General features: G+C 41.9%; 2 protein-coding genes across 2 annotated transcripts; one reads left to right on the top strand and one right to left on the bottom strand.

Moving 5' to 3' along the window:
- The first annotated feature begins 12,421 nt into the window (after positions 1–12,421).
- LOC140628378 (transmembrane 9 superfamily member 2-like) lies at positions 12,422–95,412 on the top strand. Its single transcript, XM_072817741.1, has 17 exons — positions 12,422–12,776; positions 15,467–15,534; positions 17,075–17,168; positions 21,103–21,230; positions 21,668–21,797; positions 35,051–35,178; positions 40,947–41,058; positions 53,230–53,309; positions 56,635–56,740; positions 57,834–57,966; positions 58,988–59,107; positions 59,503–59,560; positions 68,376–68,535; positions 72,411–72,559; positions 74,355–74,466; positions 77,041–77,212; positions 95,221–95,412. Exons 1-17 carry the CDS (start codon positions 12,585–12,587, stop codon positions 95,286–95,288), a joined length of 2,010 nt encoding a protein of 669 aa, XP_072673842.1. The 5' UTR covers positions 12,422–12,584; the 3' UTR covers positions 95,289–95,412.
- A 3,896-nt stretch (positions 95,413–99,308) lies between these two features.
- GPR101 (G protein-coupled receptor 101) lies at positions 99,309–106,991 on the bottom strand. The gene has a single exon (XM_072816074.1). It carries the CDS (start codon positions 106,953–106,955, stop codon positions 105,441–105,443), a length of 1,515 nt encoding a protein of 504 aa, XP_072672175.1. The 5' UTR covers positions 106,956–106,991; the 3' UTR covers positions 99,309–105,440.
- Between the last annotated feature and the right edge of the window lie 16,728 nt (positions 106,992–123,719).

Genomic DNA, 123,719 nt, shown 5'->3' with positions numbered 1-123,719 from the left:
AGATAAAAAAAAGAGAGGAAGGCAAACCATAAGAGACTCAACTATAGAGAACAGACTGGGAATTGCTAGAGGAGAGGTGGGAGGGGAGATGGGGTAACTGGGTGAATGGATATTAAGGAGGGCACTTGATGTAATGAGCAACTATATGCAACTATATGAATTACTAAATTTTACCTCTGAAACTAATCATACACTATGTTAACTAAATTGAATTTAATAATAAAAAATCATTAAATAATAAAAAAGAAATCTCCATTTGTAACTCTCAGGGTCTCCTCAGAATATAACAGTTACAAAAAAAAACAACCCTCCTGATCTCTCTCTGTCACCCCAAAACCTGGTCCTCTTCCAATGCCATGCCTCAGTGAATGGCTCCACCATACAGTCACTTGTGCAAGTCAGCAGCCTATGAATCAGCATGACACTTCCCTCTCCCTCTAATCCCTGATATAATCCATCAATCATCAAATCCTATCGGTTTTAACTTCTAAATATTTCATTATGTCCTTGGTTAACACTAAGTTAATGCTCTAGTCAAGAGGTTCCTCTTTTTAAAATTTTTATTTATTTATGATAGTCACACACAGAGAGAGAGGCAGAGACATAAGCAGGCTTCATGCACCGGGAGCCCAATGCAGGACTCGATCCAGAGTCCCCAAGATCACGCCCTGGGCCAAAGGCAGGCGCTAAACCCCTGCGCCACCCAGGGATCCCTAGTCAAGAGATTCCTAACGTTTGTTTTGAGAACTCTGGGGGGATCCGGACACATATCTGGTGCTTAAAAGAAGGTGAAAATTTTGCATAATACCAAGATATTATGTGCCTCTTTCTCTCTTTCTTTCTTTCTTTCTTTCTTTCTTTCTTTCTTTCTTTCTTTCTTTCTTTCTTTCTTTCTTTCTTTCATTTGTATTTATTCTATGCATAATTTACTCCCGGGCCATAAGTTTTTGTTTCTTAGTTTCTTCTGGGATATCTTTTACTTCTGTGCAATCTCCTCTTCTGGTTTAGGAACAATCTGCTCTTTTTCAGTAAGAATCATCTCAATGTGGCAGGGAGAGCCCATGTATGGATTAATCCAGCCATGAGCCCTGTAAATTCTACGTCACATCTTGGGGGCTTTGTTCACCTGGATGTGCTCAATGACCAGAGAATCTACATCTAAACCCTTAAGTTCAGCATTACTCTCTGCATTTTTAAGCATATGTAGTAAAAATTCAGCACTCTTCTTGGGCCACCAACCCTGTGTCCAGCCCCACGGTTTGGCCTGCGCACATCTACCAACTCCACCATTGTAGCCACGGAATGGCACACACTGCTTCTGCAAGGTGACATCTTTAAGATACTTGGGTGGCTTTTTGGATATGCATACCCTTGATGGCCTGGGCAGGTTCACACATGTTCTTAATATGAAAACGAATATTTGAACCTCTCGATTTGCATGATTTTGTAGTTTTCTGGGTCCAGCAAGTAGCAAACAATTTTCGGAGGTCACCTCAGGCCACTTGGGGGAAGAGTCTTATATACCTTTTTCATTCTTATTCTCTTTTGAATATGCAGTAATCCAGAGGCTATGTGACAGGTGATATCACAACAAATTGAATGCAGAAGTAAGTAGGAGAATCTGGTTATCTTCCATTAAACCAAACATTAAAGAGATTTTCAAAAATGAAATACAATACCACTTTTCTCACTACTTTCTTTTGTTTTAGAGAATATATGGTTTTTTAAGAACCACTAGGCAATAGTACAGTCAACCCTAATATTTGCGTAAAACCATAAAACCCAAAAGAGCCAAAGCATTCTTGAGAAAAAAAAAAACAAAGCTAGAGACCTCATGCTCCCTGATTTCAAAGGATACTATAGAGCTACAGTAATCAAAACAGTATGGTATTGGCATAAAAACAGACACTTAGATCAATGGAACAAAATAGAGAGCCCAGAAATAAGCCCAAATATATGTGGTCAATTAATTTATGACAAGGGAGCCAAGAATATAAAATGAGGAAAAGACGGTGTTTTCATTAAATGGTGTTGGGAAAACTGAACAGTCACATGCAAAAGAATAAAAGTAGATCACTATTTTACATCATACACAAAAATTAACTCAAAGTGGATCAAAGATTTGAATGTAAGATTTGAAACCATGAAACTCTTAGAAGAAAACATAGGCAGTAAGCTCCTTGGCATTGGTCTTGGCAATGATTTTTTGCACCTGACATGAGAAACAAAGGCAACAAAAGCAAAAATAAATAGAACTCGAACTAAAACGCTTTTGCAGAGCAAAAAACAAAACAAGACAGAAACCATCAACAAAATGAAAAGGAAACCTACTGAATGAGAGAAAATATTTGCAATTCATATATATATGATAAGGGACTAATATTTAAAATATATAAAGAACTCATGTAACTTAATAGCAAAAAAAAAATCACAAAACCCCTCAAATAATCTGATTAAAAATTGGCAGAGGACTTGAACAGACATTTTCCAAAGAAGATATACAAATAGACAACAGACACATGAAACGATGTTCAATACAACTCATCACCAGGGAAATGCAAATCAAAACCAAATGAGATACCATCCTATACCTGTTAGGATGGGTACTATAAAAAAAAAAAAACAAGAAGTAATAAGTGTGGGCAATGATATGGAGAAAAGGGAACCCTCGTACACTGTTGGTGGAAATGTAAGTTGGTGCAGCCACTGTGGAAAACAGTATAGAGGTCCCTCAAAAAAATTAAAAGTAGAACGACCATATGATCTAGCAATTCTGTTTCTAGGTGTTTGTCCAAAGGAAATGAAAACACTAATTTGAAAAGATATAGCCCCCCTCCAGTATTCATTGAAGCATTATTCACAATAACCAAGATACAAAAGCAACCTAAATATCCATCAATGATAAAGAAAATGTGGTATAATGTATACAACGGAATATTATTCAGCCTTAATAAAGAAGGAAATCTTGCCATTTGTAACAACATGGATGATCTTGAGGGCATTATGCTAAGTGAAATAAGTCTGACAGGAAAGACAAATACCATATGATCTCACTTGTATGTGGAATGCAAAACAAAAATCAACAACAACAAAAAACAAACACAACAAAAGGCAATAACAAAAAAAAGCTCATGAGTACAGAGTACATATTAGTGGTTGCCAGAGTTGGCGATGTAGGGGTGGGTAAAATGGGTGTAGGGGGTTAAAAGTACAAATGTGTAGCTATAAAATTAAAAAGTCATGGGGATGTAACTTAAGCATGGTGACTATAGGTAATACTGTATTATATACTTGAAAGTTGCTAAGAGAGTACATAAGAAAAAAATTTGTTGTGGGGCGGCTGGCTGGCTCCGTTGGTGGACCATGTAACTCTTAATCTTGGGGTTGTGAGTTCGAGCCCCATGGTGGGTGTGGAGATTACTTAAAATCTTTAAAAAGATAAAAAAAAAATTAGTAACTATGTGTGGTGATGGATGTTGACCAGATTTATTTTTGTCATCATTTTGCAATGATTTCTGTAATACAGGGATATATGTGTCCTTTGATAACAAGTTGACAGTGCAAAAACATGATTCTTGGTCAAAAACTAAAACTAGGGATGCCTGGGTGACTCAGTGGTTAAGCGCCTCCCGTCAGCTCAGGGTGTGATCCTGGAGTCCTAGAACGTCGGGCTCCCTGCATGGAGCCTGTTTCTCTCTCTGCCTGTGTCTTTGCCTCTCTCTCTCTCTCTGTCTTTTATGAATAAATAAATAAAATCTTTTTAAAAAACCCTAAAACTATTCCCTTTCCCAGAGTATATAAATTACAAGAGCAATTACTCAGATGGGGAGCCTACCCTTCAAAGTGTTATACCTGTGAAGTCAAGCTCCTTTAATGGCTGCCTTGCTATATGAAAGTGGTAGGTGTGGATGGAAAGAGAAGATCCAGAGTTAACAATTGAATCAGTGCAGGGGTTGGGGGAGCAGGCAGGACTGTAATACAGTGTGAAAGTGACAAATCAGAAGTGTACATAGAATACAATGGGAACATATTCAAGGGACACTCGATCCAACTCTGTGTGTGGGGATGTGAGGGAGTGGGATATGTGCAGTGTAGGGGGTTGTCAGGGAACATAAACTGGGAAAATTAACTTCCAAATTATGAGCTGAAATACAGGATTTCAGCCAGACTGGGGCACTTGGGTGGCTCAGTGGTTGAGTGTCTATCTTCGGCTCAGGTCATGATCCCAGGGCAGAGGAGCCCAATGCGGACTTGATCCCAGCACCCAGGATCATTACCCGAGCCAAAGGCAGAAGCTGAACCGCTGAGCCACCCAGGCGCCCCAATAAATAAAATCTTAAAAAAAAAAGATTTCAGCCAGGCAAAAGATAAGAGAGGGGGTGAGCATCAGCAGAGCATACTAGAGTAAGGAACACCAAGGATCAATTTGTTCAGAGGCTAGGGAGAATGGTGTCTTCATGTAACTAAAAGTGATTCTCTGGAGCAGGATCAGAATGATTGTGGGAGTAGAGCCCCATCCACGCCCCTAGCTTGATGCTGGAGAGGTGTGTGTTGGGAACTGGGGGTTAGGCGGAGCAGGCCTTGTTAAGCAAAATTTGGACTTGACCCTTAGGACAATGGAGAGCCAGTAGGAGAGTTTCTCAATTTTTTACTTTGAGATAATTTTAGATTTACAGAAATACTGCAAAAATAGTACACAGAGGTCTCATATACCCTTGGCTGAGCTTCACTTAATGTGAACATCGTACATAACTATAGTACAATAATCAAAGGAAGAAATTAACACCAGTATAATGGTATTAAGTAAACTAAGACTCTATTAGGCTTTCACCAAATTTCTTTTTCTATACCCGGGTCCAATCTAGGGCCCCTGCATTATGTTGATTTGTGCAGCAAAGGATTTTTTAATTTTAATTTTTTAGAAGTAATTTCTAGAGGTGCCTGGGTGGCTCAGTTGGTTGAGCGTCTGCCTCTGGCTTAGGTCATGATCTCGGATCAAGCCCTGCATTGGGCTTCGTGCTCAGCGGGGTGTCTCTCTCTCCCACTGCCCCTCTTGTCCTTGTGCTCGAGTTCTCTCTCTCACTTGCTCACTCTCTCTTTCAAGTAAATAAATAAAATCTTTTAAAAAATAATCTCTACACCCAATGTTGGGCTCAAACTCATGATCCTGGGATCAAGAGTAGGATGCTCTACCAACTGAGCCGGCCAGGCACCCCAGTACAGCAAGGAATTTAAGGGGAGGACCTGATAAATGATTAGATTTACACTATCAGTTTGAAAGAAATCTGTTTAGATTTTGGGGAACTGGGAAGGAAAAAGTAAGTCAAGGCAGGAGGCCCAAGGGATAAGCTAGACTGACTCTGACAGCACACTAAGAAAGGTGTAATGTGGTCTCTGGAGCTGGCACCATGGCCTACCATGGCACATTAGTTCTTTTTTTGATGTTCCAATATGCTTATTTAGAAACATGGCTTAAGTAGAGCATGATTTCACTGGATCACAGTACTCCTTTGTTCCACTACTTAATTTTGGTATGTACACATTGGAGTGAACTGGAAAGAGGATGGGAACTGTCACTTGGATGTCTTTAACTCCAAATGGTTAGAACTGTGGGGAAAATATTAACTATTAAAGACAAACTATTAAAGACCTAATAGTTGTATTCATCTGTTTTGCACATTTTCTTTTTTTTTTTCTTAAAGATTTTATTTTTTTATTTGAGAGAAAGAGAGAGAGAGAGAGAGAATGGGCTGAGTAGGAAGCCCGTCATGGGTCTTGATCCCAGAACCCTGAGAACATGACCTGAGTCAAAGGCAGATGCTTAACTGACTGAGCCAGTCAGCCGCCCTATTTTACACATTTTCTTTGCTTTTTTAAAAAACATTTTATTTATTCATGAGAGACACAGAGAGAGGCAGAGACAGAGGGAGAAGCAGGTTCCATGCAGGGAGCCTGATGTGGGACTTGATCCTAGGACCACGGGATCACACCCTGAGCTGAAGGCAGATGCTCAACCGCTGAACCACCCAGGCGTCCCTACATTTTCTTTATTGCAACCTGAAGCATCCACTTTGGGGAAGTGCCATTCCTCTCCCTTTCACACTTGTTTGAGTGACACTGCATATCACAAGTTTCATGGTGAAATCTCTCTGTGCACCATTGTCAAGGATAGCTCCTAACTTCAGGTTCACCTGCTTCACTCAATCTTTTACTTGCTTCTTTCATAGTTGATGTAACTGGAAATTTGACAGCTATATCATAAAATGATTTTATTTCCTTTGTATTGCCACTGTGCACTCCCTTTTAATACCATTGTATTTCAGAACTAAATTAGATTTCAGGGGACCTGTTTCCTACCCTTGACTTGGTCTTCTATTAGCTGTGTGACCTTGGACTAGCAAACCAACTACTCTTGGCCTCTGTTCCCTCACATAAAATAACTACCCTGCCTACCTCACATGGGCACTGGGAGGATCACGTACAAAGGTGGATAGGCAGGCAGCCTGGGTAGCTCAGCGGTTTAGTGCTGCCTTTGGCCCAGGGCCTGTTCCTGGAGACTTGGGATCGAGTCCCATGTCAGACTCCCTGCATGGAGCCTGCTTCTCCCTCTGCTTGTATCTCTGCCTCTCTCTCTCTGTCTCTCTCTCTCTCTGTCTCTCATGAATAAATAAATAAAATCTTTAAAAAAGGTGGATAGGCAAGAACTGTGTAAAATTTACTACTACATAAATAAAGGGGGGATTATCTTGGTTATCAACACTCTCATCTTTGGATTGCATCCTCTTTTGACTTCTAAATGAGGTAAAATATAGAAAAATCCCTGTGGGGGAGCCTGGGTGGCTCAGTCAGTTAAGCACCTGCCTTTGGCTGGTTATGATCCCAGGATCCTGGGAGCCAGCCCTGCATGGGGCTCCCTGCTCAGCAGAGGGGTCTGCTTCTCCTTCTCCCTCTGCCTGCTGCTCCCCCTGATTGTGTTCTCTCTCTCTCTCTCTGTCAAATAAAGAAAGAAAGAAAAGAAAACGAAAAAAAGAAAAATCCCTGCTACAGTGTAAGTTACATGGCTTTCATTCTTCCATCTTTTCATTTATTTGAATCAATGTATTCTGCTTTTGGGGCAGCAAAATTTGACACTCCAAAATGCATGTCTTTAGCATGTGGATTATTTTAGGTTGATTCTTGTTGTTCTTTTCAAAAATTTTTAAAAATAATTTATTTATTTATTTGAGAGAGAGAGAGAGAGCACAGAAAGGAGAGGGAGAAGCAGGGTCCCTGCTGAACAGGGAGTCTGATGAAGGGCTCAATCTCAGAACCTTGGGATCATGACCTGAGCAGAAGGCAGATGCTTAATGGACTGAGCCACCCAGGCTCTCCCTTCTTTTTCTTCTCTCTCTCTCTCTCTTTATAATTGAGCTTTTTAAAAAAGATTTTTAATTTATTCATGAGACAGACAGACAGACACACACACACACACACAAAGAGGCAGAGGCAGAGACATAGGCAGAGGGAGCAGCAGGCTCCATGTAGGGAACCCTATGTAGAACTTGATCCCAGGACTCCGGGATCACGCCCTGAGCTGAAGGCAGACGCTCAACCGCCTAGCCACCCAGGCGTCCTACCCTCTTCTTTTCTTTTCTTTTTTTTTTTTTAAATTTTTATTTATTTATGATAGTCACAGAGAGAGAGAGAGGCAGAGACATAGGCAGAGGGAGAAGCAGGCTCCATGCACCGGGAGCCCGACGTGGGATTCGATCCCGAGTCTCCAGGATCGCGCCCTGGACCAAAGGCAGGCGCCAAACCACTGCGCCACCCAGGGATCCCCTACCCTCTTCTTTTCAAAAAAAATTTTAAAAGTTTTATGTGTTCATGGGGTTTGAACTCAGGACCCTGAGATCAAGAGGCACATACTCTTCCATCTGAGCCAGCCAGGTGTCCTAGGAAGTTTTTCTTCTTTTTCTTTTTACCTTCCCCTTAACCACCTAAAAGAATCTTGGGGCACCTGGGTGGCTCAGTCAGTTAAGTGTCTGACTAGGTTTCAGCTCAGGCCATGATCTCAGGGTCATGATATAGAGCCCTGTGTGTTGGGCTCTTTACTGGGCATGGAACCTGCTTAAGATTATCTTTCCCTCTCCCTCTTCACCCCTACAAAAGAATCTAGATAGAGGACCTGTTCTAGAAAGGGAGCTATAGCCACAGATAATTATAGTATAACATAATCTAGGTGTGGAAGACAGAGAGGAACTTGGCAAGGTCTGTTAAAATTCTTTTCTGTGTCATTGTTTCTGTATAGCCTGGCAAATGTTTGCTTACAAAACATTTACTCTTTTTCAATTTCTTGTGAATTGGGTGGCTTCCTTTTGAAGCTCCAGGCCCCTACTCCCTTCTCCTTCATTCAGAATGACAAATATACGTCATTTTTTCTTGTTTTGTTTTTGAAATCTCTCATGTTTTTGTGGATTCCCCATATGTATGTAATTAAATAAGATTTTTCTCCTGTTAATCTGTTTTATGTCAGTGTAATTCTAAGACCAGTGAAAAGAAACTTGAAGGGTAGGGGCACCTGGGTGGCTTAGTCAGTTGTGCGTCTGCCTTTGACTCTGCTCCAGTTGTGGTCTCAGGGTCCTGGGATTGATCCCTGAGTTGGGCTCTCTGCTTGGCATAGAGTCTGCTTCTCCCTCTCTCCCTCTCTGTCAAATAAGTAAATAAAAAATCTTAAAGAAAAAAAAGAATCTTGAAGGGTAGAGAAAACATTTTCTTATCCCGTATGCTCCTATCAAGTGTCTGGGTCCATGTTAGGAATATGAAGACAAAAAAAAAAAAAAAAAAAAGGATCCTGTGCTTAAGAAGCCAACTTTCAGTAGAGGGAGAGAGACAAGTAGGCAAATAAAATGAATAATGTATTCTTCACTTTCCACTAAAATATTCCTAATGAAGGGGAAACCCATGTCTCCCTGGAGTTCAGGGCATAGACTACATTAAGAAATTAATTTCTTTGATCTTTTTCTATTTTAAAAGTTTTTGTTTTAATTCCAGTTAACAGAGTGTAATATGAATTTCAGGTGTACAACATAGTGATTCAACACTGTCACACAACACTTGGTACTCATCACAACAGGTGCCCTCCTTCATCCCCATCACCTGTTTCACTCAAACCCCCTTCTTATAACCATCAGTTTGTTCTCTATAGTTAAGCCTCTGTTTCTTGGTTTGCCTCTCTCTCTCTTGAATTGTATCTTTTAAAAGCCTTGTAAATTTTGCACTCCATACCACAATATAGCATCATGTGCTTTGTTGCTGCCTTTTTCCGCCCCCCTCATTATCAAACCAAGTGAGGTTTATTCTGGAAATGCATGACTGATTCAATATTTAAATATCAATGTAATGCATCATATTAATAGTCTTAGTAAGAAATACTGCCAAAACATTGGATAAAGTTCAATATCCAGTCATGATAAAAATGCTCAGTGAACTAGGAAAAGAAAGGAAATTCCTTAACATGATAAAGGGACAAATATAAAAAGCCTATAGCTCTTACCATACTGCATTCAGTTAAAGACTGAATGCTTTCTCCTTGAGATGGAGAACAGATATGGATGTCTCCTTGTACTTCTATTCAATATCCTATTGGAAATCCTATTTAGTGCAAGGCAAGAAAAAGAAATAAAAGGCATAGGGACTCGAAAGGAAGAAATAAAACTATCTCTAGTTACAGGTGGCAGTCAGGCCTCTGGAAGAGGTCTTCGAATTGGCACATGGGGGCGGGGAGCCTTGGAGTTGGGCAAAGCCAGGCCTGCCTAGTGAATGGTTTGCACAAGGCTGCCCTGGGGCTTCTGTATCTTAGGGGTGGTGAGGGTGGGGAGCAGAAGACAACTCCTAGAGTGCAGGCAGCACAGAGAATCTAGCAGAATGAGCCACTTTCATTTCAGGCCCAGCAGGTGGTTGGAGCTGTCGAGGATCACACTGTGGGGACACCAGGAGGGCTGCATCTTATTGCTGAGAATGGGGACGTAGCCCTCGGTGATGCTTCATTTCTTGAGTTTAACAGACAGGGCCCTGCAGGGAGCTTTAATGGAAGACCTCAGAGCCACAGTCGGAGCTGTAGATGAGGATGATGATGAGGGAAAAAAGGATCACGAATAGGCTGACTGCTGCTCTTTCCTGCTTCACTGTCTCTGGCGTCTGCGGAGGGGAGGGGGCCGGCGTCCCGTAGGTGAGCTGGGTGGCACACCCGCCCCGGCGGGGAGCGGGGAAGCGGGGGTGGGGTGGGGGGGGTGGGGGGGGGGTGGCACCATCTCCCGCGGTCCCCTCACGAGGCGAGCCGCCTTCTCTCGCTCAGTAGGGAGCCCAGTCCCGCCGCGTACCCGCTCGCGGGGGGCTTTAGCGCAGCCGCTAGATGCCCCGGCCCAGGCCGAGGAGGCTGGCGTAACATCCCGTTTATTTTAACACGTACCCTTTTTCCATCCAAAGGCTACCAGAAAGGGGTAGAAATGCAGTGGTGAAGCGCAAGATTTTTATACACGCTCTGGTTCCTTCAAATCGTGACCACCCTACCGCTTCTCGGCTGCCCTTTCCCGTTCCTCTTCACAAACGTGGTGCCCCTTCTGATCACCTTATCCGGTTTTCTAAATCTTTACAAGGGCTGCTCCAGTCCGTGTAGTCAAGTTCGTTCTCCCTTCTCGCACAACGCTGCGAACTCTGATCACTGGTACATTTTCTCCTACAACGTTTCCTGCCTCTCTAGTCCCAAGAGTTCACTCGCTAAATTCTGCAGGCCTCTGCTAACCACCAGCCCTCTCTGCCTTTGTTCTGCCTGCATTTGCCGCCCGCCAATCACCAGAGGACGTAGACCTCTGCGAGTGAGAGACCCTGGACACACTGGCGAAGCGCAGTGATCTCAGGAAACAAGTGACCTCTTGTTCTCCAAAGCTCTTGACAGACAAGGAGGAAAAATGATCGGCTCTTCTACTATATTTGTTGGATGATACCTACAATACTGTCTAGATCCAAATACAAGCACTTTGCATTACAGGACAGCACAAGGAGCAGAAATTGAGGTCCATGACGATTCTTACAGAGGTCGAAAAACAAGATCCCTGCCGCTAAGAGAAAGAAAATTTTCTTTCAAAGACTAAGAGCCACCCTTCCCTCACCCTCTCTCTTCTTTGGTCTTTTACCCTTCCATCCTCCTTCCTCAGACCTGCGCTGTCCAATAGAAATACAGTGCCAGTGAACTGTAAACTTGTGGAATCACTGTTGGACACCTGGAATCGATGTAATATTGTGTGTCTACCATACTTCAACAAAGATATTTAGGATCAGTCCATCTGGCATTCTCCAGAATGTGATTATTGTGGGGGGCTTTTTCTTTTTGTGTGTGTGTGGTTTTCTTTCTTACGGTGATTTTTAAGATTTTTCAGATTCTCATTGAATCATAATATAATAAACATATTCTGCTGAAATCATGAATGTAAAATAAAGGTTGTGTCTCCCAGATAGGAATGATGCCAGAACTTATTTTACATTGAGCGATACATGTATCATCACAGACAGCATAAAAATATTGAATAGCTGAACTGGTTCATTTGTATGGCTGCATTGCTTTGTTTTCCTGTATTATTTTTGCAGCATCTATTTATATTAAAGTTGCCTTAACAGATAAAAAAAGAAATATGATGCAAGCCACATGTCATTTTAAATGTTCTGCCAGCCACATTTTATTTTTGTTTATTTATTTTTAAGTAGGCTACAGGCAGTACATGGGGTTTGAACTCACGACCCTGACATCAAGAGGCTCATGCTCTTGAGCCAGTCAGGAGCCCCATGCAGCCACACTTTAAAAAGAAACAGTTGAACTAAATTTTAATAGTGTTTTATTTAACGCAACTGACTCCAAATATTATCATTTCGACATGCAATCAGTATAAAAACGCAGAGGTTTGCGTTCTTTTATCCATGCTGTCTGTGATACTGGGTGTGCATTTGACACTTAACGGAACATCAGTTTCGGACTGGCTGCATTTCAAGCGCCTAATACCCACCATAGTGGACAGCCTGGCCCCGGAATTCCCCCCTCTCCCCCCTTCTTGTCCCACTACCTGGCAGGGAGAAGTGAGGATGGTGGGGGGCGGCTAACACTGCTACTTTGGGACTGTGGCAAACTCGGGGAGGGCACGACAGCCTATGATGCTGTGATGTTGCGATTATGAGACCTCTCAGCCAGTCTATCCTGTCCCCCTCGCCCCCGCCCCCGCTTCGAGAGTCACCTCCAATCGCGGGAAAGTGCCCGGCTGCGGGTGGGGCACTGGGGGGGGGCAGTCTGGGAGGTAAGGTGGAGGGTGGGCTGGGGGAGACTCAGCGGGGAACCGTACGCGTGCGTACTGCGTGAGCTCAGAAACAGCCTGGCGTCCTAGCAACGGGTTCCAGGCCACCGTCTCGCCGCAATAACTGGCTTTCCCCAGAGTTCTAGTCCCACTAGTGGTCTCGGCTCGTCCCGGTACGCAGCTCTTCCTTATCGTTTCCTTTTCTCTCCTCTACTGGTTCGATCTCGCCTGTAGTGTGTGTCCCCGAGCCCTGAGCCGGCTCCTCAAATGAGTACTCGTGGTTCCCAAATGGGAACCAACCCTTGCCGCCTCAGGCTCGCCCTCCCAGGGCTGAGGTGGCTCCTGGGGTTGGGCCTGTTTCTGGGGCTTCAGGCCGTCCGCAGCGAGGCCTTCTACCTCCCCGGGTTGGCTCCAGTTAACTTCTGCGAGGCGGCGGCCGGAAAGAATGCAGCCTGCAAGGTGAGGACCAGTGGAAGGCAGTGATATGTGAGGGGAGGGGTTCAGATAAGGGTATGGGGCACACCGGGGGAGACCATATTCGCGAGCTCTTTGCCTCTGACCCAGAACGCCAAAGCCCTCTCTATGACTGGGTGTCTCAATGTCGCTATCTTTGAGCCTCGCACTTGGAGGATCCGGACCTCTCTTTTTCCCAGATTCTCTTTCCCTCCCTTTTGGCTCCTCCCCTTAGTCTCCGTTCGTCCAACTCCCGCTCAGCTCTTCCTCCGTCCTAATAACTCCTCCTTTCCCCCCAGCATAAAAGTTCTCTTGGCTCTCTCCCTTTCATCTCAGCTTTTCCTCTTCTCCCTCTTGGCTCCGCCCCCTCCCTCCCTTCCCCTAGGCCCCTCCCCTCCCCTCCCTCCCTTCCCTTGCAGCCCCTCCCCTCCCTCTCGGCCCCGCCCCTCCCTCTAGGCTCCGCCCCATCTCTCTCCACCCCTCCGTCCCTCACTTCCATCACAGCCCCTCCCCTCCCTCTTGGCCACGCCCCCGTATCTCGGCCCCGCCCCTCATTCCTCCCTTCCCCTACACCCCGCCCCTCCTTCTAAGATTCCCCTCTGGGCCCTGCCCCTCCTGCCTGACTCCACCCTTCTTCCTCTTCCCTCTGGGCACGCCCTCTCTTGCTTCCTTCTAGAAGTGCTCCTTCTCCACCGCCCTTAGGTTCTTTTGTTCCGCCTTCCTCTGAGCTCCTCCCTCACCTCTCTCCCTATGGGCTGCTTCTCCATCTCTTTTAGCTCCTCTTCCTCTGTCGCAGCTCCGTACCTTCCCACGCCTTGGCTCTTTCCTCTCCCTGTCTTCTTCCCTTTCCTATTGTCCCCCATGTACTCTCTCCCTTTCAGGACTCACAAACTCACTGTGGTCTTTTTTTTTTTCTTTCCGTTTTTATTTAAATTCCAACTAGTTCACATACAGTGTTTTATTAGTTTCAGTTGTACAATTTAGTTATCCACAGTTCCATGCAAAGACTTGGAGCTCATCACAGGTGCACTCCTTAATCCCCATCGGCTATTTCACTCATTCTCTCACCTACCTCACTGTAGTCTTAGTTACATCCCCACCATGTTTCTGTCACTCCTCACTCCTTCGGTCTCACGCTTTTTACCTCCTTAATTCTTATTAATGCACTTTGTCTCCCCTGGGCCCTTTACCTGCAAACACCAAGATATTATTTACCGCTCAGACTTGTGAGAATAAAACGAGACAATGTTTTGAAAAGCACAATTACACCTAGTGCTTAGTAAGATTTAAATAAATGGTAACTATCATCAGTATTAGATTTTTTTAGACAGAGATTTCTTTTTTTCTTTAAAGTTTATTTAACTCATCTCTACACTTAATTGCAGCTCCATCTCAAGATTCCAAGATCAGGAGTCACACGTTCCTCCCACTGAAGCTGCCAGGTGTCCCTAGGCGAAGATTTTCTCTTTTTTTAAGATTTTATTTATTTATTCATGAGAGACACACAGAGAGGGGCAAAGACAAAGGCAGAGGGAGAAGCACGCTCCATGAAGGAAGCTCAATGTGGGACTCAATCCTGGGAATCTGGGATCACACCCTGAGCCAAAGGCAGACACTCAACCTCTGAGCCAGCCAGGTGTCCCTTTATCTCATGTATTACCAAGTTCATAGTCAGATTTTCCTAGCTATCCCTGAAATAACTAAACTAGAATCCAATCTAGGACCAGGAATTGCATCTCTTTATTATAGTCTGGGGTTCTTATAAAAGAGATCAGTCTGTTTTTCCTGTGCAATGGGCCTTCTCCAGGGCTTGTCTCTTTGCTGCCTTGTGATAGCATTTAGATTGATTTAATAGTTAAAATTTTAAAAAAATAGTTAAACTTGAAGTCTTTGAAAAGTAATTTGAAATATATGTCAGTCTAGGGCAACCTGGGTGGCTCAGTGGTTTAGCTCTGCCTTCAGCCCAGGGTGTGATCCTGGAGAGCCGGATAGAGTCCCACAACAGGCTCCCTGCATGGAGCCTGCTTCTCCTTCTGCCTGTGTCTCTGCCTCTCTCTCTCTCTTTCTGTGTCTCTCATGAATAAATAAAAAATCTTAAAAAAAAGAAATATATATCAGTCTACAAAAATGTTCATCCTCCTGATTTTAATGATCTCACTTAGAATCATATACAAGGTTAGAGACAGATAAGAGATTTTTCTCTGTGAATGTCTCAACTACCTGGGTTTTTTAGTCACATAGTAACCCTCCCTGAAGAGCACCGATATTACCAGGTTTTCATGTGTCCTGCTAGGGACTTCATGAATAAATGAACAACTATGTGTTTATATTATTCTTTTCCTCTTTTTCTTTTTTACACAAATGGGAGCATACTGTTCTCATCTTCATGTGCCTTTATCATTTAACAATATAGCTTAGAGATCAATTTATATTATTGTGTAAAGAACATCCTTGTTCTTTTTTAAAAAAAATATCTTATTTGTTTATTCATGAAAGAGAGAGAGAGAGAGAGAGAGAGAGAGAGGCAGAGACACAGGCAGAGGGAGAAGCAGGCTCCATGCAGGGAACCCGATGTGGGACTTGATCCCAAGACTCTGGGAACATGCCCTGAGCCGAAGGTAGACTCTCAACCGCTGAGCCACCCAGACATCCCTTTATTTTGTATTATTAATGAGTGCTTTCTTTTCTTTTTGTAGTCATCCATACCACTATTTGTAAATAGATTGGATTCAGCAGAATCTGTTCTACCTTATGAATATAATACGTAAGTTATAAGTATTATAATTATATCTGATATAATTGATATAATTTTGGTTATATCATAATTCCAATATTATTGTGTTAAAATGTGTTTTACTTTTTTAAAGACAGTGAATGAAAGCCCCAGATATACTAAGAAACATGGTGGTAATTTTATAATAAGAGTAACAGGAACAAAATGATTAGGATAAAAAGCTTTCAGAGTGAGACAAATGCTTAAAAATTTAGGAAGTTGCTATACTTGATTATTCTAAGAGAAGCAAATTAGAAATTTACTACATTTTGGGCTTTAAGAAATCATTGTGGAGTTGTAGTTTTTTTCTAAAACATGGGATATGAAGGTTTATACTAATGTTTTTAATGGATGCAAGTGCTTAGTTTAGTGGTGAGCCAGTATCACATCATCAAGATCAATATCAAGCATTTGAGAATAACAACAAACAATGTACTTTTTCAAAAAATAATTGTAGCTCCCCTTGGTATTACTTTATTTCCTAAATAAACAGAAGTAAAATCAGATCTAATTTCCATTAAAATACTAGGTTTAAATGTAGGGTGTTAGCATGAGCATTTAAAATATTACACGAGCCTACCATTGCTTTTTATCTTCTACCATTTTATTTTTTATTTTTTAAGATTTATTTATTTATTTATTTATTTATTTATTTATTCACGAGACACAGCGAAAGAGAGGCAGAGACACAGGCAGAGGGAGAAGCAGGCTCCATGCTGGGAGCCTGATGTGGGACTTGATCCCGGGTCTTCAGGATCACGCCCTGGGCCGAAGGCAGGCACTAAACCGCTGAGCCACCCAGGGATCCTCACTTCTACCATTTTATATTCAATTTTATATATTGACATTTACTTAGAGGTAGTTGTAATTCTTTTCATGTAGTAACCGTTTGATTTGTGTGTGAATCTGTGGGCATGTATTTGAGGAGGGATTATGTTGTTAAGTTCCCCTTTGATCTGAACTAATAATAGCAGTTTCTAATCTCAGGTTAGAAGTAGTACAGATTTGAAACTGTTCTTTGCTTATTTTTATGTTATTTGAAGTTTAACCCTGAAAATACTGTTCGTTTTTTTTAAAGATTTGATTACCTACATTACAAGCATCAAGTACCATGAGCTATTTATTTATTTATTTATTTATCCATTCATGAGACACACACACACAGAGAGAGAGAGAGAGAGAGAGAGGAGAGAGAGGCAGAGATACAGGCAGAGGGAGAAGCAGGCTCCATGCAGGGAGCCCGACATGGGAGTCGATCCCGGGACTCCAGGATTGCACCCTCAGCAGAAGGCAGGCACTAAACTGCTAAGCCACCCAGGGATCCCTACCATGAGCATTTTAAATAATGAATTCATAGCTATAAGAGGTTAAACAATTTAAAAAGGAATCTATAATGAGGTCTTTAAATCATAATTAGACACTTTCTGGGTCATGTTTTTAGAAGTATCTACCATTAATGGTGAAGAGGCTTGACAAATTACAAAGATAGATTTGCTGATTTTTTTTAACCTTACCTAAACTTCTCCTTTAGCTTTGACTTCTGTCAAGCATCCGGAAAGAGAAACCCTTCTGAAAATCTTGGACAAGTACTATTTGGAGAACGAATAACATCATCTCCCTATAAGGTTATTCAGCGGATCTTATTAAATATTATTTTAAATTGAATCTTTTTTTCAAAATTTTTTTTATTTTTTATTTATTCATGAGAGACACACACACACAGAGAGAGAGAGAGAGAGAGAGAGGCAGAGACACAGGCAGAGGGAGAAGCAGGCCCCATGCAGGGAGCCCGATGTGGAACTCCAATCTTTTCAAAACTGGCTACTTAAAGTTGTTGCAGAGTCTTTGTTTTCAAAAGAGGTAGAAGAAAAGGAAAGATAGGTTGTGGTGTTGCCAGAAGAATGCATGAAAATGTGCTCTTGAAATTCTCTGCAGTAGGTAGTGGTTCCAGATAAAGATTTTGCCTTTCAAATTTTATTTTTGCTTTATAAAGAAAAAAAAGTTTACTTTATTGTTCCTGCATATTTTGGGTATGGTGGTATAAGCACATGTCATTGGACTGTCATTGGCTATTGATTTTACCTTCAATATCTTAATAGATATGAGGATAGAGTAAGAATGTTTTCATAAGCAGTATGATTATGAAGGCATTAACTTTTTCCTTCTTTTTTCCAAATTCATTGAAATCTACTTGAAGTACAAAAAACTGCACATATTGAAAGTATATGCTTAAAAAAAAAGAAAATATATGCTTTAGGGGAGGCTGGCTGGCTCAGTCCGAGGAGCATGTGCCTCTTGGTCTTGGGGTCATGAGATTGAGCCCATCATGGGGTGTAGAGATTACTTAAACTAAACAAAAAGAGGAAAGTATATAGTTCAGTCAATTTTAATTTATGTATACACTTGGGAGACCATCAGGCTTTAGGTTCTTTTTTTTTTTAAAGATTAAAAAATTTTTTTTTAAATTTATGATAGTCACACAGAGAGAGAGAGAGAGAGAGGCAGAGACACAGGCAGAGGGAGAAGCAGGCTCCATGCACCGGGAGCCTGACGTGGGATTCGATCCCGGGTCTCTAGGATCGTGCCTTGCCAAAGGCAGGCGCCAAAACGCTGCACCACCCAGGGATCCCCAAAAAAGATTTGGTTATTTATGATAGACATAGGGAGAGAGAGAGGGAGGCAGAGACACAGGAGGAGGGAGAAGCATGCCGGGAGCCCGACGCAGGACTCGATCCCGGGACTCCAGGATCGCGCCCTGGGCCAAAGGCAGGCCCTAAACCGCTGAGCCACCCAGGGATCCCCAGGGTTTAGGTTCTTTTAAAATTATTTATTTTGAAATAATTCTAGATTCATAGGAAGCTACCAAAAAACCATGAACAGGGAGCTGTCATTCATTGTACCCTGTGCCCAAGTTTGCCCAATGATAGCCATCTTGCATGACTGCAGTACGATGGCAAAACCGAGGAATAGGCATTGGTACAGTGCACAGAGCTTATTCAGATTTCACTAGTTTTACCTGTACTCACTGGTGTGTGTATGTCTGTGTGTGTGTATGTCTGTGTGCATGTGTGTGTGAGAGAGAGAATGAGGGAGAGAGAGAGTGGGGGAGGGGTAGAGGTAGAAAATATTCAAGCAGACTTCCTGCTGAGTGCAGAGCCTGACAACAGGGCTCGATCTCCCAACCCTGATATCATGACTTGAGCAGAAACCAAGAGGCTGAGACTTAACCAACTGAGCCACCCAGGTGCCCCTGTCTCCTCTTTCCCCCATTTTATATTTGGATTGTTTGTCCCTTTACTATTGAGTTTTCAGAATTCCTTATATATCTGAGGTGTGATTCCTTTGTTGCAACAGTAGCATGCAAATTGTTTTTTTCCAGTCTGTAGCTTGTGTTTTCATCATCCTTTTTTTTTTAAATATTTTATTCATTTATTCATGACACACACACACACACACACACACACACACACAGAGGCAGAGACACAGGCAGAGGGAGAAGCAGGCTCCACGCAGGGAGCCCGATGTGGGACTCGATCTGGGGACTCCAGGATCACGCCCTGGGCCGAAGGCTGCGCCAAACCGCTGAGCCACCCGGGCTGTCCTTCATCATCCTTTTAAAAAAGATTTTATTTATTTATTCATGAGAGACATAGAGAGAGGCAGAGACCTAGGGGAGCCTGATGCCAGACTCAATCCCAGGACCCCAGGACCATGCTCCGAGCCAAAGGCAGAAACTCAATCACTGAGCCACCCAGATGTCCTGCATCATCTTTTTTTTTTTTTTTTTTTAAGATTTTATGTTTGGGGCACCTGGGCTCCCCACTCAGCATTGAGTCTTCTTTTCCTTCTCCCTCTGTCCCTACCCCTGCTCATGCTCTCTCTTGTCTCTCTCTCTCAAATAAATAAAATATTAATTTTTTTTTGTTTTTAACTAATCTCTATACCCAATGTGGGGCTCAAACTCATGATTCTTTTTTTTTTAAATTTTTTATTTATTTATGATAGTCACAGAGAGAGAGAGAGAGGCAGAGACACAGGCAGAGGGAGAAGCAGGCTCCATGCACCGGGAGCCCGACGTGGGATTTGATCCCGGGTCTCCAGGATCGTGCCCTGGGCCAAAGGCAGGCGCCAAACCGCTGCGCCACCCAGGGATCCCCTCAAACTCATGATTCTGATATTAAGAGTAGTATGCTCTACCAACTGAACCAGCCAAGCAGCCCCATATTTTCATCTTAAGTCTTTCACAGAGCAAACATTAATTTTTATAAGGTCCAATAATTAAGTTTTCTTTTTATGGATTGCGTTTTTGGTGTCAACTCTAAGGAGATGTCATAGCCTTTAGGTTTTAAAATTTTTCTTTCATGTTTTCTTCTAAAACTTTATAGTTTTAAGTCTGTATATATTTAAGTCTGTGATCTATTTTGCGGTATTTTGTGCAAGGTATGAGGTTTGGATGGAAATTACAGGTTTTGTTTTTGGTTTTGATTTTCGGGGTCTTTTGTCTTAAATGTGCAGTTGCTTTAGCACTACCTGTTGAAAAGACTCTCTATCCTTCTTCCGCTGAATTGCTTTTGCACCTTCGTCAAAAAATCACACGGACATAGTTGTGTAGACCTATTCTGGGTTCTCCACTGATCTATTCCTTTGCTCTGTGTGTCAGGCATTAGCTGTTTGATAATTAAAGTAGCACAAAATACTCCCATGCAGTACCATTGTCCTAATAGATAAGTGAACTTTTTCAAGAAATGCTGTTCCTTGGAATGAAGAAACATGATGGTATTTAAAAAAAAAGAAAGAAAACAGTGTTCTTCTCAGTTGCCAAGAAGAAACTTTTTGGTTGATATTTGTATGATTTCAGGCTATGAGGTGATAACTGTAACTATTTTTCATAGTTTCTTTTTGCTCATTATTTCCTGATTGATAACAGTGCTCCTTTACCCTGATAATCCCCCATAGCTAGACTTGTATATGAGAGGTTTCATAGTAAAAGTATCAAATATTTTATTATCACTTCTTTGGTAACAGCTCTATTGAGAGACATTCATATGGCAAATAATTCATCCACTTAAAGTGTCCAATTTTTTAAAGTAAGCTCTACAGCCAAGATGGGGCTTAAACTCACAGCCCTGGGATCCAGAATTACATCCTCTATTGACAGAGACAGCCAGGCGCCCCTTAAAGTGTCCAATTTAATGTTTTTTAGTATAATCAGTGTTGTGTGATCATCACTACAAGGGATTTTATTTCTACTTTTAAGTAAAGGGTTCTATATATATCAAGGTGCTTTTAGGAAGCTACAGTGGATATTATATCTCACCTTATATGTTCTTGAAGAAGGCAAATTCTTCTGCTTAGTGGTAAAAGCATATTATGTGTGTGCATGTGTGTAGTATAATCATTTCAGATATAAATGGAAATTCAAAGGAGATAGTATTGAGGATGATGGTACACTGAAGTCTCTGAGGGAAAGTTTTATCTATAAGATAAAGTGCTTATTTTGTGATACTTGTTTCATAAAATTTACTCAAATCTTTTACTCTTTTAATACTTTCTTAACAGTTCTCTTTTAACAAAACGGAAACATGTAGAAAAGTTTGTGTAAAATCCTATGATACAGAAAATGACAACCACATGAGAAAGCTGGCTTTTTTGAAGAAAGGAATGCAGCTAAATTATCAACATCACTGGTAGGTTTGAGATAACACTGAGATAACATGACTTAATTTTTGAAGTCTTTTCCGAAGTAGTTTTGTTTTTTATAAAGAAGTAGTTTTAATAGATACTTGAAATGGTATACTATTCTTTGTGACTTTTTTTTAAAAGATTTTATTTATTTATTCATGATAGTCACACAGAGAGAGACAGAGAGGCAGATACACAGGCAGAGACACAGGCAGAGGGAGAAGCAGGCTCCATGCAGGGAGCCCGATGTGGGATTCGATCCCGGGTCTCCAGGATCGTGCCCCGGGCCAAAGGCAGGCGCCAAACCGCTGCGCCACCCAGGGATCCCTATTCTTTGTGACTTTGACTTAAAATTTGAACTTTAATATATGCCAGAAGATATTGGTACTGCTTGGTGTGAAATGGTTGTTAAATCTTTTATTTTTAAAATATTTATACTTAGGATTATTGATAACATGCCAGTAATATGGTGTCAGGATATTGAGGATGGAAGAAAGTACTGCTCACCGGGATTCCCGATAGGATGTTTTATTACCAAAACGGGTGTATCGAAAGATGCTTGCATTATCCATGTAAGTGTTGAGAACTTGCTATAGAAATATAAGAATGTTGCTTCACTTATAATTTGCTTTCTATTATTGTCACTTAGCCAACATTAATGGGATACCTACCATTTTCTAAGTTTTGTGCTAGGTGTTGGGAATACAAACTCAAGTACACATGGTCTTTGCCCTCTAGAAGTTCACAGTCCTAAGGAGACAGACCTGTAGACAAATCAGTACAATAAAATATTCTATGATAGGAGACTACAGACAAGGAGGATATAATGGAGAGAATGAAAAAGTATTTGTGAAATAAATGGATGGGTGAACATTTATAGTAGGGGAAATCAGTGTGATCAAGAATTTGGAAATCTGAACCAGGATGCTATGATTGGGGGACTGTGAGGAGCAGAGCATGTCTGTGGTATAAGGTTTAGGGTTTGGGAGATACAGCTAGAAATGAAGCTGAAACAGAGAGTAGTAGGCAGCAGCCAGGTCATGGAGGGAGGTCCTCTGTGCTGTGGTAAGGGAAATCGTATTGAATGCCTGTTATGTGCCAGGAGCAATGTTATATTACTTTATACAGTGACTAATTTAATCCTTAGAACAGCGCTATTGCTAGGATCTACTGCTGCCATTTTACGGATGATGAAACTCAGTCTCCGAGAGGTTGTGACATGACTAGAGGCATACAGCTAGTTAAGGGGCAGCAGTAGGACTCCAACTCAGATCTTTTTAGCTTGGCAGTCCCAATCTCATTGTTTTGCCTTGTGGTTATCAAACAGTCTCCCCCTGGGCGCTAGACTAACAGGAGTGTCTTGGGGTTGTCATGGAGGATGACTAAAAGGCTGAGTGGCCATGAAAGAGCTCAACCAGGAAAGCATTGCTTTTAATCTGTTTTATGTGTGGAGACTCGATGCAGGTCAGCGATGGGGACAAAGTAGACGGGAGAAGGAATAGTATAGGATGACTGCCCAGTTTCTGGCTTGGTTATCTAACTGATGGTACCCTTAGCTATTTCTTTCCAGAGAAAAGGGCAATACTTCTTAAATTTCAGTCATTTATGCACTGTCATCTTGGCGATTTTTGCCAAATCTGAGGCACCTTATATTATTATTTATTAAAAATTTTTGTGTCTATTTTTAGTAATCTCTACACCCACATTGGGGCTTCAACTCTTGACCCCAAGATCAAGAGTCATATGCTCTTCTGACTGAGCCAGCCAGGTGCCCCTGAATTGTTTTTTTAAAGATTTTTATTTTTAAGTAATCTCTATACCCAAAGTGGGACTCAAACTTGCAACCTTGAGATCAAGAGTCACGTGCTCTACCAACTGAGCCAGCCCAAGGCCCATTATTTATCTATTTTTGATAATCCATAACAAATTTACTTAGAAAGGAAACTATAATATCCCAGAAAATATAGGTTTAGTGTACTGATTATATTTTTTTGTTCACTTTCAAATATGTAGATATAAAAGTAGAGTAGAATATAGTTTTTCACCTGCTACCTAAAATCATCTCATCTATCCCCAGTGATATGTATTCTTCACAATAGGAAACATTGAGATAGGGCATATGGGAGGAGAAGCAGCAAACAACTGCTTAATTGGCAATTGATAATTCTTTTAAAGTAAGGGAGAAGGGGTACCCGGCTGGCTCAGGTCATGAGTTCAAGTCCCATGTTGGATGTAGAAATTGCTTAAATAACTAAATAAACTTAAAAAATAAAGTAAAAGGGATCCCTGGGTGGCGCAGCGGTTTGGCGCCTGCCTTTGGCCCAGGGCGTGATCCCGGAGACCCGGGATCGAATCCCACGTTGGGCTCCCGGTGCATGGAGCCTGCTTCTCCCTCTGCCTGTGTCTCTGCCTCCCTCTCTCTCTCTCTCTGTAACTATCATAAATAAATTAAAAAATTAAAAAAAAAATAAAGTAAAAGAGAATTGGCAGAAGAGAGGAGTTAATGAATAAGAGAAATTTTGATTAATATAGTCTGTGTTTGATAGCATATATGAAAGTGGGTTCTTTGGGATGATGTAAAAACCACATCTTTGAAGACCAAGTCTGTGAAGAATAAATGGACCAATAGAATTAAAGAGCTATAGTTGGGGATCCCTGGGTGGCGCAGCGGTTTGGCGCCTGCCTTTGGCCCAGGGCGCGATCCTGGAGACCCGGGATTGAATCCCACGTCGGGCTCCCGGTGCATGGAGCCTGCTTCTCCCTCTGCCTGTGTCTCTGCCTCTCTCTCTCTCTGTATGACTATCATAAATAAATAAAAATTAAAAAAAATAAAGAGCTATAGTTGGCCAGGGTAGCAGTGACTTTTATCAAAATTTAGGGATCCCTGGGTGGCGCAGCGGTTTGGCGCCTGCCTTTGGCCCAGGGCGCGGTCCTGGAGTCCTGGGATCGAGTCCCACATCGGGCTCCCTGTATGGAGCCTGCTTCTCCCTCTGCCTGTGTCTCTGCCTCTCTCTCTCTCTCTGTGTCTCTATGAATGAATGAATAAAATCTTTAAAAAAAATTTATACATTCACATTGTGCAACCACCTCCAACATGGTTACAAAATACATGTTTATAAAAACCTCATACTAGGGGATCCCTGGGTGGCTCAGTGGTTTAGCGCCTGCCTTCGGCCCAGGGCGTGATCCTGGAGTCCCGGGATCAAGTCCCACAACAGGCTCCCTGCATGGAGCCTGCTTCTCCCTCTGCCTGTGTCTCTGCCTCTTTCTCTCTCTCTAGGTCTCTCATGAATAAATAAATAAAATATTAAAAAAAACCTCATACAACCCAGAGGTATAAAGAGTACAAAGTGAGAATCTCTCCATAATCCACCTCAATTTTAATAGATTCTTTTTATGGATATGTAACTTCTTAATCTAAGTGGGATTATTTTATATACATACGTAAATAATATATGTATATATTTATTTCTGTAATCTACTTCTTTGTTTTAGAAGTTTATAATGAATTTTTTTCCGTGGTCAGTATCTATCTACCTATCTATTCATATATAGATGGAATACAAGAACAAGAAAGTGCTTATGCTTTTTAGCAGTTTCACAATATTTCATTGTGTGGATGGAACATAATAATTTTTTAAAGGTTCTCTTTTTATTTATTTTTAAAAGTTAATTCACTGGGAGACCTGGGTAGTTTAGTCAGTTAAGTGGCCAGCTCTTGATTTTGATTCAGGTCATGATCTCAGGGTGGTGAGATCAAGCCCATTATCAGGCTCTGTGCTCAGTGGGGAGTTGGAGCCTGCTTGAGATTCTCTCCTTCTCCTGCCCCCTCCTCTATTTATTTATAAATAAATAAATCTTTTAAAATAGTTTATTTTTAAGTAATTTCTACACCCAACGTGGGGCTTGAATTCATGACCCTGAGATCAAGAGTTGAGCGTTCTTCCAACTGAGCCAGTCAGGTGTCCCAGTTTTTTTTCAAGATTTTGTTTATTTATTCATGAGAGACACAGAGAGAAAGGGAGAGGCAGAGACACAGGTAGAGGGAGAAGCAGGCCCCACACAGGGAGCCCGATGTGGGACTCGATCCCGGGTCTCCAGGATCAGGCCCTGGGCCGAAGGCAGTGCTAAACCGCTGAGCCACTGGGGCTGCCCCAGGTGCCCCAGTTTTTTCATTTTTTGGTAAATATTGAGCCAGCCTCTGGAATGTAATTTTTATCCACTTCATCATGATTAGGTGTTTTCAATTTTTGTTATTTTTTTGTATATTTTTTAATGGGGTTTGGTTTGCCAACATATAGCATAACTCCCAGTGCTCATCCCATCAAGTGCCCCCCTCAGTGCCTGTCACCCAGTCATCCTATCCCCCCGCCCACCTCCCCTTCCACTACCCCTTGTTCGTTTCCCAGAGTTAGGAGTCTCTCATGTTCTGTCTCCCTCTCTGATATTTCCCACTTATTTTCTCTCCTTTCTCCTTTAATCCCTTTCACTATTTTTTATATTCCTTGAATAAATGAAACCATATAATGTTTGTTATTTAATAATGCTGCAGTGAACATTGATTTTTTATTTTTAAAAGCTGTTTTCTTTCTTTAAGATTTTATTTATTTATTAGAGAGAGAGCATGCAGGAGCAGGAGGAGGAGCAGAGGCAGACTCCCCACTGAGCAAGGAGCCTGACGTGAGGCTCAATCCCAGGACCCTGGGACCTGACCTGAGCTGAAGGCAGATGCTTATCTGACTGAGCCAGCCAGGGGCCTCTATTTTATTTTTTTTTAGTTAAAATATAGTTGATACACAATGTTATGTTGGTTTTAACATTGTTTTTTCTCCTTGAGTCTTATCTGTAAAATGGGAATAAGAGTAGTATATACCACATAGGGTTGTTGTGAGGATAGATAGGATGCTACTTATAAAGTGCTTAGAGGGGCACCTGGGTGGCTCAGTGGGTTAAGGGTCTGACTTCAGGGCAGGATCTCAGGGTCCTGGGATCAAGTCCCAGTCGCTCCACGCTCAGTGGCGAGTCTGCTTCTCCCTTTGCACCTCCCTCTACTCCTCTGCCCACTCCCTCCTCTCCTCTACTCCTGCTTTCTCTGTCTCTCAAATAAGAAAATAAAATCTTAAAAAAATGAAGTGCTTGGAGCTGTGTCTAAATATAGTGGGCACTCAATGAATGGTAGTTATTGTTGTACAACCATCTGTATACTCTTGTCTAATTATTATCTTAGGATAAGTTTATGTAAGGGTAATTGCTGAGTCAAAGGATATGGACTTAAAAAAAGCCTTTTTGCTGTGAAATACAGATATGGAAAACCACATAGAACAGATATAAAGTATGATGAATTATTACAAGGGGGAACAGCTTTGTCAACCTCAAGCGGGTCAGGAAGTAGAATGTGGCCAGCCACTCAGAAGGTATCCCTACCCATTTACAATATCCTTTTCCTAAAGTAACCACTATTCTAACTTTTATCCTAATCACTTCCTTAAGTTTCTTTTGTAGTTTTAGACACTATAGGCTAGACTTGAATATATCATATATCTTTTTAAATCTTTTATTATGAGCAATTTCAAACATGTAGAAAAGCTTTATTCATTATATAATGGATACTCATATACCCAGCACCTAGATTCTACCATGAGCATTTAAATTATTTTAGAATTTTATTTATTTAAGTAATCTGTACACTCAACGTGGGGCTCATACTCATGACCCCAAGATCAAGAGTTGCATGCTCTTTCAACTGAACCAGCCAGGTGCCCCCAATTAGCATTTTAAAGTAGTTGATTTATCACACTTCTATCCATTTGTCCCTGTGTCTTTCATCCAAACAGTGCTGCATGTTCTCTTTTATTTCTTGCAAATTGGCAGATGGATCCAGTGGCTTGATCAGATTCAGGTTTGATGGCTTTGGTGAAATAAGGTAGTGATACGTTCTTTCATCAAGAGGTGAATGATGTGTCCTTTTGAACAAATAGATTTATTATTATTATTATATTTAAGATTTTATTTATTTATTTGAGAGAGAGAGATGAAGGGAGCGGGACAGGGGGAGGAGTAGAAGGAGAGGGAGAAGCAGACTCCATGCTGAGTGTGGAGTCTGGCATGGGGCTCAATCCACGACCCTGAGACCATGACCTGAGCTGAAACCAAGAGTTGCACCCTTAACCAACTGAGCCGCCCAGGGTCCCCCCAAAATAGATTTATTATTTAGATCAGTTATAAGTTCAAAGAAAAATTGAGAGGCGGATACAGAGATTTCCCATTGATCCCTTGCCCCCACACATGCATAGCCCCCCTCCATGATCAACATCATTTACCAGATTGTGATACATTTGTTACATTGATAAGCCTTTATTCCTATACCGTTATCACCGAGAGAGCAGTTTTCAGTAGAGTTCACTCTTGTTGGTGTACATTTCAGGGGTTTAGACAACTGTATAATGACGTGTATCTACTGTTACATTATAATACTGAGTAGTTTCACTGCCCTACAAAGCTTCTGTGTTCTGCCTTCTGCCCATTCATCCCTCCCTCCCCAACCTTGATGTCTTTTTGTCTCTCTTTTTGTTGTGACACATGGATTCATGAATTCTTTTTTTAATTTTTATTTTTTTGATATATTTTATTTAAATTCAATTTACCAACATACAGCATAGGGTTGCAGAAGGCCAGGAGGATCCATGAATTCTTTAGAGGTTGTGTCCACTGGTAATGTCTGTCCAGCGCCCTCTACTGACAACATTTCATTCAATGCCTTCTTGCAAAGGAAACATTTTTAAAGGGCCTAGGTAATTTTCATAGAGGTGGAAACAATGAATTTGGAGAGGAGAGGCAGTAAGTCAATGACTGGCACACTTTATACTCATGTAGTGATGAATGCTGGGATGAAAGAGCCCTCTGCATAGCTCCAGAAAGCTCTGTGCAGCTCTCTTCTTTCTGGTAGTCTACCCCACACCATCTCACCCCTGGGTGTCCCTGGACTGTGAACTTTGTCTCTTCCATTCCAGAATACTGCAGGGATCTGCTTGGGTACCCTTTCCTTGCACCGAAGCCTTGAAATTCTCCGTGGGAAGTCAGCATGAATCAATAGTCTGGCTCCCCTTATTTGTTACCTTTCTCTTGGTGATCAGTCTCTCTCTCTCTCTCTCTCTCTCTCTCTCTCTAAGATTTGTTTATTCATTTGAGAGTGAGAGAGAGCACAAGAGAGAGGGGAGGGGCAGAGGGAGGGAGAGAAAATCCCAAGCAGACTCCCCACTGAGCTCAGAGCCCAGTGTGGGAGGCTCAATCCCACGACTCCGAGATCATCAACTAAGCCCAAACCAAGAGTCGATCACTCAACCAACTGAGCCACCCAGGTACCCCAGTGATCAATCTCTTAATGTTCTTTGTTGTCTGAGGTTTAAAAACTGTTGTTTTCATGTATTTTATGCATTTTTTAGTTGTTTAAAGTGAAAGGATAAATCTGGTCTTGCATTAGCCTATCATGTCAGGAGGAGGAAGTCTAACTCCCTTGCTTTCTTTTTGCCTACATTCCCTTGGTGTAGCTTTGCCTGTCCCTTCCTAACTTTTCAGAACCTCTTTGTGTTAGGTGTGTCTTTTGTATACAACATATTGTTGAGTTTTGCTCTGTGGTATCTTCTGAAAGCCCCTTCTTCTTAATAGATGAGTTAAGCCCATTTACATTTACTGATATGACATTTGGTCTCACTTCTGTTATTTTATCATTTATTATTTTTATATTGCACATTTTATTGATTCTAAAACTCATGTTTTCCCATATTTTAACATTTTTGAAATCAGGATGTGTCCCTTTCAGTTGATGGCTTGTCAAAGTTTAATTGGCAATGTTTTTTCTCAGCAGTGCATAAAATAATGTCTTAAAAATTTATTTGAGATAGAGAGAGAGAGAGAGTAAATGGGGAAGGGATAGGGACAGAGGCAAAGGGAGAGAGAGCTCCAAGTAGACTCCCTGCTGAGAGTGGAGCCAAGCTTGGGGCTTGATCCCACGACCCCGAGATCATGACCTGAGCCAAAACCAAGAGTCAGATGTTTAAGTGACTACACCACCCAGGTGCCCCTAAAATAATGCTTTATAATTAGTGGCATTTTAGATTCCATGAAATGGAATGATTACTTACCTCTTTCTTTAGAAGAGCTCATGGAGTTTCATGATTATGTGTCTAGTTATAGATTTTTGTTTTGCTTTGTTTTTAATCTTTGTAATTTTTTGAGTTTCTTGGATTGGTGCCTCTTATCAGTTCTGGAATTCTCAGCCATTGTCAGATACTTTCTCCTTTCCTTTTTAGACTCCAATTAAAGCTGTGTTAAATGTTTTTATTTTTCTCCTCCATGCCTCTTAATCTCCCTTCTGTATTTTCCATTTTTTTCTGTGCTGTGTTCTGGCCTATCTTCTAGTCTATAATTTCTTTTCTTCACTTGTCTCTTCCCGTATAAACATAGACATTGAGGGCACTTGTGACGAACACCGAGCATTTTATGTAAGTGATGAGTCAATAAATTCTACTTCTGAACTAATATTATACTGTATGTTAACTAGAATTTATTTATTTATTTATTTTTAAAGGTTTTATTTATTTATTCATGAGAGACACAGAGAGAGAGAGATGGGGACATAGACAGAGGGATCCCAGGACCCGTGATCATGACCTGAGCCAAAGGCAGATGCTCAACCACTGAACTACCCAGGCGTCCCACTAACTAGAATTTAAATAAAAACTAGACAAAAGAAAAAATGTGTTAATACGGTAACATTCATATCAACCCTATTGAGATTTTGTTCTCACGTTTTCTTTTTTTTTTTACGTTTTTTTACGTTTTCTTTTTTTAAAAAAATATTTTATTTATTTATGAGAGTCACAGAGAGAGAGAGAGAGAGAGAGAGAGAGAGAGAAGCAGAGGTACAGGCAGAGGGAGAAGCAAGCTCCATGCAGGGAGCCTGATGTGGGACTCGATCCTAGGACTCCAGGATCATGCCCTGGGCTGAAGGCAGGTACTAAACCTCTGAGCCACCCAGGGATCCCTGTTCTCACATTTTCAACCCCTTTGCCATGGTGTCTGATAATCAATTTATAAGTTATTTCATTCATAAACATACCTCGAAAATCCTGAAAAAACAAACCGATAGGCATTTAATTTTCTAAAAGATTTTTATTTATTGAAGAGAGAGACAGAAAGAGTAGCAGGCAGAGAGAAAGGGAGAAGCAGGCCCCCTGCCAAGCAGGGAGTCTGATGCGGGACTCCATCTCAGGACCCCAGGACCATGACCTGAGCCGAAGGCAGAGCCCAACCATCTGAGCCACCCAGGCACCCAGGCATTGAATTTTTAATTTCAATGATTAATTTTCTAATTTCTGCAAGTTTTATTTTGTTCTTTTGCAAATTTGCTAAGTCATGATTTAATACTTTTCTATTTCATACACATGCTGTCATGGCTGTATTTTACTTCTTTTCAGTTTAGTAAATGTAGTTAATTTTAAATCTGCTTTTAATGGGGTTCCTGGGTGGCTCTGTCAGTTAGGTGTCTGACTCTTGATTTTGGCTCAGGTCTTGGTCTCAGGCTTGTGGAATGGAGCCCCAAGTTGAGCTCCATGCCAGGCTCCATGCTGAGTGTGGAGCCAGCTTGGGATTCTCTCTCTCCCTGCCCGTCTTCACCCCCCCCAAGTAAATAAGTAAGTAAATAAATATATTTAAATCTGCTTCTGATTATTCCTGGATCTGAAATTTTTGCAAGTTTGTTTCTGCTGGTTCTTGCTCTCGATGCCCCTTTTCCTTGTGTGCTTCATTATTTTGACTGCACATACATGATTCTTAAAAATTGTGGCGGGGCGCCTGGGGGTCTTAGTTGGTTAAGCGACTGACTCTTGATTTTGGCTCAGGTCATGATCTCAGGGTAGTGAGATGGAGCCTTGCATTGGGCTCTGTGCTGAGGGTGGAGCCTGTTCTAGATTCTCTCTCTCTCTCTCTCTCTTTCTTTTTCCCTCTGCCCCTCACCCCACCCCCCAAAGTGTGTGTGGAGTTTCTTTGAATCTTAGGATCAAAGTCCTTTCCTCCAGAGAAGATTTTCATTTACTTGTGCAAAGCATCTTTGGAAAATACCAGTCTGGGACCACCTTAAAGCAAATTCACAACTTGAATTTCCTGGGGCCCCTTAGGTGATGGGAATCCAAACTACAAATCTCTGTTAGGGCTGGCTTGTGGCCACAAATGTTCAAGGACAGTTCCCCCACTCCTCTTTTCTGTTTATCATCAAGGCCATCTTCCCTACAGTCCTTTGGGAGTGTGGAGAAGGCTTACTTCTGGCTCATCTTTACCCTGAGGGTATTGGTTTGTGAGGAGTGGGTGGTCTCAGCTTAACGTGCAGAGGGTCTCATATTAGCTTTCTCACCTGGGAGGGCCCTCCCAGAGTCCTCTCCTCTTTATCTAATGAGGCTACCCAAACCTAAGTTCAAGTTTGCCCAGAACAGCAGGTGTCCTTAGGGCAAAAGCTGCATCTGTGCTCCCTCACCCAGCTTACCTCTCTGGCTTCTTGCTTTCCTCCAGAAATTTGGCAAATAGAATTTGGCATGATAGTTCCTTACTTTCACTTATTTTTATGTCTTGTTTTTGTCTTTAGTTTAAAAGACTATTTTTTAGAGCAGAATTAGGTTCATAGCAAAATTAAGAGGAAATGTACAGAGAGTTCCCATATACCCCTGCCCTCATATGTACGCAACCTCCTCCATTATCAACCTCCATTACCAGGGTGATACATTTTTTTTAAGATTCTATTTATTTATTCATGAGAGACACACAAAGAGAGGCAGAGACATAGGCAGAGGGAGAAGCTGGCTGGCTTCTGGCAGGGAGGCCAATGCAGAACTTGATCCCAGACCCTGGGATCACACCCTGAGCAGAAGGCAGAGGCTCAACTGCTGAGCCACCTAGGGTGGTACATTTTATTTTATTTCTTAAACTTTTTAAAAAATATTTTATTTTTAAGATTTAATTTATTTATTTGAGAGAGAGAGAGAGAGAGAAAGAGAGAGAGAATGAGCTAGGGGAGGAGCAGAGGGAGAGGAATAAGTAGGCTTTGTGGTGAGCAGGGAGCCCAACTCAGGGCCCGATCTCCCCACACTGAGAGTAGGGCCAAAGGCAGGCACTAAACCGCTGAGCCACCCGGGCTGCCCATTTTTATTCATTTTTTAAAAAGATTTTTATTTGAGATAGAGAGAGAAGCAGGCTCCATGCAGGGCCCCTGACGCGGGACTCAATCCCGGGACTCCAGGATCACGCCCTGGACCAAAGGCAGACGCTAAACCACTGAGCCACCCAGGGATCCCTGAGAGTTGATTTTTAAAGAGCATGAGTAGGAGGAGGGGAGAGGGAGAAGCAAACTCCCTGTTGAGAAAGGAGCCCAAGGTGGGACTTGATCCCAGGACTCCCCGATCATGACCTGAGTCAAAGGCAGATGCTTAACTGACTGAGCCACCCAGGTGCTCTTAAAGCGTAATTTTAACATCTAGTAGGAAGGAAACTAACATCTGATGATCTCCTTATTCTGTGCCAGGTGTTGTGCTAGTTCTTTCCCTATAATTTCTCACTTAATCCACTTAACAATTTTATGAAGTAAGTGATGGTACCCCATTTTAAGAAAACTAAAGCCAAGAAAGACTGGCATACAAAAGACTATATGTGGCAAAATCTGAATTGCATTCCAATGTTTTTTATCCAAATTCTGTTCTCTTTGCAACATACCAAACTACCTCTTGTATTATTTGAGCCCCTGCAGGATATTAGCTCTTAGGGCATAATTAAGAAGTGCCTGGTACATAATAGAAGTTCAAAAATATTTGCTGAATGAATGAATGAAGCAAAGTTCCTAACCTTGTGATCTACTGGAGAACACAATTGACTAGGGGATGTAAACATGGAAATACACCGACTACAATGTGGTCAGTGACTGAGCTATGAGCTGAGTGCTATGAGAGCACAGAATAAAGAATTATTTGTAGTCATGTAGCTGACTCTGGAGAGACAAGCAGCATCCAGATCCTAAAGGGCCTTGTTACCACTTTACCTACCATATTGGGTGCTTTATGCCCAAGAATGGTTGAGATGCTTTCCATGGGTTGATTTAATCCTTACAGCAGCCATTAACATAAGTACTGTTATGATCTCTACATTATAGATGTAGAAACTGAGGCACCGAGAGGGTAAGCAACTTGGTCACACAGGCTAGTACATGCCATACCTGAGCTTTCAGCTTGACTGTGGAGACCACATCCTTAACCACTCTGCTGGGCTGCTTCTAATAGTATATGTCATGGACATCCAATACATGATATACTCTATATTAGTATCTGCAAATCTTGCTGCATTTTATTTCTCTATATGATCACACCATGTTTCATTTAACTATGTTGATAGTCTTGGTGGTTTCTAGCTCTTTGCGATTATGGACAGCACTGCAGTGAGCAGTACTTACTCTCCACCCCAAGCTGATTGTGACATTCCCCCATAGGATCGCTCTCACCTTCTTCTCTATCCATTGTACTAAAGGATCTCTAAAATTCCTTCAAGGCCATCACCTTTAATTCTGGAATTCGCAGAGCCATAATTCTTAATCTAGAAGTCCTGCATATTGTAGATTACTCAATGTGGTAATTGACAAGGTTCATTTGGCCTCCTTTTCTGAAGATTGAAGGGCCTGGGTAATGTAATAGCTAATATTATTGAAGGTTTCCTATGCCAAGCACTGCACTGAATACACACATTGTTCTATTTAATCCTCAACAATTCTATGACCAATCCTATTATGCTCCCCAAATTTTTTAGTTAAAATTTTTTATAAGTAATCTTTACACCCAATGTGGGGTTCAAACTCATGATCCTGAGATCAGGAGTCACATCCTATACCAACTGGACCAGCCAGGCACCCTTATTGTTCCCATTTTTAAAAAGAGGAAACTGAGACTCAAAGAAGTTAAATGACTTGTCTGTGGTCATATAGCTAGTAAACGCTGTCTGATTGCAAAGCTCATATTGCAAAGCCCTTTGTTTTTGCTAGGGCTGTGCTAAAAACACACTACAAAATGGGTAGCTTAAAACAACAGAAGTTTGGGGCGCTTGAGTGGCTCAGTCCACTAAGTGTCCGACTGGCTCAGATCATGATTTCAGGGTCCTGGGTTCCAGCCCTGTGCCAGTTCCCTGCTCAATGGGAGTCTGCTTAAGATTCTCTCTCTCTGACAAGGGGTGGTGGAAGAGGAGGTGGGTTTGGGGTGACTGGGTGATGGGCACTGAGGGGGGCACTTGATGGGATGAGCACTGGGTGTTATGCTATATGTTGGCAAATCGAATCCCAATAAAAAATATACAAAAAAAAGATTCTCTCTTTCTTCTCCCTCTGCCCTTTCCCCCACTGTGTGCACTTGCATGCTCTCTCTCTCTCTCTGAAGTAAATAAAATCTCTCTCTCTGAAGTAAATAAAATCTTAAAGAAAAAAATCCAGAAATTTATTGTCTCACAGTTCTGGAAGCCAGAAGTCCAAGATCAAGGTATAGGCAGAGTTGGTTCCTTCTGAGGGTTCCAAGGGAGAATTGGTGGCTGCCAGAGGGGAGGGGAGTGGGGGATGCAAAATAGGTGAAGGGGATTAAGAGGTACAAACTGCCAGTTATAAAATAAATAAGTTATGAAGATAAAAAGCATAGAGAATATAACCAATAATATTATAGTAGATCTCATTTTGATTCAATGGTCAGATTTTATATTTTTTAGTTTCTTGGAAAAGTTCAAACTTCTTTAAAATTTCCATTTCTTTTTGCAGTCTGACTTCAACAAGAGTAATACTTTCTACCTCTTCAACCACATTGATATTACTATTACATATCACAAAGAAAGTGAAAGAAATTGGGGTGTTGTAAGATTGGTTGCTGCTAGACTTGACCCCCAAAGGTAATTATAGAATATCTTTTTAATTAGCTCCTTTAATTTAAAAATTAATTCAGAATGTAGAAGTTCTCAACTAGAATTTTCATTTTTAGGATACACGTGTAATGTAACCTCAGACATACAGTTTGAAAAATCAAACAGGCAATTTATTCTCTTCTACCTATAGTTAGCATTTGAATACCATGCAGTGTGAGGAAGAATTGGTAGATCTAGAAGGGAATAGACTTATTGAGGGCATCCTGACACTCTTTTCCTTGCTGCCATATGACAAAGAGCTCAGATTTAGATTTGTGTTTCATCAGAGGACAGGTCTATTACTGGAGTCTGTTAGGCAGGTATCAGCTGAGTTTAAGGAAGAATCTACTAACAGAATTCTCTAGCAGTTAAATAAGCAATCTCAAGAATTAGTGAGTACCTTATCCCTGGACATTTATAGAAAGAGCCTGGATGGCCCAGCTATTGGAGAGTTTATAATTAAGCATCCATTATAGTGTGTGGTCACTAGTAGGTAAATGCTGAATGAATTTAATGGACAATCAGCATTGGACAAGAGACTAGACAGGTGACCATTAATGTTCCAACTAAGATCCTTTGAAACTCTTCAATTAGAGTTAGAACTCTTCAGTTAAGACAGAGAGGGGAACATAGCACACAATGTATAAGATCATGGTCCATTATGGGAAAAATATTATAAAACCTCAAGTACTAAGATAGAGGAAAGAAGTTATTCCTTGAAACTTATGTGAGTATATTAAAGAAGGCACATGTATAGTTTTCTGAACTATAGGAAAGGAATTTCTAACTGAGGGAATTAGGAAATTTGGATTTTATTCTCATCTCTCCTGGTTCCATTTTGCAAGCCAACCCTAAGTTCATAGAAATGAATCAGATTTCATTGTTTTTAAGGCTAATGCCCTATTTGACTTCAGCCAAGTTTGTTCTGTCTGTCACAGATGGTTCCCAAAGGGAGAGATTAGAGACTGTATTGCACCAAGCTTTTTGACCATGAGTAGGTTAACTTGATGTGTCGTAGGCTTAATTTCCTCATCGGTGAAAGGATAGAACTGAATTAGGAGTTTAGAATATGGACCCTGATGTATCAAACTCTGGAAATTTTTATGCATATTTTATGTGTACTTTTCTAGGCAAAAGTGCCTATGGATTTCATTAAATAGACCCCAAGTGGTGAGGAACACTGGTACTTTCCAACTCTGGTTTGTCTTAGAAAAAGGATATTCTTTTCAAGTTAATGTCTATATTAAGCATTTTGAAGATTATTTACCTTCACAAGGTGTTACACTTAGGAAGTTAAAGAAGAATTAAAGGAATCAGGACATATTTGTGAACAATAGGGAATAAAGATAGCTGCCAAGAGAGGCCAGGAAATACTAGTCATTGTCAAAGGCAATCCCCCATGTGTATGTCAGACATACACAATGTCAGAATGTCAGGATGATGGACTGCGAGGTCCAACTCAGGATGGCTGCTCATATTCAAAATCATTAGGTAGTAAACAGGCAAAGTATGATCATCCAAGAAGCTAGTCTCATCAGCTATATGAAAATCAAACTTAAGCTTTACAGTTATATCTCATATTGTCAGATTCAGGTGAAAAAGCCAAGAAAGTAATTTTTAGACTTGTATTTATTCTACACTGCCCATAGTAACAGTTTATGTATGCATGCAATAAAACTTTTATCTAATCATTGTAAAGGTCATTTATGTGGGTCTCTTGAGAACAAGGACTATGCTATATAATTCTTTTTTTTTTTTTTTAGAATTAGGCAATCTGCTCAAGGTCATAAGTGAGTTAGGCCTAATGGCATTCTAGGCCTACAGTCTTGTGTTTTCTGTTAGGGACTGTACCTAGCTAATTTCCCTGATGGTTACCATTGTTGATAATTTCTTTTTCCTAAAATTACTTGCTTCATTTGGCTTTTGGATTACCATACTTTACTGATTTTCTCCTGTCTCACTGGTTGCTTATAAGTCCTCTCATTTCTCCAACATCTTCATGTTGGAAGGCCCCAGAACTGAGTCTTTGAACTTCTTTCTTCTTCATATATACTAACACATTGGTAATCTTATCCTGTCTCATGGTGTTAGATCCCACAACAACTTAGATATGTAAACTTGTATATGTAGCTGTCTACTTGACATGACCATGTGGATGTCTAGTAGGCATTTGAAATTTTTAAAAAAGATTTTATTTATTTATTTGGGAGAGAGAGAGTGTACAAGTGGGGGGTGGGAGCAGAGGGAGAAGAAGAGGGAGAAGCAGGTTCCCCACTGAGCAGGGAGCCTGACCCTGGATCCCAGGACCCTGAGATCATGACCTGAACGAAAGTCTAAAGCTTAACCCACTGAGCCATCCAGGAGCTCTGTCATCTGAAATTTAACATGACTGAACATGAACTTGTAATCTTTCCTCCAACCTGTTTTTCCTGTTGTCTTCTCCATTTCAGCAGATAGCAACTACATTCTTCCAGTCTTTCAGGCCTCCCAACTATGGCAGCACCCTTGACTCCTCTTTATCATTCTTCACTTATACCCTGTATCTATTCCAATCCTTTGGCAGACCATGGGACTCTACTTTTAAAATATAGTCAAGATCCACCCCTTCTCTTCACCTCCACCACGATCATCTGGTCCAGGACAACATTGTTTCTTATCTGACTGATGGCAAAACTCTCCCCAGTCTCCCTAGTACCATCCTTGTCTTCCAGCAGTCTGTTCTCAAGATAGCATTCCTTTTGAAATGTCAGCTTATGTCAATCTCTGCTCAGAATCTTCCAGTGACTTCCCATCTCACTTAGTAAAGGCCAACATTTTGAAAATGGCCCAAAAGGCCATACATAAGGCCGGTGGTTTGAAATAGGGCTTACATTGATTGGAGATCTTAATACCCTTTTTGCGGCATAATCTCTCTCTTTTGAAATGCAGATATTTCCTGTGCTGGGTTCAAGGCCCATATTTAAACAGTAAAACTTGATTTGCATTATCATGACATATGTTATGTTTTTTGTAGATGTTAAGTTTTTATCACAAGCCTTAATAGTGATCGTTTCTTTAATTCATAGCTGTTTTATTTTATTTTTTATTTTTATTTTTTTTATTTTTTTATTTTTTTAATTTTTATTTATTTATGGTAGTCACAGAGAGAGAGAGAGAGAGAGAGGCAGAGACACAGGCAGAGGGAGAAGCAGGCTCCATGCACCGGGAGCCCGACGTGGGACTCGATCCCGGGTCTCCAGGATCGCGCCCTGGGCCAAAGGCAGGCGCTAAACCGCTGCGCCACCCAGGGATCCCTATTTTTTATTTTTAAATTTTTTAAAAAGTAGGTTCCACACTCAGTGTGGAGCCCAACACAAAGCTTGAACTCACAACCCCAAGATCAAGACCTGAGCTGAGATCAAGAGTCGGATGCCTAACTGACTGAGCCACCCAGGCGCCCCAATTCATAGCTATTTAAAAATATATTTAGGCTTTAAATAAAATTCACCCTACAAACACTTAGTAGGGGCATATCATGTGCCAGACACTAGGGTTACAAAAATGAATAGGAAGAGGGACATGTCAATAACTCCCCAAATTGTGAGTGAATGGTTTTATTGTGCATATACATGTATAAATAACAATCTTGTAAGGACTGCATATTAGTCTTTTTTTTATTTTTTTATTTTTGCATATTAGTCTTTAAACCGAAGTCAAGGGATAAGTTGTATGTTTAGTAAATAATTGAAAAGGGAAGCACTGCTGTTTTCTCCTTTTGATTTCTCTCTCTTTATTCCTCTTTTATTTTTAAAGTGATATTACAGTCTTTTTTTTTCATGAACAGGCACTTGTTAGATTCATCAGTTCTGTCTAATTTCAAACTTCTTTAGTTTTTGTTTTCCACCTTCTATTTTTTATAACCATCCTTTTCAAATACAAAAGGCTTGCATATATTATGTCTTCACTACCTTTCATCAGCTAAGCATGGCATTTTACACAGAGTAGGCCCTAAGATCTCTGGCTGCTTATAAATATGATTCCTGCTTCATCTGTTTGATTTTCTAAGCCTACAGCTAAGATTACAAGATAGGATGTTTAATATATTGAAGAGGGATGAGATGAAAGGTGAGAAATAAAGCCATTTGCTAATAGGACTTAAAAAAAATCTATCCACAAGCAAAGAGATGGTTCTTTTTTTTTTTTTTAAAGATTTTATTTTGGGACGCTTGGGTGGCTCACTGGTTTGGTGCCTGCCTTTGGCCCAGGGCGTGATCCTGGAGACCCAGGATCGAGTCCCATGTTGGACTCCCTTCCTGGAGCCTGCCTCTCCCTCTGCCTGTGACTCCGCCTCTCTCTCTCTTTCTCTAAATAAATAAATAAATAAATAAATAAATAAATAAAATATTTTTTAAAAAATAAAGATTTTATTTTAAAGTAACCTCTACACTCAGCATGAGACATAAGCTTACAATTTTGAGATCAAAAGTTGCATGCTCTACTGATTGAGCCAGCCAGGTGCCCCATGAGAAGCTTCTTAGGGACATGTTTTCCCCTGCTATCTGTAGGTGAAGTGTTCCTACAAAAGCTTTTGGAAGCTGAAATGCCAAAGTGAAGAAGCAATTGCCATTGATCTATATGGAAAATTTTGTGAGCATTCCCAGACCCCCCAAGTCACCTCTCTTAGGCTTTTTTAAAAAAGATTTTATTTATTCATGAGAGACACACAGAGAGGGGGGAGGGCAGAAGCAGGCTCCATGCAGGGATCCTGATGTGGGATTCGATCCTGTGTCTCCAGGATTACGCCCTGGGCCAAAGGCAGGCGCTAAACTGCTGAGCCACCCAAGGATCCCTCTTAGGCTTTTCTGATACCTTAAGACACATCTTGCTAATGGATACCACAAGATAAACCCGAGAGAAAGCACAGGTACTCACATAGTTCAAAGCTCTGGTGGCTTGATATCAAAATGCTGAGTGTGCCATTAGAAACGACAAATACCCACCATTTGCTTCGACGTGGATGGAACTGGAGGGTATTATGCTGAGTGAAATAAGTCAATCGGAGAAGGACAAACATATGGTCTCATTCATTTGGGGAATAAAAAATAGTGAAAGAGAATAAAAGGGAAAGGAGAAAAAATGAGTGGGAAATATCAGAGAGGGAGACAGAACATGAGAGACTCCTAACTCTGGGAAATGAGCAAGGGGTAGTAGAAAGGGAGGTGGGTGGGGGGTGGGGGTGACTGGGTGACGGGCACTGAGGGGGGCACTTGATGGGATGAGCACTGGGTGTTATTCTATATGTTGGCAAATTGAATACCAATAAAAAATAAATAAAAAAATGATGAGTGTAGTTCCTAGGGAAGGGGCTTGGGGGTGTGCCACTCTCACTGTTGGGGTGTGAGCTGCCTCTATAATGGCTCCCTGCAAAACCAATGCTGAATTTTCTTTTTGATTTTTCATAAAAGTGAAAATCCTCTTTGCCTTTCTTTCAGTTAGTGAAAACAGGTGCAAATGTGAATCTTGCGTAAAAGTGAAGTGGCATAGAGTGGGCCTCAGAAAAGCGAGGGTACCTGTATTCTCTTTTGGGCAGTATATTGACTCCCATCTGTTAGGGGCATTTAGAAACAAAGGTATTTTAAGTCATAAGGAGTTTTAAATATGAAATATAATGAAAGGCGTATTTTTTCAGTCTGCTATCATTATGAGCCTGAATAGCCATGAATTGGAAATTCACAGTGGCAGTTTGGTCTAAAAATTCCTCCCCCCTCTTTTATTAGCTATAAGCATTCAGATGAAAACAACCTAACTTGCAGTGGACCCCCTATGGAGATTTCTGGAGAAAATACAGAGAAGTTGAACATAACCTACACTTACTCTGTGAGATTTGAAGTAAGTATTCCCTGCCAGCATCTTGCTTTCATTCCAAATCAAGTATTTAAATACCATATGCTTCATTAATAGTAAAGCCTTCGTTTTCATAGTCAAAGTTGTATAACACAGCAAAGAGCCCAAGAAAGTAGTTAGGTTATTTATATTGAAACCCATGAGAGGACAGTTGTTTCAGGAATTCAGTATGAAATCTACCACATTTTAGGAACTGTGTTAGGTAATTTACTTTTCTTTTATTTCACCTAGAGGTTTGAAAGAAGTACCTGGGAAACCAGAGGGATGGTGCCTGGGGTTGGTGGGCTGGCAGGCTGCTTAAATAAAGGACAAATATGTTGTGGAAGAAACAGAGTGTAGTGAAAAAAGCATCATTTAAAAAAAAGATTTTATTTATTTATTTATTTGAGAGAAGGCGTGAGGGCAGGGACAGAGGGAGAGGGAGAAAGAATTTCAAGCAGACTCCATGCTGAGCACAGAGACCAATGTGGGGCTCGATCCCTCGACCCTGAGATTGTGACCTGAGCCAAAACCAAGAGTTGGATGCTTAACCATCTGGGCCACACAGGCGCCCTGCAAAGAGCATCTTTATTGGTTTCAGACTAACCTGTGGTTCAAACTGAGGCTTGGCCACTTACTAGCTGGGTAAGCTTAGGTAAGTCATCTGATCTCAGGTTCGATTTCTTTTCCTCCTGTCATTTCACACTCATTTTCAGAATGATGACCTTAGCATGACACAGAGCAGGTCCCCAGCATATAGCATTCGTTATTGTTCCTACATCTGTCATTTTTCTCTTGTAAGTAGCTGTTTTTACGTAGTGGTCTGGATTTTGGGTAGCTAGATAGATATACAGAGTGACTATTAGCATTCTGCGGAATAATCTATCAGCTCTCTGATGCCCATGTTTCCCAAAGGTTTTTCTGGAAATTCGTTGCTTTGTATTTAATTTATTTCTGCTTTGTATTTTAAAAATGTTATGTGAAAAAAGGATTCTATGATGCAGTTAATTTGGATAATGCTAAGTTAAACAATATGAAAACAATGGCATCCAGAGTACTCGTGATGTTAAAAGGCACTGTGAATTTTCCAAAGATGATTATAATACGTGGCATTTCATAGACCATGGCAGGACTCATGGGGTTATAGTGTTCTGTAGAATATACAAGGGAAACACTACACATGGTACCAAAAAATATGCAGCTATGTACAGATGAGATATTGCATCTATTGTTTTTACTCATGTGTATGTCATGGACATCTTTCCATGTCAATATATATAGAGTCACATCCTTTTTATTTTATTTATTGCATAGTACATTTATTTTTTAATTTTTTAAAGATTTATTTTAAATTTATTTTAGAGAAGGGCATTGGGGAGGGGCAGAGGCAGAGGGAGAGAGAGTCTTAAGCAGACTCCATGCTGAACACAGAGCCCCACATGGGGCTCGATCTCATGACCCTAAGATCATGACCTGAGCTGAAATCAAGCTGCACTACCCCGATGCCCTGTACTCCATTTTATTCGTAATTGATTTAGTTAGTGCACTATCAATACGAACAACTCAAATATCTGATTTTTAATTATTATAAACAATGCTTTAATGAACATTCTTACTTTTTTCCTTGTGTGATTATCTCCTAAAGTTAACTTCCTAGCGGTAGGATTAGTTAGGTAAAAGAGTGTACATATTTTGATAACACATTGTCAAATTCTTGTCCAGACAAATTGCTCAGCCTGAGGATCTGCTGTTTCCTCACACACTCAGCAGTACTAAGTTTTTGTCAGTCTTTCAAAATCTTGCTTCAGAATTTTATTTTATTTTATTTTTTTAATTTATTTATTCATAAAGACACAGAGAGAGAATGAGAGGCAGAGACACAGGCAGAGGTAGAAGCAGGCTCCATGCAGAGAGCCCGACGTGGGACTCGATTCGGGGCCTGACGTGGGACTCGATCCAGGGTCTCCAGGATCACGCCCTGGGCTGCAGGCGGCACTAAACCGCTGCACCACCGGGGCTGCCCGCTTCAGAATTTTAATTCTGTGAGCATATCAAAAGAAGATTGATTCATACTAAACAAACTGCTATGGGACCAATGTATAAATCAGAATACCAATTTATTAATTTACATGAAGAACTATATATACATGCCTAGAGGACCACACCATTCATGTTAGCTGGTTAGCACATCTGCCTGTTATAATGATATGTGAGAAAGCAAATATGAATAGAATAGAATAAATGGAAAGTTTCTTGGTGAGCATAGGACCCCCAGAGCAAAGGGAAATGAGTATTAAAAGATGATATTCATGGCACTCTGGTGCTCTTCTTGCCTACGAACTATGGGTTAGGTTCTCTTATCCCCGGACAGTATTAGAGGTGCTTCACCAAAAGATTAACTTTGGGGACTTCCTTTTATAGGGAAAACCTAATTATGATTATATAGATCTATGCATTTCTCTTTTTTAATTTTTTAAAGGACTATATCTCATATTTTTGATTCAGCTTTGATGATACTTGATTTTTGTATAAAGGGCTTATTTCTTAAAGCTTTAGATGTGCCTTCTTGAAACCAAACCCTAATCACATTATTTGGGATTAGATCTCAAATTTCTTTAAATATTTACAAATTTTGGGATCCCTGGGTGGTGCAGCGGTTTGGCGCCTACCTTTGGCCCAGGGCGCGATCCGGGATACCCAGGATCGAATCCCACGTCGGGCTCCCGGTGCATGGAGCCTGCTTCTCCCTCTGCCTGTGTCTCTGCCTCTCTCTCTCTCTCTGTGTGACTATCATAAATAAATAAAAAAATTAAAAAAAAAGTTTAAAAAATTAAAAAAATAAATATTTACAAATTTTGCTCCGTTTGTGTCATTTCTGTAGATGGCCTGACAACCATTACAACAGGATTTTTTCCTAATCTCATTCTTAAAGCCATTCCGGGTTGGGGATGCCTTGCTTTTGTCCCTGTGTATCACCTATGTGCTTATATCCATTTTATTTTTCTTTAAAGATTTTATTTATTTATTTGAGAGACACACACAGAGAGAGGCAGAGACACAGTCAGAGAGAGAAGCAGGCTCCATGCAGGGAGCCTGATGTGGGACTCGATCCCGGGACTCCAGGACTACGCCCTGGGCCAAAGGCAGACACCCAACCACTGAGCCATCCAGGGATCCCCATGGTTATATCCATTTTATAAATGAGGATACCAAAGCCCAGTGAGAGGAAGTAATTTTCTCAGGATCATAGCAGGCAGAAGGTGGAATTGATATTCAAACTCAGGTCTGTCTAGCCCCCAGACTCATAGCTTTTCTACTCTACCATTCTGGCTTTCTGTATTAAAGGTCTATTCTATTTCCTGTCTGCAGAGTTACTGTGAAGAAAATGAGAAACGTTTATGTTAGAGATGTGTGTGTGTGTGTGTGTACTTTAGATTGTCCAGCTAGAGATCAGGATTACCTGATCCTACATCCCGAGGTTTACCCAAAGTAGTATAGTCCAGTCAGCCCTCTGATCTCTGGATGAAATACGCAAGTGTAATCTGGGGGAAGAAAGTGAAATATACCCCAAAGAAAGGAAAATAACCCTTCTCCAGTGATTGAGAATATTATTGAGTCTAAGCTACTATCAGCAGTTGATCAAAAAACTGAAGCCCTTCTACATATTTATCACTTATTCATCAGCTGTTAAAAATTTAAATGTAGGAGGGCACCTGGCTGGCTCAGTCCGTAGAGTGACTCTTCATCTCAGGTTTGTGAGATCAAGCCCCACGTTGGGTGTGGAGCCTACTTAAAAAAAGTTAAATGTAGGAACTTTTATGTTTATAGTATAGTAAAAGCCAAGGGAGAGCACATCTAAATTGAGGTTCAGGTTCATACCAGGAGCCTACATGGTATAGTGCTAGTGGACTGTCTGCCTGTCAGGAAGCAACTGTGGCTGTTAAAAGTTGAAGTACAAGTTCAGATGTAGCTATGCCAAAAGGGAGGATTGGGGAAATTTCCTTATTTTGGTTAGGTCCCAACCCCTTGTATCTTAACAGGTCCATATCCTGGAAGCTCTTCCAGAAGAGGGAATTATTTCCCTCTCCCATGGAAGCTCCTTTAGGGTGCTTAGAAGGCCCTTAGCTTCAAGAAGTGGCACTGTGGAAAGAACCAGACATTCCTGAGTTTGAATTCTGGCTCTGACATGTACTCGCTGTGTGAACCTTGGACAGGGTACTTCTCACCTCTTTTTCCTAACCTGTAAAATGGGGATAAAATAATCGCCTCCTGTGATTACTATCAGAAATGTGTGAACTAACATAAAAGGTTTAGCATAGGGCCCAGCCCATAGTAGACACACAGTGTTTCCTATTCCTTCTGGTGGATACAGGAACATGTGATTTCTTTATTTATTTTTAAAGATTTTATTTATTTAATCATGAGAGAGAGACACACACACACACAGAGGCAGAGACAGGCAGAGGGAGAGGCAGGCTCCCTGCAGGGACCATGATGCGAGACTTGATCCCAGGACCCCAGGATCACACTCTGAGCTGAAGGCAGATGCTCAACTGCTGAGCCACCCAGGTGTCCTGGAACATGTGATTTATAAATGTCTCACACAACAGTAGCTCATGCGTGCATCTGAACACCAGAATGTTGCTGTTGTAGGTGGAGGAGGTCAGGAGGAGTGGTGATGTATATTTCTAGTGCTGTTCATTTTATTGTCTTGAGTTGAAAAATGCTTTTTTGACCCAGTGATAATGATAGATATCAACATTTCTCAAAGTGCATTCCCTGGAACACTAGTCAAATAAGTTTGGAAAATGCTACTTTCTACTACTTCCTTTTTTAAAAAAGATTTTATTTATTCATGAGAGACACGGGGGTGAGGGACGCAGAGGGAGAGTCAGGCTCCCCAAGGAGCAGGGAGCCCTATGCAGGACTTGATCCCAGGACCCCAGGATCATGACCTGGGCTGAAGGTTGATGCTTAACTGACTGAGTCAGTCAAGTGCCTTTCTACTACTTCCTTTCTTAGCTTCACAAAGCACATTAGTAAAATATTTAAAAGTCTCCTAATAAAGAAACCTTTTGACTGAGTCTAACTCGGCATTTTACAGCCACACTTGGCTCTGGAGTACTCTTCTGGAGTATAATTTATATTGCATTGTGGTTGCCACTTTGGATCTCCTAAGTGTATATGGTTGTTGCATCTTAGAGTAGCTCACAGAATCTTATTTAACCTATAAGATAGCTTGAGCTTTCAGTAGACAAATAAGAAGCAAAGCTTCATACATTGGTAACTGTAATAAAAAATAAACTGCATTACGGCTTATGAAGGATTTTTTCAACTATTCTGTCTTCATTTGTTGAATACCTTCAGTGGTAATGACTATTTGAAGTGGAAATTTAATTTGAAAACTACTATTTTTCACCCTCCAATTAAATAATCGATTCAGGTCAATGTTATCAATGGATGTTAAAATTGGAGGTGAACGGGGCTGCCTGGGTGGCTCAGTGGTTGAACATCTGCCTTTGGCCCAGGGCCTGATCCTGGATTCCTGGGATTGAGTCCTGTATCAGGCTCCTTGCATGGAGCCTGCTTCTCCCTCTGCCTGTGTCTCTGCCTCTCTCTGTGTGTCTCTCATGAATAAATAAAATCTTTAAAAAAAATTGGAGGTGAACAGTTATTGGGAAAACTGGTTACTCTCACAGTGGCAAAGTAGCACTCCACAGATGACTTATTAATCACAAATGGAAAAGTATAAAAGTAAGTGAGTGGATAACGAAATACATGAACATGAGTTCATACCAGTATCTGTGACTGTAAGCCACTGCAGTGTTCGGGCTAGCCCTCTCCCCTTGCGCATTGGTAACTTTTCTTTTCTGACACTGAGAAACCTGGCCCCTATCATCTACAATATGTGGACTTATTTGTTCAACCTTAGCATACATGTAGTGTCAGAACTGATAACCTATACCCCTGTGAGGAACACACTTATTAACGAGAATGCTGCATTTGTATAGCACTTGTTTTGGTAAAGAAATACCTTAGGTTCTCTTATCTTGTACCAAGTCTTTGAAATGTGGCATATATTTTATACCTGCAGCTCATCTCACTTAAGACCAGCCACATTGTGAGTGCTGAATAACCACGTGTGATGAGGGGCTACCCTATTGGCAAAGATCTAGACCTTCACATTTCCTGGGAGTTTCCCCTTTGGCCCGTGCTTGCACATGTTTTCCCTCTTTTTGCTGTTTCTCCATCCCAGCACGGAAAATCCTACCAGGTCCTGCAACATGGATTGATTCCTGGCCCTGGGTTGGGTGAACGACACTGTCTCACCCTCGGGCAGACTGTGGAAGCCTCCCATGTACCTCGGGCACACAGAGTCATTCTCGGGGTCAGCAGGGGAGGAGAGGTGTGATCCTGACACAGGGACCAGGCCCCGGGGGACATGGATGGGAAGCTGAACTTCATGCACGTGTCAAGCCACTTATAGATGTTAGTGCCATGCAGGAGCTGGGGCTCCTCAGCCACCTTGGTTGTGACCTCCATCATTCTGGCCTTCCTCTATCACCTTAGACCTCCTTGTACCTCCCCTGCAGCCACCTGCAAGTTGCCATTTGGAAGCAGAGCCCATGGTCATCAGCTGAGATTGTGGGCCTGAGCCCCTGGTCAGGCAGCCACTAGCTGCAGAAAGGTCCAGAGGCAATATCATTTTTAGTTTAAGAAAGTCTGCCTTTTTGTTTTTTTACGCATTTTGTGCACTTTATGCTTTCAGAAAGTGATTCATTTTCCCAAATGGGTATAAAGTTTGGGGTTTGCATTTCAAATTTGTTCAGCAGTTATGGCAGGATGGGTCATAAAGATTAACATCTGAATGAAAAAAAAACCATCTGAATGAAGACCTTTTATTCATCCATTTATATGACAAATATTTATCGAGTGCCTATTATATGCCTGGCATGGGAATTTTTGTAAAGTACCTACTTTAACTTTGTTTCTCACAATAGTCCTCTGAAAGCAGGTACTATTTTAAATCTCCATTTTATAGAAAATAAAACTGAGACTCATAGGAGGAAAGTCATTTGCCCCATGTCACCAATGTAAAGGATTATAAACCAAGTTTTGTTTGACTAGAGAGTCCAGGCTCTTAATACTGCATCTGTAATACATGGTGTGACTTTAAAATGGGAAGGCATCATGGTGGGTGAATTGGCCAGGAAGGCTTTATAAGAGAGAGGCCTTGAGCTGGACTTCTTTTCTTTTTATTTTTAAAAATATTTTATTTATTTATTCATGAGAGACACAGAGAAAGAGGCAGAGACATGGGCAGAAGAAGAAGCAGTTTCCCTGCAGGGAGCCCGATTTGGAACTCCATCCCAGGATCCTGGGATAACGACCTGAGCTGAAGGTAGACACTCAACCACTGAGCCACCCAGGTGCCCCACTTACTGTTTTTGTACTACCAACCAAATATTTTTTTGTTTCACTCTAATCCCAGTATTTTTGGCCATGTATGTGAGTTGTATAAGCTTTATAGGTGGGCCATCCTGGGACCCTCGCCACATTTATAGCATTGTTTTCCCTCCCCCTCCAAAATACATTCTTGATTTGTAGGCAGCATGGGCCACTAACTGAATTGCGAAGCGGAAAATTTTGGTATTTTGGTGCTAGCTGGCCTCAGACTCATAATGTGACCTTGAGTAAGTTCATTTGCCTCTCTGGACTTCAGTTTCTCCATAATAAAATGAGAGTGTTGAAATGGATCAGTAGTTCTCAACCCTATCACATTGATGTCCTTATTTGTTTGTTTGTTTATTTATTTATCTATTTAAAAATTTTATTTATTTGCCAGAGAGAGAGAGCGTGTGTGTGTATGCAGGGGGAAGCTGGGGGGAAGCAGACTCTGTGCTGAGCTCGGAGCCCCACGTGGGTTCTTGATCCAATTCTGAGTTCCTGACCTGAGCTGAAACCAAGAGTCAGACATGCTCAACTGACTGAACTGCCCAGGCACCCCTGACGTCCTATTTTAATATCAAATGTTTTGGCAGTTTCCCTTTACTACTGTCAATTCGTATTTATAGGTACTGTATGAACCTGTCTATATGCATGGTTTTAATAAACATCAGTATAACACTCTAATTATAACAAAATAAAAGGAAAATAATTTCAAATAAAATAGCATGTAGTTCAGTGCATATTTCAGCCCATTTCTGGTGCCTGCGCCAATGTGTATGATCACTGCAAATGTGACAGCTGTGGATGTAGATGAATACAAGACTTGTACATTGGTAGCGCAAGTACCACATATTTCCAAATGATGGCATGATATCTTGAAATGTTGATCAATTTTGGTAAAGTTTCAATCCAGGGGTGCCTGTCTGGCTCAGTCGATAGAGCATGCTACTCTCGATCTTGGGGTTGTGAGTTCCATATTGGGGAGAGAGATTACCTGAAAAAATACTGTAAGAAAAGTTTCAAAGCAAACATAGCACCCTTTCCCTTCAATTTACATGGTAGTTGCATTCCACGAAAAAGTCAATGTATATTAAAAACGTGTAAAGAATACTTTATCTGTGCAATGGAATTAGAATCCAGGCATGGATAATAATCATCAGCAGTTTTTCACTCACACTACATTGGATGGTGCATTTTGGACGTTTTTCTTAATTCTTTGGGGGGCTGGTCTCTGAGGGCACTGCAGGAAGTCTGGCATCCTATGCTGCAAATTCCAGAAGCATCCCTGCACATTTTCATTATGCCCTCTAGGGGGTGCTGCTCCCCCAGTTGAAAACATCTGGACTAGAAGAAGCCTTAGCTAACTGCCCATTGGATTCTTGGAGGCCCTGCATGTTTGTTGAGTAAGATCCATGGTGAAATATTGTGTCAGGACTCGAGTCCTGTCTTTGTTTCTACCTCTGCTGCTTGTGCCTGTAATATAAACAACACTAAAGACTTGTTTACCTCATGGGATTTTATGAGAATTGTTATGTCTTATAAAAGATTTTGAAACTCTGGTGTGTAAAGAAGCAGAATAACTCAGGAGTTTTTGGTGGATTAAGAAGTAGGTTCCACCACTTAGTTATCTGTCTGCATTGATCAATTTGTTCTCAAAGGTGCCTTAGGATCTTTCAGTAGTTTCTTACTTTCTTAGGGAAGAGTAATATGTGTTATGGCCTGTTATTTCCAGCAGATGGCAATGTTTGGTGCAAAAACTGTTAGGTTTCACCACTGCAGATTTCTCTAGGCTTTCTTTGTATTTAAAATCCAAACTTCATGTTGCGTATTTGAAAGTATCTCTCCTTTCTGAAAGGCTTGATATGAGTTATCTTGCTTAAGGCAATAGATAGGCTGGTGAAGAAGATGCCTGTAATTCAGATGGTGAAGAAGATGCCTGTAATTCAGATTCATACAAATCAAGTCACATTTTACTATAGAAACTATATTATAATAGAATGGCTAGGATACATTCTTTTATGCAATGAGTATTTATCCCTTGATTTGTCTATAAATTCTGATTTCCTGATAGGCTTTACATAATAATTTATTTTGAAACAATTTCAGACTACAGAAAGATCGCCAGAACAATACAAAGAACCCCCATAGTCCCTTTAAATCAGATGCCCCAATTGTTACCGTTTAACTCATTTGCTGCTTTGTTCACCCTTCTCTGTGCGTCCATTAGTATTAGCCTTTTTCTGAATCTTTAGAGAGGTAGGTGTTCTATCATTCCTAAACACTCCAGTCTTTCCCCTAAAAAGATCACTTTCCGGGCAGCCTGGGTGGCTCAGGGGTTTAGCGCTGTCTTCAGCCCAGGGCGTGATCCTGGAGACCCAAGATCAGGCTCCCTGTGTGGAGCCTGCTTCTCCCTCTACCTGTGTCTCTGCCTCTCTCTCTCTCTGTGTCTTTCATGAATAAATAAAGTCTTAAAAAATAAAAAAATAAAAAGATCACTTTCCTATTAGCATAGCATATAACTAGCACATAACTCTCCAAATCATGCATTGGTATCACATTACCATCTGGTCCACATCCATCCATTCAAATGTCACTGGCTGGCCAACAATGTCACTTTTTCCCTTTGTGGTTTGAGATACCATGCAGGATTATGTGTTGTTTAGTTCTGATCTCCAATCCAGACCAGTTCTTCCATCTTTCTCTGTCTTTCACATCCTTGAAATTTTTATAAAGACTTTACAATCTGCAGGATGACCATTAATCTGGGTCTGTCTGATGGTTCTTTATGACCAGGCTCAGGCCATACATTCATTCAGAGATTATACTGCAGAAGTGATACTGTACATTAGAAGGCACTTGATGTCAACATACCCCGTCACTGGTAATGTTAACTGCGATCACCTGGTCATCGGGTTTTAACTAAAATCCACTGTTGAATTAAAACCCAATGAAAATCTATCATTTAGATTATTATAAATTTTTATATTTTTAAGTAAGCTCCACACCCAACGTGTGGCTCAAACTCACAACCCTAAAATCAAGAGTTGCATGCATGGTCTACTGACTGAGCCAGCCAGGTGCCCCTTAGGGTTGTTTTTTTAAAGTTGTACACATTAAGGACACCTGGCTGGATGCAGCTCTTGATCTCAGGGTTTTGAGTTCAAGACCTGTGCTGGGCATGAAGCTTACTTATGAAAAAAAAAAAAAAAAAGAAAGAAAGAAAGAAAGAAAAAGAAAAGCAGTGCACATTGAGTTTCTCCATCCTCCAACTCTAAACTTCAGAAAAAAACACCTAAGTCATTTCAAATACTACTTGGTCTATTTGTACCAGCATTTTCCTTTTGCTAAGAGCATGTTATTGATTTGAGGGGTGATTACTCTGTATTAATGGTTTAAGTATTTACTGCGGATTACCAGTTAAGATTTTCATCTACTGGGGATATTTTATAAGAATGCTACTGATATGGGATGCCTGGGTGGCTCAGTGGTTGAGGACCTGCCTTCAGCCCCGGGCATGATCCTGGAGTCCCGGGATCTAGTCCCGCATCGGGCTCCCTGCATGGAGCCTGCTCCTCCCTCTGTGTCTCTGCCTCTCTCTCTCTCTCTCTCTCTCTCTCTCTCTCTGTGTCTTATGAATAAATAAATAAAATCTTAAGAAAAAAGCTACTGACAGTTTGAATTTGATCACACATCAGGAAAAACAGCCTGATTGTTTAATTGTATTTTTTTGTGGTTTATTCAGTATTGAAAATTACAAAAGTTGAAAACAAAGCATCTTTTTTTTTTAATTTATTTTTTAATTTTTATTTATTTATGATAGTCACAGAGAGAGAGAATGAGAGACAGAGACACAGGCAGAGGGAGAAGCAGGCTCCATGCACCGGGAGCCTGACGTGGGATTCGATCCCGGGTCTCCAGGATCGCGCCCTGGGCCAAGGGCAGGCGCCAAACCGCTGCGCCACCCAGGGATCCCTTTTTTTTTTTTTTTTAAATTTTTTTTTAATTTTTATTTATTTATGATAGTCACAGAGAGAGAGAATGAGAGACAGAGACACAGGCAGAGGGAGAAGCAGGCTCCATGCACCGGGAGCCTGACGCAAAGCATCTTTTATAAACTTATTGCTACTACATCTCAAAAGACTTAACATAAAAATGCAGAGTTGCCTGGCTGGCTCAGGCAGAAGAGCACGGGACTTAATCTCAGGGTTGTGAGTTCAAGACCCACATTGGGTGTAGAGATTACTTTAAATAGATGCTTTGTTTTATTTTTAAAATTTTCATTTATCTGAGAGGGTGAGTACGAGTAGGGGGAGGGGCAGGGGGAGAAAGAGGCTCCCCACTGAGCAGAGAGCCCAATGTGGGACTTGATGTGGGTTCGATCCCAGGATCCTAAGATCACAACCTGAGTTGGAGGCAGAAGCTTAACGGACTGAGTCCTCCAAGTGCCCATAAATAGTCTGTTTTTTTTTTTTTTTAAAGAATGCTACTTCTGGTGAACAGCAGCAAGCTAAAATTTGTTTCTTCCTAGTCCCTTTCTGGAATGAAGAAGAATACCAGTTAATAAAAAGAAGATAAAAATGCCATGGTATATCTCATTATTCCATGAAGTTAGCAGTAAAGAAATGGAGAAAGTACATGCAGAATAACTTTCTGTCTGTTTTAGCATTATAACTAGCAAGAAGTCAGTGAAAGTTTGGTCATATAATTGTATATTTTTTGTTTTTTTAGGAAAACAAAAACATCAGGTGGGCATCTAGATGGGATTATATTTTGGAGTCCATGCCTCATACCAACATTCAGTGGTTTAGGTGAGTATTTTAGTTATATCTTTTATTTTTAATTTTATTTATTTATTTTTAGTAATCTCTACCCCTAACATGGAGCTTGAACTCACGACCCTGAGATCAAGTCATGTGCTCCCCTGACTGAGCCAGCCAGGCACCCCTAGGTAACATACTTTATGAAATGAAGAATATGTAGCTTGAGTGGGGGGATATATATAAATATATATATCTGTATATATAATACAGATTATATAAAATAAGAAAATAAAATAAATAAATAAATAAAAGATTGAGCAGGGGGAGGGGAAGGAGAGGGAATGTCAAGCAGACTCCCTGGTCAGTGTGGAGCCTGATGCAGGGCTCATTTCCAGGACCCTGAGATCATAACCTGGGCAGAAATCAAGAGTCAGATGCTTAGCTGACTGAGCCATTAGGCACCCCTGTACATATATATTTTTATTTAGTTTTTATTTTTATAAAAGATTCTATTTATTTATTCATGAGAGACATGCCAGGAGCCTGATGCGGGACTTGATCCCGGGTTCAGAAAGTCTGAGCGAAACCGAGAGGGGGCAAAGCAGTGAGCAGCTGGGGTACATGCAGGTTGGGATGCCTAAGAGTTGGAGAAGACAGCCAGGAGAAAGGGCAAGGGATTACAGATGAGAAACCAAAACTCGTCAAGGGGACATTCTGCCAGCAGGTCAGACGACAGAGAGGACTGTGTGGAGATAAGGTGTGCGAGTGAAAGGGGGCTCATTCGGCTGGCCTTCTTGCCCAGGGTCTGTTAGGGGGCTGGGCGCTCTGCTGGGCCCTGGGACAGTGAGAGAGGCCTGCAGGCTTCTGCTCCCACGAAGCTCACTATGTTCTCTGGTGGATTCAGAGTGAAAGTGTTGGATTCCTCAGGAATCTGGTCCAAACCAGAGTGAGACTTTTCAGCCTGAGACAGAGGGATGGACCAGCTGAGAAGGTGGTGATTGGGCATTACTGTGGCAAAGGGCTGAGCAAAGGGCTGAGGTCAGGGTGCTCGATGTGGGATGGAAGATGACTAGAAAAGTAAAACTGTAAGTGAGGAAAGGTGAGTATGGGCCTTCAAGATGATTTTTTTCTATTGCCATTGCGTTTAAAGTGAGAATAGCAGGGTGCTGAGTAGTACAGTTGGTTAAGCCACAGACTCTTGATTTCAGCTCAGGTCATAATCTCGGAGTCGAAGGATTGAGCCCCTTATTTGACTTCATGCTCAGCGGGGAGTCTGCTTGAGATTCTCTCTCCCTTTCCCTCTGCCTCTCTCCCACCCTCACCTGCACTCTCTTTCTCTAAACAAAGAAATCTTTTAAAAAAGTGAGAACAGCATCTCCCACTCCTATTTTTCTAGATTTGTTCCTTCTCTTCCTGCTCTCCCTCCTCCTTCTCATCTTCATTATTATGGTCATATTGTAGCTTTTCCACAGAGTCTTTTGTTTGGGCAACTGTGAAGGTCCAATTTTGTTACACCCCCAGAAGTCTCTTCAGATAAAATTTATGTAAATGGTTTCTCCAAAGGGACTGTGAAAGCAGAGGGCCTCCAGATACATTGTGGGGACTAATGTCTCGTAGTATTGATATTTATAGTGTAATGAAGAACATGCTTTAGTTTCTGTCGTGAGCTAATTTACTTACATTTAACAGACATTTTAGACATCAATCATCTTTTTAAAAATTTTTAATTGAAGTACAGTTGACGTACAGTATTATTAGTTTCGGATGTACCGCATATTGATTTGACAGTCCTATACTTTACAAAATGCTTACCGTGATGGGTGTAGTTGCCATCTGTCACCATACGCAGTTATTACAATATTATTGACTATATTCCCTGTACTGTACCTTTTATCCCCAGGGCTTGCTTATTTACTTATTTATTTTATTTTATTTTATTTTTTTAAATTTTTTAAATTTATTTATGATAGTCACACACAGAGAGAAAGAGAGGCAGAGACACAGGCAGAGGGAGAAGCAGGCTCCATGCACTGGGAGCCCGACGTGGGATTCGATCCCAGGTCTCCAGGATCGCGCCCTGGGCCAAAGGCAGGAGCCAAACCGCTGCGCCACCCAGGGATACCTTATTTACTTATTTATATCAAAAAGTATAGTTGACACACAATGTTACACTAGTGTCAGGTGTACAACATGGTAATTGGACAAGTTTATAGGTTATGCTGTGCTTTGTTCAAGTGTAGCTGCCATCTGACTCCATTGAGCCCTATTACAGCACCATTGACTATATTCCCTATGCCGTACCTTTCAACCCCATGACTTATTCATGCCATTAACTGGGAACCTGCACCTCCCGCTCTCCTTCACCCATTTTGCCCATCCCTCTAGCCCCCTTCCCCTATGGTAACCACCAGTGACCTGTTTATTTTGTAACTGGAAGTGTGTACCTGCTTCACCTATTTTGGCCTTCCCCACCACCATCTCTACCTTGGCCATTGTAAACCTCAATCATCTTATTGGCACCTTTCTAAAAACAATGCTGGTCTTTTCAGAGATTCCGGTGAAACTTTGTTGATGTGTCTGGGTTTGGCTGGGTGGTGGGATGGCAGAGGCACTGGTTTTGATTTGGGGATAATTTTTAAGTTTTAGTTTTAGATTTATTTATTTATTTATTTATTTATTTATTTTTTATTTATTTTTAAAGGTTTTATTTATTTATTTGATAGACACTGAGCATGCTCGAGTTGGAGGAGGGGTAGAGGGAGAGGGAGAAGCAGATTCCCGGCTGAGTAGGGAGACAGATGTGGGGCTCGATCCCAGGACCCCAGGATCATCACCCAAGCTGAAGGCAGACACCTAACTGACTGAGCCATCCAAGTGCCCCCAAATTTTAGTTTTAGAAATAGTAAGAGCTGGTACGTAAGTTGTCCATAGGATCATTACCCTGAGCTCATAGAATGATAAAGAGAGTACAACCTTGGTCTGTCAGCTAAGAAGTTAGCCATTATTTCAACCTTGATTCCTGAATTTTCATTCTCAGTTCCATACTCTGGAACTGAGTTTCTGTTATTGTTCTTATACACTTCTCACTTCTTTTTGCGAATGTACTCTTAAAAATAATTCTAAAATCCCCTTAAGAATAATAGTGTTGCTTCTACTGCTTTATTTGTAATACACTTTTGTGGTAGAGCTTTACGTTCATTTAATATATTGATATATTCAGCACTTGATTTTAAGTTTAACCTTGGAAAACTGATCGAGATAATGATAATTTGAATGTCTTTCTTTTATATGTACACACATTTTCTTTGTCCTGTTCAGGAAAGGAACTTGAGATTTAACTTCTGTCTCTCTTTTTCTTCCTTAAATTTTCCAGTATTATGAATTCCTTTGTTATCATTCTCTTCTTATCTGGGATGGTGGCTATGATTCTATTAAGGACTCTCCACAGAGACATTATCAGATACAATCAGATAAATCCTGTAAGTAAAAATGCACATATTTGATTCAGCACATATTTAAATGCCTACTCTGCCCAGTTGTCAATATAATATATATTGACTATATATAAGATTTTATTTATTTATTCACGAGAGACAGAGAGAGAGAGAGGCAGAGACACAGGCAGAGGGAGAAGCAGGCTCCATGCAAGGATCCCGACGTGGGACTCAATCCCGGGTCTCCAGGATCAGGCCCTGGGGTGAAGGCGGCGCTAAACTGCTGAGCCATCCGGGCTGCCAATATTATATTTTTACTTAGAGTAATACCTTGAATACAGCACGTTTTCAATGTCTAGTCACTTTGCCTCTTATACCAAATCAGAAATTATGGAGTTGTATAGATCCTTAAAAAGTACAAGTAAGGTTATTAGAGAAGTATTTGTGTTTTTTTAAATTTTATTTATTTGAGAGAGAGAGAGAGCATGAACAAGGGGAGGGGCAGAGGGAGAGAGGGGGGAAAAAGACTCCCCACTGAGCAGGGAGATGGATACAGGGCTTGATCCTAGGACCCCGGGATCATCACCTGAGCCAAAGGCAGTTGCTTAACTGACTGAACCGCCCTAGAGAAGTATTTGTTATCAACTCTGGTTCTATTCCTTTCTATGTGTTTCTGAACTTCCAAAATATTATTATTTAAGGTTTTCATTAATTTGGAGCATGAGATAAATGTACTAAACATTGCAAAATACTGTCCTTTAGGTTAAATTTATTTTATCTCATTTATACTGTTTTGACTTATAATCATTTGCGTATTGGTGAATTTTAGATCTCTGTAAAATTGGTTGAATTCCTTCTGTATGTTAAATCATTTTGCTTTCTTCATGAAATTAAGCCAGGTATGTGCCCTATATGATGAACACATTCCCCCTAGTGCAAACCATAGAGCTAGGGAGCAATTTATCTATGGCAGGATCACTTACCTTCCAGAGTATCCAAAGTGAGCTATTGGTTTCCAGTTAGTCTGTCTTTAGAGGAAAATTAATTTTCATCTAATTTTCAGAGTTTTGGTAACTTTCTGTAATAGTGTGTGTTTACACACATACATGTGTTATACACATGTCTTTCTCATATGCAGGAAGACATCCAGGAGGACTTTGGTTGGAAGCTGGTTCATGGAGATGTATTCAGACCTCCAAAGAGAAGAATGTTGCTGTCGGTTTTCCTGGGCCAAGGAACACAAATTTTGATCATGACATTTGTTACCTTATGTGAGTAGGCTAAGATCAATAGGTATTGTCTTAAACATTCTTAGTCAACTGCTGGCATATGTCCAATTTTGATCCATGTGTGCAAAATGACTTTGAGAATACCTAAAGTTTAAGAAAATGTGTGTTTTATAGTACTTATATTTTCATTTTCTCAAATTAAGGATACAAGTCTAAATGTATTCCTATGTCAAGGACCTTTCAGGGCTTCTTCAGTTCTGAATAATTTATTGTAATGTCCAATACACATATACCTTGCCTTGTAAAACAGATGCTTTCTTGAAAATCAGCATGAGGGTAGAAGCATATTTTTTATGTGGACTAAGGGAATTCATAATTAACGACTAGCATTTTGAAATATGGTAAGCCTAGGTGCTGGTCTTTAAATGTCTACACAGAATGGCCTCTTTAGTAGTCTTAGAACAGCTGATGAACCCTGGCTGCCTTCATTTATAAGGTAAAAATGGAGCTTGTCAGTTTTTGATAGCCAGAGTGGTGATTTTCATAAACAAAGCTGCTGTAAAAAATATGGCTTATTAGGTGTTTCACATGTCAGTGATAGTTTAAAAATTTAGCTCTTGAGGTTACATTTTCCTAAGGTGGAGTCTTGCTTTGATTCTTTTTTTTTTTAATTCCTCACTTCTAATAAGAGGAAGTGGAAGGAAATTTTGGTGTGAAATATGGTTTGCTGTTTAGGGAGTGATAGTGGAGTAGAGAAGAGTGAGTGAGTTTGTTTAATTTGTATTTAAACAGCGAGATTAAAGACTGGACCCAAAGTCTTGGGAACAGACTTCATTTGCCTGCTATTGAAAATCACACCTTTTTTGTTAAGAAAAAAATTGTTGTTAGCTAAGTAGATAACATTCATTCACAGGGTTACTGAAATACTCATACCACAGAAATTCCTTGTGTACTGTTACACATAATGTGTTTAATAAAGTGGACCTTTAATTTATTATAAGGTCTTGTGTGCTTCTGAGGCTGTTATTGTCACTGCTTTGATATTTCTTTTCTGTACCTTTAGTTCTGGCCTGCCTCGGCTTTCTTTCCCCCGCCAATCGGGGTGCCCTAATGACCTGTGCTGTTGTGTTATGGATCCTCCTGGGAACTCCTGCTGGATATGTGTCCGCTAGAATGTATAAGAGTAAGCACTGCAACTGTTATCATTCCAGTTAGTTGGTGTGTTAAATGTAGAAATTAAGAGGCCATAAAGGAAAACATTTAAAAATTGCATGGAGCATTTTAGTTTATTTATTTATTTTTAAAGATTTTATTTATTTCTTCATGAGAGACATAGTGAGAGAGGCAGAGACACAGGCAAAGGAAGAAGCAGGCTCCTCGCAGGGAGCCCAATTGGGAACTCGATCTCAGGACCCTGGGATCATGCCCTGAATGGAAGGCAGATGCTCGACCACTGAGCCCCACCCTGCATGGGGCATTTTAGCCAGTCTCTCAAAATATCATTGTGTCCTAGGTATAAAGTAGTTGTACAGTGAGCTGCATAAATTGCTATAATAACTATTTCTTTTACTTCCCCAGCCCTTAAAGGTGTTAACTGGAAGACAAATTTTTTGTTGACAGCACTATTGTGTCCTGGGTTAGTATTGCTTCTTCTTTTTTCTCTACACAATTAGGCTTTTAGACTCCATCTTGGAAAAATCACTGTATATGATAATAATGAGTAGAAAGGAGATGGGTAACCACTGCGTTTTCTGTAGTGCCAGCATTCTCTCCCTTTGTGGTATCTGCATTCCTTTCATTTATTTGTACATCATAGCCTCCGGTACAAAGAGATGGCCATGGTGCTGCTGTATTTAATTTTGATCTTTGGTTTGGAAGCAGATTTCATAAATGCACATCTTAGTTATATAGCTCACATTATATATTATGTTAGAATGGCAATTTTTTTTAAAGATTTTATTTATTTATTCATGAGACACACACACACACACACAGAGGCACAGACACAGGCAGAAGGAGAAGCAGGCTCCATTTCATGCAGGGAGCCTGATGTGGGACTCCATTCCGGGTCTCCAGGATCACACCCTGGGCTGAAGGCGGTGCTAAACTGCTGAGCCACCCAGGCTGCCCAGAATGGCAATTTCTGCACTCCCTTGTGTTATTCCCCCTTGTCACTGGCTTCTGTGATCATTTCTTCCCATTCCCCTAGTTCCTGCAGTGTCATCAGTGACTGCAGTTCCCAGGTAGAGTCACTGTCCAATTAATTGGGAGTGGGTGGTGCTGCCAGTAGCTCAGTGTGGCCCCTGATTATAGAGATGTGGGACCAGTGGTCACATCAGGGAGCAAGTGTCCGAGGTCACATGGGAAGTCAATGACAGACCCCAGGCTATAGATAAATGAATGTCCCCTCTGCATCCCCTCCAGGGCTCTTCCCACAGAACCTCACTGATGAAATGCCGACTCAGTTTGGGAGTTTCATCTCCTTAGTCAGCCTGGGCTACCATAACAAAATACCATGGACTGGAGTTGGGGTGGGGTTCAAGCAATAGAAATTTGATTGCTCACAGTTCTGGAGGCAGGGATGTAGGAGATCAGGGCACCAACAGGGTCTGGTCCTGGTGAGAGCTCTCTTCCTGGCTTGCCGATGATGACTGCCTTCTTACTGTTTCCCCACATGGCAGGCAGAGATGGTGAACTCTCATGTTTCTTCTCATAAAGGCATCGATCTCATCATGAAGGCCCTACTCTCATGACTCATCTAAGCTTAATCACCTCCCAAAGGCTTGCCTCCAAATCCCATTACATTGTGAATTGGGGCTTCAACATATGAACTGGGTGGGGTGGGGGGGACATAATGTAGCCCATAGAATGTTTCATTTCCAATATTCTTTCCTTGATATGTTATGAAGGACAGGTTTTTTTTTAAGGAAAAATTAGTGGATTATATCTTATTTGTCACGTGGTACTTTAATTCCTATTTGTTATGAAATTCCCATGTCTGTGATGCTAGGAGTATGTCACAATAACTGGAAGAGGTCTTATAATGAAAGTTAGACATAGTAAATTCAGTTATATTATATTCTGATTAGTGAAAAAGTGAAAGAAAATGCTTTAATAATGTTCTGTGACTGAGTATCATGCGATAAATCATGCAGTGCAGTGATGGGTTCTGTAGATCCATAATCATTCATCTCCACGTGGTTGGGTTCCCTCAAAACTCCAGGGAAAAAGATATGACATTGAAAGGATTGAACATTACAAGTTTGCACATTAAACAGAGAAACCTCAGAATTTTTTACATATTTAAACTAAGGACACCTTGAATAGAGCCATCTGCTTTTCCTATAACTCTTTTCAAGGGAACTAGAATGGGTGGTCTTTTCTGAGGTGAATGCTTTATTACATTTATGTACAAAAGTGATGTCCTTGACAATACTTTGGATATTTGTTGCTTCAAGTTCAAGACTCAGATGAATCCAAAACTGAATAAATTAGGCACAAAGTGCCATTGTGCAAAAGTCATTATACTGGATTGTAATACAAGGGATATTAAATCAAGAGCCAATCAATAAGCCATTCACTATTCTTTGTATTATTTTGTTACTCATTCAACATACTTATTATGTTTTTGTTTTGTTTTTACTAAATTTAAGGCATTATGCTAGGCACTATAGAGGAAAGAAACACAAATTGCCCCTGAAACTCTGCCTTCATGGCTTAAGATGAATAATGACCATTTTTCATCACACAGATGTTCTATCTTATTGTAAAAAGAAGTCATATCATTGAAATAGATGTAAAAGACTTAGAATATGCCATATCACTAAGCTTGATTAGTCAAATTAAATAATTATTGTCTGAAAGGCATTAGCATTTGCAATGCACCAATAGCTGCTTTCATCATGTTTTCTATGGGATCAATTCTGAAGAATGTTTTACACAGAAAAATTTAAAAATTTGAGAAATCCATAATAACACAGCTCAGGTTTACATGGATTGTGAAATGATGCAGTGTCAAGCCACAGCTTTGTAAAAGTAAAAACAATTTTGAATTTGAAAAGCAACTGGTAATGGTGGTTGTGTCCTGGGTGGGTTTTTGGGTGTCTGGGGGACAGTAGTGTGAAGGAGAATATTTATATTAGACTTGTCATTCTTTTTTTAAGCTTTTGCATCCTATACCATATGCACATGTTAACTTTTTATTTTTATCACTATTATTATTATTATTATTATTATTTTTAAGTAGTCTCTACACCCTAAGATCAAGACTTGAGTTGAATCAAGAGTCAGATGCTTAACTGACTGTGCCACCCAAGCACCCCACATATTTTTATTTTTTTTAAAATTTTAAATTTTTAAATTTTTCTTTTTTTTGTATATTTTTTTATTGGAGTTCGATTTGCCAACATGGAACACCCAGTGCTCATCCCACCTATTTTTAAATAATTTCATTATAAATAACAGTAACAACAACTTATAACTATAAAAGTGGAGAGGTAGTGATAGAAGATACTAGCACAAGCTTTAGCATCACACACATATACACGCACATACGCACACACATACATGTGCATGTGTGTGCCTGCATGCACCTATGCTCTGCACTCTGTACACACACAGCAGTTCATTTCCCAGTGCTGCCTCCTTGTAGTTACCAGGTCTTGATCATGTCGTGAAAAATACTGCAATGAACATAGGGGTACAGGCATCTCTTTGAGATCTTTGCCTTCTATTGTGTTCAATAGATATTTTCTACTGCACCATTTTTATTCCTATGACATTTCTTCTATTTTTTTGAATTATTTTCTTAGTGGTTCCCTCACAGATTACAATTAATGTCTCAATTTATGCCAATCTGGTTTGGGTTAATACCAATTTACTTTCAAGTTTATATGAAAAGTTTGCTTCTATATAGCTCCTTTCCCTCCTCCCTTCTTTTTGCTGTTATTGCCATACAGATTACATCTTAATACTTTGTATGCTTGTCAACACAGATTTATAATGATTGCATTATGCAGTTGTCCTTTAAAGGCAAAAAAAGAGCTTCAAAAATATTTACTGATTATGGGATGTTGGGCAAGTGATTTTACCTCTCTCATCTTGGCTTTCCTCATCTGTACTATGCAAATCATGGTATTAGCTACTTCAAGGTTGCTGTGAGGATTAAATGGGATAATGTGTGTAATGGATTGGAAATGGTGCCTAGCATTAGTGCTAGGTATAAATGGTAGCTGTGGTTATTAGCTACTCTTCACTTCTGCTGTCATGCCTTTGCTCATGCTGTTCCATCTTTTTGTAATCACTTCTTTGCAATCCTCCAATGCCAAATTTCTATTCTTTTTTATGTCCCAGCTCAAATGCCATCACTTCCATGTTCTGGAATGTACAGCGTCTATTATCATTACTATAACACTTATCACAGTGTTCTTTAGATTGGGGTTATTTGTGATATACTTTATCTAATTGTGCATTCTAAAACTCACGAGGGTGAGTACTATGCCTTATTCTTCTATATCTTTCACAGTGTGTAACCATGTGCCTTATATAGAGGATAAGTGCCTTATATGGAATAAGTGCTCAGTAAATATCTACTGTATGACTGAATCAAGTGAATAATTAAAAAATGCAGAACAGATTCAATTTCCTAGTTCTGTTAGTAGAACTGAATGCTATTTTAAAGCAATAAGGCAGGCATGATACAAAGGACATATTTCCTTGAAGTGGCTTAGGGGCTCTCTTAGGTAGATGGGAGAGAGAATCACAAGGTACTGACATTTCTATTTCTTAGAATGTGGTAGATTGACTCATAGTATATATGCAAGTAGCTCATACACTGCCATAACTGTGCAGTGTAAAAATTTCTTTAGATTTAAAAGTAGAAGCATTTAGGCTAAGGGACACGTATGCTCCCTAAAAGAAATTAAAGAAAGGAAGATAAACCATATACTTTTTTTCATGTAACCCCAAAAGTGGTGTGTAGGAAAAGGAAGAGGTAGCATACTTTGATGCTATTTTACAATTAGAAAGAAGCAAGTCTGAACTCCAGCACTTACTATTAGGCCCTCAATTTTAGGAAAGTGGCTTTGGGAAGTCCTATAACCTTCCTGATTGTGCATTTCCTTGTCTGTCATGCCTGTGTTGCAGAGTCGTTCAGAGAAGTAAGTGAACTAATGGATTGTGAAATTGTTTTGTGAGCTATAAAGGATGTTTGGTCACTCTTCTGTGTTCCTACTGTTCTGTGTTTATCACCTGCTATCGCATTTCCCATGTTGTATTGTAATTTATTTGTTTATCTCTGTCTCCCACTAGGCTGAGCTTTTCAGAGCAAAGGTTTTCATTTATCTTTGAATGCCAGGGCCCAACACATAGGTACTCAATAAATGTTTGATGAATGTGTGGATAAGTGGTTCAGGTAGGAGATGAAACCAGATGACCTCTTTGGTTTCCTTTTAGTTTTGCTGTTTAAGATTCCATGGAAAGGTCTAGAAATAATTAGATATCAACAAAGGAAGAACCATTTAGAATATAAAAACTTGAAACTGAAGGGCAGTCACAGAATTGTTAAACACATATTAACATTCTAGAGTGTACTTTCAAAAGGGAAATTGTTGAGACGGGTTAATTGAGTTTATGTATAAGAAGGGAGGTTATGATTTGTCAAGTGAGAAGTAATTTTTCTTGCCATGGGATGATAACAGCTGAAATGAACCTCTCAAAAGCTAGGAAATTTGGCAGAGGAATATTGTGGCTGAACAAATTCATTAGAGCAGAAAGGTATTAAGAAACATTTGAAGAAGTATGGTTAAATCATAGGAAACCAGACTCCCTTATTAAGATGCCAGAAACTAATGAGACCTAAGGTGGAGGTTTACTGTTGATGCATTTGTTGTTGTTTGAAAGGGCTCCAAACCACAGGAGCAAGTGTGAGCCTTTAAAAGCACAATAGAAGTACCTACTGACATAGGTTTAGTAGGCGGAAGAGATCATATACTCAGGGGGGAGGGTGAAGCAGATATAGTAAAATGAAGGAAGAAATGGCTGAAGTTGGTTTATAATGAAAGATGCAGAACATCCAAAAAAAATGATCCTGAATGAGAAATTGGAGAAAAATAGCAAATAGGAAGGCAGCATTAAATCCTAGAACTGGAATAGACCTTGAGAGAACTGCCAACTAAAGAATTAACCAGAGATTCCCTAAACAGGAGACCTCAGTGCCTTACCTGGTGCATCATGATGTGGCTGATGCCACATTCCCTCTCTCTGGTCTTTGATGGAACGTCTGGGGGAAGAGAAGATAGATGTGATTGGCAGGGTGGGTTCCCACCACGGAGGCTTTAGGATAGCACAGTGGAATGGAAACAGCTTGCTTTTTAAAGAATCACACACACCTGAATTAGAATCCCAGCTCTGCTTCTTTTCAGCTGTCTGACCTTGAGCAAATTACTTAAATATCCCTAAAAGATATTAAGAAGCCCGTGTATTAAAGTAACTCCTATTTTTCACGTGCCTGGGTTGTTCATCTAATTTTTCTTTATTTTTTACCTGTTCATTTTTTTTCTTTTTTTCCTCCAGTTCTATTGAGAAATAATTGACATCCATTACTGTATAAGTTTAAGGCATACAGCATGATGGTTCAGTTTACATATACTATGAAATGGTGACCACAATAGGTTCAGCTCACATACATCATATCATATAGATACACTAAAAAGGAAGAGAAAGAAGAAAAAGAAAAACAATTCTCTCCTTGTGATGAGAACTCTTGGGACTGACACTCTTAACAGCTTCCCTATCTATCACAGAGCAGTGTTAGCAGAAGGTATCATGTTGTACATTATGTCCCCAGTATGTACTTATCACTGGAAATTTGTACTTTTGACTACCTTCCTCCCCCTACCCTGGCCCCAGTTGTACCTTTTGACTACCTTCCTCCCCCAACCCTGGCCCCAGTTAACCACAAGTCCAATATTTTTTATTTATGAGTTTGGTTTGCTTTTATTGTAAAGATTTATTTGAGGGCAGCCCCAGTGGCTCAGCAGTTTAGCGCCGCCTTCAGCCTGGGGTGTGATCCTGGAGACCCAGGATTGAGTCCCGCGTTGGGGTCCCTGCATGGAGCCTGCTTCTCTCTCTGCCTGTGTCTCTGCCTCTCTCTCTGTGTGTGCCTCTTATGAATAAATAAATCAAATCTTTTTAAACAAAGATTTGAGAGAGATTAAAGGGTGAGAGAGAGAGAGGGAGCAAGCGAGTGAGCAGGGGACAGGGAGAAGGAGAGAAAGAGGAAGAGAATCCCAAGCATACCTCCCGCTGAGTGCAGGGGCCCACACCAGGCTGGATCTCACGACCCTGACATCATGACCCTAGCTGAAACCTAGGGTATGAAACCTAGGGTCATGATGCTAAACCAACTGAGCCATTCAGGCACCCCGAATTTGGTTTGCTTTTGTTTTTGTTTTAGATTCCATGTATAAGTGAGATCATATGGTTTTTGTCTTTCTCTAATTCCGTTAGCACAATGCCTTCGAGGTCCATCCATGTTGTTGCAAATGGTAGGATTTCCTCCATTTTTAGGCTGAATAATATTCCTCTGTATATATACACTACAACTACTTTATCCATTCATCTTTCGATGGGCGCTTAGGGTGTTTTCATTTCCTCTTCTCCTCCCCCGCCCTCCTCCTAATCCTCCTCCTCCTAACATTGTTAAGATATATCATTAGCTTTATGTTCCAACCCTTTTACTGAAATTTTCATTCCCACTGTCATATTTCCAATTCAAAAGAGCTCTTGTATTTCTCACCAGTCCTTAAAATGTCCTCTTGCTTCATGGTTGCAGTGGCTCCTCTGATCTCTCTGAGGATGTCAATCATAGATTTTTCTTTCTAAAGTTTTTCTTCTGAGCTTTAAGGACCTTCTCTAAGAGACTAGACCTTCAGTCTTCTGCTGGGGCCAGGAAGTTCTTTGGCTCTCCAGGGCGGGGGAGAGAATCTGAAGGTCTGTGAGTGCCTTAGGCTGACTTTCAACCAATCCTACTTTTATCCACTCCTCCCCTCCTGCTTACAGGGGCATCTGGTGCTACAAACACCTGAACCTTTTCTGGAGTTCTGTAGTATAACTTGAGTTGCCTCTAAGCTCTTCCTACAGACAACTTGGGGTACAGGTTTCCCAGTTCTACTACCTCAGTTACTACTTGTCCATTTGCTGTCTGCTTTCCAAAATTTGTTGCTAATGTCTTCTCTCCTGTATTGGACATCCTTATGTATTCGTGCCCCTTTATTTTTTTAAAGATTTTATTTATTTATTCATGAGAGACAGAGAGAGAGAGAGAGAGAGAGAGGCGCAGAGACACAAGCAGAGGGAGAAGCAGGCCCCATGCAGGGAGCCCGATGTGGGACTTGATCCTGGGACTCCAGGATCATGCCCTGGGCCAAAGGCAGGCACCAAACCGCTGGGCCACCCAGGGATCCCCCTATTCATGCCACTTTAAAGCTTCTTTACTTTTTTATCAGAGTTTTGAGGAGGGGGCAGAACCAAATGTGTGATATCAATCTGCCATCTTTAACCAAAGGACTCTCAGTGCTTCATATCTTTTACAGACATAATTTACATTTTAACCATCACCACATCATACAGATGCTCACCACTATGTACCTAGTCTCCTTGTCTCTAGTTTTTCTTCTCTCAGGTCTGTCCTTGGCCATCCTGCAGATCCATCTGCCAGGAAGACTGCACTATGTACCCCAGAGCTTTGAGTGTAAAAACCCTTCAGCTGCTTCCTGATGTTGCCAGCATCAAGTCGACGTTCCTTACCCTGATGTGCAAAGCCTCCCACAATCTAGCCTCTGCCCACCTTTTCAACCTCATCTTTTAGGCTTTCAGAAACACTCACATCCATACCCATACCCATACTTACCTGTAGCTTTGACCAAACTTGCCTGGAACAAAACAGGACACAGTAGCTGGGTGTGCCTGGTGATTTATCCAGTAGGTTGAGCAGCTAGCTGACATGTTGTGTTTGAGTGACTCATTTAAGCTCTCATTTTAAGTGAGCACATGTTGGGCTTGAGGCTCATAGCCCATTTCAGTCTAGGATTCTAAAATCTGTTTTTAGTATATGCATGCTCTTAATCATGTTCACTATATTGCCCATTGAGTTTTTCCATGGTGTATTACTCCACACCTTATTTATTTTCTGCTAGACTCTGGAGGTGCAAAGATGAGTAGGATGTGGAGATTATGTCTCATAATAAACTGCTGTCTTATTATATGGTATTGGGTTTAAGCTCCTGCTGAATGGCTGGGTTTTCACAGTGAGATTTAATATTCTCCTAGGGTTTAGCCTTGTCATTTATTATATCCTTCCCACCAAAAAATGTTCTGACATTCACATCAAATATGATTATAGCATTTTCCTGAAGGTGTATTGTTTCCTGACGACATTTTTTTCTCCCTAGTATCGTCTTTGTCGACCTCTTCATTATGAACCTGATCCTTTGGGTGGAAGGATCATCAGCTGCCATCTCCTTCAGTACTCTCATAGGTATCCTTGCGATGTGGTTTGGAATTTCTGTACCATTAACATTTTTGGGTGCATACTTTGGAAGCAAGAAAAAGGTAAATTTGTGAAATACTGCTTTTGACCATTGATGTCTAAAATAATCTCAATGTGTATATACATGTATATACATGGAATGGAAAATATACCATAGGTGAAAACTGTGAAGACTGATCATTTTGGAATAAAAGATTAAAAAATTTTTTAAAATGAAACACAGTAATGCTTCAAAAGACACTATTTAATGGGCTTCCTACTTTATGGATTGTTTATATTTCTGTCTCTCTCTGTTGGATGAAATTAAAGGGATAAATTGTTGGAAGGCTGACTTTAACAAAGTCAGAAAAGTAATAAGATTATATAGCAGGGGAAGAAAGCCAAGATACAGTCCCTAAAATGGAGCTGTTCAGTTTATAGGTTTGAAGTCAGCCTATTCCATGCATAGGGTAAAGGAGCAGGATACCAAAAAGACTAAATGAGGCCACACTGCAAAAGGATTGTACAAAGATATAGTGTGAGTTTGCAGGGGAGAAATCAGACAAGATCAAACAGGAGCTGGAGTTCCACACAGAGCAGAAAAAAGAAAAAGGTCTGAAAACTGACACATTTTAAGAGAAATTCTTTTTTTTTTCAATTTTAATTAAATTCTAGTTAGTGAACATATACTGTAATATTAGTTCCAGGAGTAGAATCCAGTGATTCATCACTTACATCTAACACCCAGTATTCTCATCACAAGTGCCCTCCTTAATGCCCATCCCCCACCCGCTTCCCTCCAGCAACCCTCCGTTTGTTCTCTATTGTTAAGAGTCTTATGGTTTGCTTCTTTCTCTCTTTTTCCTCTTCTCCTATGTTCATCTGTTTTGCTTCTTAAATTCCACATATGAATGAGATCACATGGCATTTGTTTTTCTCTGACTGGCTTATTTAGCTTAGCATAATATATTCTAGCTCCATCCACATGGTTGCAAATGGCAAGGTTTCATTCTTTTTAATGACTGAGTAATGTTCCATTGTGTCTGTCTATATATATATAAAGAGAGAGACAGATGAATGTCCACTCATCTGGGTTCTTTCTATATTTTGGCCATTGTGGTCATTGCTGCTATAAACATTCAGATGTATGTACCCCTTTGAGTTCGTATTTTTCTATTCTTTGGGTAAATACCTAGTAGTGCAGTTGCTGGGTTCTAGGGTAGTTCTATATTTTTTAAGATTTTATTTATTTATTTGAGAGAGAGAGAGAGAGCGAGAGAGCGAGACAGCGAGAGCACAAGCAGGGGGAGGGGCAGATGGAGAGGGAGAAACAGGGAGCCTGATGGAGGGCTTGACCCAGGACCCTGGGATCATGACTCGAGCCAAAGGCAGATGCTTAACTGAACCATCCAGTTGCCCCGGGTGGTTCTATTTTTTTTGCATATTTTTTATTGGAGTTCTATTTGCCAAAATATAGCATAACACCCAGTGCTCATCCCGTCAAGGGCCTCCCTCAGTGCCCGTCACCCAGTCACCCCATCCTTCCGCCCACCTCCCTTTCCACTACCCCTTGTTCGTTTCCCAGAATTAGATGTCTCTCATGTTCTGTCACCCTCACTGATATTTCCTACTCATTTTCTCTCCTTTCCCCTTTATTCCCTTTCACTATTTTTTATATTCCCCAAATGAATGAGAACATATAATGTTTGTCCTTCTCCGATTGACTTATTTCACTCAGCATAATACCCTCCAGTTCCATCCAGGTTGAAGCAAATGGTGGGTATTTGTTGTTTCTAATGGCTGAGGAATATTCCATTGTATACATAGACCACATCTTCTTTATGCATTCATCTTTTGATGGACACTGAGGCTCCTTCCACAGTTTGACTATTGTGGACATTGCTGCTATAAACATTGGGGTGCAGGTGTCCTGCCATTTCACTGCATCTGTATCTTTGGGGTAAATCCGCAGCAGTGCAATTGCTGGGTGGTAGGACAGTTCTATTTTTAACTCTTTGAGGAACCTCCACACAGTTTTCCAGAGTGGCTGCACCAGTTCACATTCCCACCAACAGTGCAAGAGGGTTCCCCTTTCTCCACATCCTTGCCAATACATGCTGTTTCTTGTGTTGTTAATTTTAGCCATTCTAACTTGTGTGAGGTGATATTTCATTGTGGTTTTGATTTGTATTTCCATGACGATGAGTGATGTTGAACGTCTTTCCTTGTGTCTGTTGGCCATCTGGATGTCTTTGGAAAATGTTTCTTCATGTCTTCTGCCCATTTCTTAACTGGATTATTTATCTTTTGGGTGTTGAGCTTGATAAACTCTTCATAGATTTTGGATACTAGCCCTTTATCAGCTATATCATTTGCAAATAATTTCTGCCATTCTGTAGGCTGCCTTTTAGTTTTGTTGTTTCCTTTGTTGTGCAGAATCTTTGTATCTTGATGAAGTCTCAATAGTTTATTTTTGCCTTTGTTTCCCTTGCCTTCAGCGACATGTCTAATAAGCAGTTGCTATGGCTGAGCAAAGAAGTTGCTGCCTGTGTTCTCCTCTAGGATTTGATGGTTTACTGTCTCACATTTAGCTCTCTCATCCATTCTGAGTTTATTTTTGTGTGTAGTGTAAGAAAGTGGTACATTTTCATTCCTCTGCATCTTGCTGTCCAGTTTTCCCAATACCATTTTGTTGAAGAGACTGTCTCTTTTCCAATGGATATTCTTTCCTGTTTTGTCAAAGGTTAGTTGACCATAGAGTTGAGGGTCCGTTTCTGGGTTCTCTTTTCTGTTCCATGGATCTATGTGTCTGTTTTTTTTGTACCAGTACCATGCTGTCTTGATGACTACAGCTTTGTAATATAGCTTGATGTCTGGAACTGTGATGTCTCCAGGTTTTCTTTTATTTTTCATGATTTCTTTGGTTATTTGGGGTCTTTTGTGGTTCCATACAAATTTTAGGGTTGTCTGTTCTAGCTCTGTGAAAAATGCTGTTGGTATTTTGATAGGGATTGCATTATATGTATAGATTTCTTTGGGTAGTATAGACATTTTAACAGTGTTTGTTCTTCCAATCCATGAGCATGGAACATTTTTCCATTTCTTTGTGTTCTCTTCAATTTCTTTCATCAATGATCTATAGTTTTCAGAGTACAGATCTTTTACCTCTTTGGTTAAGTTTATTCCTAGGTATCTCATTGTTTTTGGTGCAGTTGCAAATGGGATCGATTCCTTGATTTCTTTTTCTGCTGCTTCATTATTGATGTATAGAAATGCAACCAATTTCTATATATTGATGTATAGAAATGCAACCGATTTCTATACATTGGTTTTATATCTTGAAACTTTGCCGAGTTCATGAATTAATTCTAGCATTTTTTTGGTTGAGTCTTTTGGGTTTTCCACACATTCTGAGAGGGCTTTTTGAAATTAATTACTTCATATTGGAATAATCACCACAAAACCTTGTCCAGTCTCTCCCTTGAAACTGATAGGAAAGCATAAACATCCTTATTGTCTAGCTGTGTGCTTTCTAGTATCATGGTCACTAGCCGCATGCGACTTTCGAGTGCTTGAGATGTGGCTAGTTCCAAATTGGTAAATGCTGCAAGGAAGTGTAAAAAAACACAGTGGATTTCAAACAGAACAACAAAACATAAAACATCTATTTAATAATTTTTATATTGATGACAAATTTAACAGAATATTTGGGCATGTTGGAGTGAAATGAATATTTCATAAATTAATTTCACCTGTTTCTTTTCACTTTTTAAGATTTAGCTTGTAAAATATTTAAAACTGTAAGTATGGCTTGCATTACATTTCTATTTCACAGTGTTGGTCTAGCCTCTGACCACATGTCCTGTCCTGATTCAGGATTTTGTGTTGTGATTATATGTATATAAATTCACTTCAATTTCATGTCATTCTGATTTTCACTTAATTTCTTTTGGAGCAGTTTAGGTGTCCAGTTCACACAAACCAGATTCCCCGTCATGTTCCTCAGCAGACTTTCTTAACGAAACCACTTTTTGGCATCGTCATTGGTGGCATTTTACCCTTTGGCTGTATTTTCATCCAACTCTTTTTCATTCTAAACAGCATTTGGTGAGTAATGTATCTTCAGAAATCTCAAAAAAATCTTAACTGTTGATCAATTAATTTTCCTGTATTCCAAGGAGATTAAATTCTGGTGTGGTAAAACTTCATTTGCTCTCCCCCCCCAGCTTTATTCAGGAAATAGCGATCTGACCCCATGGGAATTTCTTAGGGAACTCAGACTTAATTCACAAGTTTTAAAAGACACTTTTTGATGGAAATTTCTATGCGAGTTTCCTTTTTTTAAAGTAATAACCTCTTGTTAAGCCTTTCCAGATGACTTAAAATTGGCTCACACTCTACTTCCCTGAGCCTTTGCAGGGGGTGGGGCAGGGGTGTCCCTTGAAAGGAGGCGCTGAAAAATGGGAAAAAGCAGCCCTGATGTGTATCTCTTTTCCATACTGACCTTCCATGCACGATTTCAGAGTTCCTCTGCTAAAAATACTTTGGGTCTTCATCTGTACTGAGCCGTAAGTAATGTTTTTCTGCTTTCCTTTCTGTCAACTGTTAGCTCTGGTGTCAGGATGCCTACTCCTTACAGCTTTCCTCTTTTTATTTGCCACTTTGAACCTGTCGTGGTTTAAGAATTTTGATCTGTAAAGTAAGAACCCGGACTCTCTGATGCAAACGCGACAGCTTCAGCTTCTCCAAGTCACTTTTTTCTTAATTCCTGATTCTTGACTGTATTCTGGTTTCAGGAGCAGGTCGAGTGGGGTGGTACTGCAGAGGGAGTTTTGGAGATGGGGCAAAGGCACCATAAAATCAAATGCAGTAGCCAGCTGTGTTTAGGACATTTTTCATCCCAATGCAATTTTTCAGATACAGCTTTCAAGTAATCAAAAGTTAGGCTTAATCATATCATGCACATTAATTGCTCACCTTTTAAACAACATTGTGCCAAATTTGTTTAAAAGATAAGCAATAAAATCTGTTACCTTGTCAGCAAATAAATATTTAACATGCTGCAAAATAGATTATAGCAACTGTGTTTTCCAGATGTTTTTGATGGGAGAATAATTTTAAAGTGAAAACTGGAAGTCTTCAGACAAGCTTTGTTTCAATGAAAAAGAGTGTGCAACTTTGTGTATGTTCATTATCTATAGAGATGATTCTCCCCAAGTCCTGTCCCTTGGCCTTGTGCCCAGGTATATATTCTGCAGGAGTTTTTAAAATGGGATATTGATTGGTTCCTCAGTTTCTTTTCTTCAGGAGGCTTTTAAAATTACTCCTCCCAGTTTAGTTAGCTCGGCTCTATAATAACGGAAAAAAAATGGCTTTCTTCCTCCCAAGTCTCACATAAATATAATCCACACATGAAGCTTTAAGAAGAGGTGTGTCTGAAAGTATATTTAATAGAATTATGTGTGCTGTGCTATCAAAACCTATTGGGGAAGGCTGCATGTCAATAGACCTTCAACGGCCAAGGATTTGAGTCTGTGATTTTCTGTTGTGTAACATAGTTGCTGGTATTCATGGTATTTGCAATTTTCCATTGCTAAAGGGAAAGTGTAGATTAAAATGTGCAGAAAGAAAATGATAGAGATAATGATGGGTCTCACGTGAATCCTAAATTGTATGAGCAGGGAATTATGGGTAAGTAGCCACACAGATGCGCACTGGACGAGATCTGGCAGAAGTCTGAAGCCACACGGGTCAGGGCATATGTTTTGGGTACTGGATGTATAGATAAAGGTTGGGAACGCATGGCTAAGGTTCGAGAAGTGTGGCCATGTCCCATGTGGATTCGGATCAGGCTCTCCGTGTATTGTGAAGTTAATTTTAAAGCTGTCATTTTCATTTTCAGGTCTCATCAGTTGTACTTCATGTTTGGCTTCCTTTTCTTGGTCTTTATAATTCTCCTGATTACCTGCTCAGAAGCTACAGTTCTGCTGTGTTATTTCCACTTGTGCGCTGAGGTAAAGACCTAAGAAGTGAACGCATTTTCTGTTTCCAAAACTCGCATTATTGGAATTAGAAGCCTGTGTTGAGCAAGAAATTGAAACAACTGCTAACTGCATGGTTTCTACAACATGGGATCAGTTTTATATTGTGTTTTCCTGATGACACATTTTGATTTTGATGCAGCTATCAAGTTAATGCGACTTTGATGGAAGATTTAAACAGAAAGCAATTTCTCTCTGGCTAGTTACAATAATTGCTGCATAATATTCAGTTAGCATAGAAAAATATAGGGAACTGATTTGATATTTAGACATATAAAAGATCTGGTTCAATGGTTTTTTTTTTCTTGACAATTAAAATTTTTACCACGTAGGCCAGCAGTGTGTTTTATGGGTTTGAGATTGCTGCTAAAGGCCCTTTCTCTAATTTTCATTTCATTGCCTTTTGGTTACCATGGACATAAATAACTCTGTTTACCCTACTCCACCCCCATTTTTTTTCTGATGTCATTCTGTATAACTAAGGTGGTAGTGAAAATTATTTTCTGAAAACCCCTACATTTTTCTTGTTTTGGTAGTTAAATGAGACTCTCTAAAGGTGACAATAGAAAGTTTAGGGAATGATTATCATATACATGATGTCTTAGAGCGTTTTCTTCTTGAGCGATAGGTAAAAGGATAAAAAACTTGAATTTTGTATATGTTATACTTAGCTTCTCATTAATTCTATGATACATTTTTGTCATAGAAAATCTGCAACAATCATGAATGAAATATACACCCATAGGCATATAATGTATATATTTCTATGTCTTAGGTGGGGTACATGGGTGGCTCAGTCAGTTAAGCATCCAACTCTTGATCTCAGCACAGCTCTTGAACTCAGGGTCGAGTTCAAGTCCTGCATTGGGCTCCATGCTTTATGTGGAGCCTACTAAAGAGATTAAAAAAGAAATGTTTTGGAGGTTCCCAAGACCACACATACATTTGGCGGTTCACTGGAAGGACTCATGGGACTCAGCACAGGGATGTATGCATGGCTAGGGCTGTTAGAGCCAAAGGACACACAACAGTATCAGCAAGGGGAAAAAAAAAACAGGTGAAGCCTGGGGAAATCCATGTACAGTCTTACTAAGCATTCTCTTTTCCATAAGAAGTTACATCAGGTGTACTCCTTTCTTCAGCAGTAAAAAAAAAAAAAAAAAAAAATAGGGATCCCTGGGTGGCGCAGCGGTTTAGCACCTGCCTTTGGCCCAGAGCACGATCCTGGAGACCCGGGATCGAATCCCACGTCGGGCTCCCGGTGCATGGAGCCTGCTTCTCCCTCTGCCTATGTCTTTGCCTCTCTCTCTCTCTCTGTGTGACTATCATAAATAAATAAAAATTAAAAAAATAGTAATATATGTGCAATGTTTGGGCCCAAGGAAGCCCATTAGAGACTTCGTATCCAAGGTCTTCATTAGGAGCTGGTCACATAGGCACCCTCTGCCTAGCAACTACAAAAATTCCAGACTCCCAAAAGAAAAGCAAGTGCTCATCATAAATCACAATGTACAGTTTAGGTATAGCAAGCCACTCTTATCAGTCAGGGAATGATTAAATGCCAAATTCCCAGATGTAAGCCAAGGGCCAACCTTGCAAGCAGGCCCCTCTAAAGATAGTAACTTCAGACCTGCTATGTTAACTGTCTTCTGCACTGTAAGTCCCCTTGACCCTTGCTTTTACAAGTGAAATTTCTTTCTTTCTTTCTTTCTTTCTTTCTTTCTTTCTTTCTTCCTTCCTTCCTTCCTTCCTCCCTCCCTCCCTCCGTCCCTCCTTTCTTTCTTTCTTTCTTTCTTTCTTTCTTTCTTTCTTTCTTTCTTTCTTTCTTTCTTTCTTTTGTAGGCTCCACACGCAATATGGGGCTCAAACTCAACCTTGGGATCAAGAGTCGCAGGCTCGACCCACTGAGCCAGCTAGGCACCTCTCCAGTTAAATTAGTATCAGTGGGAGTCTGTGGGGCAGGGTGAGGCTAACCTGAATATTGACCTCAGTCATGGTTCCATGGGTCCCGAATTGAGCTGGGTAAAATAAATCACATTTGCCATCAAGCTCTATCTGAAATTTCTATACTAACCTATTCCTACCTGGCCTGAGCCCAGTGCGGCTTTGGCAGGGAAATTGAAGCGACGTGAAAGCCTTCCAAGGTGGAGACACTGCCCTGATAGAAAGGATGTGTGCATTACAAGTGCAGACCCCGAGGGCACACGTGGTCTCCCTGGAAACAGAGGGTTTATAAATGTGAAGGCACCCCATGCAGACATATATTAGTCAGTGTCTACCACATTACATTTCTTATAAAACTTCCCCTTTTATTTCTTTTACTCCATAATCTAACACGGCCTGTTTTTTTTTTTTAAGATTTTATTTATTCATTCATGACAGACAGAGAGAGAGAGAGAGGCAGAGACACAGGCAGAGGGAGAAGCAGGCTCCATGCAGGGAGCCCAGAACGGGGCCTGTTTTGTGTGGTTTGTCATTACAGTAATTGCTAACCCTTTTATAATTAGATTTCACCTAAAAAGTTGTTTTTTCTGCTTCTTTTGCCAGGATTACCACTGGTGGTGGAGAGCTTTTTTTACCAGCAGTTTCACGGCTGTTTATCTTTTTATGTATGCGGTTCATTACTTCTTGACCAAACTTCAAATCACTGGCATTGCAAGCATCATTTTATACTTTGGGTACATGATGGTTATGGTCCTGATTTTCTTCCTTTTCACAGGTAACCATAGAATTATTTCACACATTTCAGACTCTCTGAAGAGACTTGGAGATAGTCCTAATGTAATAACCATCAATTAGCAATTAATGGAAGGAATAGGGAACAAAGTCATCATGTTCATTTTTATGCTTTGGGGATAAAAGATTGCAAAGCCTGGGGAACTGGAGGGACCTTATGTACTTAGCTTCCAGGTTGTCCCTTGTGAATGTCTTTAAACAGTAGGGATGTCTTCCAAAGCACAGAAAGGGTTATGTGTAATCACCTTTGAATAGCCTCCAAGCATAAACATTAACTGGCTTGAATAACTTTTAAATTAACAAAAATAGATTAAGTAAATGTGTGGTCATATAAGCAATTAGAGGCGGGGGACAAGATGTATACCTCTCAGGATTACTCATTTGGGGTTGTTATTTGGGTTTCAGATGAGATGGCAACTCTCATTTAGATTAATGCTTAACGTAGGCGACAAATTGAATGGTTTTTAAGATGATCCAGTTAGAGAAATAATTAAATTGGAGAGCTTGGAATCCTTTTCAGGATGAGCGAGGCAGCGTTCCACTCTATCTGCCTCACTTTTTTAAAAAATAGAGATTTTATTTTTAAGTAATCTCCATAAACCACATGGGGCTCGAACTTACAACCCCAAGATCTAGGGTCCCATGCTTCACCAACCCAGCCAGCCTGGCGCCCCTCTACTTGCTTCACTTTTAAGTTCTGGTTTTTGCTCAAGTCATATGATGTATGTAGGTCACTTGGACAAATTTCAAGTATTGTCTCTGATTTGAACTCTCAGGTTCAACAGATTCGTAAAAATCAACAGTGGAAATTTGTTAGAAATTAGAGACTTAAGGCAATTGTAAGTGTTACTTGAGAAACACTTGGAGATGGCTCATTTTTAAATATTGTATTACCTGTGAACTTCCAGTCTCAACTCCTCAGTACACAGAAGACTGTGCAGGATTCTTCTCATCTCTCCGACACTAGATGTTCTATTTAAACCTGAAGGCCTGAGAATGTCTCACCATTCTAGTCTAACCAGGCTCCTCATATGTTTTCCAGTTTTCCTAACTTTGTATTGAAATAGACACACAGAGAAGTGCATACAACATATGTGTGCAGCTCAATGAGTTATTGCAAAGTGAACCTACTTTTGTAACTACTGCCAGTGTTAATAAATGGTACATGATCAGCACCCTGAAAGCCACTTCTCTCCACTCACCTTACTCAAAGGCAACCATTCCCCTGACTCTTAGCAGTTCCCCTGACTCTTAGCAGCATGGATTAATTTGACCTGTTTTTGAATTGTGTGTAAATGGAATCCTATAGGATATACTCTTTTATGTCTGCTTTGTTTTCCTCAGTATTGTCAGTGCGGATCCTCATGATGTTCTGTGTAGATGTTGTCTACACCCCTCATGTCTTTTTTAAAAGATTTTATTTATTTATTCATGAGAGAGAGAGACAGAGACAGAGACAGAGACAGAAGCAGAGGCAGAGGGAGAAGCAGGCTCCATGCAGGGAGCCCGACGAGGGATTCAATCCTGGGTTTCCAGGATCACACCCTGGGCCGAAGGCAGCGCCAAACCGCTGAGCCACCGGGGCTGCCCACCCCTCATGTCTTTTGTTTTGGATTTCTCTCCTAGTGAGTGACTGGCTTTTCTATTTGGGTGATGTGCAGTTGGATGTGTCTCACACAGTGATTTCAGGCTTCTGTTTTCTTCAATACCGAGTACTTTGACTCAGGTTGCTTTTTTTCTGGGAGTCTTGGATGATGACAGCTTCTTTCCAAAGGTGGATAGACTCTTGAATGGTCACACTGCTGACAGAAATCTCCCATTGGTTGGCTCCACCACTTGCCATCTCTTCTGTCACACCCTACTGAATACTGACTCTTGAAGATTCCCAGTGATCCCTTAACAGATCTAATGGCTTTCTCTAGGTTTCAGTCTCCTTGGCTTCTGCAGCTAACTACTTAGCACCTATTCTGTGAAACCCAATGTGATTTGCATCACTCTGGGCCTTCCTTTGCTTCCCTTCTTCTTCCTATCACCTTCCTCTAACCTTTATACAAGGTTTAATCTTTAGCGTTTCAGTACCCTTTTTGTACCCTCTCCCTTTCAGAGCTCATTAAGTCCCATGGCTTTGTTTACCTTCTCAATGCTGACAGCTCCTAAGTCTGTATCCCAAGATATAACCTCTATGCGGTTAGATTCTGAACATTTGCACGTCCCGTTGGTACTGCCAACTCAAACACCCACTCCAGTGAGTGTAGCACTTCCTTTCCACAAGACTGACTCATTTTAATTTCTTTCCATCTTTGACCATTATCTTTTTTTAAAGATTTATTTATTTATTTATTTGAGAGAGAGAGAGAGAATGGAGGGGAGGGACAGAGCGGGAGGGAGAGAAAGAAGCAGACTCCCTGTGAGTGCAGATCCCTATGGGGGGCTCAATCCCACAACCCCAAATTTACAACCTGAGCTAAAAATCAAGAGTCAGATGCTCAACTGGCTGAGCCACCCAGGCGCCCCTTTGCCCATCATCTTTTTTTTTTTTTAAAAAGGTTTTATTTATTTATTTGAAATAGAATGAGAGAGCAGGAATGGGGGGGGAGGGTAGGGGTAGAGGGTGAGGGAGAAACAGGCTCCCTGCTGAGCAGCAAGCCTAACATGGGGTTTGATCTCATGACCCTGAGATCATGACCTGAGCTGAAATCAAGAGTCGGATACTCAATATTGACTGAGCCACCCAGGTGTCTCATGAAGTGTTTTTGACATCTATTTTCTAGAACTGTTCTTTAAGAAGCCCTATCTACTTATAGACCCTTAAATGGCATCTTTTTACATTTCATCATTGTATGTATTTTTTCTATTGAATTATTTTATTTTTTTCATCATCATTATGTTTTGAGGTTCACAGCAGGAAGCAAGGCTTATTGCTTATGTTCATGTTGTTTCACTTTTGAGGAAGACATCCTTAATTAAATCATTAGTCTTGAGACTATAGATGTACACAAAAGTACAGTTATTAATTGCTGATTACTCTTTCTTGCTGTAGACAAACACTTCTGAGAGGATTTTTCAAAAAAAAATGGCAACTTGAAAATTAGCAATATCCACTCATGTTAAAAATGCTGAGGAGTTTCACACTTATTTAGAATAATTATGCATTCATCCAAAGTTCTTCCTTGTGGTCACCACATTTGTCTTTGGTATTTGGATTCATCTGTGTCATTACAGCAGAAGGATATTGTTCACAGCTGTCATCTTTCAATATTGAGTATTGTGACTGTGTGGAAGATTATTTATATGCTAAGTATATTCCTATGTTGCTACAAATCCTATATTTTTATTTATTTTTTAAAAAATTTATTTATTTAAGTAAAATATACATAGGGCTTGAACTCATGACCTTGAGATCAAGAGTCACATGGTCTTCCAACTGAGCCAACTAGGCACCCCAAATATGAATCGTTTATATTTATCATTTGTAAGGCTGTTTAATATATTGAACAGATTGCTTAACTATTTCTTGCCTATCATACTTTGTTTTCTGTTTTGAATTATTTCCTTAAGATAGTCTGTGAAATGGGATAGCAGGGTCAAAAAGCATAAATGTTTTTATGGTTCTTTATGCTCTTCTGCCATTAGCACAGTGTATTGGGTTTCCCTACAACCTTGACTGGCATTGAGTATTATTGGTGAAAAAACAAACAAAACAAAACCCCAAAAGTGGCTTTCCTTTTTGTTAACACAGTACGTCTAAAATGGCATCCCATTGTTTTCTTCCTCTCATTTTTTGAGCCAAAGGAAGTGATGTGCATTGTGGCTGGTGTTCCTCTACCCAATTTTCATTCGGTAGCACATTTATAGATTTGTAAACAACATGTCAAAGAAGGATTAAAGGGACAGGGAGAGGGAAGATAAGTCATAGTATATCAACAATATCATCAAAGGGTACCAGGAGGGAAACCTTGTATTGTATAGGCTAAGAAAAATAAATTTAAGTGTGAGTGACTTGCCCCAAATCCTAACTGGTTTTAAAAAACTAGTTTAACAGCTGGTTAAGTTAGTTAAAAAAGAAACTAAGTCTGTGCATTACTGAGTAGCTATGCTCTTTTCTGATAGTTTTCCTGTGATTTCTAATAGATGCTCATTGATGGTTCACGTATGGATACTTGGTCTTGATTGGAGGGTAGTTAGTGAATTTTTATTTGCATCAAGTTGTGTTTTAGATATTAACAAATGAGTTAGTCTTTTTTTTTAAGTTTTATTTTTAAGTAATCTCTACACCCAATGTGGGACTTGAATTTACAATCCTGAGATTGAGTCACATGTTCTATTGAACTGAGCCACCCAGGTGACCCAAATGAGTTAGTCTTTGAAAATGAATTGAAAAAAAAAAAAACAAAAACAAAATGAATTGAAAGAATGTATTTTCATTTTGATAAGGAAGACATAAAATCACAATAACCAATTAAGATGTAACACTTAGGATTCCTTCTTTAAAAGTCTAAAGTGCTAGGTTGTATTATAATAATGGTATTTATAGCCTAATGTAAACCTTGGCATTGCTATTCGGTAGTAAATGAAATCTTTTATGTGATGACATATATATCAGGCAAGCAATGAAAAATGTTTGCATTTAGCCACAGTCTATTATTCAGCCATGGTCTATTATTCTAGAGCATTGTTTCTCAACCAGGGGTGAATTTGCTTCTTAGGGAACATTTAGCAATATTTGAGACATTTTTAATTGTCATGGCTGGAAGAGTGCTAGAGACATCTAGTGGGTAGAGGCCAGGAATTCTGCTAAGCATCCTACTATGTGCAGAACAGCCCTCTACAACAAAGAATTATCTGGCCCAAAATGTCGGTAGTGCCACTGTTAAGAAACGTTGGTCTTGAGTGAACTACTTGTGAACCTCACTTTTACTTAGAAATTAATGCTATTTTCAAAATACTGTTTTGATTGTCTCAAGAATCAAGTTTATGTTTAGAATCTGAGACTCTGAACCACCAAGCACCACGCAGTGATTGAAGCCAGTTTGGTACAAGGAGCTTTTAAGACCCAGAAGAAGTATTAGCCAAGTGCAGAGTGCTTCTCTGGTGGCTTTCTCACTAAGTGTCTGTGCTTTGAATATATTTTTATTCATTAAAAGAACTTAATGAAGCTCAATATGTTTTGAGAATGTCTACTGTGTAATATTTTATCACTAAATTAAAGTGAAGAATCCATGTTCTCACACAGTGTAAAATGAAATACTCTGAGGGAAAAGTCCAATTACCTCAATGCACAAATGTTAGCTGTAGTAGGCCCTTCATGTTTTACTGTACCGAGTTGTCTCTGCCTTATTGAAAATTTCAGTTCTAAAGGCCAAAAGATCAAAAAGGATAAAAATCTGTTAATGCCAACTGTTAACCAACCACCAAATATTTATTAAGCTTCTATGGGCTTGGCTATGTGCTAATAGGGACTTTGGAAACATAGACCTCATACTATTTGCTTTTTGTTGAGTTGACTATATGCCAACTATTTGCATGTATTTATCTCACTTAATTTTCACCTCATTATCTAATTATCATGAGGTGTTAGGTCATATTCTTCCCATTGTATGGATGAGGACACTGAGACTCAGAGAATTTAAGTGACTTGTTCAAGGTCACCCAGCTAGTAAGTATTGGAGCTATGATTCAGTTGAACCTAGGTTTGTCTGACTCCAAAGTTCATTCTTTTAAATACAACTTTCCATGTCTTCCTCAAGAGAGAGGCACTTTCCTTGAGCTGAGGCTAAACCAACAATCAAAGAGTGCCTATGGAATCTCCTCTGTGGTCCTCTGTTTGATCAGGTGGACTGCTCTTAATTGGGAGTGTTGAGATTGGTGCACCTAAGACAATGGAATATTGCCCTTGGGAATAGGTGATGAAAACAGAATACCTCCAGTCTTTTTGCATACCCTTTTTTGACCCTTGTTTCAAAAAAAAATAGATGCACACTCTTCCAGCTTTTCCTCCATAATAAATTCATTACTTCTTCAATCCCAGCTCGTTTTGGTTTCAATTTACATCTGTGGACTTAAATGCTAGGTGCTGTAGGAATGAGTAGGATGGAATCCTCTCTATTCTCAAGGATATTGAAAACTTGTGGCTCCCATTGTTTTTCCCAGTGCAAGTAGTTGCAGACCTACTCTAACTCTGGTCCTTTTAGTAGCCAGTATTCTAGTTTTGAGTATCATGCTAAAACATTTCAAAGGAAAGTAAGTATCCCATTCCCTAATGGTAAGCAGAATCTGCATTCTCTGGCATTCTTGTGTATTTTACATTCTGTGGCATCTCATACCTGAATTGATTTCTACTCCCTGCACCCCAAGCTTTTCCTGTCCAACTGCTGCTCATTCTTTGAGGTCTTTCTGCACAAAGCAGTTCATGGTCACCTCAGCCCATGTTGATCGCCCTATCCTAGAGCAATCGGGCAGAGTTGGCTTTGAGTCTTAGCTGTATTGCTTATTGGCTGGGTATTGTAAGGTAAGTCAACAGGCTCTCTGAACCTCTGTTTCCTTATAGAATGGTTAAAATCCTAGTACTTAACTCATAGACTTCAACTCACTCTGATCATACATGTAAGCACTTAGCCCACAGCCAAGCATCTAAGTATTTAATAAACAACAGATATCATTTTCTTTTTTTTTTTAATTTATTTTTTTATTGGTGTTCAATTTACTAACATACAGAATAACACCCAGTGCCCGTCACCCATTCACTCCCACCCCCCGCCCTCCTCCCCTTCTACCACCCCTAGTTCGTTTCCCAGAGTTAGCAGTCTTTACGTTCTGTCTCCCTTTCTGATATTTCCCACACATTTCTTCTCCCTTCCCTTATTTTCCCTTTCAGATATCATTTTCATCATTATTATCATCATTTATTATCATGAAATACAAATTTCATTCTCCAGCTTATGTATCTTCACTGGCTCCCAGCTGCCTGCCTAATCAAATCCCAACTTCTTAACTTGGCATTTACTATCTGGCTCTCACCTACTTTTGCAGTCTTTTCTCCTATAGGATTTTTATTTTTAATATTCCCTTGCTTCTATTTTTTTTCTTTTAATATTTTAAAAAATATTGTCAAAAAACTTTATTTATTTATTTTTAAGTCATCTTCATACCCTACAGGGGGCTTGAACTCAGACTCCAAGATCAAGAGTTGCATGCTTTTACAACTGAGCCAGCCAGACACCCTGATGTTCCCTTAATTCTTTGGTCATACACTCTTAACATGCCAATCCCCCTGCCACAGTTCTCACTATTCCTTAGAACTGTCAGGGCTTAATTGTTCCAGACTTTTTTTTTTAAAGATTTTATTTATTTATTCATCATAGTTACACAGAGAGAGACAGAGAGGCAGAGACACAGGCAGAGGGAGAAGCAGGCTCCATGCAGGGAGCCCGATGTGGGATTCGATCCCAGGTCTCCAGGATCGTGCCCCGGGCCAAAGGCAGGCGCCAAACCACTGCGCCACCCAGGGATCTCTGTTCCAGACTTTTATGAGTACTCTTTTTTTTTTTTTCCCCCAAGATTTTATTTATTTATTCATGAGAGACACAGTGAGAGAGGCAGAGACACAGGCAGAGGGAGAAGCAGGTTCCTCGCAGGGAGCCCGATGTGGGGCTCGATCCTGGACTCCAGGATCACAGCCTGAGCTGAAGGCAGATGCTCAACTCCTGAGCCATGCAGGTGTCCCTCCTTTTTTTTTTTTTTTTTTTTTTTTTTTATTGGTGTTCAATTTACTAACATACAGAATAACACCCAGTGCCCGTCACCCATTCACTCCCACCCCCCGCCCTCCTCCCCTTCTACCACCCCTAGTTCGTTTCCCAGAGTTAGCAGTCTTTACGTTCTGTCTCCCTTTCTGATATTTCCCACACATTTCTTCTCCCTTCCCTTATTTTCCCTTTCACTATTATTTATATTCCCCAAATGAATGAGAACATATAATGTTTGTCCTTCTCCGACTGACTTACTTCACTCAGCATAATACCCTCCAGTTCCATCCACGTTGAAGCAAATGGTGGGTATTTGTCATTTCTAATAGCTGAGTAATATTCCATTGTATACATAAACCACATCTTCTTTATCCATTCATCTTTCGTTGGACACCGAGGCTCCTTCCACAGTTTGGCTATAGTGGCCATTGCTGCTAGAAACATCGGGGTGCAGGTGTCCCGGCGTTTCATTGCATTTGTATCTTTGGGGTAAATCCCCAACAGTGCAATTGCTGGGTCGTAGGGCAGGTCTATTTTTAACTGTTTGAGGAACCTCCACACAGTTTTCCAGAGTGGCTGCACCAGTTCACATTCCCACCAACAGTGTAAGAGGGTTCCCTTTTCTCCGCATCCTCTCCAACATTTGTTGTTTCCTGCCTTGTTAATTTTCCCCATTCTCACTGGTGTGAGGTGGTATCTCATTGTAGTTTTGATTTGTATTTCCCTGATGGCAAGTGATGCAGAGCATTTTCTCATATGCATGTTGGCCATGTCTATGTCTTCCTCTGTGAGATTTCTGTTCATGTCTTTTGCCCATTTCATGATTGGATTGTTTGTTTCTTTGGTGTTGAGTTTAATAAGTTCTTTATAGATCTTGGAAACTAGCCCTTTATCTGATATGTCATTTGCAAATATCTTCTCCCATTCTGTAGGTTGTCTTTGAGTTTTGTTGACTGTATCCTTTGCTGTGCAAAAGCTTCTTATCTTGATGAAGTCCCAATAGTTCATTTTTGCTTTTGTTTCTTTTGCCTTTGTGGATGTATCTTGCAAGAAGTTACTATGGCCGAGTTCAAAAAGGGTGTTGCCTGTGTTCTTCTCTAGGATTTTGATGGAATCTTGTCTCACATTTAGATCTTTCATCCATTTTGAGTTTATCTTGGTGTATGGTGAAAGAGAGTGGTCTAGTTTCATTCTTCTGCATGTGGATGTCCAATTTTCCCAGCACCATTTATTGAAGAGACTGTCTTTCTTCCAATGGATAGTCTTTCCTCCTTTATCGAATATTAGTTGCCCATAAAGTTCAGGGTCCACTTCTGGATTCTCTATTCTGTTCCACTGATCTATGTGTCTGTTTTTGTGCCAGTACCACACTGTCTTGATGACCACAGCTTTGTAGTACAACCTGAAATCTGGCATTGTGATGCCCCCAGATATGGTTTGCTTTTTTAAAATTCCCCTGGCTATTCGGGGTCTTTTCTGATTCCACACAAATCTTAAAATAATTTGTTCTAACTCTCTGAAGAAAGTCCATGGTATTTTGATAGGGATTGCATTAAACGTGTATATTGCCCTGGGTAACATTGACATTTTCACAATATTAATTCTGCCAATCCATGAGCATGGAATATTTTTCCATCTCTTTGTGTCTTCCTCAATTTCTTTCAGAAGTGTTCTATAGTTTTGAGGGTATAGATCCTTTACATCTTTGGTGAGGTTTATTCCTAGGTATCTTATGCTTTTGGGTGCAATTGTAAATGGGATTGACTCCTTAATTTCTCTTTCTTCAGTCTCATTGTTAGTGTATAGAAATGCCACTGACTTCTGGGCATTGATTGTGTATCCTGCCACGCTACCGAATTGCTGTATGAGTTCTAGCAATCTTGGGGTGGAGACTTTTGGGTTTTCTATGTAGAGTATCATGTCATCGGCGAAGAGAGAGAGTTTGACTTCTTCTTTGCCAATTTGAATGCCTTTAATGTCTTTTTGTTGTCTGATTGCTGAGGCTAGGACTTCCAGTACTATGTTGAATAGCAGTGGTGAGAGTGGACATCCCTGTCTTGTTCCTGATCTTAGGGGAAAGGCTCCCAGTGCTTCCCCATTGAGAATGATATTTGCTGTGGGCTTTTCATAGATGGCTTTTAAGATGTTGAGGAATGTTCCCTCTATCCCTACACTCTGAAGAGTTTTAATCAGGAATGGATGCTGTATTTTGTCAAATGCTTTCTCTGCATCCAATGAGAGGATCATATGGTTCTTCGTTTTTCTCTTGCTGATATGATGAATCACATTGATTGTTTTACGGGTGTTGAACCAGCCTTGTGTCCCAGGGATAAATCCTACTTGGTCATGGTGAATAATTTTCTTAATGTACTGTTGGATCCTATTGGCCAGTATCTTGTTGAGAATTTTTGCATCCATGTTCATCAGGGATATTGGTCTGTAATTCTCCTTTTTGGCGGGGTCTTTGTCTGGCTTTGGAATTAAGGTGATGCTGGCTTCATAGAACGAATTTGGAAGTACTCCATCTCTTTCTATCTTTCCAAACAGCTTTAGGAGAATAGGTATGATTTCTTCTTTAAACGTTTGATAAAATTCTCCTGGGAAGCCATCTGGCCCTGGACTCTTGTGTCTTGGGAGGTTTTTGATGACTGCTTCAATTTCCTCCCTGGTTATTGGCCTGTTCAGGTTTTCTATTTCTTCCTGTTCCAGTTTTGGTAGTTTGTGGCTTTCCAGGAATGCGTCCATTTCTTCTAGATTGCCTAATTTATTGGCGTATAGCTGTTCATAATATGTTTTTAAAATCGTTTGTATTTCCTTGGTGTTGGTAGTGATCTCTCCTTTCTCATTCATGATTTTATTAATTTGAGTCTTCTCTCTCTTCTTTTTAATAAGGCTGGCTAATGGTTTATCTATCTTATTAATTCTTTCAAAGAACCAACTCCTGGTTCTGTTGATCTGTTCCACAGTTCTTCTGGTCTCGCTTTCGTTGAGTTCTGCTCGAATCTTTATTAACTCCCTTCTTCTCTTGGGTGTAGGATCTATTTGCTGTTTTTTCTCTAGCTCCTTTATGTGTAAGGTTAGCTTTTGTATTTGAGTTCTTTCCAGTTTTTGAATGGATGCTTGTATTGCGATGTATTTCCCCCTTAGGACTGCTTTTGCTGCATCCCAAAGATTTTGAACGGTTGTATCTTCATTCTCATTAGTTTCCATGAATCTTTTTAATTCTTCCTTAATTTCCTGGTTGACCCTTTTATCTTTTAGCAGGATGGTCCTTAACCTCCATGTGTTTGAGGTCCTTCCAAACTTCTTGTTGTGATTTAGTTCTAATTTCAAGGCATTATGGTCCGAGAATATGCAGGGGACAATCCCAATCTTTTGGTATCGGTTCAGACCCGATTTGTGACCCAATATGTGGTCTATTCTGGAGAAAGTTCCATGTGCGCTTGAGAAGAATGTGTATTCAGTTGAGTTTGGATGTAAAGTTCTGTAGATATCTGTGAAATCCATCTGGTCCAGTGTATCATTTAAAGCTCTCGTTTCTTTGGAGATGTTTTGCTTAGAAGACCTATCGAGTATAGAAAGAGCTAGATTGAAGTCACCAAGTATAAGTGTATTATTATCTAAGTATTTCTTCACTTTGGTTAATAATTGATTTATATATTTGGCAGCTCCCACATTCGGAGCATATATATTGAGGATTGTTAAGTCCTCTTGTTGAATAGATCCTTTAAGTATGATATAGTGTCCCTCTTCATCTCTCACTACAGTCTTCGGGGTAAATTTTAGTTTATCTGATATAAGGATGGCTACCCCTGCTTTCTTTTGAGGACCATTCGAATGGTAAATGGTTCTCCAACCTTTTATTTTCAGGCTGTAGGTGTCCTTCTGTCTAAAATGAGTCTCTTGTAGACAGCAAATAGATGGGTCCTGCTTTTTTATCCAGTCTGAAACCCTGCGCCTTTTGATGGGGTCATTAAGCCCGTTCACATTCAGAGTTACTATTGAGAGATATGAGTTTAGGGTCATCATGATATCTATTCAGTCTTTGTTTTTGTGGACTGTTCCACTGAACTTCTTCTTAAAGGGGAATTTTAAGAGTCCCCCTTAAAATTTCTTGCAGAGCTGGTTTGGAGGTCACATATTCTTTTAGTTGCTGCCTGTCTTGGAAGCTCTTTATCTCTCCTTCCATTTTGAATGAGAGCCTTGCTGGATAAAGTATTCTTGGTTGCATGTTCTTCTCATTTAGGACCCTGAATATATCCTGCCAGCCCTTTCTGGCCTGCCAGGTCTCTGTGGAGAGGTCTGCTGTTACCCTAATACTCCTCCCCATAAAAGTCAGGGATTTCTTGTCTCTTGCTGCTTTAAGGATCTTCTCCTTATCTTTGGAATTTGCAAGCTTCACAATTAAATGTCGAGGTGTTGAACGGTTTTTATTGATTTTAGGGGGGGATCTCTCTATTTCCTGGATATGAATGCCTGTTTCCCTTCCCAGATTAGGAAAGTTTTCAGCTAGAATTTGTTCAAATACATATTCTGGCCCTCTGTCCCTTTCGGCGCCCTCGGGAACCCCAATTAAACGTAGGTTTTTCTTCCTCAGGCTGTCGTTTATTTCCCTTAATCCATCTTCATGGTCTTTTAACTGTTTGTCTCTTTTTTCCTCAGTTTCCCTCTTTGCTATCAACTTGTCTTCTATGTCACTCACTCGTTCTTCCACCTCGTTAACCCTCGTCGTTAGGACTTCTAGTTTGGATTGCATCTCATTCAATTGATTTTTAATTTCTGCCTGATTAGCTCTAAATTCTGCAGTCATGAAGTCTCTTGAGTCCTTTATACTTTTTTCTAGAGCCACCAGTAGCTGTATAATAGTGCTTCTGAATTGGCTTTCTGACATTGAATTGTAATCCAGATTTTGTAACTCTGTGGGAGAGAGGACTGTTTCTGATTCTTTCTTTTGAGGTGAGGTTTTCCTTCTAGTCATTTTGCTCAGTGCAGAGTGGCCAAAAGCAAGTTGTATTGGGAAAAAGAGAAAAAGAGAGGAGAGAAAGAAGGAAAGAAAAGAGAAAGAGAATAAAAAGGGAAGAAAAAAAAACAAAAAAAAAAAAAAGAAGAAAAAGAGAAAGAAATAGAAAGGAGAAAAAAAAGGGGGTGGGGGAAGGAAACATACAAAAAGAAAAAAAAAAAAAAAAGAACCACCGGGGAGTATCTTCTGATTCTGTGTACTTTAAGTCCCTTGGCTTCTCCTGGAAGTTGTCAGTCTAGCTGGTGTTCTGGGGGAGGGGCCTGTTGTGCTGATTTTCAGGTGTTAGCAGTTGGGGGAGCTGCTGTGCCCCTGCCTGGTGCAGGGCTCGGTGGGGGTTGTTTACCCCGTGAGGCCGCAGGAGGAACAGCCCCAGTGGCGGGGCAGCTCTGGAAACCTGGATTCAGCTCCGGCAGGAACTCCGTCTGCAGGGCCTGGAGGCTCCGGGGTGGGGCCACTGATCTGCTCAGCTCGGGGCAGGAGCGTCCTCGCTGTCCTGGGCCCTCCCGGCCTCTGCCTGTCCCGGGGGAGGCCGGATCCTGGGCTGTGTCCCGGCGCCCTGTGCTCCGGAGCCTGTGCTGTTGGATTCGCGCTCCCGGGCCGCGCAGCCCCCTCCGCGGAGCCGCCGCCCGAGCCCCTCCGAGCTGCTCCTGGAACCGCGCAGCCCCCTCCGCACGGAGCCTCTTCCTCTGCCCGAGCCCCTCCGAGCTGCTCCCGGGGCCGCGCAGCCCCCTCCGCGGAGCCGCCGCCCGAGCCCCCCGAGCTGCTCCGGATCCCGCCGTGCGCGCTGCAGCCCTTAGGGAGCTCGGCGCACTCTCCTGGGCGCGCAGTTGCTGTTACTGTCCCCGGGAGCCCGAGGGCATCCCCTCCCTCCTGGGTCCTGCTCCAACTCCCCGCGAGCCCCTTTCCGCCCGGGAAGGTCGGTGCAGCTCCTGCGTCTCCGGGACGGGGCTCTCCTGTCCTGGGGACACTCGCCCCGGCCTCAGCCCGGCTCCTCGCGGGGCCCCTCCCCCTTGGAGGCCTTTGTTCCTTTATTTCCTTTTCCCCGTCTTCCTACCTTGATAGAAGCGCGAACTCTTCTCACTGTAGCATTCCAGCTGGTCTCTCTTTAAATCTCAGGCCGAATTCATAGATTTTCAGGATAATTTGAAGGTTTTCTAGGTAGTTTGGTGGAGACAGGTGATTTGGAGACCCTACTCTTCCGCCATCTTGCTCCTCCCCCCTTTTATGAGTACTCTTGGCTCTGTCTGGATTACCTGCCTCCCGTCCTCAAATGCCTCTGAGTGAAACTTTAGAGAACCTTCTCTGAGATGCCCTCTCCAAATTCTTGCCGTTCATTCAAGAAGTGTATATTGAATATGTACTGTGTGTCAGGCACTAGCCCTAGAGACTGGGGCTTTAGCAGTGAACAAAACTTCATATAAAGGGATGAAGACTTCTGTCCTGATGGAGTTTACATTGCCATGCAGTTCATCCAAACAGTTCAGTGTAACATTTGTTGTCTGCCTACAACATGCTCAGCACTCTGCCAAGCACTGGGTGGGGGGGGGGGGGTACCAAACTGAGTAAGGCTTAACCCCTAGCCTCTTGGCTATGGTCTGGAGAGAGAAGGCCTGTGAACAGATCCTTTCCATGCATTGTGACCAGAAGACTAAAAGTGAAGCTCAGGGTCTTGTGAAGGTGCTGAGCAGGGGCGTCCAGCTCAGTCATGGGGAGGGCGAAGGAGGTCAGAGACAGCTTTGCAGGAGAAAGTGTTAGAAGAGTCTTGAGGGAAGACTAAGTCTTACAGTTTGAAGGTGGAATTGACAGGCTGAACAAGGCATGGTATGTGGAGATCTAGATGTGATTTGGGGCTGCTGGAGTTTGAATTTTAAGGCATGGAGTGGCAGGAACAAGTTCTAAAGCAGGAAGCTGTGGCCTGGTCCTGGAGGGCCTTGTGTGCCAACACCAGTGTGGTCTTACATCACATTCCTTTGTGGAAATTATTGAAAACCAATATAGCTGATGCCCAGGACCCAACCCAAAGCCCCAAATCAGAATCCTTGCTGATGTTTATTTTTAACAGCTTAAAAGGTTTCTGATACACTCAGGGGTTTGAGTGCTTTTGCCATGGGGAGCTATTAAAGGTTTGCAAGTAGAGGCATGACAATCAAGTTTGTGCTTTGGAAATCTCACAGTCACTCTGACTGTGTGCAGAATGGGAGAGAGAGACAGACAGACAGACACAGGAGGTAGAGACAAGATTAAAGAGTTTTCTAGAGGAGAGATGAAGAGAATGTGACGTCTGTCAGTGGAGATGTGTGGGATAGCCATCACCTGAGATCATTCCCTGCAAGAGCCCTGTTATATCCTTCTCATTACCCAGCCAGCAAGGGCCAGGCCCAGAGAAAGTGCTTCATGAATACCGAATCAAACATGACTGAAGGGAGTCAAGGCCCCCAAGACTCTTTTCTCCAAACAAACTTTCTCTTTATTCCTTTGTTTAATGGCTTTAAATACAATTTGAGGAAAACCTTTTGTCTGCATCTTACTGCTGCAAATTCTGAAATTCATGTGTATTGGAATATAACCCCACAGTGGCTGTGGAAAGATTCTATTTATTTTAAAATTTTTATTTATTTATTTACTTATTCATGAGAGGCACACAGAGAGAGGCAGAGATATAGGTGGAGGGAGAAGCAGGCTCCCTGTGGGGAGCCCGATGCGGGACTTGATCTCAGAACCCTGGGATCATGACCTGAGCCAAAGGCAGATGCTCAAACACTGAGCCACTCAGGCACCTCTGTGGAAAAACTCTTTAAAGGTTTGTTCATCTTGAGTAGCATGTGGTAGACATTCAAAATGTTTTCTTTAGCTAGTTTCTTCTTCCTTTTCAAGTGTGCATATATAATGACTGCTTTGGGAAAGCCTTCGAAGAAATGTGTTTTGGAGAGCAGTCCCAGGATCAGGCTGTGAATTCTTTTCATTATAGAATTGCAATTAGGGAAAGGTCGTGGGGAGAAATAGGCTTCTCTGCTTGTCTTGGACTGCCTCATCAAGATCCTGCATCACCTGACCTAATGATAAAAGGTTATGGAGCTTAAAAAGAATCTGGATGTTCCTAGTATTGGTTTAGTATTTTCTCTAACCTGAGGCAAAAGTAGACAGAGACACCCAAGTGAACATTCTCTCCCTTCTTGGCTCATCTCTTTCTGCCCTCAAATCGTAGTACAAGTATTGAGTTGTTGAAAAAAATATTTTCATCTTTCCAGATCCTTTAAGTTGCTTTTCAGTTGTGTGGTTCAGTGGCCCTTAGAAGGCACATTTTCCCACCTCTTTTCATACTTATGTTTGTTCACATGAAGGATGAGAGGGAGGGTGTGTGGGAAGGAGAAAGGCAGGCTAGACCAGGGATTCTGAAACCCTGGTTGCATATTAGAATCACCTGGGGAGATTTTCAAGCTCTTGATTCTTAGGCTGTATCCCAGATCAATTAAATCAGAACCTCTGGGGGTTGTGATCCAGGCAATAGTAGTTGTTAAATCTCCCTAGATGATTCCAGGGTACAGGCAGTGTTGAGGACTACTACACTAATTAAATAAACCCCATGTGACGATATTTTTCAAGCCCCAAATCAGAACATGAGTGCTAGCTCTCAGTTCTTGAGTGCCTACTCTGATGGGCACCCTAATGTATCTTACCTTTTTTCCTCTGGTCAAGCCTGTTATTTGGGTGGGGATAGAATTCTTCTTCATTTAGGAGGAACAAAGGAGATGGGTAGCTTGCTCTATATCATATAGCTAAGTGCCTGCTGACCCCAAAGTCCACTGACTTAGCTCAGCTGCCTGTCAGAACAGTGTGAGAGTTGATGGAACTGTGTTTAGGGTAGGAGACAATTTGGGTATTGTAAGTAAAGCCTCAAAAAGTTGAGAATTCATGGACACTTCAGTAGTTTATGAGGATGGTGTGCAGCAAATTGAAATCAGAAATGTCTTAGATTCAGAGACATGTGTTAGCTAAATATTGTCATCTCCTGAACCTTCAAAGTTGTTGGATTCAGAAAGGGAAGCTTAATGTAGGAATAGGTATTATCATCCCCATTTTTCAGTTGAGAAAACTGAGGTTTGGCAAGATTGTCACTTGGCCAAGATCATACAGCTAGTAACCAATGGAGTAGATTCATGTCAATCCAGAGTCCATAATCTTAATCACTATACTACACTGACTCCTGACAAGGAGCTATAAAGGATGGGAGGGAAGTGGCATGATGGCATACTGGATGGGAAGTTACTCTGAGCTTGAAAACTGGCAAAGGAAAAGAGACTAAACCATGCCTAAAGCTTTCTGTGACTAACATGTTTTCCTAGATGATTGAATTGTCTTGGGGTGCCCCATTAGATTATAGGATCTGGAAGTTTTCTTTGACCAAGTCATTGAACCTTAATATCATCTGAGAATTGTTTTTATAACATGAACATCAATGAAATCCTATGTTAAATAAAAGTTTGCCCAGAATTGTATCACCCTACATATAAAGGGATCTTCTTTGGTCCACGCTGCTATACAGTCTTTAAATTTGTCATTTTTTATGACAATCTTATTTCACTGAGCACTTAGTCCATCATTTAGCTAAGTCACCTATTTGGAGGCATTTGGTTTATTTGTAATTTTTCAATATCATAAATCATAGTGTTAGGAACACCATTTTGCATGTAATTTTTTTCTTCTATGGGGACATTTCTTTAGGGTAAATCTCCAGTAATGGGATTTTTATCAGATTTAATAAGACCAAACTTTGATTTATAAAACTAATGTATGTCCTGAGTATGCAAGTACATAATGGATTATTGCCACTTGTGTTAATAAGTTGATAATGGTTATTTACATTTTCTAAATTGAAGCAAGTTATATAAAGTTTACTATATTAGAAACTAGCCTTGGACCTCTATGTAACCTTTTTGAAATAGAGAACTTAAGCTACTCATTTTTTATTTTTGCTTTGGTTAGAGACCTGCAGCGTTCAATCAAATGGATTCTCACATCTTGTTGCAGGTGGCTGCCTCTAGCCCTGCTGCTCATCCTCTTTGCTCAGCAAGAAAGCCTGGTGATTTTTTATTTGATAATGTATGAGTCTTGAGATTTAGAGAATCAGTAGCCCACCTCAAAACTGACATGCTTTGCATTTTTGAGAAAGCTACTTTGATTTGATATAGTCTCTGGTTAACAAGGATCTTTTTCATTTTGTTTCAGGGACGACTGGATTTTTTTCTTGTTTCTGGTTTCTTATTAAAATCTACAGTGTGGTGAAAGTGGATTAAAAAATGTTCCTAAAGGCTTCCAGGCACATCAACGTTGCTTTTGAATATATACATCTATATCTATGTGAAAATCTATCTATATGTGTGTGTGTGTGTGTGCCTCTTAGTACACATTTTAAATATACAGCATTAAAAAATCTCATTGTCTGGTCTCGGTTTGTATGACACAAAATACTGATTATGTGGAAAAAACAGGTTGATTTGGAAACAGGCTTATTCTAAGTCAGACTGTCCTGAAAAGATACCATAAAAAGGCTTAATTGAAATATCAGAAAGGGAGACAGAACGTAAAGACTGCTAACTCTGGGAAACGAACTAGGGGTGGTAGAAGGGGAGGAGGGCGGGGGGTGGGAGTGAATGGGTGACGGGCACTGGGTGTTATTCTGTATGTTAGTAAATTGAACACCAATAAAAAAAAAAAAGAAAGCAATTAGAGCAAGTGAGGCACATTTCTTTACAAAATGAAAGCTGAGCACACGGGCATTTCAGATGACATGTTTTTTCTTTTCTTCTTCATTTTGTTTACAGCATCAGAACTTTTGCAAATAAATCTTAGGTAAAATGGGAATTTTTCTAACCTAAGTGGATTGTACAAACTGTATTCCACCCTTGTATTTGGATGACCATTTTATTTTTATGTATTTATTCATTTATTTTTAAGAGACTTCTTGATTTATTTTATTTTTTAAAAAGATTTTATTTATTTATTCATGAGACACATACACACACACACACAGAGAGAGAGAGAGAGAGAGAGGCAGAGAGAGAAGTGTGCTCCATACAAGGAGCCTGATGTGGGACTCGATCCTGGGTCTCCAGGATCAAACCCTGGGCTGCAGGCAGCGCTAAACCACTGCGCCACTGGGGCTGCCCTTATTGATTTATTTTAGAGAGAGAGTGGGGCAGAGGGAAAAGGAGGAGGAATCTCCAGCAGACTCTGTACTGAGCGTGAAGTCTGACTCGAGGCTCGATCCCATGACCCTGAGATCATGACCTGAGCCAAAACCAAGAAGTGGACGCTTAACCCACTGTGCCTCCGAGGAGTCCCTATTTTATTTATTTTTAAAAGTAATCTCTACACCCAACATGGAACTCAAACTTACAACCCTGAAATCCAGAGTCACTTGCTCTACTGACTAAGCCAGTCAGGTGCCCCTGGATGACCATTTTAACAATGCACATTGTTGTTGTTGTTGTTTTTTTAAAGATTTTATTTATCTGTGAGAGAGAGAGTGCGTGCAGGGTGGGGGGGAGGAGCAGAGGGAGAGGGAGAAGCAGGATCCAAACTGAGCAGGGAGCCCTAACTAGGGAGGGGCTTGATCCCAGGACCCTGGGATCATGACCTGAGCTGAAGGCAGACACTTAACTGGCTGAGCCACCTGGATGCTCCTGCACATTGGTTTAGTGTATAGAGTTTACGAAATGCTGGGTACTGCTGTCTTGTTCCTCAATTAAATCTGCACATTTCTGGTTATTGGTTTTCTTTTTCTGTTTGCTGTCCTTTGAAGGCTGAGAATGTTCAAGTTTGACCTAGCTGTGTGTAGATGAAAAATCTTTGGAGTCAATTTTCTTGGATTTATTTGCTTTGACTAAACAATAGTCAGGTATCATAACTCCCAAAATGTCGGGAATTCATACAGCAAACATCCTCCAAGCTTGCAAGTTTGGGAGAGCAGCCATGAAAATCATACATTTTTTTGTGATACATTTGATTGATAAATATTGGCCGCATTGAGGAAAATGTTTGAGAACCATGTAGGCACAAGCTTCAATTCATGAACATTTTCAAACCTGTCCGTAAGCTGACGAGTACTTGTTTCTGTGTGTGGGAATCAAAGAAGCCCTGTAGCTCTTGATGGGGAGATTGGGATGGAGAGGGATGGGGTCACAGAGTAATTCTCTAGCCCGTAGGATGCCTTTTTCTATATTCCAGGATCGGAATTCAAACCCCTGACAAATAGGCCTGGGTCCTGGAACAGACCTGTGAGAGAGAAAGTGGCTGTAGAAAGTCAGAGGTATCTACTGATGGTAGAATTTTCAGATCGTCTCCACCTTCTCCCACTTACTCTCAAAACCAGGCTGAGCCCCGTGCCCTGCCTCGGAGGGATCACTGCTGTTCTGAGACTCACTGGAACCAATTCCATTCTCCTCTAACTACTTTGAACTAAGCAGAGTTATAGTGAACTTCGGGGGGACTCTTCTCACCCGGTTGGCTGCCTGAGCATTTTATCTAAGCTCATAAGCCTTCCTATTTGCATTGATGGTTGTAGTTTGCTCGAAAGGCGAATGTGTTCAAAGGATGAGCTCTTGCCATTTGTGACACATGGCTGGACCATGAAGGTATTAGGCTAAGTGAAATAGAGAAAGGCACATACTGTATGATTTCACTCATATGTGGAATCTAAAACACAAAACAAATGAACAAACAAATGGAAACAGACTCATAGGTACAGAGAACAAACTGTTGGTTGCTGAGGGAGGGGGTGATGGGCGAAATAGGTGAAGAGGTTTAAGAAGTACAAACTGCCAGTTATAAAATTAAGTGATGGAGATGAAAAGTACAGCATAGAGAATACAGTGAAGAATACCGTAATAATGCTGTATGGTGACCGATGGTGACTATACCTATTATGGTGAGCAGCGAGGAACATCCAGAATTGTTGAATCGCTATGTTGCACACCTGAAACTAACATCGCATCGTAGGTCACCTCTCCTTCCATAATAAGTATTAAAAAGAAAAAGAGAGGCAAATTTATTTTTGCAGTCGGAAAAAGTCACTGCCTAGATGGTATTCATGGATTAAGGTGAAGGCAGCTGCGTGCAGTTCTCTGTGCTGCCATCTTTGGACATCTTGAAATACAATGTGCAAGTCAGTATTTAGCTGATTTTGGAGTGAAAAATGGAGAACACTTTACTTCAATTGAAATGGAGATGAATAGCTCCCTGAGCCTCTCTGAGTGTGGGCCACGAATGTCACTTGGGGAGCATGAGGTGTGCAATTCTTTGAACTGCTGCTGAAGAGATGACAGAAGACCTGATGTAGGTCTACCTACCTACGAGTAGGTCAAGCACATCAGCTCCAGAGGAACTTGTGGCCTCTTACATCTTAGACATATTTGACTATCTTGCCTGTGTCCTGTGTGTACATATGTCATGGGTGGTGGGCAAGGTATAATCATTTTCTCACCCCGGGCTCTGGGGAACATGCGTTGGCCCTCCAGTTCTTCCTCTTTTTTTAAAGATTTTTATTTATTTATTCATGAGAGATACAGAGAGGTAGAGACCTAGACAGAGGGAGAAGCAGGCTCCCTACAGGGACCCCGATGCAGGATTCAATCCCAGGACTCCAGGATCACACCCTGAGCCAAAGGCAGGTGCTCAACCACTGAGCCACCCAGGTGACCCTCATGTGCCCTCCTGTTCCATAAACCCTGGTGAATTGGGGTTGAGCTGAAGTGGCTGGCACTGGATTGTACCCCGGGAGGTGTCCTCACCCTGAGTGAAGGGGCAGCAGGGGCAGGAGCCCAGTGGGGGTGATCTGGGGTGCTGGGCAGTACTGTGTCCTAAAAATGAAGGCTCTTGCCTCCCCACCCCCTGCTCAAACCTCAGTGCCTTGGTAACAAAGACTGCCATTTGGGAATCCCAACAACCACCTGGCCCTTTTGCCACTCTGCCCACCCCACTGTCACTTTGAAATCCTTTTCGTTCATAGAGGAATAAGGCACATGCCTATCTTCCACCAAGGCACAGCTCATCAGGATGACTCCCCCATCCTTTTGCATATTTCTTGTATTGGGCAGCACGTTGTGAAATCTTGGAGCCCTTATATTTCATCCAACCATGTAATACAGTTAGTTTATCCCATCTCTTCCCTTCTGGCAAAAGAGACCCAGTTGTGTGTGTTCCTCACTGTTTTCCCACCCACCGACCTCAGCATAATAACCAGATACGCACATTAAAATTAGACTTTATTTAGTATATTTAAGAAGAATACCAAGGACAGATTAACAGCACCTATTTAAGAAACAAAAGCATTACTTAATAATTTTTAGTTAAGCCACAAACATCAATCTCTCTGCCTTCTGCAAGCAGGAGTCCGTTATTCCTGTTCAGTAAATAAATAAATAAATAAATAAATAAATAAATAAATAAATAAATAAAAAATAAAAATGCATTGTAACCATTTTAGAAAGGATCCAATTACAGTCAACCCACATATGAAACCTTGTCCTTGGGCAGAGTCTCTGTGACTACTGGCCCATGTAACAGTATTGATTGGTGAATTTGATTGGGGTGTGAAGGGTTTTCTCTTCTTGCTGGGGCAGGAGGACCAAGCCCACCCCTTTTGCGCACCTGAATGTGAGCTGTGCCAATGGGAACTTGGCCCCAGGATTGTCATGTGGCAATCCTTTGAAAAGGCACTTTTAAATTACAAATTTTTTTCAAAGGAAAAGGAAAATGTTAAATTCAAAATCGAACAGATTAAAGAGGACTGTTTTTGACTGAAAGTATCTATTGTTTTCAGTCTCAAAGCAGCACATAAAATTTGGTTATAGAGGCAGTTTTAGAAATTACTTAATGAGGGTATACATATATACATAGTCTTCTGTTTTAATATTTTTGTTCTTAAAATATAATTAACTCAGAGTTCTCTTTGTCTGATGCGAATGCTGTTGAGAGATGACTGTGATATTCTCAAACACCTTAGCCATGACACCACTACTTTATTTACCTGTCCGTGCTCTCTCTCATCTCTCAGGCAACCGATCAAAGGAAAACTTGAGAGCAGTCTTTTTCTGGTTTTGGGTGCTGCTCTAGGAGGGGAGGAATTGTCACAATATAGATCTGCTAAATATGCATCCTGTCAGTTCACAGTCAGGGACTGGTTGGGTCTTGAGAGTACAGTATTTTTTTTATCCTGTGAACAGGACTCCAATAGCCTATCCTGGGGTCTTTGCTCTTTGAGGGGGAAAGGATTGTCTTTTTTTGATTTTGCATTCTGTACATTCAGCTAATGGACAACAGGCATACCAGTGCCAAGCGTTATGTGGAGAACTGCCATTGAGGACTTTGGCTAAGATGATTAATTCCCACTAGTGATCAATTGGACCAGAATAAGTTCTCACCTGTCAGAGACTACCAGAGACTTAAGGAATGAAAGGCACCTGTACCTGCCACCTCACCTTGGAGCCATCTTATACAGCCTGTAGTATACACTTTAAAACTGAAATTTTAAAAACGAATGTACTATGTTTTACTTCAGAAACTGACCAAGGTGTGGATCACACATAGAATTCTGCATGCATTTTATTAACTTTACATGGACGTACTATCCATTTTTGAGGATGACACTATCTATGAACACATACAGTCTAATAACTAGCACCTTACCGCCAAGAACACTGGTATTTTATATACAGTTACAGCTTACATTTAGGAGAACTACTACAGAAAGGAACACGCCACTGAAACAGATAAAAATATCACATTTTTAACATTAAAGTTGTAACACAGATGAAGCAGGGGGGAATCCTTTCAACTTTAAAGCACCAAACTAAAACCAATCTCGTTTTCGACTACATTTTGGAACAAGGGAGATCCAGTAATGAGTCCTCAAACATAGCGAGCCTCTTGTGAGTGTAGAAATTACGTGGTTTCCTCTTGGTGTATGTACTTTGAGATCTAGGAGCTTTGGGAAGCAATGATGGGAACGTTTGACTCCTATTGGCAATCCTCATTTACCTGGAGGATTCTTCTACTTACCAAAGAGCAGTGAACTTGCCAGTGACATGGCAGTCAGTGGTCAAGTTCTGTGAATTTTCACTTTCCTACCTCTTCCTCCAGCCAGTCTTGTTGCTTTTAGCAGAAGACTGCTGTAAGCAAGCTGGGCACTTGCCATAGAGGAAGAGCTTGTTTTGTAAGTAACTGGAAAGAATTTCTGACAAGGGCCTCTTTTCTTTTCAAGGTTTAGGCTATGGTCTGCCGTTTGTAGCTCACTGCTCTGATTTCCTCCTGTATGAGCTGGGAGGGGCTCAAGAGCACCTGTCCAGTCCATAGAAAATGTGAAAGATGGAGATAAGGAGGGAGAGGGTTAAAAGCCATGACTGACCAGATTTTCTCTCCTTATCTTGGTAACTGGCTGGCAGCCAACTGTTCCTTTAATCTTTTGTGTGCTCTAGAAGGAAAAGACATTTTGCTTAGAGAAGCCTCTCTTGACAGTATGGGGTTTGTCTTAAAGAGGAACACAGCATAAAATATTACAAGGGGAAAACACTTCTTTTGATATTTTTCCCCTCAAAATATGGGAGAGGGAGGTTATGTGAGAGAGAGAGAGAGAAAAAAAAAACAGTTCAGTAGTTTAAATTGTGATTCTCTGTGTTTCATCCCCACAACCTCTGAGGGTTTTTTATTTTGGAGTGTTCCAATTACCAGCTGATGCATAATTCTTCTCTTCCAAATGCTATGTTTCAGACATTTTTAAGAGCATTTTGGCAAAGTCTAAGAACGCCTAGTTTAATCTTGTAAATTATTCTTCAAGGTAGTATGAAAAAATCTTTTGAAGTACCTTTAGCTTAATTGGCTAATTATGTATAAAATAAGGCAATGTTAGGCACCTTATAATTTTATAGGTAAAAGGATTTTTAATGTTTTTTTTTCTGCCATAAGTGGACAGTATCTACAGGATTGGATATGTCCCCAAAGATGGGTTGTGTTGGGTGCTTTTGGGGTAAGAAACGAGGGGCCTATCTCCTAAGTTATAAAATGGCACTTTTCCTTACCTGTTGGATTTGAGGTTGATATCTCATCATCTCTAAACTGGATTGGAGTGGGGGAGGAGACAGAAAGATACTTTTGACCGCTGGTCACTCCTACCATTCACTTCTCTCCTTCCCTGCGAATCTGTCAGCTCTGGGTGCAGGGCGGCGTGTGGGGGAATCAATGAAGGAGGTGAGCACACAGAGCTTCCTGGAGGGGCATCAGGGAAAGGAGAGGAGGAGCCTGATGGCAAGAGGTAGGCAGGGAGCTGCGACTTGACTTGTGGTGCCTTCGTGCCTTCAGAAGATGGACCCTTGAATCACAGAAGCCATAGAAGCCTAAGGCTTGCTCTTTATTACTGCCTTCCCAAGCTTTTTGAAATTGGTGTGTTAGTGAAAGCACCTGCGACTCCTTGGCAAACTAGATGCTTTATTATTTTTAAATAAGGAAATCATTAAATTGGAAATCACATCATTTCAAAGCCTGGTTTGTCTGGCCCCTGTACTTTAATGGGATTTTTACTGCACATATGAAGTGGCCTTGGCAAAAGAACACCTCTTTTAAAAACATTTAGGGAAAACGATTGCACATGAGGATCTGTGAGGCTAATGATGACTTTTTTGTGTGCTTTTGGATTTTTCAATGACAAAACAGTATGTGCAGTAAAACCTCATTAAGTTGATAGTGTTTTATTCAAAATAGCACAAAATTTGAAGCAGTCGCTATCTCAAGCTAACTAGAGGCCCTATTGTTCATTAAGTAGGAAATGTCAGCAGAGTACTCTTAATTTAAAGGTCCTCTTTTCCAGTCTCCTATTTTCAAAACGTTTTCACCTTTGAAAAATCCAATTTGCTGTAAGTACGGACAATGACTGAAACATGGGAAAAGAGGAACTTTATCAAGGAAGTGGGTGGGTCTTGGTGCCCCAGAGAATATTGTGTGTGCTGTTAAGTGAACTTACCACACGCATACAGGTTCTGGCTCCATTTTGATTTGGGGATTTGGCAATTTTCTCTGCTATGCTTTGAATGGGTTGAGCTTTAAAAATAAAACAAGAAGTTCAGTTTCAACAAAGTATTTGGAGACACTTGTGTTTGAAATTCTCTTTCCTACCCAGGTAAGCATGTCTGCTCAAAGGACAGGCTATCACTACTTTGAACTGTTTTGACCATGACAGATCTTTTAGGCAATAATACCCCTCCCCTCAGAAGGGGACTGGCCACCCAGGCCACTTCTCCACCCAGATATCCTCTGACAACAGGTCAATATAAGAGTTTGGCAATAAATCAGTATAATAAATTTATGACTATTAATTCACTTTATACATTTTAGTAGAAAAATAAATGGTAGGGCAAGCAGAAACATCAGCCCACATGTCTTGTCTGAATGACCACATGCTCCAGGGTAACAAGGTTGGAACGGATAAGATTTTCACGGACACACTGAGTTGACAGGCCAGCTCAATACTGTCTGCATCTATACCCCTCTCCTTCCCTAAATTCTCAACATGGCAATCCCAAACTTCCATGTAGACTGATTCACAGCCCACATGCACTGCTATTTACCTCTCCCCCTTGAGAAGCTCATGTTGGAATCTGTGAGGAGGAAGAGATAAAGAGTTCAATGAGCTGGGCATTTACATGAGTGAAGTTTGAGTTATAATATAGACATGGCAATCACACAAGGATGAGGCTAAATTCTGAATATGGCTATCTTTATGTACAACCACCTGATGAACCATTTCTCAACCAAATACCCCCTCTGCTCCCTCCACCCACTTTAACGTAAGATTTCTGCAAGAACAGGTGACCGACCGGCCATGGAGTTGCTTTGATTTGATCTTCACGAGGATTGAAAACACTGTCTTGGCCATTTGTGTGTGTGTGTGTGTGTGTGGGGTCTATGTGAATTCAGTCATGTCCATGTGGTCTGTGCCCTCAGAAATACATAAGTAGATCCTGACCCAAAATGATTTTGGGGTTTGAGATAAGAAAAGCCCTTCCTCTTTATTGACCCTGGGGATAATTCAGATATTGAAAAATCTTTCCCAAAGCAATGTATTTCAATAGCAGTAATTAGGATGTGCCTGACCTGAATGCTTCGAGTTTAGGATCATTTGAAATAGGTCGGATGCTTGCCAGGTATTGCAAAACCACCCTCTCTGCTATTTATGACTCTCTTGTATTTCTCTTCCACATCTGCAGGGAGCTTAAAGGTTTTAGAGAGGGCCACAGGTGGAAAAGACTCATGGGTGTGCCTGGAGGGAGGAAAAATGTTTAGCTTGCCTTACTTGTTCCCATGTGGAGGTCATGTTTCTTGTCTGAGATCCCATGGGCACAAACGAGATTTATGATGAGCGCATCCCTCTTGATTGGCAGTGTGAGTTTTGTAAACTCTTTCGGCCACCCCTAGTTGCATTGTTTTTTTTTTTCTGGAAATATTGTTTGACCAAAAAGGCCTATTTGGGAACGCTTCCTCCCCACCCCCATAAGTGACGGACAGAGGAGATTTGGAGGATTCTTTTGAGCAATCACAAAGGGAAAATCATAAAATTAGTGGCATGATTTCTGTCCCACTGTTAATTTGAATAGGATACAGAAAACAATTTTAGTGTCAATTGACAATTTTCCATTTGCATGGAATGGCACGGGTCCTAGCTCCTGCATAAACTCAGGGTTTTACAGAAAAAAGCCAACTGTTTAGCCTCATAGATGTGTGTTATTTCTCTAACCTTTCCCTTGGACTACCTTCCCATTTCAAACATGCCCTAATATCCTCTTCTGCTTTTCCAGATCCCTTTAAAGGATCTAGAAACCTTGGTATTTTAACTACTCGATGCCCTTTGCCTTAGTTTCCATAATAGTCTTTACACCAGATTGTGGGTCTCGTGAGTTCAGATCTTGGCTCATGCATTGATCAGTCAGTTGGGTTCTGCTTCTTGGGCTCCATGAATGATTTGGTCCGCTGCTTTTCTTTCAGTTAAACACAGACTGTAGCCCTTTCCCATAATCTCTTGACCCGAGGGCCTAAAAGTCCGGCATCATCTTCCTTCTTCCCCAGAGCAAAAGCCGAAATGCTGTAGCTCTGGGGAGACAGACACAGGTCCAAAGTGGATATCCCTTGTTGCTTTAAGAAATTTAGAGCCTAATAATTTTTCGGGGGGATATCTCAGCCAGAATCCTCAAGTCTGGGCTTTGAGGGGCACACCTGTCAGGGAAGACTCCAGTTCCTACCTCTTCCATATATTTCTCTATCTTGTGGTGAGAAGGATGTGTGCAAGGCCTGTGCCTGAAATGGTATGGGTTGGTGTTACCGGGATTGGGGGTGGTCCACGTCAAAAAAGCTGTTCCCGTTTCTGCACTGTGCACAGTCCAAGGTTTGCCTTCGAACTAACTTCAAGGCGAAGTGGCAGAATCATGAGAGGGGACAATCTTGCCTCCAGTCCCACCCTCTGTACCTGCTTCTGTTCCGGGCAGGTCCGGGTGGCTGTCTTCTTTGGGGGGCTTTTCCTTGCAGAAGAACTTCTTTAGCATATCCTGGATTTCTTTCTTGATGGTCTTGTGCATGTAGCCATAGATGTAGGGGTGGATGCAGCACTGCAGGAAGAAAAGCCAGATTATTATGGTGATTACCCACTGGGGTACCTTTGTTTGGACATCCACCCACACGGCCAGAACTGCTAGAAAGCAGTAGGGCCCCAGAGACAGCACATAGGAGAAAATGATGAGGAAGATCACTTTCGCCGCTTTGCACTGATAACACCTGGGCAGAGGAGGGTCGCTGGTGCTGTTCCGCCGGCTGGGTGGGAGACTTTCTGGAATGTTCACTGCCTCGATGTCATCCTCACTGAAATTGATGTCATCCTCACCAAACTCCACATCATCTTCACCTAAGTCAATGTTGCACTGGCTGACCTCGACGTGGCCCTTGTCTGCCTTCCTGCTGCTGGCAGGTCCGGTGCCTTCATCCTTGCCCTCCACGCTGCCTTTGCCCAACATCAAGCTGCTCTCTCCAACGTCCTTGCTGCCCTTGGCCGCTGCACTACCAGCACTGCTGTCCATGCTCCCGTTCTGGGCATGCATGCTGCCTGCCTCTGCCTCCACGCTGCCCTCCTTGGCCTTGACCTCACCTCTGTCCTGGCCATGGAACACATCCTTCTTCTCTCCCTCTTCAACCTCATTCTCCACACGGTCCTTGGCTCGAACCTCCAGGCTGTGGCTCTTGACGTTGTACAGCAGAGCATGCTGCCGCCGTGCGGCACCAAACACCACGGAGTAGCAGGCAATCATGACAACCAGTGGAATGATGATGAAGGACACGACGCTGAGGATGGTGTAGCTGGGGCTGGCCCCCCAGATCATGGAGCAGAGGGCATTGCGCTGGTCGAAGGCAGCCTGGCCCCAACCATAAAGCGGGGGGGTGCTCTGCAGGATGGCCACGATCCAGGTTCCGTAGAGGAGCATGTAACCCCGGCGCGGAGTCATCTTAGCCGGGTAGGAGAGAGGGTGAATGATGGACAGGTAGCGATCCACGGACACCACCACGATGGTATTGACGCTGGCAAAGGCGAACAGGTGAGTAAGGCTCACCAGGGCTGTACAGAAGTGGCTGTTGAGGGGCCAGAAGAGAGGCACGGAAGTGGCCACCACCCAGGGGGCCACGAGTGAAATCTGCAGCAGGTCAGTGACGAGAAGGTTAAAGATGAAGCGGTTGGTGACCTGCAGCAGCTGCGGCTTGCGCTGCAACACGAGCGCCAGCACAATGTTGCCAATGAAGGAGGCGGTGAGGAAGACGAGCAGCACGCTCGAGCGGATGATGCCGTGAGCCAGGCTGATGGGCATTTTGGAAAGGGGCATGCACGTGTGGCTGCTGTTGCTCTCCCTGGTGTTATTGGGGCAGGTGGACGTCATGGCGACGCAGGGCGGGTGGCGAGGGGGTGCACTGACCGTAATCGTGCCTGTGCTGGGGACGAAAGAAACACCCGGGCCGGGTTAGTCACCCCGCCTAGGGGTGGGGGGGCCCGCTTCGGGCACTCCCCGCCCCCCCCCCGGACACCCCCACCCCCCGTGTGGCCCGGGTCCGCGGGAGGGCAGTTATTCCGAACCTTCTCTTTCCCCTCCCCCTCGCTCTCTCAGGGTCTTGGGGTCCCCCGCACCCGCCCCTCCCGTGGGTGTGCGCGCTCCGCGTCTCTTCCCCATTGTCTCTGCGTCTCTCCAGCGATCTCTCGGCTGGCGCATGCGCGTGCGCTGTCTATGCCCGCGCGCTGTCTCTGCCTGTTTACGTGTCGCTCTGTCTATCCCCAGTGTCCCTTACTAGGGCACTTGTCCTGTGTCTCTTGGGGCGTGTGGCCATGTCTCACCGTTTTTCTCCAACTCTCTCGCCCGGGTCTCTCACTCTGTCTTGTCTCTCCTTCCCAGTCTCTCGCTAACACGTGCGCACTGTCGTTCTCAGTCTGTCATTCTCCAGCCGCTCTGTTTCCTTGTTACTCCTGTCTGTTCCTCCAGGTCTCAGCCAGTTTCTCGGACTCAGCTCCCCCTCTGACCACCCCCCCAACCCCGCCCGGTTACTCTCTCGCCAGCGCACCTTGTCTGTGGGTGTGTGCGGACCTCTCTCTCTGTCCCTCCCAGCCCATCTCCCGGCCTTGTCTGTCCTCGTCTCTCCCTCCGTCTCTGGCTGGTGCGCTCCCATCTCTCTGTGTCTCTGCCTGTCAGGGTCTGTGTCGCTCGCTAGTGCGTGCGCTTCTCGGTCTTTTCCCGGTGCAGCTTCGTGTCTCCCTGTCTCTCACAGCCCATCTCCCTGACAATCTCTGTGGGTCCCCAGTGCACCTGTTCAGTATTCCTCGCCGCCTGCGTGTCCCTGTCGGTCTCCGTGGCTCCTCGCGTCTCGCCCTTCCTCGTCTCCCTCTGCCTCCCGCGTGTCTCCCTCCGGCTTCTGTGTCCCCGCGCACTAAGTTCCCTCTTTGTCGCTGCCCGCCCGTCTCTCGCTGCTGCCTCTGAAGATCTACTGCTGTCTCTCCCGGTTGTCCCTGTTTATCGTGGCTCAGGCTATCTCGCTAGTGAGTGCGCTTACAGAGCCGGGTTCTCTGCCTCTCCCTCTGTCCCCAGGACTCTCACAGAATACTTTGTACGTTTCGGTGCGTGTATCTGTGTCTCTCCGTGTGTCTCCGACGATCCCTCCCCTCGGTTTTTCTCTGGCCGGATCTCTCTCCAATCTCTATCTCTGGGTTGACTATTTTGCCATGGAAACCAGCTGCCGCCCTGGCTACCGGGGCTCTGGCGGATAAATCTCCTAGTTTCTCAGCGGCGCAGCGGCGGCTGGATGCAGGGAGGATGTCTCCTGCGACCCCCTCCCAATTCGGCCCCCTCCCGGTATCTTCCAGCCCGTCCTGGATGTCTCCTGGCTGGCCACGGAGGTGGGAAAGGGGAGGTCGAGGAGAGCAGGAGAGGAAGCAGGGGTGCCGGGCTGGTGGGAGAGTTCAGAGAGAGGCAGGGCGGGAGATACTGGGAGGCAGAAAGAGAAAGAGATGGGGGAGGAAGAGACCCGGAGAGACAGAGAGAGAATGAGAGACAGAGACAGGATGACAGCCACCCCGAGAGGCAGAGAAAATGCCGGGAAGAGGAATGGAGAGAACGAATGAGAGACAGCAGGCTAATGAGAGGCAGGAAGAGACGGAAACGGGAAAATCGAAGAGAGACTAAAAAAGAGGGGATGGGGAGCAAGGGGAGAGCGGGGGGCCGCGCGCGATAAGTGCGAGGGCAAAGGTGAGGGCCGCGGGCAGGCGAGAGGGGCTCAAGGCGGGCTCAGGTCGCCCCAGCGCGGCTGCCGTCGGACCCCGGCTGAGCGGGCGTCCAGGGCCAGGCAGGCTTGGGGGCTGCGGCTCTGGGAGCGGAGCCAGGCCGCTTACCTGTTGCTGGCTGAGGCGTCGCACGGCGGGAGCTGCGTGCCGCTCCCTTGGAGACTCGCTGCGATCGTCCGGGCTGACTCCCGAGGCGCCAGCTGCTGGGAGCTCGCGGCGGACGCGGGGCGCGGAGGGAGCGGGGCGCCTGAGCCCGCACGTCCGGCCGGCGCGCAGCGCTGCAAGCTCTGAGCAGCGGCGGCGGGGGCACACGGCGTCTTAAGGCGGCGCGGGGCCCTCACCTTGCGGCGCCCCCCTCCCCTCAGCCCCCGCCCTCGCCGGTGACGCACGAGGCCGCGGGCGCCGGGAGGAGCGAGGCTGGCGGGTGGGGGGCGCCACCGCGGACCCCGCTCCCATCTTCTCACCCCGCGGCCCCACCGGGACGGCCCGAACTCGCCAACAGCTCACAGACTGGAGATTGTCGCCGCGTCGGATTTTCGTGCAAACCTGTACCTTCCTGCCTCCAGCCCCCCTCAACGCCGGATTTCGGGTCATGCCCCGGCCACAGACCTGCACGGTTCTTCCAAAGAGGAGCAGAAACCTGAGCCCGATCCTCCTTGAGCCACGACCTTTGAAGACCCCCCTCATCTCCACTCCCCTAAAGTAAGAACCACCCGTGGGCCCTAGAGAGGGATCCTTTGTGGTCACCAATTTCCCACAGTTTTTTCTAGCTCCCAGCAAGGGCTAAACAGTAGTTTGCTTCCTGTGAGTTTGGGGAACATCTCGTTGAAGAGAAGCTGCTTAATTAGCCACTATATTATTTGATTGAAGTCTATCTATAAGTCTACACCCCCCCTCCCCAGGTACTGTGGTACTGTGTTAAGCCGTTTACCGGGAAAACACCACCGAATCCTTACTTCAGCCTCATGAGATAAGTAGTGCTATTATCTTCATTATATAGAGACAAAGAGTGATTACCCTACTTGCTCAAGTTCAAATGAATGTTGCACCTGCTTTATTAACCAAGACTTTCTGGTCTCTCCCAAACATATATGGAGTGTTTGCTCTGTGTCATGCCTGGGCAGATACCAGGGCATAGGCATGTTCCCCCACAACCCCCCAATAAGAAATGGAGGGCCAGGCCTGGAAAGGTATCCCATATCCCAGTCCAGAGGTCATTTGCATCTGGTTTCCAAGAGATGGGGAAACTTTTTCTAGGCAGAAACAAGGGAAAAGGAGACACAGTGACAGAGATAAGGCTTCTGGAGGGAGCTGGGTGACAAGAGAGGCTGCAGCATGGTGAGTGTCAGGAGGTGAGCTGAAAAAAATGGGGCAGGGGCCAATCCTGAGGGACCTTAAATGCCAGTATAGGGACTGGGAACTGTATCCTGAGATACCTAGAAGGCTGGCGAGTATTTGTTTTATTATGAAAAATTTCAAACACACAAAAGTGTAGCAATAATAAAGTAAACCCCCATGTTCCCACCGTTCAGCCTTAACAATGATAAATATATTGCTGTTATTGTTCATGGATTGTTTCTGTGCAGGGTGATGTGATGAGATTTCTGTTTTTCCAGGGTCTTCTAGAAGCAGGGCTGAGTTGGGAGTGTGTGAGACATTGAATGAAGCAAGAGCAGAAAGGAGGCTGTGGCAGGGGACAAGTCTGGTCTTGAGAGGTCACATGGAGGGGGCTCAACAGATAGACCCACAGACAGGCAAAATTGACAGAGGTGAGAGATAAGGGCAGGAGGTGTTGGAGAGGGTTTAGAATGAGCACAAGCTTCTGAGTCGGTTGATGGGCTAGAGAGAGATGGCCCCCCACTCTTGCACCCCATGCCTCCTGGACAGGTAGACAAGGCAGGTGTCTTATCAGGCTCCAGGATGCTCTTTGGATTTTAAGTCCTACATTTGCTGTAGACCATTTGTCTTTTTTTTCTGCTAGGCCTGATTTTATCTTCCCAAGGTTGAATGGTATAAACCTGGTCGTTTTTCCTGGAGACAGTTTCCATGATAATCGCTCACAGTTATTAATTTCTAGCCTCATGCTGGCCGTGGTGCAGAATCCTGGGTGGCATGCACTGTCAAGTGGCAGTTCACTCAGACTCTGATATTTTAGCATCATTTGGGAGGCAGTCAAGCTGTGAAAAGTGGCCAGAGATAAAGGGCAGGTCAGTCCATCCTGCCCTCTCCTCCTTTCCACTGTGGTTCTGAGGGTTCCCTGGACTGCTGGGACCCGTCAGGGACAGGGCGCAGACCTCGAGGTACATATTAAAAGTGGGTGTCTCAGATGGAGGGCACATTGAGTCTGCAGCTGCACCCCTGGCCACTAGGTGGGATGAGGGGGAGTGGAGGAGCCTGAGTGGGATGAGGCCTCTGCAACTGAGGCCAGTCCGCCTGCAGGAGACAGCAAGAAAGCCAAGGAAGCTCTAGGGAAGAAACTAAAGTCACTTTTTTGTACACGGAGATATTAGAAGGTTGTAAATCCTCAGGTGTCTGTTTCCTTTTATTCCCTCCAGGCATGAACAGAGTTGGTGTCCTTGAATTTCAAAGGCATTCAAGTATCAGCATCCCAACTGGAGGTATGTAGGGGGGCCTTGGAGAATGTGAATTTGGCTTTAGGCCCTGCAGGCTCTAATTCTGATGGCCTTGGAAGAGCCCTTCAGCTGACAAGCTTTGTTAGATTCTGGAGAGGTTCTTTGTGATGAAACAGGGAGAGTTTGGGGTAATGGCACAAAAAACCACCTAGTCCTTTTCCCCACCTTCACAATTCTGTGGCAGAAGAAGTAAGCTTGGGATAGTGGTATTAATGAGGCAGGGCTGGAGAGCAAGAAGCTACTAGAAAGGGCTCTAGGGCCTGATGACAGTTACACACTGCAACGTTGGCCAGCAGCATGCCATCCTGGTCTTCCCAGACTTGTTCCCCTCATCACACTGCCCTGAGGGATGTACTAACTGCTAGATGAGGGAAATCACAGGCCCACGACCCAGCCAGGTATTGGTTCTGGTAACAACAGAGGTGCAAGGGTCCTTGAGTGCCTACCGTGTGCCAAGCGCTAATGTTTGCTTTATCCTCTTTAATCCCTGAGGAAACTCTGCAAGTTAGAGATTCAGACAGTATTTTTAGAATCCAAGATATCATATATCATTAAGGAAAAATAGCTGCAAATTTAACTGTCACATCACTCAGCAATATACCTCTTGATTTCAAAGATGCTAAAATGCAAAAAAAAAATTTAAAAAAAGCACTTTAGAATTGGTGTATAATAGTACCATCCCTGTCCCTACAGAAAGGTTAAATCACTCACCCAAGGCTGCACAGCAAGCAAATGTTGGAGCTGATAGTTAAAACCTGTTCTAACTGACTCTACCACAGGGACATTTCCTAGATTGCTTCTGGGATGGCTCAAGAGATACAGCAGAAAGGCTCCCAGAGCCCCAGCTCAGAAAAAAAAGTTTGGAATCCAGGTGAATTGCCAGAATTATGGGAAGACAAATGCAGGCACGGTGCTGATGACTTCTCTTAGTAGGATACATGGCTCCCACAGGTGGTGAAATGACTAAATTAGTTCATCTATATTCGAAGTCACTCTCCTTTTTGCTTTGTGAGTTCATAATAAGTCAATGGGGAATAATATATGGTCTTGTTCTGGAGTGCCTACCCAGGGGACGTTTTAAGTTTTTTCATGTTATGAGCTGCTCTGGCATTCAGTTTAGGTCAACCCTAGTGGTTGTGTTTGCAAAATCCAAAGGGAATTAAATACTATCTGGGTGTGAGCCCACTCTGTGGGCTTGGGCAAGACTGAAGGTGTGGATTTCAAAGCTATGTCTATCCAAATCAAATGGTTTGGAAGAGAATATTGGCAGAAAATAATTGGATGGATTAGAAATGAAGAGCAGGAGACCTGATTTCTAGTCCTAGTTCTGTGGCTAGCTTGCTGTGTGACTATGAGAAGATCCCCTTCCCTGTGTCATCTCAGTTTCATTAATCCACCAAATGAGGCCAGGGTGGTGTTCGATAATCTCTAAGGATCTTGCCAGTTTCTGACTTTTGATTCCATCTACTTTCTATCAGGGTATTATTAAAAATCCTCCAAACTAATCCAACTCAAATATTTAAAAACTGAAATCTGGACTTCTGCTTCTGGCCATGAAAGAGTAAAAAAGGACTGGATTTACCCTTCCACCTTAAACAACTAAAAAAGTGGACTAGATATATGAAATAATGATTTCACATGCTGGAAAACAAGAAGTACAGGACAGTGATCCTCAGGAAAAGAGAATTAAATGAGATGAGCCCAGTTTACTATATAGAAAGGGTTTCCAGGTGGGGAACTGAGGCTGAACCTGAAAATCTGCCTAAATAGAGGAGAGACAATTTAGAATTCAGGGATGTGAGGGTGGTTAGAATTTATAAGGTAATATACTAGAGAGGGGCTTGAGAGAGAGAGAGAGAGAGAGCACATGTGAGCACACGTGCACCCCAGGGATCTGTAAAAGGTACCTCTCAAATTTTTTGCCCAAACATTGATTAGCACATCTGTGTGATAAAACTACCTATGGCTGGGGAAAGAATGACTCAAAAGGAATAGGTAGAGTGATTTCTAGAATTCACATATGGCTGGCTATAGCTCAGTTTCCCAAAAGCCAGAGAGAAGACACTTCATAACATTTAGGGCATCAGACTGAGTACTCAGAAGAGCATTGCCTTAGTGGTAGAGCCAAATTAACCTTAGTCTAAAGTTTGTTCTGATCCTACACAGCAAAGCTTAAAATCAAGCTTTGAAAGAATTGAACAGTTTTCAAATATCTTTACCACAACCCATAGCAAGACTCAAAAACATTTATTTTTAAAGATTTTATTTATTTATTCATGAGAGACAGAGAGAGAGAGAGAGAGAGAGAGAGAGAGAGAGAGAGAGAGGTAGAGACACAGGCAGAGGGAGAAGCAGGATCCATGCAGGGAACCTGATGTGGGACTCGATCCTGGGTCTCCAGGATCACACCCTGGGCTGAAGGCAGTGCTAAACTGCTGAGCCACCCAGGCTTCCTGACTCAAAAATATTTATAGGAGTACAGAAATTATTTCATACCCAACAAGATAATATTTGCAAAGTCTAAAATCCAATAAAATGTTACAAGGTAGGCAAAACAGGACAGTATGACCCATGAGAAGAAAACTCCTTACATAGAAACACAGATGATAGGATTGGTAGACAAAGACATTAAAATAGTATTTTTTAAAATAGACTTCATATGGTCAAGAAGGTGGGGGAGAGCATGCACTTGTTAAGGAGAGACACAGAAGGGAGAAAACAGAATATTAATATTAAAGAATATTAATGTCTGAGATGAGAAATGTGCTGGATGACCTTATTCCCATGTTAGACACTGCAGAAGGAAACTTTAGTGAACTTGAAGACATAGCAATAGAATCTGTCCAAGATGAAACTAAGAGAAAAAAGAGAGGAAAAATGAACAAAGTGACAGTGAGCTGTTGGACAACTTCAGGTGTAATTGAAGTCCCAAAAGTAGTTAGGGAGACAGAAATATTATGTGAATATATAATGGCCGAAACTTTCCTAAAGGTAATAAAAACTATAAACCCACAGATCCAAGAACCTCAACAAAATTCAAGCACAAGGAACAGCACATCATAATGTGTGTTTCCGCAGATAGTTAATGAGGACTTGGAGAAACTATGACCTTCTTGCACTGCTTTTGTAATGTAAAATAGGGCAGCCACAGTGGAAAGTGGGTTTGGTTAAAAACATGTTAAACACACACTTACCGTATGATTCAATCTTTCCACTCCTAAAAGAAATTCGAGGGATGCCTAGGTGGCTCAGTGATAGGGTGTCTACCTTTGACTCAGGGCGTGATCTCGGGATCCAGGATTGAGTCCCGCATCAGGCTCCTTGCAGGGAGCCTACTTCTCTATCTGCCTGTGTTTCTGCCTCTCTGTCTGTCTCTCATGAACAAATATTATATGGTCCCATTCATTTGGGGAATATAAAAAAATAGTGAAAGGGAATAAAGGGGAAAGGAGAAAAAATGAGCGGGAAATGTCAGAGAGGGAGACAGAACATGAGGGACTCCTAACTCTGGGAAACGAACTAGAGGTGGTGGAAGGGGAGGTGGGTGGGGGGTGGGGGTGACTGGGTGACGGACACTAAGGGGGGCACTTGATGGGATGAGCACTGAGTGTTATTCTATATGTTGGAAAAATGAACAAATAAATAAAATCTTAAAAAAAAAAGAAATTAGAAGGTTTGCCCATGCAGTGGTGTACATGGAATGTTTGTAGTTCCTTGATTTTTAATAGATAAAAACTGGAAACAATTCTAATGTCTGCCAACAGGCGGATGCTATCTTTGCACCTTGGAATACTGTTCAGCTAAAAGAGAACAAATTGTTGATAGATATGACAACATGGATGAACGTCAGAGTAATTATGCAGAGTGAAAGGAACCACACAAAAAAGAGTACATACTGCATGATTCCATTTACATAACATTTCAGAAATGCAAATGAATTTATTTTTTTTAATTTTTATTTATTTATGATAGTCAGAGAGAGAGAGAGAGAGAGAGAGAGAGAGAGAGAGGCAGAGACACAGGCAGAGGGAGAAGCAGGCTCCATGCACTGGGAGCCCGACATGGGATTCGATCCAGGGTCTCCCGGATCGCGCCCTGGGCCAAAGGCAGGCGCCAAACCGCTGCGCCACCCAGGGATCCCTGCAAATGAATTTAAAGTGACATAAAGCAAGTCAGTGGTGGCCTTGGGATGGGGAAAGGAGGGAAGGGGAATGAATTACAAAAGAGATACGAAGAATCTTTTGGCGGTGATGTACAGGTTCATTATCTTCACAGTGGTGATGGTTTTGTGGGTGTATATACCTATGTCAAAACTCATCAGGCTGTACTCTTCAGATATGTGCGGTTTAATCTACATCTATTATAACTAAATAAAACTGTAAATACAAAAGAATCCCTGGAAAAAAAAACCCAAGGCCAATGGTTTGTGTCTGCAGGATCCCACCTCAAGCATTAATACACAGGCCTTTGTCTGAGGGAACCATCAGGACTCCCAGCATCCCTGTCTTGGCTGTCATCAGAACAACCTTGTGTTCTAGTAATCAGTGTCTTTGCCCCACCTTCCTTACATGATGGTAACAAAATGTGAGCTCTTCTCAGATGCTTGCAGAATCGTGTCCATCCCCTCATGGTAGGCTCACAGCACCCATTTACTGAGGACTTACAGTGTACCTAGCACTTAATGTCTCTGAGCTCACTTAATGAATGCCATGAGACAGGTGCTACCATTAGCCTCTTCTTTTTTTTTTAAAGATTTTAAAAAAAAATAAAGATTTTATTTATTTATTCATGACACAGAGAGAGAGAGAGAGAGAGAGAGGCAGAGGGAGAAGAAGGCTCCATGCAGGGAGCCCGATGTGGGACTCGATCCCGGTTCTCCAGGATCACGCCCTGGACTGAAGGTGGTGCTAAACTGCTGAGCCACCGGGGCTGCCCCATTAGCCTCTTCTAATAGTTGGGGAGCCAAAGCCTTAGGAAGGAGCCATGACTTACTCAAAGTCACTTGGGAACAGGCAAGCCTAAAATTTGAATTTAGGACAGAGTCTGACTTTACATTGTAGTAGCTGCTACATGATTTTCCTTCTCAATTGTAAGCAATTTTTAAAACATTTCACTTATGTGCAAGGAACTTTATACACCTCATGTCATCTAATTTCCCAACAGTCTTATGAGATGGGTATTGCCAGTATTCCTTATCTTATAGATGAGAAGACTGAAGTTCAGAGAAGCTAAATAATTTGCTCAAAGTCATCCAAGTAGCATGTGGACAACATCAATGCTCACTCTTTGGTAGCTGCTTTGCTCACTGTCACTCCCAGAGCAGGAAACCCTCTCATCTTTGGAACCACACTTACTCTTCTTGAGTCATCTTGCCCAGAGGCTCAAGACATTCACAATGTGGCTTTGCTGCAGTATCAAGGGGACAGGGGCATTGGGCAGGCCTACCCCATTCTACAACATGTATTCCTTGGGTTGAGGGCTTGGGTGGTTAGAACTGACACATTGCTAATTAGTAGTGAATATTCAGAGTGCCAAACACTTCAAACCTCCCATGACTCTGCATTAAATATCAGGGTCTTTGGGGTTTTCAAAGGCTGACTTACTTTTTATTTGTCACTGAAGTAAGGCATTTGGAAATTTGACTTCATAAAACAGTACAGACACTGAGCTTGATGATAGTTAAGAATCAGAAGAGAGCCCTGGAGCCAGTGTGTTGACCAGAGAAAGGGAATTCTAGTGTGCTCATATGCCTTCCTTGAATAGTTCATGTTGCTTGTGGGTTGTAGCGACGTTGCCAAAATGCCTCAGAATGGAGTCTACAGAAAATAGGAGCATGTTTCCACATTTAGGAAAATATTTCTGCCATGCTCAGATATCAGCATTAGAGGGGGAAAAATCAACCTCCTCAAGCCAAACTGTAATGGCTATATATGTTTTTGAGTTTTTGCCCAAGTGAATGCAAAAGGTAGCACTTTTCTAGAAGATGCTTCTGTGAAATTCTTCAAAAGGAGTGCTTAGTGGTTACAGTGAAGTACCTGGAGATAGTCTGTTCTGGTTTGTGAGAGCCGACTGTTACGTGTTCAGGAATTTGCAAGTGCTTGTTAAAAGTGAAATTATATAAGCCTACAGTTAAGTGGAATTACATTCAAAACACGGATAATAAAAAAAACACATCACTTCCTAATTATTTTATCACCTTTTACTATTACCTGTGATCTGGAGGTTATTTATGTCCATTCTATCTGTAGGGTGCAAATATGTTACAATGGTGTGCTTCTACACATCTCTTCCTAGCACTGCAGCCACTGATACCACATCGGTCACTTGAAATGGGCCAAGAGAATATTTTCACCATGGAAATCATCAAACACTACAAATTTGGACGTTTTTCTCTGAGATCCAGATGTTAAACATTTACCAACACATCACTTTCTGTAGAATGCATTACATTTTTTATATAGGCTTACTGAGATACAATCATCATGCCATACACACATTTAAAGTGTAAAATTGAACTGATTTTAGTTTATTCACAGATATGTGCAACCATCACCATGGTCAGTTTTAGAATATTTTCATGACCTCAGAAAGAAACCCCATACCCTTTAGCTAAGAGCCCCATATCCCCCACTCACACTTCTCAGCCTTAACCAACCGCTAATCTCCTTTTTGTCTCTATAGAGGTGTCTGTTCTGGACATTTCATGTAAATGGGAGTATATAGTATGTAATATTTTTTGTGACTGGCTTCTTTCACTTAACATAGTGTTTTCAAGGTTCATATATGTTGTGATATGTTTCAGCACTTTGTTCCTTTTTGTGACTAAATAATGTTTTGTTGTATGGATAGACTACCATTTGCTTATCTGCTCATTAGTTGATGGACACTTGAGCTGTTTCTATCTTTTGGCTATTGCAAATAGTGCTGCTGTTAACATTCATGTACAAGTTTTTGTTTGAACACTTGTTTCCAGTTCTTTTGGGTAAATGTCTTGGAGTGGAATCAGTGGGTTGTAGGGTGATGCTGTTTAGCTTGGGATCTGCCAGATTGTTTTCCACAAGAGCTGCACCATTTTACATGTCCACTTGTAGTGCGTTGGGCTTGTGATTTCTGCACATCCTCACCAACACTTTTTATTTCCCCTTTTTTGATTCTGGCCATCCTTGTTGATGTGGGGTGGTAGCTCATTGTGGTTTTGATTTGTATTTCCCTAACGATCTTTTCATGTGTGTGCTGCCATTTGTGTGTCTTTCTTAGAGCAATGCCTATCCAGATCCTCTTGTGGAGCACTTTTAAAATATCCCTAGTCCTCATAACAACCCTGCATGATTCCCATCTTCCAGTTGAGGTAACCGAGACCCTGAAAGCTTGAGCAACTCGCTTCACTTGTGCACAGCTAGAAGTGGAGGTGGGATATGATTGTGTCTACCTTAAAAGCCCACAGTCCTCCAGGACACCACATTGTTTCCATGATCCTGATCTATTACTGATGCTTAAAGAATAAATGCTCATGTCCAGATCTTCTGGTTTGAGTCCTGGCTCTGTCCCTTCTCATTCCCCAAAGGAGGAATTGGAGTAGATGATCTCTATGTCACTCCATTGATCTAATAGCACAATTGGCCCTTTCATTTTGTATGCAGATGTCCCGAGGATTTGTACAAAGGAGGCTTGATTGCTCCGTGTGTTATTTTGAGTGGTTAATGGGATTCTTTTTCCCAGTGCATTATGTTGCACTTGCCTACACTGACGCTCACCTGCTACTTTTCAGCCCACTCACACAGCCTCTCAGCATCTTCCTGCAGTTTAATCTAAAGAGCTTAACATATTACTACCCAGAAGGGTTGGGTGTTGCCTGGAAACCTGAAGTTTTTACTAGGCTGACTTTCTTCCACAGAATTTTTGAGTAAATCAAATAAGTTAGATCTTCATCAGTGTTCAGGAGGAGGCCATAGAGTCTACACTTCTCCTTAGAGAAAGTCAGGTTTATCCCTGTTTTCTGTCCCCGTGCCCATTGCTTATTCATGATACAAACATACTCTCAGTCCCAGAGTGATATGGCCCCCTATCAAAAAGGTTCGTTTTCACATTCCCTTTTTATTCATGCTTTTCACTGCTTATTCCCGTTTTTACTGCTTAACAATTTCTGATAGATTGGTCAGGCATGCCTTCATCTTGTATAAACTGTTGTCTGCTGAGCTCATTCTTCGTTATAAAAAGTATGTATTTTCCAACCTGTGCCCTGGGGCCTCTTTAGGACTCTACCTTAAGAATGGAAATCATATTGTCAATGTGCAAGCCTTTGTCATGGGAGGCCCTTGGTGAAGACAAATTGCAGCTTCTGATTTGTCCCCGGCAGACATTTTGCCCCTGAGTTCCAGTGAAGGCTGTACTTTTAGCCTACTCTGTAGGCCTTGGACAGCCACAGCATTTGACCCTGTCTAGTCTAGCTCCTTGAGCACTTCTAGTGAGAGCTAGGGAACAGACGTCCCAGTGATATCCCGTGTGGTATCATCTGTTCTCTTCCTGGCCTCCCAAGCATGGCTGTTATCCCAACTGTCAATTGTCCTTGCTGATCATCTTGCTGGCGTTCTTCCTAGACCATTCCTCAAATGGCTCTTGCCTTTGGCTTTCAGGTGCCTTGGCTGGTTTCTCTCCAGTTCCCTTGGTCCTCCTGATTGTTAATTTGCCTTTGTCCTGCCACTTTTGAGTAATGTCTTTGTTCCCTTTGCTTGAGCAAAGGTGACACATTTCCATTGGGGAAGGAGCGCTTTTCCCAGTGCTCGTCTCTCTCTTACTTGGCTACTTGTTGCCCGAAGATAGTTCTTTCCAAGTTTCTGGTATTTTAGATTTTTGCCACATACTGCCCTGGTTTTCCAGTTAGATATTTTCTAACCCATCTAAAGGCCTCTTGAGGTTCTTGAATTACTTAACTTTTTCAAATTCTCTCCTAACAAATGCTCACATTGGGTCAGGGCTCCCTTTGCTAGAATGAAGTAAATAGGTGTCAGAGAATCTGACTTCTGGCCTGTCTCAGGCCCAGTTTCCCTACATGAGAGTTAGAAGGCCATTTCCCTTCTCTGGGCTCACTTTCCTCCTTTTCCTGAGGGGACCACCCACAGGAAGGACAGAGACCTATAACTGTGGTTCCAGTGACTTTTAATCTGTGCTCTTGTCTGTGAGTAAGGAGTTTGACTGAGTCTTGGGCAAGAGTGTTGAATCCCTCCAGTGTGTGAACCTTGGAGTCAGCATTTCAATCTGGATTGCTGGCTGTGGTTGAGCTGTCTGGCTCTGGTGAAAAGGGTCCTGAAAAAAAAAAAAGAAAAGGGTCCTGAAATACCATTCTCAGTTCTACCAGGACCTGCCCTGTACTCTGGCTTTCCAATCTTTTTCACAATGGTCCGAGAAGCACCACCGATCAAGCCTATGTTTTTTTGAGAACAGTGTTTCTTAACTTTTTTTTTCTGGATCAGAGACCCCTTTGAAAAGCTGATGAAAGCTAGGGACCCTGTCTACCGAAAAGCGCACATTCCCACATCCACACCCATGCACACACATGCACCAGTCAGAACCCAATTGTAGAGTGTTCATGATGTTTTTTTTTTTAATTTTTATTTATTTATGATAGTCACAGAGAGAGAGAGAGAGGCAGAGACACAGGCAGAGGGAGAAGCAGGCTCCATGCACCGGGAGCCCGACGTGGGATTCGATCCCGGGTCTCCAGGATCGCGCCCTGGGCCAAAGGCAGGCGCCAAACCGCTGCGCCACCCAGGGATCCCGTGTTCATGATGTTTGAAGGCAATCCACTGAGTCTGGAGTCTAGGGCGCCTTGGTCAACCTCTGTCCTAGACAGTGGCTCCTGGCCTGCACTGAATTCAGCATCCTCCCTTGCAACTTGCTTGTGCTCTGACTTTATGCATTGGGACCAGTGTGGGTGATCAACAAACCACCGAATTAATCTAGAGCCTTGACTGTAACTGGAAGGAGACATTTCCTCTGGAACAGTAATTCTGTAGCTGAGAAGTTGTGCTAAGCTCTGCCGACAATAATAAGGAGAGGGAATGAGGGCCAAGTGGGCAGATTCTCACAGCATCTCATCTTGGGTCAAGGGGCTTCTCTAGTGAGAGGCTTGCTGGCAGGTGTGGAATGGCTGGGAAGTGCTCCTGTGGTTGGCAAACTGAGGAGGAGTATCCATGCCTTCTCTTATACCAGCCAAAATCTGTGGAAAAAAAAATGGCCAAGTAAAAAGTAAGGTAAAGAGGGAGCTGAGAGGGAAGTGTGTTCAGATACAAAGTGGCTGTTTGAATGAGGGCAAAGGACTAATGGCTGAAATAGTAGACTTAGAAAGCCAGTGACCTAAAAAAGAAGCAAGCAAAAAAAAAAAAAAAAAAAAAAAAACAGAAGCAAGCTATGTACAAGTAAATGGTGGTGGGGAGGGAATTTTTTTTAAGATTTTTCTTTTAAAGAGAGGGAATATTTTTAGGCAGAACCTCTCTCACACAGGTATTTTTTTTTAATTTTTATTTATTCATGATAGGCACACAGTGAGAGAGAGAGAGGCAGAGACACAGGCAGAGGGAGAAGCAGGCTCCATGCACCGGGAGCCTGACGTGGGATTCGATCCCGGATCTCCGGGATCGTGCCCTGGGCCAAAGGCAGGCGCCAAACCGCTGCGCCACCCAGGGATCCCGGTATTTTATTTCTTGATGGAGCTGTCATGATTTCCTTTGGGAGAGCATGCTCACCTGTGCCGTGGAGCTGTGGAGAAATGTCAGGGGGATGTTGGGATCCAGGGACAGAGACTAAAAGGTACTGGTCAAAGGGCGCTGGTGTTGCTTGGCATGTGCAGATCCACCCTTAAGGTACTTGCGTTTGGTCCATTGTGAAGCACAATGTTCATGTTGGAGCCTGAGCTGCGTTGAGGGCAGGCTGTACGCACTGTCCACGGTGAACACATCTGGAGAGTAACTATCTGAGATACGGAGCTTGTGAAAGAGCCCTGGCTGGACTAGCACCATCAGAGAAAAGCTCCTTGGGAGCCAATAGAGAGAAGAAAAGGGGGCCAGCTAATTGGAATTAATTGTGTCAGCCTTGGATATTGGCTTGACATCATGAATTTCCCCTTGGCATTGACCCAGCCGAAGAGCTGGAGTGGTGGCTGGAGTGTGACTGGCAAGGGGAAAGTCCTACTTCTCCTGTGGTGTATTCAAGTGGGACAAGCCAATGGGGCTTGGAGGCTGAATAGCGTTTTTTGCTCAAATGCAGCACTTTCCCTGCCTAAGGCAACATGCCGTTTCTGTGGGTGGTTGTAGGTGTGCTCATGGGGTGATAACCAGGGAAATGTTTATAATCAACCACTTCAGAGGCGGTAGGGGTGAACTGCCACTGCTGAACCCTTCACCATCACTTTCTTGCCCCACTACAAGCAGGCAGAGGCAGTTTGGGTTGCCCGGAAGCTTTTTTCTCTTTCTTTTTGGGCCTCTCTTATCATCTTCATGGTCAAGGACTTTCAGGACGAGACTTTGAGAGTTGGTCACCAGAGTGAAGGTGCTGAGGACGGGTACCAGGCCTGCTGAATTACTGAACCCTCCAGGTGGTGGGGGCCCTTTGAATATCTTTAGTTGACATTTAGGTCCATAGGCCTGTTGGAAGACTTTGACTTGTTCTTTAGCTTTTACTGTCCAGTGCTAGACTGGGGTACATGCCGTCACTTTTGCTCATTCTTGTTGCAAGGCCATGCTCTGAGTCTCAGACTCAACTGCCAGAGCCACATGCAGAAATATAACAGCTCACATTATGTTCTATGGGCAATAGGAATGGGGGCAATACAGAATATGCTAGCATCTGCAGTACTGAATTTCTGCTTCTGGCCCAGATAGCCTATTCCACAGCCCCCTTCTCAGGGAACTAGGCTTATATCATTATGTGTTTTGTTTTGTTTTTGTTTGTTTGTTTTGATATGGGCTGCTTGGACCACGAATGGACACCTGGGGATCCCTGGGTGGCGCAGCGGTTTAGTGCCTGCCTTTGGCCCAGGGCGCGATCCTGGAGACCCGGGATCGAATCCCATGTCAGGCTCCCGGTGCATGGAGCCTGCTTCTCCCTCTGCCTATGTCTCTGCCTCTGTGTGTGTGTGTGTGTGTGTGTGTGTGTGTGTGTGACTATCATAAATAAATAAAAAAAAAATAAAAAAAAAGGAATGGACACCTGACCCAAGAGTGGTCCTTACCTAGGTTGGCACCAAGGGC

This window comes from Canis lupus, chromosome X, assembly GCF_048164855.1.
Source record: "Canis lupus baileyi chromosome X, mCanLup2.hap1, whole genome shotgun sequence".
NCBI classification, from domain to species: domain Eukaryota; kingdom Metazoa; phylum Chordata; class Mammalia; order Carnivora; family Canidae; genus Canis; species Canis lupus.
This window is presented reverse-complemented; position numbering and strand designations above follow the sequence as displayed.

Excerpts from the sequence above, each read along its gene's own strand:
- LOC140628378 (XM_072817741.1), top strand. The coding sequence starts at position 12,585 with ATGAGTACTCGTGGTTCCCAAATGGGAACCAACCCTTGCCGCCTCAGG. Across the intron at positions 12,777-15,466 it reads GAAAGAATGCAGCCTGCAAG|TCATCCATACCACTATTTGT; the intron begins GTGAGGACCAGT and ends TTCTTTTTGTAG. Across the intron at positions 17,169-21,102 it reads TAACATCATCTCCCTATAAG|TTCTCTTTTAACAAAACGGA; the intron begins GTTATTCAGCGG and ends CTTTCTTAACAG.
- GPR101 (XM_072816074.1), bottom strand. The coding sequence starts at position 106,955 with ATGACGTCCACCTGCCCCAATAACACCAGGGAGAGCAACAGCAGCCAC.